The 144,179-nt window shown below is 36.5% G+C and overlaps 2 protein-coding genes and 3 long non-coding RNA genes across 15 annotated transcripts; 2 read left to right on the top strand and 3 right to left on the bottom strand.

Annotated features, from left to right (window-relative positions):
- Nucleotides 1-29,484: 29,484 nt before the first annotated feature.
- LOC310898349 lies at nt 29,485-32,881 on the bottom strand. Its single transcript, XR_014583211.1, has 3 exons — nt 32,169-32,881; nt 32,001-32,092; nt 29,485-31,241 (listed from the first exon to the last, which is right to left on the bottom strand). It is a non-coding gene; the product is annotated as an uncharacterized lncRNA (long non-coding RNA).
- A 2,738-nt stretch (nt 32,882-35,619) lies between these two features.
- Nucleotides 35,620-58,513, top strand: LOC310898348 (uncharacterized protein). Of its 2 annotated transcripts, none has more exons than XM_083833234.1 (4): nt 35,620-35,884; nt 44,346-44,463; nt 45,751-45,832; nt 55,533-58,513. In XM_083833234.1, the coding sequence occupies exons 1-4, from the start codon at nt 35,789-35,791 to the stop codon at nt 55,537-55,539; spliced, it is 303 nt and encodes a 100-aa protein (XP_083689360.1). In that variant the 5' UTR covers nt 35,620-35,788; the 3' UTR covers nt 55,540-58,513. The 2 variants fall into 2 exon arrangements, with proteins under 2 accessions (XP_083689360.1, XP_083689359.1); XM_083833233.1 differs by lacking the exon at nt 55,533-58,513 and adding an exon at nt 46,535-46,950.
- GABRG1 (gamma-aminobutyric acid type A receptor subunit gamma1) lies at nt 56,061-112,701 on the bottom strand. Of its 10 annotated transcripts, XM_083833226.1 has the most exons (10): nt 111,712-112,701; nt 94,584-94,732; nt 86,743-86,810; nt 74,010-74,230; nt 71,112-71,194; nt 69,767-69,904; nt 69,477-69,629; nt 65,843-66,054; nt 65,498-65,579; nt 59,853-59,989 (listed from the first exon to the last, which is right to left on the bottom strand). In XM_083833226.1, exons 1-9 carry the CDS (start codon nt 111,801-111,803, stop codon nt 65,541-65,543), a joined length of 1,155 nt encoding a protein of 384 aa, XP_083689352.1. In that variant the 5' UTR covers nt 111,804-112,701; the 3' UTR covers nt 59,853-59,989; nt 65,498-65,540. The 10 variants fall into 10 exon arrangements, with proteins under 10 accessions (XP_083689353.1, XP_083689355.1, XP_083689354.1 ...); XM_083833227.1 differs by lacking the exons at nt 59,853-59,989; nt 65,498-65,579 and adding an exon at nt 56,061-58,989; XM_083833223.1 differs by lacking the exon at nt 65,498-65,579 and having other exon boundaries at nt 56,088-59,989.
- Nucleotides 112,702-117,911: 5,210 nt separating this feature from the next.
- Nucleotides 117,912-128,841, top strand: LOC310899651. Its single transcript, XR_014584452.1, has 3 exons — nt 117,912-119,230; nt 124,712-124,789; nt 126,450-128,841. It is a non-coding gene; the product is annotated as an uncharacterized lncRNA (long non-coding RNA).
- Nucleotides 128,842-135,024: 6,183 nt separating this feature from the next.
- On the bottom strand, nt 135,025-141,576 carry LOC310899518. The gene is made up of 3 exons (XR_014584358.1): nt 140,516-141,576; nt 138,456-138,541; nt 135,025-138,375 (listed from the first exon to the last, which is right to left on the bottom strand). It is a non-coding gene; the product is annotated as an uncharacterized lncRNA (long non-coding RNA).
- Nucleotides 141,577-144,179: the final 2,603 nt, after the last annotated feature.

The raw sequence follows: 144,179 nt of genomic DNA, 5'->3' as shown, positions 1-144,179 counted from the left end.
AAGTGATGTCCTGGTTTCAGTTAGGACAGAGTTAATTTTCCTCATAGTAGCTGGTAAGGTGCTATGTTTTGGATTAGGATGAGAGGAGCGCTGATAACATGCTGATGTTTTAATTGTTGCAGAGCAGTGCTTACACCAAGCCAAGGACTTTTCAGCTTCTTGCTCTGTCCTGCCAGTGGGCAGGCCACTGGTGCAGCAGGAGCTGGGAGGGGACAGACCCAGGACAGCTGACCCAAACTGGCCAAAGGGGTATTCCATACCATCTGACGTCATGCTAAACAATATATAGGGGTGGCTGGCCGGGGTGGGGGGCCGGCTGCTCGGGAATAGGCTGGGCATCGGTCAGCGGGTGGTGAGCAATTGCATTGTGCATCACTTGTTTTGTACACATTATTTATTGTTATTATTATTATTATTATTGTTGTTGTTGTTATTTTCCTGTCTTAATAAACTGTCTATATCCCAGCTCACAGGCTTCACTTTCCTGTTTCTCTCCCCCATCCCAGAGAGGGAGGGGGGAGGGTGAGCGAACGGCTGTGTGGTGTTTAGCTACCGACCGGGTTAAACCACAACAAGTGATAAACTATTGTTTATGATAATTGAATTCAGCATTTGAAGGCAAATCTATACTTGATAGAAAACTAAATGACATGCTAAGCACTTATTCAAACTGTGGTTCAGAAAGAATGCATTACAAATTCTCTTCTTGCTGTTTATCCTTCTTCCAGCAGAAATAAATGGTTTCTTAAATAGGACATAGGCAGAAATGGAACACCTTTATTTCCACAATAGTTTTTTGGATATGTTCATTAATCCAGCTAAAGTTAAGTAGGTCTGTGCTATCCTGAGGTAAGGTCACAAAGAACTCACATAAAATTAAATTTATTTTTTTTTTAACAATGGTATCACATCAAGCACACTAAAGTAAAAATACTGTTATTATTAATATTAATTTTATAAATAATTATTATAATAAAATGATTCTGAAGCAACTGCAAGGTCTTTCAAGATTACAGAAATTCATAGGAAAATCTTCAAATTTGGACACACAGCGTAAGACTGATTCTAATGTCAGTTTCCCAAATCTTCCTTTAATTTAATACCATGAAAAGAAATTCTTGTTTACCACAGTCTGAGTGAGATAAGAATCACATTCTGTATCAAGTCAAGGAAGTCCTTGACTTTATCAAGTGAAAGAAAGAACTTCATAGGAAAACAGGGAGAAAAACCTGCAGACACAGAAAACACTTTCACATGTTCCCACATTTGCTGACCCAGATATTACCAAATACCCTCCATCTTTTCCATTTCTAGCTTTCCCAAGCTAAAAGAAGAAAAGAATTCACTGAATAAAAGAGTAGCAAAGAGGAAAGGAAGAAGGAAGGATACATGTTAGAAACCAGCTATTTAAGCAGCTTACAAACAGGTAAATCAGGAGAGCAGAAGTAGTCTTTACTCTACTGGAACTCTCCTATAACACTACAATAAACTAATTTATCTCATGCCAGTGAGCAACAGCATTTAAGTGACTTGCAGTTTAGAAATAATAGTTGAATTACTGATTGCACTGACTGCAGATTTCACCCACCCAAAGGGTTCCCTCCCTCCCTCCCTCCCTCCCTCCCTCTTTCTCTCCCTTCTCTGTCTGACCAAAAGGAAATCCTGAATTATTAGTGGAGGCTGGTGTGGTTAAAGTATGTCTCATTGCAGGTTGTTTTTTTGTTTTGTTTTGTTTTTTTTTTTGTTTTGTTTTGTTTTTTGTTTTGTTTTATTTTGCTTTCTTTTCTTTTGTTTGTTTGTTTTTCTCCTGGACGAGAAACTCAAGAGGGAATCATCATAAGAAACAGTAAACATATGGGGACAGGGAGAAAAACCTACTGCAGATCATGGTGGAGGAAACATTTATGTCTAGCTTACCAGGAAGTCAAAAGAAACAAGGGATAATGAGAACCAAAGGAAGAAGGAAGATCATGAGAGAGTTGTTCAAATGAGAAGAAGAAAAAAAAAAATAAAAAAGAAGTCAGAGAAACTAGTTTAATGAAAGAGAGAAGCAGCCTTTGAAGCTCATGAAGAAAAAGACAAAAGTCTATAAGGGACAGCCTAGAGAGAGAGGAAGAAAAGGGTAAGTGCGAAAGGGCCTATCTCCCTTAAACAGGTCTTACAAGAGAAAAAGCATAATTAGCACAGGATTACTAATGGAAAGCAAGACATCTTTTCCTCAGGCCATTAGGTATAAAATAATGGAAGAGCACTTGTATTAGACAAGGGTAGGTTGTCTCTTATCAGGCTGGTAGAATAATTAACCTAGTACCTACGGGAACTTTTCCTACCAGAATCTGCCCAAAGGTGGGAGAGACAAAGGAACAAAGGGCTAGTTCAGAAAGTTAGGTCAATGTGGGGAGAGGAGAGCCTGAGAAGTCCTGAAACAACAAACTCTTCAAAACAAATTAATTTGCCTGTAGTGAATGCTTCACCTTCTTTAAAAATGAAGCTTATCACTCAGTGTACTAACTATAATATTAATGCTGCCCAGTATTGAGAGAGAATGTCAGATGATTACAAAATGTACCGGACAGCCATTGAGAAGTGTTCATTAAGAGTGTGAGAGAAGAGTATAATCTATAGGTGTTCTACAGTGATCAATACCATGTTTGAAGTGCAATCTACATTTCAGTGAATTAACTGAACAATTATTATAACTATATGTAATTATAATTATATATATATGTAATTATAACTATATAAAACATGTGGGTAAAATAAAGGGTGGTGGCATCATAAATAACAGTAGGAACATTGCAAAAAACAGGGCAATATAGTTCATTCACACTGAATGCATTTTTTTCAGCCACAAACAAAACTACACATAATATGAGATGTCAAATATGTAGTAGAAAAAAATGTCAGAAGTATGTGTTTTTAAAACATTTTAAATGCTTTTGAAAGCAGAAATATAACTGGGATTACTGAGTAAGAACAGAAGTGATTTTCACTTCTCCTTATGGCATGGTAAGACCAACAGAAGCATAATGAGTAGCAATGGGGGTTCATGTTACACAAAAAACATTACTGAGAAATCACAAAGGGTGCAGAAAAGTATTCAAAGGCTAGAGAAAAAGCCTTCCTGTAGGAGATTTAAAGAATTCAATCACTACAGTTTATGCAAAAGAAAGTTAATGACGGCGACTTCACACTGTCTTAGAGAGAAAATTTCTGTTATTAAAGCACTTGGTGAGCTATAAGAGAAAAGAAAGGCAAAAACCAATGTCTGGAAGCTGAAAACAGACAGATCCACTATGAAAAGGCACACAGTTTTAATAGTGATTAATGAGTGGAAAAACAATTATCAGAGGAGGTGATAGATTTTCTTTCCCTCTTGATTTCTTCCCATTATTACTGGGTGGCTTTCTACAAGTTAAGCTTTAGCCAAACTCAGCTAATGGGCTTAGGAAAGGAATAACTGGAGATGCATAACCACTTATGGATCCTTGCCAGACTTAAACATTCTAAGTCCCTGAACACATCTTAAATTTGGTAGATTAGAAAAGCCCTGTCAGAGGGCATTTGCTAGTACACACTTTGTTGGTCTTTGGAAGATGGTGGTGGGTGCCACCCACACCAACAAAGAGTCTTCCTCAGTGAAGTTCTGCTGCCCACTATTGTATTTCAAAACAGCAGAAAGCTGTGGTGTTTTTGTGCTTGACAGGAAGATCCAATTTGAAAATAAAAACTATTTGGGAAAAGTTACGGTACTTAGGCAGGTGATCACTGCTTTAGGTGCAGATATCACTACATGACTTCACAGAAGAGGAAGAAGCCTTTTCTGACAAACCTGAACTTTACATGTCTGTAACAGGAGCAAAAACTGTCTCTACTTATTTTTAACCCAGAGTTAGCCCAGACTGAAATGTCTCTTGCTTAGTACAAATGTTTATGTGGGTATGGCACACATGAATTATAAAAAGCATGAATTCTTTTGAGTAGCATGCCAAACTGGGGTAACCCATCTTCAGGTTCTTGTCCCACCAGATCTAGCACACAGGCACCTAGAGCATAATTAAGGACAAAAGATCCTGTATTTATGAATGGCTTTGCTTTTATCCATCTTAGAAAAGATAGGTATACGCTGTCACTAATACCATCAAATATACATCAAGAAGTATCTGCTAATGTCAGTTGTCAGGAGATACTTGTTACAATCACTAGTCACATACCTGTAACCTTTTTCATTCAGAAAGTAAATAGCAAAGGTTTGTCTCTGTTGTTATACTATATATATATATATATAGTATATATTTAGTATAGCATATATTTATATGTATATATATAGCATTTATATATGTATATAAAAGTGATGATGGTCATCTAGTCTGGGCTTACTTGGGATATAAGTTGCTCTAGGCCTGTTTTTAAGGATAAATTTCCTTTGAGAATCAGAGATATGGGGATGGTGGATTTGCCATCAATTTGCATCATATTATCCATAAACATTATATTGTCAGAAAGAGCAGAATATACGAAGAATTCAAAAGTATTTTGTTTACTAATCACACTTGTGATTGTGCATTACAGATCTGTATGACTGGGCATTTTCAAAGGAGGGAAAAAGAAACTCTCATTGAAAAATTAATGATATATGACACCTGCCTTTATAATGGATATAATGGGCTTGAAAAGTTGATTTTTTTTACAATGTACTTAACCGAAAATGGTAAAAATGAAGCATTTTAACAGCTGCTGCATATTTTATAACTGATTAAATTGACTATGCCATTTGAGATATGAATGACATTTAGCTGACAAAGTTCATGATAAATTCAGCTGCTGGCAACATAATTATCCCTAGTCATTGATTCATCTGTATGTTTCCAAGCAGTAAGATTTTAGTGTTTTTACAGGTGTGGTAGCTAGCTGTGTCTCTTCCTTGTTGGGTGATAGTTATGTTTCTTTACATTGGTTTATTCATTTTATTTCAGCTAATGTATTGTGTGATGATTGAACTTCGTATAGTGCATAGAATATAATTCACCTAGAATAAGATGCAGTACTGAAGAGTGGAAACTGGAGCAACTAGCTTTTTAAAATGATTCAATGATATCCAAGGAGTAAAAGATAAAGTTGAGTATTATCTGTGAGAGTTTCTCAGCAAAACAATATATGAAATTTCTGGCATATCCAGTGAAAAATAGGTCAATTTGAACTTCAATAAACAGTGTTAATATTTGCATTTTTGAATGAAAATAAAGCATAGGCTTGTAAATGTTTTTCTGCATGGAATAGTTAGTGCAGTGTAATTACACTGCAGTACTTTATACTACTTTATATGTACTTTATGTACTTTATGTACTTTATACTACTTTATTTCTTTATACTACTATATTTCTTTATATCTCTCTACCTGGAAAATATCATTTTATGTTAAGTAATCCTGCACTGAATCCCTCTCTTTATAAAGTCATCTCCTTTTTTCCACATACAGAGAAAGCTCAGGAATTTAACCCCACTAGGCTAAAGCTAACCTTTGTGAATTTAATCTAGAAGTGCTTGTGTGCTGTAATTTAATAGCTTCTCAGGAAGAAAACAGTGCTATAAATTATTTCCCTCATTTACTGTGGATTAACTGGTCTGTGAAGACAAACTGTAAGTCACCTGGGTACTCTTGAAATTTATGCTCACATTTTTAGCCTCATAGAACTTCTACTTTCTTATCATACCCAGACATAGCAATCAAAAACTTGACCTTGACCGGGGCCTAGGAAGCAGCAGTTGCTCAAAATCAACCTTTAGATATACTCAAAATCAGGTTTGGGAGCAGTTTACTTTCTAAGAAACATCTGTAGGTTTCTGGTTGATTTTCAGTCTTAGCTACAGAGGCAGTAACAACAAAAAGATATCTGATAGTTCACAGCATGTATTTACAATACTAGACAATACTGCATTTTGTCAAACATTTTTACTGGTCAATTAAATTTCATGTGGGTTAAGAAACAGGAATCCTGGGTTTAAAAACTTATTCTTTCTGTACTGATGTTTGTAAACAAAGAGGACTCTATTAATGGATTATGAAAGCAGACATCTAATAGACTCTTGGAATGGTTGATGTTGACATCTAGGACATCTCTTCACTAGAAAATATGATGTAACAATATTTATTTCTATTTTTATTTTGTGTTCTTTTTGTTTTGTACTTTCAGTCATTGAAAGTACTGACAGATGAGGAGGTGATCTGAAATTGTGCAGAATATTTGACACAATCAGAAATTTATCGAAGAAAAATATATTATATAATACTCTAAGTTTTTGAATAAGAATGTTTTCTTCTTTGGATACAAAATCTAAGTTTTATCATCCCTTGGAACTAATAAGTAACAAAGACTAGAGTTGTTGGGGTTTTTGTTGCTTTGTTGTTACTGTTTTTTTTGATTGTTTTAATAGTCTGTGCTTTCCTTCTGAGATAGTTGTGATAAACATTTTATGCAATGTTTTCCATCTAAGCCTAGAAATCTATGCATCTTATCTAAATTGATATTTAGTTTTATAATATTTTATTAATAAGAAATTATATGTGCAATCATGTACAGTAGCAAAATTAATAAATACTAGCATTTTGTTTTTAACACTGTTTTAGTATTCCTCACCAGGCTAAGGCAACAGTGAATGTAATTCTAATTCATTATATATGGTGATGGTTATATACAGTGAAGGTTTCTGGTCTAAATATGGACTTTTAATTGGTAAGGGAAGGGATACTTTACTTGAATTATATAGCCGATACTTAGGCCAATGCATACATGACAGATTTATTATGTGATAATTCTGAGTTTGCTCAGAATTTTGGTCCTGTCAAAACTTTCCATAAAATCTATTAATTTTTAAAGGGATGGAGGAGAGAGAAGGCAGATGAAAATAAGATGGACCACATACCACAGTTATTAAGTGGCAGATGGTTTAATTCTATCAAAATTAAAGCTCCAGGTCTGATGTTTAGAAAACTTCGTAAACCTAGAGATATCCCTACTGACTTCTGAATTAACATGTGTAAGATAAAAGCAAATGGAATTCTTCACCCATTACCATAGCAACATTATTAATGTTACGTCAGTTAAGACTGCTGCAATGTTTCTATATAAATATAAATCTAAAAATCTAAATTATATAAATCTATATAAGCAGTGCTTCCTCCTTTCTAGTAGTTCATGTAAAATGGAAAGAATACAGAAATATTTATTACGTGTCTGTCTCTTAATGAAAGGTTATCATCACAAGTAATGTTCCATCACCACTGACATAGTATAGAAGTTTTGATGATCGATTATGTGTATTAAAGATTTAACACTGTAAAATAATAGATCTAAATATTTTTGTTGCAACTGAACCACAAATAATAATGACAATTCCAATGAGTCTTCTCAATTGAAGTGCAAAGCCAACATACTTTCCACCCCTTCCAGCAGTCTTTACATAAGGATATTTTTATGTACATATGCACACTGAATTTGCTAGGCCGAATTTCTAGTATTTGTCATGAATTACTTCAGCTCACAATTTAGGTACATCAGTATCTGCTGCCCTCGCAGCAATAGGACTCACAGAACAGTGCTTCTAATTACTGTTTGTAGTTACTCAAATGTAACCCATGTAATCCTACTTCTGTATATGCTATATGTAGCAATGCATGACAGATACATTTTTTCTTTATTCTGGGTTAACTTTTTTTTTTTTTCAGTGTGCCTAGATGCCCCCTAATATTGATACTGTTTCTTTCCACAGTAAATTATACCCTCAAATATAATTGAATCTTCATGAAAAAAGCAGAAGAATTACATTAGGAGATTTTGGGGGTGGGGGGGAACTTATATGGTCTTCTGAATCCTTTATCCTTTCAACACTACATCAACATTTTAAATGGGTGAAAAATTAATTTACATTAGAATAATATGCTAAAGGCTAGTTAGACAACAACTAGGTAGTAAGAATGCACATACAGCTCACAGTGAACTAGTGACCTCATAGTTCTCCCCAGTACTCTCATTTGCACAGTTCATGGATAACTTTCTGTTGCATTTTCAGATAACTGCCATGGAAAACACACAGAGAGAAATAAGTTCCCATAAAGCTGCAGTGTCAGCCAGAATGATTGGCGTATTGTGTGCAATGCTCTTCCCCTTGCACATACCTGCTTCATCCTAGAAGGCATTCTGGGCTGCAAGAGGATAGGGAACAAGGTATTACTTATAATTAGTCAAGAATATTTTGGGAAAAACAAAAAATTGCATTTTTGCCTTCAGCCAGTTTAAAACTTTTTTTTTTTTTTTTTTTTTTTGCTTTCATGTCTTCAGGAAGGGACAAGTATTTGTCCAATCTTTGAAAAAAAAAAAAAAAACTGAAGTAGTTTCTAATCTCAACTGTAATAAGTGCCTGCTCTGAACCAATTTATTGTAGTCAGCCTGAAATGTGCACAAATCTTCATTTCTGAAATCATCTCCACATTCTCAATAAACGATCTTTTTGCTGTAGTGAGATTTTGACCTGCATGCTCTCATTTGAAATGACATTCATTCTAAATGTGTCCAAATTTTCAGAACTGGAAAAATACCCAAAAGCGAATTTTATACTTGTTTCTTTGAGATAACCAGATGTCAAATTGATAGTAGGTGTTAATCCAGAATAATTGGGTTTCTATGAAGGCAAAGCATCAGCAGGGATGAAGTTCAGCAGAAACGGTAAAATTCATCATCAGATAGTAAGGGACTGTCTAATTGAAATTTGAAAAGTGAAGAATGAATCACACTTTGCCATAGAATGCTTTGAAGATTTCAAAGGAAAAAAATAAAATAAAAATAAAAAGACCTTCTTACAGAATATTATCCAGGCTGCTTATGTGACCTAGCAGGCCATCTCTGAGTCAGAGAGCGTTCAGTACTCACTGACCTCTGAAAACAAAAGTTTTCTTTTAAACTCTCAGTGACTGCATATGGAAGAGGAGCAAAAAAGTATCTGTTTGCTACATGAAATGGAGGTTTTGGTTCTTTAATAATAGTGAAAAGACAACTTCCCTACCAATTCCTTTTGCAGTGATGATGATGTTTTTCAGCAAGTAATACTGTATTTTTAGCCTTATACATTTGATATAAACATGATCCTCAGTCTTTACAAGGCACAACAGTTTTGTGACACTGACTCAGTTCAGTCCTATAAATTACGTGAAGTAGTAAGTTATTAATAATTACTCCTCAATTGTAATTAGGAATATAAGAGAACTGTTGAATTACCATTTCTAGTCTGATATCCTATTTTCAATTTCCTTTCAGAAGTGTGTGTCTCCATAGGTAGCTAATATAGCACACAGTAACTTGGCATGCTCAGTGTTCCTGGGGCTTCTGTTATCTCAGTATTTATTTATTTATTTATTTATTAATCTCTGAAATCATTCTTGCAACAGGATTAACCTTTTTACAGAGGAATGACTGCCCTGGGTCAGATCAAAGGTCTCTCTGTTTTACATATCTTGTCCGCAGTGGTGGCGAAGAGCAGATGCTAAGAGAAGTATCCTAGAACAGGGCAATCATGCAACAGTGCTTTCACAGAATACTCTCCCAGCCTCTGCTATTTTACAGCTCAAGGCCTTATTCTGCCAGAAGTTATATATTTTTTTTAATAATTCTTGTGAATTCCACTGATTTGCCTAATTGCTTTTAGAACCCATGTAAATTTTAGTCATCACGACAAGTAATGACATTTCTACATAGCTCAACTATCTGTCGTGGAAAGATGCCCTTCCTCTTGTTTCTTCTTCATAAACCTGCTGATAATCTGGCCTCTTGTTCATGTATTGGAACAAATGGTGTTACATTTTTCCCAAAATGCTTGTATTTTTACATACGGTTACAATGTTTTCACCAGTTTCTTTTCTACACGAGAAGTCCAGGTTTACCTATCTCTTCTTTGTAGAAAATGATTCCATGTCTTTGTTCATCCTTGTTGCCCCTCTCTGAAGTTTTCCTAGCTTTACCACAGCCTTTTTGAGAAAGAAGACATATGGGAGAGGCTATGTATTCAGAGTTTTATGCACATCGTACAAGAGACAGAAGTACCTGAGATTTACACAGTAGGTTAAAACATTTTCTTAAAAGCCCAAGATTTCACTTCAGAATACTAGTAGCCAGCTTACAGCCCAGTAGGTTTTAAATCTGCATCTTGTTCCTTTGCCAGCAATAAAATCTAAATTCTGTTTCCTTACTCCAGGAGAGCATTATGGCAATCAAGTCCTCCTGCTTGGTTCCGAAGTCATGTGTGGACAATGTGCAATTGATATTCTTTGGTGTCTTTAGAATTATCTCCTTGAGCTTTGTGCTACCCACTGCTCAGTCTAGAAGAAAGGATAATTATTCCAGATGTTCACAAGTCAATGTTATCACTGGTGAAACTGAACTGAATACAACAGTGGCCTGAAAAATAAGCTACATTTAGAGGAAATGCTATCTTCTCATAGGAAAAATAAAGCTTCTGCTCAGAATCATTATTTCAGATTATTTCAGCTTTATTTCATTTTGTAAAGTGTACATGGCCCCCAATTATCAGCAGCATTTTCTGCTTGATTTAACTTGTTTTTATCACACAGTCTTATTGGTTTAAAAATTCCATGTTCTGAACTGGTGTACCACGAACAATGAACAGTTTGCTTATATTTATTTTAGTGCAACAAATTTTAATCATGATAAATTATGGCTTCTGGGAAGTGTTACATTTCTGCCTCAAATCTTAAGCAGTCAGAAACCAGGGCTTACACACTGACTCACTGTCATTCCAAATGATATTCTTTGTCTACAGATTATTCTTTTCCTCATATCAGCCAATAGTCACATGAGCTCAATGACAGCTGTCAAGCTTAACAAAATAAATTTTCCTTTCTCTCCAAAATATGTTTAAATCAAGCTGGATGAGATTGTAACCCAAAACTGTATCTAGTTTCAAGCATAGAAATGGGGCACAAATCTTCTCATATTCTATTGAACCAGCTGTTTCCAGTTGTTTCTCCTCGTGTCTGGTGCTCTCCGCAGTCTATTTATCATATATGGTGTAGATGGCTGATGGCTCCTGGTTTTGTCTATTTTATTTATTTATTTATTTATTTTACACTGTGAGTCCAACAGAGTTCAGAATGGCTTTCCAAATGGCATCTTGCTGTTCTGTATTCATCATCTTACAACACCTTCCAGTTGTTTCCTCAATTACAATGTACGAATAATTTCCCCTGACTGGAAGCCCTGTAAACACATGCAAAGATATGCATGCCACTGCATAACCATGTACATGGAAACACACTCATAGTAACAGTGAGCAAGGCAAGCAGCAACACTTTTAAGTGCCTTCATGCCTTTAAGGAATTCAGCCTTTATGATTACTTATCCCAGTATTAATATTAAACATAATTCATTATGTTGGAATATTAATGTTATGTATAACAACATGACACATTGAAGGAAGAGATTTGAATAAAAATAGCTTTTCTCTGTCTGAATTATCATTTAAAAATAGTCTCGTAGAGAAACATAAACCCAAACAGTGCACCTTACTGCATAATTTTGTCTTATGGACAAAGATTTTGCTTGTGGACAGAAACAATTAATACTCTACTGAAGAAAGAATATTTTAAGAAGTACTGTAACTCAAGAAGATAAGTTTCCATTAGGCTCAGTAAGTGAAAGAATCTTCTGTTCACTTTGCAGACTGTTATAAGTCATTGTTTTCAAACCCTGAAGCAGATTCTGCTGCAGAATTGAAAAAGCCACTGGCCAAAAGCATTTCCATGGGGAGAAATGTTGTATATTTTTCATCTAAAATATTTTTCTTTCAAACAGAGAATAATTCCATTCAATAAATTTAAGTATCAGTAGGAAAATTATATTTACAGGACTTTTATTGCAGCCTAGATCTTATGACTTTGTTACAATTGTAAAATTAAAAAGTTACAGTTTTTGTCTAAAAATAATCTGATTTGATCAACATTGCCCAATGTATAATTAACAGCAAAATCTCAGCTAAATTACAGTGCAATTTGTCAATTTTAGTTGGTAGTTCAAGGAAAAAAAAAAAAAGAAAAAAAAAAACCAAAAAAAACAGACCTCAGGCATTCTTACTTAAATTTGAAAGTAGAAATGTAGTTTCTGGCTCCAGATGATTCTCAGGAGAATGCACAAAATAATTGGAATGATTATGTTCTTTAAATGCTATGAACAGTGAACTCAGCATGCAAACAGCTCCGACAGCGACACCCAACAATAAGACCCTGTTCAAAATGCCACTTTTCTTAGCACAACAGTGCAACAGGGCTTACCACTTGTGACAACAGATAACTGAGAGGTTTAGCACACTACCTTGAATTGTTTCCTTTTCCTCTTTCTTATATTAATATATGGCTTACATTGTCATCTTTCTGCCAACTGATGTAAGCACCGACATGGTCCTGGTCCCAGGAGCTAGGCATGGTTATAAACCACTTAAATTGGCTCCTGCCATGTACTTCCAGGAGAACTCTATTGGAAGAAAAAGGATTTTTGAGTATAAGAAAGTGCACATTAAATTATTTTGATGGAAGATAAGCATTGTTTCAGGATAATTCTTGACAATATATTAGCTGATACTCTCTGTTAGGACCCTATGAACAGGAAATATTTCTATGCAACACCATTTTTCCTTCTGCTAATCTCTGACCATTATTTACTGTTAGCGGGTAGAAAGTCCCCAAGTCCTGAGGGATACTTCACCAACATCCTTTCTACCCTAGAAAGCATCATCCAGTTTTACATGATGTCCCAACACTTAGTTCACAATAACAATTTTAGTGACAATTTCCATCCCAAATTTCTTCTATAGTTTTGCCTTGCCGAGCATAAAAACACTCCTGAGTTCAGTTTCACATCAAGCACTCTCAAGAACATGGATCCTTTTGTGGAAAGTTGTCACATCTTCCTCAAAAATAAGAACCTCTTCTCACAGCCAATTTCCCTACTCAACCACCTCTGACTATGTATGGAGTTGCAGTGACTTTCAAAGTCAGCAATGAATTCCTGCATAGTCTACTTAGAGGAAGCAACATTCTGCTAATAATTTCTCCATCCAGAAATGTGACAGAAGATGACTTTTGGTATATTTTCTCGTTCTATCACTGGAGCATAAGACCCAAAGACTATTACTCTAAACTTTTAGAATTGGAGCCATGTAGTCAAATGTGACGTACCCTTAAAGCCACCACCAGAGGAGAGAAGGATACTGTGAAAGACAAACTAGCTCGAGTTTTAGACTATCTCTGTACTCTTTGAAAGGCAGCAGAATACAGCATCTGTTTTTTCTTAACTGTCAACTTAAAAACTAAGATATTCTTTCAATCCTTTGGGATAATTTCCATACATTAAACTTAAATTTGTCTAAGATGCACCAGGAAAAGAGAGTGATGAGTGGAAAGGTACCTGGGGTAGAAGAGTAGCAGATCTGTCAAATGACCCTCAAGTAACTTATACTTATAGACCCATAAATTTTTATTTATAACCCATAAATTCACCTGGTTTAGTCCAGAAAAGCCATGATGGGAGAGAAGACTGGCTGAGAATTTCAGAAATATGTTGAGTATTTACGCTTCCTACCTTCTTCACCTTTCAGATTCAGAGAAAGATAGAAATGGAATAATGATGATAAGTGGAAAAAATGCAAGGTGGTAACAGTAAAATCAGTAGTGTTACTGCACTGTAAAACTGTTCATAAACATCTTTATTCTTTAGAGAGTTACTAATGCCAGAGATTATACAGTAAGATAATGCCTCTTTTGACTCATTCAACAAGCACCACATTAATATATGAACACTCAGGTCTAATGGTTTGTTCATCAAAGAGAAAAACTATATGATTTTTCATAAACTGTGAAAAAATTTAGATGCTTTATGAGAAAAAGTCTGTGAAGTGACCCTCTTAAAATGTTTAAGCTGCCCAAATGGAGACTATGCAATTTGCTGGAAGCTAAAATCATTCTGAGTCATCAACTGTTTAATAGAAAAGATAATGCACTACACCAGGGGTTAATCTGGCTAACACATATGCTTCTTTGACATCTCTAAGCCTTAAGAAGAAATGCTAAAGGTCAAAGTGTATCTGTTATGTTATGAGATTTTTTCCCTAAGAAAGCAAGCAAAAAAACATTAACTTACAATAATAAAAACAAAACAAAACAAATAAATAAATAAATAAGGGAAAAAATAAGCCAACCAAAACCAAACACAATCTTGCTCCATTAGCATTCTTTGAGAATTAGATAAAGTATTAATATCAGGAAGATAAGTAGAAAGCCTTCTGTATGAGATACATATCTCTTTGGTGAACTGAAGTTGAGAAGTCCTAACAGCTATACTAGTGGCTTTGTCCTGCTGAAGCTTTCCATTTAAACTGGAAATAATCTTACTCTTCCCTTTACAGCTGCACTGATTGTCATTATCCTGGCAAAGTATCAACTGTTGAGCCTGAGGGCAGTGAGGAAGAAACAGTGGGGAAAAAGGGTAGTTTTGCATTGTATCTGACCGAGCCAAGTTAGAGATAAGAGTTGTAATTCCATGATACCAGCAAAAGCCTAAACTCTATATTCTGCAAACTGGCAAGGCTGAAATCCTGTCTGAAAATTCTTTGATTCTAACTAAATAGCAGATAGGATTAGGAATCTGTTTCTGTGGATCAGGTATAGTAAATAAATTTGACTGTGCCTGTTCTGAGAAGATGATAAGGCAGTAGCCATGGTTTTACTGTTTTGCCGATTAGTTTAGTTATTACCAGTTAGGTTAGTTATTATTCAATGCTTGCTTATTCTTTTACTAGAGTGTTGGTCTTATACATTATGAATTAGTCTTCTGTTATTTAAAAGTAGTGTCAGATCCCATCTGGATTTCAACTACTCTTTCAATAAGCATCTTTTTTTTTTTTTTTTCCTAATTTACCTCTTCATTCTTTTAATCTACCTTAACAATGAAAATGATCACTGAGGTAGTCAGGAAAGAGAAATAACTTTCATGAAATTATTAAAATTCAAACTCTACATACATTGAATGAATAAAAATGAAAGCAGTATAGAGCCTGAAGTCACTACAGAAAACATTAACAATTTTTCTATCAGAACAAAGTACCTTCCCTAACAAAGGAAGTAATCCTTGTTCTTGAAAGAAGAAAAATCATCACGAACTAGCCTTCTTTTTCCCTCAGGCCATTTCTAAGTGTTGCTCATCGACAGTTATGATTATTTGTCTAAAAAATACTGTGTGTCTATACTATCACTGAGGTAATAGCATGATATTAATTTTTCCTAAGATATTATTGTTTTGGCTATTATTCATAGACAGTGAACAGCCCAGAGAAAGGTTATCTGTGCATACCAAATATTGATGAATGAACAAAGATATTCAACCTCTAGTAGATTAATTTTCTGCTTCTACAGTTAGAAGTCAGGAGCAAACCAAGTGTGTATATTAGAGGGACTATATCACCTCTTCCTTGTCTTTCAGTGGAACAGAAATTTTGATCATTCATGAGCTTACTTAAGAGCAACTAGATGAATAATCTTGCTAGCACTGACAACCACCTCTCAACCCTCTATCTCCTCCTTCCCCCCCCCAGGGGAAAAAAAAATAAAAAAAAATGCAAAACAGCTATAGAGTCAGCATGGGATTCAGTACCTCACTTTAAAAGAAGCTGTTATGCCTACTGCGTTTCATGCTTCTGAGAGCTGAATGGTATACATCAGTCTATCCACCATCTGAAAATATTTCAGAACAGCCACTTTTAGATACCTAAGTAAAGGTGATTTATGAATATGTATCTTTATTCATTTTAAAGGACAATATATATTCTCATGAAAAGATTTTTTACTGTGTCAGACTGTAGCAGTCCTTGGCCATATTTCTGTGCAGCAGGAGTATCTCCTTTACCATCTAGAGCTGATTTCTTTCTCAGCTCCAGACTGTGGATGTATAGGCCTGGATTCTGAAGAGGAATTCCTAAAAAGGTACTTAGCAACGAATATCCAAGCCAGGAATAAGACAAACATTGATCAAGTCTCAGCCAAAGTCACAATCCCTGCACTGAAAGGCTTCCTCCACACACAATGAGTGTTTGAGTTAATGGAAAGCACTCTGCATTATAAAATGCAGTCCTAAAGTTACGCAATTAGCAGTGTCATTTCACAGACTGTAGACTACTCCTCAAATTCCCAACGTACTCTCAGGGTATTTCTAAATTGGTTAGATGATAAAACTGCTATATGAAGTGAACACTGATTTGAGCCTCACAGTGGAACTTTTACTTTTTCGCAGGATTCAAATAAATAAATATATATATTTATTTTCCTGAATAATATATATTATATATATTATATATATATATATATTATATATATATATATATATATAATTATAATATAATATATATTATTCAGGAAGAATTTTACTTTGAATGAGGATTAGAAGTGCAAATTATTCAAATTTACCAGGAAAAATTTCAGCTGCACATACCTGACGCCTCCACACAAGTCTAGGTTAAAGCAAAGCCTCTAATATAGACATAAATTTCCTGTTACTTTTCTCTAGTTCACCAAAACCACTAAGTTTAGGAGGCTTCTTTATTCCAATTTTATTCTGCACACAACTATAATGAACTGCATGAAGTTCAATAAGAGCATGAAGTTCAATAAGAGCAAGTGCCGGGTCCTGCACCTGGGACGGGGAAATCCTGGCTGCACGTACAGACTGGGCGATGAGACGCTGGGGAGGAGCCTAGAAGAGAGGGATCTGGGGGTCGTGGTAGACAGCAAGTTGAATATGAGCCAGCAGTGTGCCCTGGCGGCCAGGAGGGCCAACCGTGTCCTGGGGTGCATCAAGCACGGCATCGCTAGTAGGTCAAGGGAGGTGATTGTCCCGCTCTACTCTGCGCTGGTGCGGCCTCACCTCGAGTACTGTGTGCAGTTCTGGGCACCACAGTATAAAAAGGACATGAAACTGTTGGAGAGTGTCCAGAGGAGGGCTACAAAGATGGTGAAAGGCCTGGAGGGGAAGACGTACGAGGAACGGCTGAGGTCACTGGGCCTGTTCAGCCTGGAGAAGAGGAGGCTGAGGGGAGACCTCATCACAGTCTACAACTTCCTCGTAAGGGGGTGTCGAGAGGCAGGAGACCTTTTCTCCATTAACACCAGTGACAGGACCCGCGGGAACGGGGTTAAGCTGAGGCAGGGGAAATTTAGGCTTGACATCAGGAGGGGGTTCTTCACAGAGAGGGTGGTTGCACACTGGAACAGGCTCCCCAGGGAAGTGGTCACTGCACCGAGCCTGTCTGAATTTAAGAAGAGATTGGACTGTGCACTTAGTCACATGGTCTGAACTTTTGGGTAGACCTGTGCGGTATCAAGAGTTGGACTTGATGATCCTTAAGGGTCCCTTCCAACTCAGGATATTCTATGATTCTATGATTCTATTTATTTATTTATTTATTGAAGTTATTGTATAAAGTCTATATTTATTCATTTACCTGGAAATTTAGAATTTCAAATTAGTGTTCAGTCACTTAACAGGGAATTTCAATGACAATTTCATATAGGTAAGTTGAAAAATAGGACCATGAGAATTTTCAGTTTTGCTCTTTGACTCCAATTCAAGTCTTTGTGTATATAAAAGCATTAAAACAGAACTTCAGACAATATGAACAAACACATTTTCACTGAAGAAAGGGGACTGCATACACTCCACTTACAACAAGATGCAGGCCTGGCCCATTGTTCTGGTTTTGGCTGAGATAGAGTTAATTTTCTTAATAGCAGCTGGTATGGTGCCACGTTTTCCATTTAGGAGAAAAATAATGATAGCACATTGTTGTTTTAGCTGTTGCAGAGCAGTGCTTATACTAAGTCATGGACTTTTCAGCTTCTCATGCTGCCCTGCCAGTGAGGAGACTGGGGGTTCACAAGACACCGTGAGGGGATAGAACCAGGACACCTGACCTAAATCAATATTCCATATAATATAAAATCATGCCTAGCAATAAAAGTGGGGGAATTTGGCCAGGCAGGATGCTATTGCCTTAGGACTGGATGGGCATCATTTGGTGAATGGTGACCAATCGCGTTTTGCTTCACTTGTTTTGTGTATTCTTATTCTTAGTCTTATCATTATTATTATTATTATTCCTTCCTTTTCTGTCCTGCTGTACTATCTTTATCTCAAACCATGAGTTTTACTATTTTTCCAATTCTGCCTCCAATCCCACTGAGAGGGAGTGAACAAATTGGCTGTGGTGCTTAGCTGCCTGCTGAGTTAAACCACAACACCCATAATTCACAGTTTTGTTGAAATGTTCTATATAATGAACAAGTAAATAAAATATATACCCTTGTGCTTAAAACAAGGCTTTGGACAAACAGCAAGAACAGAACTCATGCCAAGCCAACTGCAAATCACAGGAATGCATTTCAGCCCCTGCAAAACCCCCTTCCAGAATGTAAACTGGCATATTTGCCTTTATGTTTCTTAAGCTTCTCCTAGCTAATACAGGACACACAACAATTAAGCTTAGCCTCAGACACAAAGGCATCCAGTAGATACTAATGGATGCAGACTATCTTAATGTTAGAACAAAAATTATAGGCTTTAAAATAACTGTCAGCCTTTTCCCCAAGACACTTGTTACTCGATTTTCACCATTTTAACAGGTAACAAGTGGAAAAATTCAGGCATCTGGTAGTTGAAGGAGATTTCAACATCTGAACATTAAAAAAATCACTTTTTATCGGTATTTCTAGCTTTCAAAATTAAAAGTAAAAATAAAAGCATTTATTTCTCCATAGCTTCCTTTTCACTGTAGTTAAAACACTGGCTTTGGATGTCACTGTTAACATTGTGAGTGCATTACATTTAAACTTAAAAAATTATGAAGACTATGAAACATATTTTCAGTGTAAAACAGTGATTTTTTTCACAAAGAAGTGAGAAACACATCAGCAAGCTTAGTCCTTGTGTCTTCTTTAGGTGACAATGAAGAGAGTGTTCTATGTACTGAATGTTGCAGGAGGGCAAGTTTCCCAGATGGGAACCAGGTAGGCTCACTCTTTCTTGGTGGGGTAAGCTTCTGTCTTCTCCTTGCTCTTGCTGTTCTCACTGACACCAGTGGATCCCACATCAACTGCCTTCTGGGAAGTGGCAGAAAATGTCTGTATGAGGATCTGTACAGCATCGCTCAGCTGCAGGTTCTGGACAGACAGTCGATTTTGGTTATTGCATGTAATTAAGATGCAACTGTCATTCAAATGTTTACAAGTCAAAACATAACTTTGTTCATCTAAACTAATGTCTTCCAGGCCATCATCCCTGATTTGTACTTTGGCATTGGCATGCCATGTATTGTCTTTAGGATCCACTTTCACTGAGACGCCAGACAAGGTCTGTTTTTTCCAAGAGATCTTCAGGTACTTTATAAATAAAAACACATGAACTCATGTTAATAAAGACCAAGGTCTTAATCAAGATCAGGCTGGATTCAATATGGTGATAGTAATGACCCAGGAGAATAGCATTTATTTGAACTAGTGAAATTCAATATTCACTCACATGATCCTGTTTCTGGTTCTAACCAAAAGGAAATATTAGCATCCATTTCTATAGCTGTGGGCAACTGCCAGATAACTACTGATAATAGTATTTAAATCTCCCACTGCAATTAATTTCACCTAAATTTGTCAGACTGATTACAAGATCACAGTTCTCCTATTTCCTGTAGTTATTACAGTGCTAGCACCTCAAAGTCCAGTTCACAACTAGACTTCCACCATATCTGTTTTTCCACATACAAAAGAACATAAAGACCAGAAAGAGCCCTTGCAGGCTCTGCAGTTCTCAAGTTAAGATTTAGATGTGTGTAATAAGTAAAACAAACAGACAAACAAAAGACAACTTCATGACCTATTCACACTTCTCTTTATTATGCCAAGTTATCTCCCTTTCTGCCTTCCATTTGCACAGCTCTGTTCAACAGAAGCAACAAAGAAAATTCATATTATTTTGCAAATTTACCACCTACTGTTGGAGATTTATTTTCTTCTATTCATTTTCATAGTATACTGAGCAGTTTTAAATGGGCCAGAAACAGTATTTCTATTATTACTACTAATGGTTCCAAAAGGGAAAAGATTTAACTTCATCATTATTTTTTACAATGCATAATCATAGAAAACATCAATATCTATAAATGATAGCTATTGAAAGTTTGTATACTGCAAGACCTTTGAGACATGATGGTTTTGTTATGTTCATGTAGTGCAACTATTATCTTTGGAACCCAGTGTGAAATAGTGGCTTCTGTGCAATAAGCAACATTCTGTGTTAGTACCTCTTCAATCAGTAGATAGATGACAGAGAAAATGAAATACAAATGGAAATATACAGATATAATAAATAGACAGAAGCCAGTTTTACAGTTCTCTAGTGGAATAAATTATCTATTTCTTTTTCCTTCTGGTAAGCAGGAATCAGGTTTATTGACTTTTCATGTAATATTGTCTTGCTTAGTGACATACATTTTGCGCTTAGCTTTGCTCATCGTGTTTGTTTTGATTTGAATGCTTTGCATCATTGAATTAAAAACACTATCAGTCATCTTCTTCCCCCAGACTCAACCTTACTAAGGTTTTAAAGAAGTAGTAGATGTAATTGGGCAGAGCCATATGTTTTATATTACAGACACTAATGAAGAAGCTGTACAAATTTTGAAACTGTCTGGAATTCTCCAAAGATGAGTTTTGCCCTGCTCTTGAGTTGTAGCAGTCCAAGTATTCTGCCAAGAGAGGTCAAACCTAGAAGCTATAACTATTCTTCTTATATTTATGTATGTGTGTTTGTGTGTAAGTATTTATGTACATATTCAGAGATGTACATTCTTTCGCTGATCTGGAACTCTGAGCACAGAGGAACTAGATGATCAAATGATGTAAAATGACCTATGAATTGAGATGGATTAAGTCCAGCTAAATTTAAACTACCTAAGAGCTGTAGATCACATTCTAACATTTCCGTAAACAAACATGAAATATTAAATTGTTTGTAGCAGTTGTACAGTTGACCATACAAATTTTGACAAAAATGTTGACAACATGAACATCACCATACTTTTTTTTTTTTTCCCCCTCAAGCTAGTAACATACAGTGAACAACTAAAACAAAGGGAAGAAAAGTAGTTAAAGCACAGTTATGGAAGGATGATTAGAAGGAGCAGATAAACATCTGTTTTCTAATAACTAAAAATAAAATAAAATAAAATAAAATAAAATAAAATAAAATAAAATAAAATAAATAAAATAAAATAAAATAAAATAAAATAAAATAAAATAAAATAAAATAAAATAGTAAAAAGAATAAATGATTCTAGAGCTAAATTGAACAGGATAGACTAGCCTATCATCTAAAAAAGCCCTGTGCTAAGATATATATACATATACATTATATATATGTATGTATATGTATGCATATATATATTAAGAGTGTATTATGAGATTAACATCCAGTATTTTCATACGTTAGAAATGATTTTCCTTTAAATATACAAACCGGCTCTATCTTGTCAGGCCCATCTTCATATGGACATCTTTCTATGTCCAGAGACATAGAAATTCCAAATTTAAATAAAACTTCAGCATTCTAATAATCTTCTGTAATGCATAGGCAAGCCCCAAACTTTTCCAGATTTTCCAGATTAAGTCACGGCTCACAGAAAAAAAATATCAAATTGTTCTGAAAATCATTTTATTTCTAAACATGATCAAAGGTAGAAATACTGATAGGGAAATATTTGATTTCACAGAATCATAGAATAATGTAATATTTGAGGATAGAAGGGACCTCTGGAAGTTATCAGGTCCAACCCCTCAGCTCAGGTACGGACACCTAGAGCATTTTGTCCAGGACAGTGTCCATTTCTATAAGACATCCAGAGTTTTCAAGTCAACATTATATCAAATGCCTGAGGAATACCTCAGAAATCCTAACCTCATACCTCTTATGTTATTTAAAATGTTTAAAATGGTCATAGAATCTTGAAAAATATTTTGCACTGCTAACATAAAAATTGACAAAACAACAAAATAAAACAAAAAATAATGGGACAAAAAAAGGACTTTAAAGTGGAAGTAATTTATGTTACTCATTTGTGTATTCTTGTTTTACCACCTCTTCACATTGTCGGTTTCAAAAACTCATAAAACATTTTTTACATGACTTAGAATTGACTAATGTCTATTCAGATGTTCAAATGAAATCTTCTAAATCTTTTTCTTCTTGAAGCCCTGAATTATTTGTATTTTACTTGGTCTATAATCAATATATAATATTTTGAAACACATCTAAAACTCAGCTCATAATTATTACAAACCGTTGATATTAAGTAACATTCTTCATTTCCATTTCTTTCAGTAGAGCTATCCTTGTATTTGTCCTACCTATCAAGATGAATGAAATACAATACTAAATTCTCCTTTAAATTGACCCAGGAATAACAGCAATAAGGTGAAAAATGATGATGATGATAATAATATTTCTGGTTTGCACCACACTGTAATCAGGAGAGATCTCCTTGACCAGTATGTCTAGTAAATCAATTTTATCAAATTCAGTGTCTACCTGAGTTGCATTTTGTTTTGTGCTTGGATTATAGAAGTAAAACAAAGTCACCATCCCTGCTTTACTGAACATGGTGACTACCTTGGTTTCACCAACAGTGAGAGTAAGCTTGATGCTGAAATGCAGGGTGCAGAATATGAAAATCAAGCCAAAAATGAGAATAATTCCAGCCAACAGGGAAAGCAGAAAAGACAGGAAAGTGTTTAGGATACTCATGGTTGTAAGTGTCTTGATGGAGCAGAAGCAGAATGATGTACTTCAGAGAGCACTACATCTCAGTGTTGGCATTCTGGTGACCTGTCCTTAAGCCACAGGCCGCATCTTCTGTCTAAGTGTATTGGAAGTTCTGCCACATCACAATCGGTGGCATAGGGACAACATAGAAACCTCCTGCATACCTGATATTCCTGTGCAGTTCCCAGCCATTACAGGTCATGACTTTCCAGTCTTTGTATAGCCGTACAGCTATCATTATGATACTAACCAACTTCTTCAGAAAATTTTAGTGCTTCCCAGCAGTAACCTGGGGAGATACTAAATTTACCTAAATTGTGGGTTATTTCTCTAGTTGATCTCTATGCACCATGTACATAATTATGTCCTGGAGTTCAAAAGATCATTGAAGATGGCAGGGACCTCTGGAGTTCTCTTAGTCCATCTCCTTGATCAAACAGGGTCACATACAGCAGATTGCTCGGGGCCACATCCAGTAGTGTTTTGACGGATGGAGCTTTTCTGGGCAACCTGTGCCAACATTTGACCACCCTCACAGTAAAAGCATGTTTTCTTCTGTTCAGGTATGTTTTCTTTTGTGCCCATTGCCTATTGTCATTTCACAGGATACTGCTGAGAAGAGCCCAACTCACTCTTCCTTACAACCCTCATGGTGTATTTATACACATGGATAACATACTTCCTGAACCTTCTCTTCTCCAGGCTAAACAGTCCCGGTTGTCTCAGACTGTCCTCAATATGAGAGATACTCGAGTCCCAAATGATCCCAGCTGTGCCCCAAAGACATCATAAATCTTACAATTTCCACATCACACAAAGTAACTTAGCCAGGATGGCTAGCTTTATGGAATTTAATGTAAATTGGAAATACACCAATCTAGCTTTCTTTTGAAGAAATACCTAGTCCATCAAAACAACATTAAGTCTAGCTTTTAACATATTTAGTAGACTTGGTTTTAATATCAGAAGTGAAAAACAAAAAAGTATGTATTAATATTGCTATTTATATTGCAGTACTGTACCAAGATTCCACATAAATATTTATGAAGCTCTTATTTGTTATTTCTGGAGAATATGTTACTAACTTATAAGTTAGCAACAAGAAAAGCATATCAGCTTTGTAGATACAACACTATGTATCTGTGGACTTCTGTGTGAAAACAGTGAAATAGCTCATTAACATGCTTTTTACTGAGCCTGCTTGCCAAGACAGCCTAAGTGAAAAAACAGTTTTAAATTTTTTCAAGTAAAAATTTGAGTTTATATATAACTCTTTTGATACTCTGAGCATGAAATGCATATTCCTAGTTTAGGCTGCTTTGTTTGTTTTTTTTTAATTGTCAGATGATTTTTCTGGTGTAGATGAGGTCTTTGGTGACACCACAGTACATGGGACTGACACTGACTCAAGCATGCTGAGCCAGAAGCTTATATTAAATTTGGGAAGACCTAGATCTTTCCAAAAAAAAATCAGAAGATTTTCAGTTTGAGAACTTCTTTGTTCATAATCCCACATCTAAAAAGCAACTTTGAGCATTTGCCCATGACTTTAAGAAGTCATTCCAATTTGCCCAGAGTAAAGTAGAAAAGTAGGGTTTTATTTTGTTTCATTTTTAATAATAGGAGAAAAGAGCCAATTCTCTAATCTGTAGAGATCTTTGACAGTTTTATAAAATCCTCAGAGTCCAGAGGCCTAAGTGTATCTATAATTACAGTCTCCTAAATACAAATCTAATGAAACTTGTGTGTCTACTGTAGATTTAATGTATAGACCACAACTGCATATAATAAAAATGCTCTGGCGTTTTGTATCTGTTGTTATGTCTTTCCTAGCAGGAGGAATTTTCTTTATGTTTTACTGTAGAAACAATGATCTATTTTTGATTTATAGAATATATATTACATAATTATAACTATAGACTACAGAGTATATATTATAGTATCTTTCAGTGTCCATATTAAAAATGTTAGTGAATAAAGAGCAACAATGAAGGATGAATCATGATACATATTGAATCAGTCATACATTCAAGACATATTGATTTTCTCATCTTGTTATAGATAGAGTGCAAAAAATTTGATCTCACATACTTCATAAGGTTCAGGTGAAATGTCATCCATAAAATTTGTTGACAGACTGCATCCACCACGGCACCTACTTTGAAAGATATTAACCACAGTGTAACAATCTTGCATATCCTTTTGTCTAGATCCACGGATCCAAGTTAGATCCATGGGTATAAGCAAAGTCCTGAATGATTACATACTGGAATTAGATATACCAACTACAGATAATCAAAGGTCAAGATTTAATTATTATTATTATTATTTTTATGGTACAGTTCTTTATTTTCAGTTTATAATATGTTCTTGGCAGGTACTCAATAGTCACCTTTCCTAGAGGAAAAATTGAACTTTTAACTTGATTGTGTTTTCTTTGCCTTTTTAAGCATCCTCATAAAACCATAAAAGGATTAGCAGATTCTTCTGATAAATTGACACCTATGTGTCCCAGTTGGACATAATCAGATCCAGCAATGATCAGATACAATCAGCACGCTCTACAAACTGAAACAGAAGTACATCTATACTAGCATTTCAGTGAGGCTGAGGGCTTCACTTTGGAAGCAAACGTTGTGCTCACTACCACCTGCTACATTTTGGTTGGCATAGTGGAGTGGCGCGAAGGTGTGCTCACCACACTTATTTTGTGTGACACTTTCCAGGAGCACACTAGACTGGAGCTATTTCACAGTAAAAGCCCTAAAATGACTATAAAATATCTGTCAGGTCCTCAGGGCCAACTGTTTCTCTCTACAGACCACTTCTATTAAGCTGCACTACTTGTTAATGGAGACATAACTTTAAAGAACCTGTCTTTTTCCCTAAATACGTTACTTTATCCTGGGGAGAGATCTCTTACTCTCACCCATCCTCTGAATTGAACTGTCACCTGTTCTGCCTGATATTAAGACCTAAAGCTGCTATTAAAGCACTAGTCAGAGAGCTAAGTAACAGCTTCTTGTACTATAATAGCTTGTAAAAATCTGCAGACAAAAATAAATAAATAAATAAAATGATGTGGATATGTGGATGCGTGGCTTTATGCCTTTTGTAACTTTTGTTTTACTAATAACTACAAATTTACGCAAAGATGTACTTACAATTTTTGCAAGCGGAATTCTAATCATTTGCTTTTAGGTACAAAACTATCTTGTTCCACTGTAGCATTTTGTCTCAGAGAGTAGCATATTTTCACAACTTTATATCAAAAGGGTAAATAGAGAATATCTACTTTCTATATGGAATATGCTTTCATCCGTACAAAATAAAAAATAAAAAAATCTTGAAAACATACTAATGCATTTTTTTGAACTCATGATTGATAATTTTTATAAGTTTATTTCCTACACTATTTCTTGGCATAAATAGATATATAGATACATATATTATTAAAAAAATAAAAAATAAAAATAAAAATTATCTACCCACTGCATTTTTATAGTATTATTCTGGACAATACATAATTCATACTCTAATGAAATTCACATACTGGATCTATCATGATTAAACTAATTAGTTTTATCAGCATGGATGTTCTATCTTTCTAGTGAATGCTGCTCTCGCACAAAGCAAGTAAGAAATATTATCATGGGAGGGAACAAGAAATACACCATGTTTTTCCTTTTATAATGAGTAAAACAAGATAGCATGTGTTCTCACCTGGAATAACCCATGCCATGTTTGTCTGTAGGCAAAATATTGATTGTTTGAGAAAGATCTCTATTTCTAGAGTAGACTAACAGGAAAATATTAAGTATCTGCTATAATTTTTCTTCAAGGAAAAGTGTACAGCTTCTACCTCAGAAGTAAAAAGTAAACTATAGCTCTATGAAGATTAGCTCTAACATGAAAAATCATTTTGAATCATTCTGAATGAATCATTTTTATCTTAGTTTTCAAATCCCCTTTGTAAAGGTTCATAAAGAAAAGGTCATTTTGTATTCACAGGCCTCATATCTTTCAACAAAAGAAGAACATTCCCAAGTATTATGAAGAAAAATTTGCATTTGCTTTTATAAAGAGGTTTTGCCTTATCTATGACTTCCATTCTTTTCAAGACAACATCTCTTAAAGATATCTTGTGAATGCACAATGTTTAAATATATATGTTTGTGAAGGGAGAGGATAAGAATGAAAAAATGCAGTATATTTTATATACAATGACAATCCATGTTCTAGCTACAATAACCTGAACAATACAGCTCAGTATCTGCCGGTACCAAACAGTAAGAATTCAGAAGTTCTTTGTTTCTCCCTATAGAATTACAGAATCCCAGGATGGCTGATGTTGGCAGGGCCCTCTGGAGGCTATCTGCTCCAAACCCCTGCCCAGGGCGGGCAGGGACACCCAGAGCAGGCTGGAATAATTTTTTTTGTATAAAAATTAATCCTAAATCCTCTAAATTCCCATATCCTCACTAATCCAAGAAAAAAAAAAAAAAGTCTGTGTTGGGAAAAAAATAATAATAATAACACACCACCAAACAAATAATTGTAAATTAAATCAATCACTTCTTGGGAAAAACAAAACAAAACAAAAAACCTCCTTCCTAAACAGCAGCATATGGATCACATACCTCAGCAAAAGCACATCCTCAGCTAGCAAGACCAATGTTAAGAAAAGCTGAAAGCTCTTTTCCACTGTCTGAGCACTCAGTCAGTCTCTTAAGGTCCCAGGCAGTGCTGCCTGGCACAGACATATTTTTATGGCTATTTGCTCCTGGACCAGGGGATGCCCTCAGTAAATTACCCTCAAAATTTTTCCTGAACCAAGGTCCAGGAGACCAGACATGTTTTTAAGTAGAAATTAGCAAGCTTCTTAGCTGACTTTTTGCTTTTGTTTGTGTTTTTGCTGTTGTTGTTTTCCTTTATATTTTCTTTCCCTAAGAAAAGCAAAGTAAGAAGAAAGTTTAAAGTTGTCTTCTCATCTCAACATGAAGAACTCCATTGTTTGCTTCTATATGTATCAGTTTCTATTTCCCTTTTCAAATGCAGTTACCACACTGCTCGTAAGCTAGATAGGTCTAAACACAGCTGTAATTTTAATGTGAGACTCTGACATATCTGATGCCTATGTCTTAGAAGTTCTGACCTGTTTATCCCCAACTTCAGATTTCTGTTGATTTCCACTCTCCAGGACATCCTTCCAGTTCTTTTCCTTAGTCAGTTAAGCAATATTATGTAAACAACATGGGAAAACTGCTATTCCAGACTTCTTAATAGAAAGATAATGAAAATCTGGTTCCATGTATTGCTTTCAGATGCTTAATTACTTCCACTGCCTTCATGTTTTGTCTTTGCTTTTTCCTCTTATTATAAAATTCCATTTAAAACACTACAAAAAGTTGCCCATAAAGTTTGCAAATCCTGAAGATAGGTGTGATCCTTCATCAGGTAGAGATGAAGGATAAACAGCCCAAGTTTCACTGCTTTCTGCTTCCAAAAAGGCATAGAAAAGCTGAGAACATCTTCTTTATACCTGTATCTTCCCAGAAATGACCACAATCTGCTCAGTGCTGCACTTTCTACTTATCTTAACGAGGTGCCGCCTTATTCCTGCCAAAGGCCATGAAAAAGGATGTTGAAATATCATCCCTCATAAGCTCCAGGCAGTGAAACTGAAATGGAGTAAGGGTTTTAGGAAAGCCATTTTTGGTGACTATTATTAGATCTATCTCCATTTAAATGACTTGTGTGTTGGAAAATTATTATTACTACACTAAATGTGTCGTGTTCTTTCCACAAACCACATAATATAGTACAATATAATTAAATAGTTTAAATCTACCTAGTTTAATTGTCCCTGCTTGTATTGCATAACTGTTGGTGTGTAGTCAATAGGATATGCTCACTTAACAAAGGCAAATTGTTTCACTCAAAATTCTTCTTGCCTTATCAGCCTGAATGACATTATCAGCCTGAACTACTCCTCTAGACAGTGTTATAACCTATATTTAAAAGGGTAATATTGAAGACTAAAACAATAAACACTTCTTTTTAATTGTCTTTTAATCCTTAATAACATAATTAAAAATAAAAATTTCTTTCAATTTGTCACTTAGGCTAATTTTAATGAAGAAACAGAAGAGAAAAGATCTGGTGGCCTGGGTGTGATATGCGCTGACAGCAGTTTCTCATGCAGATTTATGGAGATCGGTATTGCCTTATGGATATTTAAAGGATCATAATTTGGACTGGTATATCAGCTATCTTATGTGCTCAAAAGACTTCCATTAATGATGTTTAAAAATTGCACGTTCTCATGTGATTTAAGACTAAGGTGAAAGTGAATAAGGTGAATAAGACAGGATACAATTTATATTGAAGTCCTCCCACTTGAAAGGACATGTTTCCTACGGCACTGGAAAAAAAAAAAAAAAAAAAAGATGATCTCCATTGTATAATCTGGTCAAGTGGATTTGCTCACTTTCGTAAATGCCTGTCAGCTTCTAGACCACATTGCAACAGAAATTCAGTTTCACTTTCTCAGGGTCGCTCCTGGCATTTTCACAGGTATGAGACCAATCATATTAATATTTATGTTTATTATTACTGTTAGTGTAATTGCATGAAAACTTCCAATAGCTTTTCTATTAGTCAAGTTTTAACCCTCATGATAATAAAATATTAAATTCCTAAATTATGAGGAAAAACAGGAGAATTAGCAACAAACTCCCAGAAGGCCAGCAATTATGCAGCACTGCCTGCAAGTACTTTAAATTTATATTTTATTACATTCAAAGGAGTTTAAATTTACTTTTTCTCTCTGAATTCAAGGCGTACAGAATGGCTTAATGCAAACTGAGTCAGAAACAATTGTGTTTCATGGATTTACATAGGACTTGGCATGACTCTGACTGTCTGGCTGCTAGTAAGCTGACTTCAATCAGGCTAATGTTTATAGAGAAAACTTTAATTAGGTATTTCATGCAATAGGTAGCATGTAATTGGCATGAATATACCTTCTGCTGAGCAGCCTGATTAGTCATAAATAAACCCATGCAGAGTTGCTGAGAGTAATAGATGAATGCTGTGTTCTACTGGTACCGATGCTTATTGACTTGAATAGCTCATGATGATAATAACATTGTTTTAATGAACTGGAGCTGCCAAGGCAAGACAGAGGACAGTTTGTGTCACAAAGCTATAGCCCCAACATTTTAGATAATGAGCACAGACTAATTTAAGGTGACACAAAATAACCTGATTGCGACAATTCATTTGCAATTGGGCAAACATATATACATACAGTTGTGTAGGTGTAACTGGAATTCAGTAATGAACCTTTTTTGCAGAATATTCAAAGTTATACAGACAGATTTGATTTGCCACATTGTTCTAAGCATAGGTTATTTACATTATTACCAAACTTACTATATGTTTATAATACCATCTGACAGACAGAAACTGGAAGTCAAATGATGTTTCTTACTCCAGAGGAGTATGTTTGCTCCATATGAAGAACTACATTAATTAGAGCTTGGATTTAACAAGTGATTTTGTTGTAAAGATAACTCTTTACATAGGGCTGTCATAGATTTCTCTTTGTTTCACAATTATATATACACACATATTTACACAGGTGTTTATAAAGCTATCTATAAATAATATTTATAATATTTATGCAATAGTTAGGTGTGTTCCTACCATAGACTTATACCCATACTCTTCAAAACAGAGATTTTTAATTGACGAGAACTGGTGAGCATTGGAATATGAACTCTGTAAAAGTGACAGTTACAATCTTTAAGACTCAGCAAAATTATAACCAAAATCCTCTTGCTATGACACAATGCGTTGCTCTGAGAAAGGCTACAGGGGAACTAGAATATAAAATGTGGAATACTAGATAAGAAAAAAAATACAAGTTATAGATATTATGAAAATTTTAGTACAAAATGCACCCAAATAATCAGCAAGCATGTTCAAGATCCAAAAGTAAGCAAGTTTGGGCATATCTAATAATTATAGACATTTGCAGGCTGCCTGCAAATGGTCGCTATTACCAATAAAAAAGTTTAAAAGTTTCTTTATCGTGGATACAAGAGAAACAATCAAACAAACAAAACAGACAATTTGCACAACTTTTACATTTATCTGTAAAGTTTACTCTTCAGAACTCTTTTCTCTTTTGTTTTTCTAGGGTGTTTTTTGTAGCACTAAGGAAGGTTATAATCAGTCTTTTCCAAGGAAAAGTGAGTTCAAGAAATGATGAGAGCAAATTTTGAGCTTCTGTTCCTGGAGTTTAGTCCTGTTTTCCTGAAGATGAAACAAAACAAAAATACCTAAGAAATACAGTAGAGGTTAAAGGAAAAGTGGTGTGTCTCTTTCTGGTGTACAGTCTCAGTGACATCTCTGCTGGATAATGAAATATTGGATATTTTGTATATTCTTATGCATTTTAGAGAACTAATGAAGGGCATTATTTTCATTAATCTTTAACTGTGGACCAGAAAACCAAGATTTACTTGGTAACCAAGATATATTCCTATCTTCTGACAGAGTACTTTCTCTCATTTCCTTTTGGTGGCTTGTTCATTTTTCTCAGCTTTAAGTAGTTATTTCTTTGGACTTTATGAAGTTCCACGCACCTTTCAGTGACTTTTCAGAAAACAAAGTAGTTGTGAAGATTATGTACACCAGAATGGTGATTCTTACTAAATCTCAACAGACCTACAAAACAAATAAGATGTGCATATACAACCTCACTTTGATCACAAAACTCAACCTGGATCAAAAATTATGTATGGTCTCTGTGGTTGTTCATTTCCCCCCTGCTAAAAATTTCCTCCTCAGTAAGCACAAAAAAGAACTGAGCATTATTCTAGCATTTGCTGTAGATTAGTATCGATGAAGATGTACTTAATATTGATGAAGAATCCAAGTCCAAAACAAAAGTAGGGCATATGTTCACAACAGACCCAAATTCATATGAGTTTAGCCTTAGCCAGCTGTTCTTCATGCACAAGCTGAACTTTTATGTGCTCTAGGCTACTTCACTAGCAACTCTGAGACTACCTGATAAGAGCTGAGTTACCATTCTACAAGGAGATTACTGGCTTCCCAGCCTGCACAGTCTGCCCATCTCAGCTAGTGGCTGCACAGGAATTCTGAAAAGGGAAAGAGAGAAATTATACTTATTCTTTCACATGGAGTACCTGAAAAATATTGTTTTCACCACCTCACCTCTCCCAACACAATCCACAGTACATTCTTCAAGCAATAGATCTCTGATTTCATGGGCGGTAGTACTTCTGGGAGGACTCTGAAGATAAAAATTTAGCCACTGACACAGATGCAAGCAATCAAAAGGAAAAGAATTAATTGTCTAGAGAGCAAGTTAAGATGTGTGACATGGATTTTAAAATCCCCTTCCTTTTATTAGCTATATTAGCTATTTGACTTTTTCCACCACTATCTCAAAACATGGGTGTATTCACTTCACTATTAAAAAAAAATAATCATCATCATCATTTGGTGGTCATCACTATGTTGGAAAACAAAACAAAGCAAAACAAAAACAAAATTCTCTTGTACTTCCCTGTTGTATTCCAGGTGATGTCAGTTATTTTCACCTATCACAATCATTTGCCAAAGCAAATGAGGAGCTGCTTCCACCCAAAAACCTGTTCTATAAAGTTCTGTAATAACATCTAAGGACAGTTTTCAGTTTCACTGATCTTTCAGTAATATGCATAAAGCTTTAAAGGCATCCTACCTAGTGGTATTTCTGAAGAAAGTGGTTTTACTCTACTACTCAGTGAGCTGCACAATGACCACTCTTTATGGTTTATGGAAGATGCATAGAATGACAGTAATTAATCAGTCCTGGTCTGTTTCTCCTCATCTCTTGCTAAACATCTGAATTTAAAGAGAGAAAGATTATGTAATAGAATAAAAGTTGATTTAATTTCACAGTTAAGTACCATAACACAGTACATGTCACATACCAAGTGCATTTTGATCCTTTATTTTTCCCCAACTATTTTTTTTTTTAGGAGAAAGTTATAAAAAATACTGAAAGACTTTCTTAGCATGGTAGTTTTACTAGATTTCATAGTGTCAAAGTGTTAAATCATGCAATTTCAACTATCATGAATTATTAGCGCTTATTACTAAGACTACTACTTGCTCTTTGCAAATGTCATAGGGAAGAAAATTTCAGGTACTGAACTTATAAACACTTGCAGACAAAGTCTGCCATACTAAAAAGCAAAAACTTTATTCTTGTTTTAAGTTAAACATAGAAGACACATTTGTACAGCAATTAATAGATTGTAAAAATCACAAATTCCTCTTAAAGCAGTTTTATTTATTTATTCTACAGCTCTCAATAATGCATACACAACTTTACAGGATTTTTTTTTTTTTTTGACACTTTTCTACACAGATTACAGACGTGCAAAGTAGAGAGAACTTTTAAACAGGTAGCAGTATAAAAGCACTTATTAGAAGTCAAAGTTACATTTTAGAAAGTCCCAGACCTCTTTATGAAGATATTCCAAAAAGAAGTGATAACAGTCACATGGAGAAATATCAAATCACATTATTCAATACAAGACAAAGTCATCTGACGAAATTCCCAATCATCTTTGGATACAGTCTGGTCCCACATCATTAGACACTGTGAACAGGCAATATTTTTTGCCTCGTTACTGATTTTAACTCCACCAAGAGACAACACCAAAGTGTTGACCATTTCACTGAGGGTCTGAAGTATTGGCCCTATTGGCTAAAATGTGCTTTCTCTGCAGGAAATGTCATTCTACTTTAATAATAATAATAATAATAATAATAATGAATCTATTTCCTTTTATCTGAACATAAGTACAGGATTTGCATCTTTTCTCTACTGCTCATCCAAATTTTTGGGTTCTTAAGGAGTTTAAAAGTTTTCATTAACAATTTATCATTGTCTACATTAAACTGCTGGCAATAATTTGCCATATAATTTGAAATTAATGTCCAAATTTTGCCTAGTCACTTCTTAAATGGCAATTAATTATTTTCTATTGTGATTTACTAATAAACTTTCTTTTCCCTGTTTGAATCAGGCTTTAGTTTGAGCTAACAATATATCATATTGCTGAACACTTCTTTTCCATTTTTCATGGTACCTAAACACCACAAGAATTCTGCAGCCATGAGATTACTGCGAGTATTATTTATTGATACCATTGTCATTCTAGCAGATATCATTTTTTAATCGTTATATTCAATCACTGAAAACAAGGAAGCTCACAGAAATAGGCATTTAAATGCTGCCTGTTTTCTTTTTTTTTCTTTTTTTTTTTTTTCTGTCAGCTGTCTTTATCTGTATGCTGTCACAAAGACACTTCTAATGAGCCTGTTTGGAAGCAATTGGTCTTTGACTGATGTTCAGATGCAGTAAAGATGTTACTGTATAATCAGAGAGAGAGAATACATTTTCACTCCCAAACTTGCAACAGGCAAAGCAAAATCACAATCGAGGGGAGCTAAATACAGCTCTTCTTGGCTCAGTCTCTTATAAACTGCCTGACTCAGCTTCTACAATTGAATGTTGCCAAACCAGTAAGTTTCAGGTGACTGTAGCAGAGAATAAAAGCTCTGTTATTTCAGCTGCAGTCTGAAGATTTGCTTTGCAGTCTGCAAATCAGAAACAGTGGGTACTATGGGGAGTGACAGGGATATTTGAAAAGCAAGAAAACCAAGAACGAAGAGAGAAGGTTTCAAGCCCAGTATGCTGACCTCGGTCAGAGCATTTGAAATAGGATAAAGAGAACACTTTCATCACTATTTTTCAGAGTCCTTGCTCTATTTTTGCTCTCTTTAATCCCTAAAATTCTTACATCAGTATAAATTAAACCCCCTGAAAGAGATGTGTAGTTTTGTGAGTCTGTAGTATATACGTCTCCCCTGCTTTCCTGTTTTTCAAAATAGCAGTGGCCAGTACTACCTGATGACATTTCATAAACAGGTCAGACCAACAGAACAAGAGGTGAAAAACAATAAAGACACCTTTCTGCTATGTTGAAATACCGTGGTCCTTTGACAGTCTGGTTTTTGAAAACATATCTGGGAATAAGATTTGTGGAGCTACACACATACATCATCAGTCTAAGAATTGATTTTGTACTGACAGAAATTAAGTCTTGGTGATTTCTGACAGCTTCAAGATTAAGGAGATACAATCTGAGGTCACAATGTTGGATTTCACCACTAAATGTCTGCATGAGTACTGCTTCAGAAATCTTAATGCTTTACAATGTCTGGTCTATGATCTTATTAGCCTTGCCAAGCCCTGGAAAACTTGTACCAGTAAAAGGATACTTGAGATGGATCTTTTTGCCACCATTCTAAACAGAAAAGTACAGATTTTTTCTTAAAGAAAGTTTACATTAGTCTGCCATTCAAATAGCAGAATGAAAATGGAGACAGACAGAAAACAGATATGGCTGGGGAAGGAAAAGGAGGCATAAGAATGGGAGAGGAGAGGAGAGGAGAGGAGAGGAGAGGAGAGGAGAGGAGAGGAGAGGAGAGGAGAGGAGAGGAGAGGAGAGGAGAGGAGAGGAGAGGAGAGGAGAGGAGAGGAGAGGAGAGGAGAGGAGAGGAGAGGAGAGGAGAGGAGAGGAGAGGAGAGGAGAGGAGAGGAGAGGAGAGGAGAGGAGAGGAGAGGAGAGGAGAGGAGAGGAGAGGAGAGGAGAATATTATACATTCAAATTTAGTGTTAAGGTCAACAATGGAAATTCCTGTCTTTGACTTATTTTGTTCAGGACATCTTTCAGAATGAAGATGATGAAGGTCTAGTGGTATGATGACCAGAGATGGGGAGAGTAATAGCTGGAAAGACAAAGACAAAACTCACCGTATTCATATCAACTGTTCCTGTAACACCACCATCAACTGAAGGATTAGAAGAGGTAAAAGTCTGCTATTTTGTTCCAAAGTTTGTCACAAGAGTTTTGATAGATATATCTGTAGTGCTTCTTCCCTATTTAACATAATCCTGAATGAGTACATTTAGTCTATCTTTAAATTGTTGCTGAATTTTAACTCTTGTCTATTGAGCTAAGATGGAGTTTTTTTCCCCTAGGAAAATTCACCAAACTTCCTCATATTTCTGAACAGTTAAGCATATTTCTACTGTTGAGTAATGTACACTATTACAGAGCATTACACTGGATTCTGCATTGCTCATTGCTCTTAAATATCTTTCTAAGAGGGGACCTGTCCAATTAGAAAGCTAGCTGGAAGGTGACAAGCTTCACTAGACACAAAGGAACAAGCTATTTGAGAAAAAAAAAAAAAAAAGATAGATAGATAGGTAGATAGATAGATAGATAGATTTTCATCTTCCACTAGATTGTTGAGACCAATAGAAATCAGAAAATGTAAATCTGGACAGAGGTCAGCTGGAGCTCAGATAGTATTTTTGTTTTAGATCAGTTTTATAGCTGAGGAAAATGCAGAGTGAACTACAAGAAAAGGGTGCTGGTTCATCTGAGACCTATTTTATAACTTCATTTACTTTTTTTTTTTTAAGGAAATAATAGTTATGCACACATGCAAAAAGCTCTCAGGCAGATTTAATCAACCTGAACACCTCAGGAAGTAGCTTTGGGCCTTGGTTAAATTGACAAGACCACTTTTCTTTCTGAAATGGTGTATTTCGGTCTTTACAGACCAAATTCCCTTCATCCCTCCTGCAGCAGCTGTGCTAAACCTCAAAGGCCTTTTCTAAGCAACGTATCTAACTTGGAGCTCCTATTTTAAATTATCTAGTCTACCTACATAGCTTACTACTCCTCCTGATCATAACACTGCTTAATGTAATGTGATGTGATGTAAATGTCAGCTTGAATCACTGTTAAAAAACAAATGACACTTTTGGGGACAAACTAGGAATTAGAAATGGTAAACAAATATTCTGCTGTCAGCATGTCTCTGCATCAGGCTGATCAACAGCCTGGCCTTTCCCTTCTGGTGCACTCTGAACAGCAGTAATTTTGCTTTTGTGTTTTAATAATACTAGCAAACAGTATCAAGGGGGACAGGAGTTTGAAATGGTGAATATTCAGTCCCATGAAAGAAGCTCTTGTTGGATAAAAAGAGGACTAATACCAGGCATCTACAAGGACAAATCAAAACACCGTTGACTGAAAAAGTATTTAAGTGATACAAATAGTATTATTCTTGCCAAAGGAAAATGCAGTTAGTTATTGAACTCCATTTTAATATTTTGTTAGCAGCAGCTTTACTTTAATATGGCCATTCTCAACATCACTCAAGCAGTTAGCTTAATTTAATAGTATGAAAAACATAAATAAATTGTCCAGAGGAATGTAGCTTACTGACTGTCAGAAATTGACTGTAAGATGTGAAGTTTATTTGGAGAATCTGTAATTCATCACTAATTTAAATCAATGGTAGTACACTGAGACTCAGTGAAGATGAACTATGTTGTGGTCAACAGCTACGCTTTTAGAATGCAACTCTTGTTCATGAAGACAAATGACTGAATTTTAACCTCCTGTCACAAACAATGCATTTTTTTCTGCAACCATCCTTGTGTCCTGAAGGACTTCAAGATAGAGGATGGTCTTCCCAGTACAGTCTTGCTATATTATATTTCTCCCACAACAGTTTCATAGTACAAGATAAAATGCTTTCACACATTTCTCTAAAAATACTTCAGGCATAGCTAGGAATTCGTACAAGGCTGCTCATTTCTCCTGGGAAAATCATAACTTATTTGCTGAATTCAACCAATTCATTCAAAGGGTGTATCACAGAATCATAAAATATCCTGAGTCTGAAGGAACCAACAAGGATCATTGAATCCAACTCTTGGCTCTGCACAGAACCACCTAAAAATCAAACCATATGTCTGAGAGCATTTTTCAAAGGCTTCTTGAACTCTGGCAGGCTTGGTGCCGTGACCACTTCCCTGGGAAGCTTGTTCCGGTGCCTGACCACCCTCTGGGTGAACCTTTTCTTAACATCCAGCCTGAACCTCTCCTGTTGCAGCTGTGTCCTGTCGCTGTCCCCAGAGAGCTGAGCTCAGCAGCTGCCCCTTCAGTCCCCTGGTGAGGAGCTGCAGGCCACCATGAGGCCTCCCCTCAGCCCGCTCTGCTCTGGGCTGAACAAACCAAGGGACCTCAGCCACTCCTCATACATCTTGTCCTCTAGGTTATTCTCCATCTTTGTTGCCCTCCTTTAGATGTTCTCTAGTAGTTTTCTGTCCCTTTTATACTGTGGTGCCCAAAACTTCACACAGTACTTGAAGTGAGGCCTCATCAGTGCAGAATACAGTGAGATAAACACTTCCGTTGACCAGTAAGTGCCTGATGCACCACAGGATATATTTGTCCATTTTGGCTGTCAGGGCACACTGTTGACTCACATTCAACTTGCCATCAAAAAAAAATAAATAAAATCCCCAGATTGCTTTCCTTGGGGCCACTCTCCAGTCTCTCGTCCCCCAGCAAGACACATATATTCAGGATTGCCTTGTCCCAGGTGCAGAACACAGCACTTGCTCTTGAGATCTAATTAAAAATATGACACTAGAAACAGATGGGTGCATTTTACCCTCCATCAAAGAAATACCCAGCTACTTCAGCATAGCACTTCAGAGGGACTTTTTTACTAGCATTTCCACAATCCAGGTACCAGAAGTATCATGACAGGAAGGCTGCTCTGAAGATCAATTACATAAACTGCCATGCTGCAATGACAAGAGCTAGCATGTTTTAAAGCAATATCTTCACAGCTTGATCCATTTGTGTAAATGTCACAAACCAGGTCTAAATTTGTGTTTTGTTTCCTTCTTTCAGTCATAAAAATTCCTGACAAAGATATGTGAACAATCTGTTAATGTCTGACATCTCCATAATAAGATTGCAGCAATTCTCTAAAGTTCCAGTCTCCAAGTGTACAGAACGTTCTTCTTTCTACTTCAGAAACAGCAAGATTGTTGTTCTAGCACAGCCCAAAGAATTGGATAGTACACATACCAGTTCCCCTCTGGATGGCACTCTGGCTTAGAAACATCTTTTGCTGACCAGAGGGTAATTCATTAAAAATATGACTCAGCCATCCTGGCAACCGAGTAGAAGCAGTGCCAAGCAGCTGTAATCTGCTTTGTCTCACACAAACAGACCTTCTACTATTAGAACTGAAATATATATGTATATATTCATTATGAAGGTTTTATATATATATATTCATTAAGAAGGTTTTTCAATAAGGTGTTTCTTAAACTGTCTTGCCAAAGAGAAGCCTCAACAGCAGTTGAGATCCTGTCCCTTCAGTTGTGTCTTTAACAAACTTGTTTACTTTCCAAAAGCTTTAAACACATCAGAATATATATATATATTTATATATATGTGTGTGTAAAATTTGATCAAGGCTCAGCTCAAACCACTTGGTAATATCTAGTAAAACTATATAAAAGATTATACAAATCCCATGGATTCAACTGCAAAGCAAGTATTACTTGTTCAATATTTCTATTATATTTCCACAGTTTAATTTTTCTCTTTATTCTTCAAAGGGCATAATTCAAAAAATAAATAAATAAATAAATAAATAAAATAAAATAAAATCATCTAAAGCCTCCAAAGAGTTTGGGATTCATTTTAAGTCCAGGACAAACTAAGTGAGGTCCAAAACAATTCTCCTTGACAATTTTTTCATCATCTTCTCATCAAGTCAGTGGCCTAACCCAGCTGATGCTTAAATTAAGGTCCTACACAATGGATTCTGGCTTTCTAATTAGTTCTACAGATGTTCCTGTATCAGATTTGGTCTAAATTAGTGCCAAGAAGCTCCAAAGAAGAGCTGGTAATTCTGGATAAGTTTAGCTCTCCATAAAGGCATAGGCTTCTCTGAACAGCCAACAGTACACATTATCCAAGACTGTGCTGTTTGCAGGTGAGATCCAGGGGAGAGTATGTTGTCATTTTAAAGCTAATTCAACTAAATCAACTCTAACTTATCCTTGTTGTATCTTCTACAACAGAGTCCACGCAGGCAGAGCCTAGGACTCTCAAGTTCCCAGACCTTTTGTGAAAATCTCTGTGAAATGCCTACATTTCATGAAGAAATGTAACGTTACATGTAAATATGTTAACACAACCGTTATCAGCTGCCCACATAACAGGCAGAGTTCTCAGACTTCAGTAACTTCCTACTTAGGAGGAATCTGGTAAACTTGTGATTTTCCCATTTTATATCTACCCCACCTCTAGAAGGTGTAGAAGAAGATCTGCACACATAGCAGTGCAGGAAGAGTCATATTTCAGGGTCAAACATCAGTACTTATCTATGGCAAGTAGATCTGTTTCAAGAACAGATTATAAGCAAAGATAAATCATTGGGAGCCCTGTGCAGCTACTCATGATAGAAGTCCCTCAAAAATAACAGAACAAGTAACATTGAATGTCATGTCAAATATAAGTCATATGTTGAGATGGACAGAATGATCTGGTAACTCCTTCCATAGAATAAAGTGAGTTCATAGGTTCCTGCAAGACATCCAGAATTGAAGTGTGTTTAAACTGACCAATTTCCTATTCACATCAAGGATGTATTAACCACTGACAAGTCAAGTTGAAAGTAAGAGATCACTGAAATTATGACTCAGAGCAGAAAAATTGTTCATATAGAATAGTAAGGAAAACAGTTCAAAAAAAAAAATAAAATAGTAGACTTTTCCTGCTGTTTTTTTTTTTTTTTTCCATTCAATAGCATTCAAAACCAAAAATTAAAAATCATATGTTTAATGGTTGATGTTGTTACCAACAAGCTTTGGACATTCTGCAGAGAAACTTAGTGGAATCAAACTATTATCTCTCTTCCTTGAGTACAACCCCAGGTAAAGATAGATTATTCCATACACGGGAAAATGTATGCCACAGTAATTCCACTAGATTTTAAGAACAAGAAAGTAAAAAATATATATATTTTTTAATCTTAAAAATATGATGGAAACATCAGTGAAAATACAGTCAAACTCTTCATTGTGTGGATATGCATATAAAACTTTCACTTATTCATCATGTATATTTCACTCCACTTCAGTGTATTTAAATCATTTTGAGTTGCCTGTATCTGATTTTTTTTCCATTCATCATTAATCACTCTCCTTTCTAATCAGTGTATAGCAGTTACTTGATTAATTTCAAAAGACTGTTTGTGATAAACAGTTGAAGAAAACTATATAGATACAAACTTTACATGTTGCTTTAAAAATATTATCTCCATTTTCATTTTTCTCTGCTATATGAATCCACTTCCTAAGATATGTCTAGTGTCTGAGCACTGTCTATTTTGTATACATGTGAAAATCGTCTTCCTCAATGAAAGTTTCACTGTGTCAGTGGTGTACAGCTGATCTGGAAGGAAACACCTCTAGAAAGAAGCACATGTCGAGCTTGAGATCTGAGAAGAGCATCCTAAAGTGGAAAGAATACCAGTAAATTAGCACTGGCATCAAGGTTATATACATAGCTTACAGTATTTGCAATACAAAAATTCTACCCTCAAATTCTTCTAGAATTCTTTGTTGTTTTTCCATTGCTGTTCTTATTGAAACAAGAAAAATAATTTGCGTACTAAGGATTTCTTTGGAAAGTTGGAAAAGGTGGAAAATCTCCCTCAAGACTTCAGGTATTAAGCAGTATTCCTCAGGGAGAAAAAAAAATACTCTGTGCTAAAATTCTTGATTTATAATTCAAATGGTCCATACAGCATATGAGACAGCTGAAACACAGAATGTAAAATAATCAGTAGTCATGGAAGAACTGCAGCTGCTGTTGGACTTACAACAGGAACTAAGAGCGCTGGATGCCCACTGGTCCCTGTTTGGAGGAAGTATTTTCCCATTATGGTCATGTTGCTCCATGTGTTAATAATAATTCTGGTGTCAAAAGTCTTACAGTGCCTCTTCAACAATGTTTCTAGATGAGGTCTTCCTTCTATACCTACCTCTAGGCTCTGGTAAGAGCTCCTCTCAGACTTACAACTACACATGAAAATATAGCAAGGACAGGAATTTTAAAAAGATTAGAAGGCAATTCAGAATGAAACACTTGGTCTCATGGAATATACAAGATTAATTAAAATACTGGAACTAGAGGTTTGCTTTCAAATAGAACATTGATAAAGCTGATAAGAGAATATTGTGCTCATAGTTAGCTTTGAAGAGTTCTCACAGAACAAGAGGAGTTCCAAATACAAATCATAGCCTGAAGAAAGATGTCTCTGAAAAAGAGAGCTTTAGTTTATCATGAAGAGGATTGCTATATAATGGAGTAAAATGTCAAGTTCCCTCCCAGGTAGAATATATTGGTTACTTACAAGTTCATTAATTCTTCGGACACAAGTATAACAAATGCACTGACCAGTACTTTAAACCTCAGCATTCAGAGAAAGCAAACAAACAAGAAAAAAAAAAAAAAAAAGAAAAAAAAAAAAAGCAATGAGGATAATTGATCTCTTCTCTATATTATCAAGTTAAATAGTTGCATCTCCACATTCTGAGTTTTTAAATCTTGAAAAAAAACATCTTTTTGAAACCCTTATGTAAACAGACTCATGGTTTTTGAGTTCTGTATTCCTCTGAGAATTGTATAAAATGCATCACTTCATGATATACAGTAGATTACACCAGATAATCTCCTGGAACCTCATCAGTATCCCCAGATGGCAATAAGAGCAACATCTATATTTTCAGTAAAGAAGTATATAAACATAAACCTTTCAGCAACAGTTGTTACTTCACTCTGAAATGAAATACATTTCTCATCAGTTGTTTACCCATATTATTCACTGATTATAGATTTTATCTCCTTAGTGCATCCTCTTAAGTTCTTAGTTTTTCATTAGACTAAAAATGATTTGTCCAGCTGTCCCAGACACCATGAGTATGCCTTCAAGGCATTCTTGATACCATGAAAAAGAAAAAATGTCTCTCTTTGTAAGAGAAAAATAAATAGAAGATGCAAAGTGGGGAAAAAAAAAAGAAGAAAAAAAAACAAAAACCTCAGTCTTCGTATAAAAGCAGTTTCCATCTTTCAAGCAAGTCGTGTCTTTACTTCTGAACTGAATCAGAAAGAATAAATGGAGGACTCTCTTTTCTGTACCTCGAATATCTCTCTGCTTCAGGTCAGGCCAAAATGTCATTTCTTTGAAATTCTTGACAGCTTTGAAGTGGAGGATCACGGATATGGCTTCTGAATCCTGAGTTTATGGTTAAACAGTCATTTTCAGAGGGAAGATCATCACTTTTGGAAGGAGCCTATACTGTCTCTTGTTGATAAATTGAAATGTGTACACAGTTGACACTTAGACATACTTGATCAGTCATGTATTCCTTCTTTCTGTGTCTTTACATGGTGCATGGGCCTGTGGGAGTCTTCAGCTTACTTTGCTTGAGCAAACACCCCCTCTCTAAGCAAAGTGAACAGCTGTTCTCTCAGGAACAGCACAGTGTTACACGCAGTCTAATCAGCTGTGATGTAGAGCTATCATCCTACCTCTAGTTTTGGTGTTCTCTCTGCCAGCGGTGATTCAGGGGTCTTTGTGCCTTGTAGACCTACTGGCGCCATCTATAACTGAATTTAATGAAATTCTTACTAAATACTGATACCAAAATTGACCAATAATAAAAAGTCATATTTGACAGTTTTCTGACTTCCTATGACATTTCTGAACAAAACAGAAAGACAGAACTATGTTCAAAATGTCTAAAATTCATCAGCAATTAAATTTTTGAGACATGTATGGTTTTTGCTTTTTATGAGTAGCTTTGAAGATAATTTTCTTTCCCTTCCCTTCCCTTCCCTTCCCTTCCCTTCCCTTCCCTTCCCTTCCCTTCCCTTCCCTTCCCTTCCCTTCCCTTCCCTTCCCTTCCCTTCCCTTCCCTTCCCTTCCCTTCCCTTCCCTTCCCTTCCCTTCCCTCTTTTTCTTGCCCAGCAGCTGAAAGCAAATGTTTAGCATACAATTTTCTGGTAATAAATATCACACATTAGAGATATTTCAGATGATTTGGCTTTCTTGATAAATCATGAAAAAAGTTTGTAGACTCTAATACCCTTTACCATAATATTTAAGATTGTCAAAATGTAGTTTGCCTCAGACTTTCTGAATGGGCTTCCACTATTAACCATTAATTCCCTGATGCTAACAACATTTGACATTTGTCCCTGTAAACTGACCCCCAGCAGCTAATTGTATTCTTCTCAAACTATTGTCCTTTGAAGAGCGAAACATCTGGTGAGGCATTGAAAAGTATAGTGACCTCCTGTGACATTTAAAGTTTTGTTTAGCTCCTTCACTGCTTTGATCTTTCTGCTTTCCATAACATCCTCTTTCTAGGGAAATGCCCTTGAAAAGGGGAACTGTGAAGAGACTATTCCTGGAAAGCTGTATCTGGGCAGTGAAAAGGAGCAAGTAGGCATTATCAGCTTCCATCACCCAGTGAAGTTGTCTCCAGGTAAAATGTTGTCTTTGCACGGCCTTCACCAAGGGAGTAATGACTATTAGAATGCAGAATTGTTTTCCTGTACAGAAAACTATAATTTCTCTGCTGGACTATGAATCATGAACTAGTGGTTTATTTTCAGTTTAAATTATCAGCTAATTATTATTTCTCAGGCAAGCAATAATCCCTTTCATGACAGAAAGCCTTCAAAGGGAATATTTTCAATCGAGAACACAAAGAGCTTAGAAATATAAAGCAAAGAAAGGTTAATCTTGTCTTGGTGCAAGCCTTCCCCCTTCTCTAAGTAGTCCAGAGCTTCAAGTAGTTGGAACAGCCTTGAATACAGAGATTTTCATTTACCACTGTGTGATAATCCACTTAAAATCTATATCTGTGAAAATTTGTATTTTAAGGCCAGCAGTCTGAAAGTGAAATGTCAAGATAAAACAGAAAGACAGAAACACAGCAGTGTTGGTAAAAGTGAGAGGAATTCACAAAGAAAAAAAAAAAAGAATTTGACTAGGACAACAGAGGACAGCAAAACAAGAGATTTAGGGTTAGATGACAACATTATCTAGGACATATTCTTCAGAATTAATTCCATGTATAAAATTAGTGTTGTATCTTGCATCAAGCCAGAAGAATACAAATACTCTCTCAGTTATTCTGGTTTTAGTCTGAAGTACTGCACCATCTAGTCCTGGGAAAATGGAAAATGCCAATAAAAACTGTTGAGTTGGTGTGGAGAAAGAAAGTAGGCCCCTTCCTCCTTCTGAGCCATTAGTCTAGGCAGAAGGCACCACTGCCTTTCCCCCAAAAGGCAGGAGAACGCAGTGATGCTGGGAAGTCCATCTATTGGGCCTTTTAGCTTCCTATTTCCCTGCTGCATTAAGTGGAGCTGGTGAAAAGACTTGTGCTAAGCATAACAGACCCATATGGTAATATGTGCAGCGTGGGGCAGACATGCCTGCAGCATGCCATCAGCTTTGGGTTGGATGCTTGGGGAGTTGCCCATACTCTGCCTGGGCCTCCTGCCCACAGAAATGCTTGCACATGGAATGGGATTTGTTTGGGTCCCATCACGGTCTCTCTTGCTTGTCCGATCCCAGCACTGAGTCAGGAAAATGTACTAGCATAACTGTGCCAGGTATAGCTAAGCTCAGGAAAGCACATCTGAGCATGGCATAGCATTCTTCATCAGTCTAGAGAGTGACAGGAACCCACATCAGTTCCTCTCACCCCCCCAAAAATTTTCTTTTAAACTCAACCTTCATGCTCTTCATTGTCATGTTTTGCCAGGCAATGATCAAAGGAAATTGTGCAGCTGCCTTTTAAGTCTATTACACAACAAGAATTCCAGGATTTTGATTTCATTTCAGAGGTAGGTCACAACTTCTCAATCTAGTCCTTCCTATTTCTCTGCCTTTGAACTTTATTTTAGTGCCTGAAATGTTAAGCTGTTCATCTTCCTGGCTGGTAGCTCAAATACCATGCAAGCATCACTTTATAGTTTTATGGGGTTTTTGAGTATTAGTTCAGCTGAAGCAGAGGAGTTTCCTGGAGGGGAAAGTGAAGGAAGGGGAGACAAGAAAGAACAAAATCTTGAAAATTTCTAATGCAAGTGAGGAATGGAAAGCAAGGTATCACCAGAAGATAAACCTTACTGGGATAAGGAACTGAAGGGAAATTTGAGAGGTTAGAGAAATATTTACAGAGTCAAAATGTAAACTACTAGAGGAAAAAAAAATGCAGTCAAAAGGAATGTAAAATCACTGTGAGATTTTATTCATTTTTAAATAAGGATTAGAAATTACTTGAATTGCAACTGGTGCCACTAATCTCTCAGCTGTAGTGTTTTAGCCACATAAACTAGTGTACAATAGTGGCAATTATTGTTCACTTATATATTTTTTAAACTCATTAATTATTCTATGGCTTCCAGTTTAACATTCTACTCCCTACCTAGTATTGAAACTTGTTTAGAAAAAGGGAGCTGTTTAATTGGACAAAGACAATCCATGCAAGTTCTACACAAAGGTATAAAGTATTGTTATCTAAAACAGTTTTGTTTTGTTTTTAACAGAATAAGCAAGCCTCCAGTGCAGAGTTCATGGACAAAAACGTATTTAGTATTACAAAATCTGTCTTGAGATCTAAAGGGCACAGCTAAGTATGTTTCTGTTGTGTGTTTCTTCCACCACAGTTAGAACAACGACAATTCCAGTCTTAGTGGAAATTACAGTGATGCTTTTCATCAATTTCCGAGAATAATGTCTGGCAAAGTGGCTCCAGTCATCTTTCCTAAGGCAGCTACTGTGAGCATAGCTTGGTACTGGCTTTGTGCTAACAGAGGTATTAAAAGGTTTGCTCCTGGAGAAGCAAATGAAATGCTTCAGGACACAAAGGCAGCAGAGCATACAGAAAGCTAGTAGATTTTAGAGGCAATCGTATACTGAGGAATTAATAGTTCTCACTGACTGAATCGTGTACTAGGTAGTCAACATAGTCAAATACCATTTATTTCTACATATCTTTACGAAATAAAAGTTTTGGCAACTTCATGACTGCTAGCTATATCACGCAGGACACTGACTCATAGTAAGTGCACCATTAATGGTTGTCTGCATGCTGCTGAATCTGCTGCCCAGTTATTAACCACTAATCCCAAGTAGTCTAGAGGACAAAATAGTTTTGATTTATAACTCCACTTAATGTGTTTTTTGGAGTACTGTAATAACACATGCACATTTATCTTCATTGTTGCTGCTGGGAAATTTAAAGGATGTCTGTAGCAAGCTTTTCCCATTTAGAGAAACAAACGTTAGGATTTTAAAGCACTCTGTGTTATCAGAAGGAAACAACAAATCTATAACCTAAGAAGTGGTATGTGGATGAAGAAAATAATTTAGTAACTAATATTCAAAGCTATTCTACTACATACTGTTTTAGAATTCCAAATATACAGAATCAAACCCAATTCTCAGTAGAGACAACCCTAGTGCTAAGTCAAGAACATAAGTACTCAATGCAAATGACTGTGTAGGTTAAATAGCAGCTACTGATATGACCAGTGCTGAATATTCCTTGGCAGTCTGAACTGTCATTCTGAATGACAGTAGACTGTGATCTGAATCACAGTGGATTGTGATTTCACTAGTTTATTGTATTCTGAGAAAGCTGTAATTTCAAAACCATGACTTCATTGCTGCAAAACACTTGTGCTGCTTCTTACCCAAGTCAGAACATACTGAGTTATAAAATACTTAGAACATATTTAGTTATGAAATAATTTAGGTCATACAAAGTTACAGCTGTAATTCAAAGCAATGCTATTGATTTCAGAGGAGCAATACTGCCTTACACTGATATTCTGATCCTATAAACTTTCAAATAAACAGAGCAGTTAGGACTCTCACCGCACAAGTTAATTTTTGCTATTAACTCTACTTATTCTCTGACAGATATATATCTTTTTTCTTTTTTTTTTTTAATCTGATCTATATTTTAATCTGATCATTCTGACCATAAGCGATGTTGAGTTGTATTTATGGCTACAGCTTATGTTAGTGCAACTATGAAGGTCTTAGAGTCTTCCAATACTGTATGTAGGACTAACTACAAATAAAGCCAATATTGATAATTTTTTTTTTGTTTTTTGTTTTTTTTTTTTGTCAGAACAGACCTGAAACAGGCAACAGACAAACAGGACAAACATTTCTCACATGTATTGTCATTAATAACAACAAAAACATATAATGTTACCCAATTTCTTACCTTTAGCAAAGAGTTTTCTTGTTCTGAGGATACCTGCCTGATAACTCTGCTTCTGGTTACTTTTTCAGGTTAGTCCTGATAGCCAAGTTATTCTGAGGATGTATCTTCAACATTGCCTGTTTTATTTACCTTTTAATACATCAGTTAAAAATACTTTCATTAGTAGAGAAGTTTCAGGCACACTTCTGACACCTGTCTCCTTAACCAGTGTAGGTTCACAGAAGAGTTGAATATACTTTCTTTTTGAGAATGGAATAACATCAACATAGAATGTGTATTCTTTGCATTCATTAACTCAGTGTTAATTTCAACAGCTCCATGAGTAATATTATTGACATCTTATGGATAGAATCTGAGGCATGGGGAAACTACTTATATCAATTAAAAGGGAAAATATTTGAGTCATACAGATTCAGTGGTAGAGTAGGAAGGAGAACCTTAAAAACCTGAGTCTTAAGGCTCATGTCTAACATTTGATTCATTCTCTGAGCATGAACCTCAGCATCAACCTTAAGTTAGGACTTTTAGTATTGATCTATAGTAAATTACACTTAGGAGCAGGGGAAGAAGGTGTGTCCTGAACACAGTGTGTGCTGAAATACCAGCACCCCTGTTTGCCTATCCACTGCTGGTAGGATGCTTAGTAAAATATATGATTTTTTTTTTTTGCCAGATTACCTATTTTAACATGCATTTCTCACATGGGAAAGATGCATTCAGGAACCCTACTAGCTTTGAAGAAACTGTTGCTGAGAGCTCTCTGATGTCAACAGCGGGGCCATGTAAGAATACCCAAACCAAAAATCATTCTCTAGGAGTTTTTTTCCCTTTCACCTTTTGACTTACTTAAGAGAGTGCTAGGAAAGATCTTCTGCTTATTTACTGTTTCGTATTAGATGACTTCACACCAAACAGAAGTCTACTTTGGGATACTTCACACAGCAGGAGGCTGATATACTGCATCTTCAGACTGCTGGTGGTGTGCGGGGAGGAAAGGTCTCATTTCTTAAGTCAGTGGCACTTTCACAGTTATCATCTCTCATCTTCCATAATTCTTTCTTGTGAATGTGTGAATTAACCCAGGACAGAACAGAAAATGAGAAAATGAAGGTGTGGAAGCAGGTGAAAGGATGGACAGTGCAGTGTAAGCTTGGGAAAACAAAGTGATTTCTAAGGCAAGAAGAGAACCACATATCAGATTTCCTGGGTAAAGTTATGATGGCAAGGCTTGAGAAGACAGTAGGTGATAGCGCTGAATAAAGAGAAAAGGTGACGGGGAAATCTGAGGCAGTGTTTCTTGCAAGAGAGAACAGATGAGAAAACAGATGAGCTGCAGTTAACCTGACAGCGTGCACCAGGCACTGCCAATTAATTGTGAAAACTTTCTATCACTAACATTTACCTAACAATAGCTGCTTGAGTCTGAAATTCATTACCATAAATTGGCTGCTCACTGACCTATGGAATGACTTCAGTGCTCACAGTCCCTTTCCCAAAAGAGAAGTGAGATCACAGACCTCACTCTTACCAAAGAAACACCGTTCTCAGTCCCAGGTCTAGCAGACTGGTTGACTCTCTCATAAGCCACAGTGCAGGACCCCATGGCAAGACAGGGAGCACAAAGACAGTGAGCACAAAGACAGTTTTACCTACTACTGTGTTTAGTTTCTGCTTCTTTTTGACACAGATTTTAAAACATCCATAGGTAGCATTTGGACTCTAAGTCCAATTTTAAAAGAGCTCAATTTCTACTGTAGATATTATTAACAGAAAACTGTCAGGCCATATATTTGTTATTACAAGTATTTTTTATTATTATTATAAATTTGCTTTACTAATTTTAGTAATAATGAAAAATGTTTACCTTAAAAATATAGATGACAGAATTTACTTTGAAGTCTGTACCTAAGGGCTTTGCCTAATTTCCTTATTCGTCAGCTGCTTCAGTACTGTGAAAGCTAGAGGTTTGACTCTTTGTAGCTAAAAAGCCATTCAAACCATTGTTCTCTCAGTGATTTGTTATTGTGCAATACCACAAGGCATTGTATTTTTCATATAACAGAGAGGACATCAACAATCTAAAAGAAAAAAAAAATAGATTCTAAAAGGAAAAAAAAAAAAAGAATCTATTATAGTTTAAGTAACCCTAATAATTTAAATAACACCTTGCAAGACATAATACTGGAGGTAGTTACCAGGGAAAGAAGAACATACAGTGTTGAAAGGAACCTAGGTATTGCTGCAATTCCTGTTTTTAATGTAAATGTCTAAGTGGCTGCAGAAATCTATGGCATCTTCCAGAACTCTGAGTGCTCACAGTGGCTTAGAGCATCTTGGACTCCTTTCTCAGAGTTTTTTTTTTATGTTGACTGTATGCCCCTTTCATTAACTTTCCACAGACTATTTAGAATGACTTAAAAATATTTCCTGGGACAGATCACAAGAGGAATCTGGTGCTTACAGGATGATATTCCAGTGTGCCATCCAGATCAAAGAGTAAAAAGTATTTGAGGAAAATAAAGAGTGATTTTCCCCCAGGCATCTGCTTTCAGCATGAACTCTGCTCCTTGCCCCCTGACACAACTAATAGAAAAGTACAACCTTTTATAAAATAACAAGCAAGACAATGAAAATGGAGACAAACATCATGGCCATGAGGGATCCTGGAAGAGGAAGGAGAGTGGGATTAACCATTACAGGACCACACCTTTTGGCAGTAACAGGAAATCTTTCATTAGGTCTGTGTTATTAAACTCGTCCCAAACAAAATGACTGGTGAAGTGGAATTTTGGCCCCAGACCTTTGGTCTTTATTCATTCCTAAAGAGAAAAGAATGTATGCCACATAGAAAATAAATAGCATTTAAAAGTAAGTAGCGAGGCACTATTTATTTATTTTTTTTCACAGTGCAACCAATGAACTTCACAGCAGATACAGTACCAACAATGCATTACAACTCTCTTCCAAAGTTCAGTGTTTAAACTCTCTTAATTCTTACCAGTTTGGAGACATCAGAGCACAAACATCTAATTTGTTCATTTTGCACAGAACACATGGTATTCAATGGTGGCTTTTACTATTTTTACTTTTATTTTTAAGACTATGGCTTTCAGAGTTTTACACTGAAAAATTACAAGCTATGTCTTAGAGACACCAGTGTGAACCATGCATCAGGGTGCAAGCACATTTCCACTCAATGCACAAGGACTAGTGCAACATTTATATGAAAATTCTGTAGACATTAACATATTAACATTCACAATATAGTCATGAGCTATAAAACTTATCCTTCTAACTAATATCAGTCTTCTCTGGGCAAAAGATTTCTGACTTTTTAAATTCTGATTTCAAAGCTTTGAGCAGCTAAACACCTTCTGATAATGAGGGCCACAAGCTCCTCCTTTCTGAGCTTGTTAGCATTATTCCTTCCATCAGTCTCAAAGGAGTACTCAAATAAAATCAGCTTTTAGCAGCAGATGTATTATTCTGCATTAGGTATGCTGTTGTCAAAAAACACTAGGTGAAATCCTTCTATTTACTTTCATCTCTCCTCAAACCTCAGAAAAAAAAAAAAAGATAAAATAAATCAGTAATAATAATAATAAAAATCCTGCAGGCAAGAGAGAACAAAATGCTAGAAAATTATAACCTTGAACTATACTTGAACTTTCTGCAGTATTCTACAGAAAACTAAATTTTATATTTATTTAAAACTCTCTCAGTGATACGTAGTCAGTTTGAGTCCCTTGCTTTTGGAGTGCTTTAAATGAAAGCTTAAGGGAAGATAGAAAGGGATAAACACTCACTCTCTACAAAGCAAGTATTTAACAGATTTTAAATTAAAACAGTATTTAAATTGCACATTGGAAAATGAAGCATCCAAGTATTAAGTGTGTACTAAAAAAAATTAAACTCTGAGTAGATCTTTTACCTTGACAGCAATAGAATTCATACAAGGAAGACTAGAATCCATCCGCTCTGTGAATGCAATCATAGCACCTCCCTCAGTACCGAAAAAATTCTTTCCTATCTGCAAATCAACTTTTCACCAGAGGCAAAATTTTCATGTTTGTCTTCAGTGATTTCAATTCTTATCTTCAGTCAGAACATTTATGTTCTCCATTCTTTTTCTTTTCTTTTTTTTTTTTAGTATAAATTAGTTTGAATCCACAAAACTCATCAAATAAATCCAAAATTATTTTAAGCTTCTGAACCATTTCTGCATTCTAACTGTGCAAATAAAATAAATAATAAAAGTATATTTTTTTATGCTTAGAACAAATTTTTTATAGAAAAAAATGTTTCTGAAAATGACAATCTGATCTTGATGTATATAAAAAGGTTTCAGAACATGCTCTCTAATCTATATATGAAAATGTCTTTCCCTTGCTAATATCATTTCTACTACATTTGCAAAATCTTAGTTGTATGGGATTTAGCCAAGAGCATCATCAATTTGTCATCTCTGAAGTTTTCTGTTCCATTGTGCTCTTTAATAGTGTTGTCAAATACTGAAATGGTGGTATCAGCGTTTTACTCTAACCTGGCAGACAGACTTTACCAAAGCAGAGAAGCAAATAATATTCAATTTAATATCTGAAAATGCTTTAATTTTGGCATTGCACACAAAACATTATGGTATTTTAAAAGAGGCTGAAGAAGTCATGGTTTAATCACATTAAAAGCCTGTGAGGATACTTTGATGTTTCTGGGCAACTGAATATAATAATGGACAACTGCACAACAAGGCTTTTGGAGAAGTACCAAATAACTGAGCAGAACTTTAAGTATCAGCACACACAATATTAGCCCAACTGAGGAGGCTTCTGAATGTAAAACTGAAATAGGAGAACAGATTTGCATTAGTATTATGTATTTTATATATACTCCTTAGAAGCAGCACTGAAAATTATTCAATTTATCTTAATGTTCTGTATTTTTGCTCAGGAAGGTACAACAAAGACTTTCATATATCATTTTAAAAGTAACAATTATGCACAATGTTGCCATATTATCCACTGCTGCCAAGACTCTACCAAATCGAATACATGGTATGAATGTTCAATTAGGTAGCTTAAAAATGACAGATTTTTTAAAAAGAGAGAAGAAAAAAAAAAAAGGATGTATTAGTATGTATTAGTAAGAAAAAAATTGCGAATCTGTGAAACATTAAGTGACCTATAAATGTTGAGACAAAGACCTTCAATAAGGGTGTATGCACATTTGAAGCTGCTATTATAATGGAACCTCAATATAAAAGAGACATGTCATACAATAAATTAACAGGTGTTATTTTTGAACAATTTCCAAAAACTTAAGTCTTCAGACCAAACACTGTAAAATAAACTGTAAAAATAATATATATACAAAAAAAAATGTTTATAAAAATTCATTAGAGAGGAATACAAATTATAGCATTATTGTTTAATTAATTGGAATAGGAATTATAAACAGGTATTATATTTTTTCAAGATAGGAATCAACATAAGATTAACAGATTCTGACCCCTTGGTTTCATTTAAGGAAGTATTTATGTTATATTATAATTTAAACTATAAACAAAGGTATCATAATGCAACCCTCAATGTCCATGAAGAACAGTCTGGGCATTCATGGTGGGCAACAGTGAGAAAAACAAAAGATGTTGTGAAGAACCCAGTCACTAATATTTTGTAGGTGACTAAAGTGTGAACATGGATGGTGTATTTATGCTGGGCCTGTGAATACACAGATGTCCGCATTTACCTGTCTTGAGAATTCCGAACCCTTCAGGTCCCTTCAGTTTTCCTGCTCCTATACCATCACAGACAGAGGGACAAACATGACATTACCTGTTTAAATTGACTGTGACCTGCTCTCTGCAGACTTCACAAACCAAAAGGTTCGTATTTGCTCTTTTTCTCAGGAGGAAAAACAATTTAAAGGGAAATTGACTTCTGCAGTTAAACAATGACTCATCCTTAATTCCCACCCACAGCAGCCATTTGGAGGTTTTGTTTTTAAATATTGAATTGGCAAAAATATTATACTCTCTGTGGGGACAGTACTGGTCATTGTTAAGAGTGTTTAACATTTTCAAGTCTAAATGACAAAGCAGTCTTAATGCCACCCTACAGAGCCAGTCTGCCTCCTCAGCTGGATCAACAGAAGATCACTTTTCCAATGGCTAGACCTCTCATACATTCCCAGAATGAATTCAATTCAGGGAAACTTGAAGAGGAAACCTTTCTTTTGAATTCAGCAAGACTCAAACCATGATGATAAAGATCATTCTGTGAAGCCAGAAATGCAAACAAATTACTTCCAGCCTGGGTAATCTTTGAGTTTCAGGTAGGCATGCAGAGATGTATGGAAAATCAGCTACCACAAAGAATTACAAAAGGGAAGCCTTATTACTGTGAGCAAACTCCTGTCTCTTTCTGGATCCTATCAGTCAGTGGAACTCAAGCCCTGTTTTCAGTAGAAAAAATTGTCCTCATTTATACATCATACACTTTCTAGTACTTTAATACACTTTTCTTGACTAAGAAAAGGGATGGAGAAGAACATAGAACAGTTTATAGGTCTTAACATCCCCTGCGGCTCCATCACCCAGCTCAAATTATGTTGATTTACCATAAGCAAAATTTGCAGGCAAAGCAAGATTTGTCACTGTGAAGGGAAATGAGATTGCTCAGCAATTTTACCGATATCATTTCTTCCTTAAAATACCATGAAACTTTTAAGATTTTTTTAAATATATATTGCAGATTTTTTAGTGGGTAAGAACATCTGCCTATAGATAAAAGGTGGAGATCCTTTATTCTATTACAATTTTAAACTTTAACTGCTTACCTGCAATGGCAGCCTGAAGTTTCCTCTAAAGGCTTTGTAATGCTCCAGTTCTCTCGACGAGATTTACTAGTATATAACCTCAAAAGTTTAGTATTCACTGATCTAGAACGGGTCTCAGAACCCACAACCTGTAACAAGTTTTGGACATCTTACCCAGAAGTGCAATCCAAATTCACCCACATATGAAAATAATAATAATAACAACAACAACAACAACAACATCCAGTGCCTTGTAACAGGACAGTCAACACAACGGAACTGCACATGTGCAGACAGATGTACAAAGATGCTGTTCCATTGTTCAGGGAGTAATAGCTCTGATCCACCTTCTAAAGAAAATCATGTAGCCTGTGAGAAAGAAACTCAGTGATCTATAGGGCCATAGCGTTGCATCATCAGTCGGATGATCCCTCCCATCTGGTTGTAACATTATCTTAGAGAAGAGTATAATAAAAACATTATTTTTTTTTCAGGTTTTGAGTCATCTGGCAACATGGCTTTACAACTGCAATTGCTGGAACAATTGAAGCAGAAGCAAAAGACCACCAAAGGACATACTGATCTTTTGTTGACTTAAACCACTTGGGTAACAAGTCCCTGGTGTGAACCGGCACAGGTGTTTTCTCAGCCTAAAAAATATTCTACCTTTCTCATTGAGTCACTCTCCCCTATAGCACATTCATTGTGGAAATTCACTTTTTTTTTTTTTTTCAGGACTGGAAGCACAACAGTTCTTTCTAATTCCTTGTTTCATATTCTAAACTCTAGTCTAGCTGAGAAATTCTACTTTAGTTGCTATTCTCTCTATTATAATCACCACAAATTACAATTTTATTTCACAAACATAAAATAATGTCTTTAATGTATAACTAAGCTGAGAACTGCAGTAAATTAAAAAAAAAGTTATGAAAGCAATGATTTTAAAAATGCAAATTAGATGTATTAGCATTAATCCTCAGTTATATGGAAACAGTAAACTGAAATGATGACTGATATAATTAAATAAAATATATCTTACATCATGTAGATGGCTATTTAAATCCAGATTCCTCCTGTTGAGCTTTCAATTGAAAGGTCAAAGGTGCTCACAAATTACACATTACAAACTACAGTTCAGATAACAATTTTAAACAAATCTTTTACTGCCATTGTAAATAAGCAACAGAAAATTATCGAAACTGTGTTGGAGGTGGTTCTCCTTCAAAGCCTTACACAATCCTATGTCTCTGAATGTCAGAAAACTGGATAAGGTTAAAGTCTTTGAAGCACATCAATATATGAATATAAAATACACTACCCAGAGCTCATGCTTTGGTTGCACTTTTACTGCTACTACATTAAACAGATGCATTCAGACACAGAAGACATGCACTGAAGATGAGTAAGTACGATCACAGACAAAACCTTACGAAAAAATAACACTCTGACCTGTACTTACTACTAAAACAGACAAGTAGTAAACACAAATGCAGAAAAGAAATGTCTCTGTTTTGAAAAATACATTTCAGGAGATGTTCGCAATGGGTGCAAACAGTTTCCCCAGACTTGTTTGTCCCCTTTTTTGCCTTTCTGGCAATTTCTCCTCTGTGTCCCTTTCTTTCAACCAGAAAATGTTTTACTGAAGAGGCTCTGGCTCCCATCCTTAATGCTCAATGATTTGAGCTACTGAACACTCATTATTGAAATTAATGCAAATTAAGCATGTGTTAATGGCATCAATTCAGGACCGCATCACTCTTTATGTCAGTACATAAGCACATGCTTTTCTAAATTCTGGCCTAATTACAGTACTGATTAGGAATAGGTTTAAGCACGTCTTTAAGCAGTAGTGGTCAGAATAATATGACACAAAATATTGTAATCCCAGCTATCAGTAAATGAGTTTTTTTCCAGGTAGGTTTCAAAAATGGTCGCAGCATCTAAGCCTAGGTAATCATAGTCTCTGTTTCTTGCCATTTTTTGAGAGCAATGCTTGGATTTCTTGTAATTTATTGTTTACATGCAAACTGGAAAGAAAAAAAAAAAAACACATAGGACTAAAATAATACATTTATTACATGCCAAGTTACAGTTCACTGCATTCCCATTTCGATTTGAACTCACAGTACTATGGGAAACTGAAATGATTTCATCAGAATCAAATGAGATACACAGAAAAGTTTGTCAACAGACAGAAGCAAGTGCATCGCTAAACCAAAGAGTCATAACACTCAATAGCTTTAATATTCCATTACATTGTTTCATAGAAATTAAAGATGAAAGACTTTTTACCCATCTCTTCTTTATTCAGGATGTTTTCTGTTGTCCAGATAAATCACTAGAGGTTGATTGGCAACTGAAAACCAAATGAAAAAGCTAACTGGATGTGCTGTGAAATTTGTATTTCCCCTTGCAAAGTGCCAAGTTCTTTCAAGTTCCTTTTGTTTAAAGGTAAATTAATGACAACCAGGAGCTCACAAAAATTTGGGCCTGTATTGAGTAGCAAGTAGAATGCCTTTCAAATATGCATCTAACATACTGCTACTGAAGCCACCTTCATCCCTCCTACAGAGGAACATGTTCAGTGTGCTGTCAAAACGCATCACACTGCACTATGGAATTAAAACTGACATATTTCCATTGTACTGAACATTTTCTGAAAATGAGACTCTAAAGAAACAATAGCGTTGTTAATGATGCTGCACTTCTACCCTCAGTCTAACAGTCAGAGGAAGTTGGTGCTCAGAAAGGTCATACAACAGATGTTTGGCTAAATAAAGAAGTAAAGCTTGCATTAAAATGTGATCTTCTCAGTCACACTTGCTTCCAGAATCACTGCACATAGTCTGGCATTCTTTATTAAACTTTGGGGCTGAACATTGCAGTAACTGTTCACATATGTACTGAGTATCTTATTACTTCTGGTACCAACTAGCCTATGAAAATCCATTACTTTTATTCTGATAAAAATTCAGAGGAGGTAGCACATTCAGAAATATTGGGGGGAGGGGGAGGCTTCTTCCATGTATCATTTTCTATAATTAACCATTAATCATGTCTTTATCTCTCGTACCGAGCATCCTCACCTACAGCCAAATGTTAATCCCATTAATCCTCTTTAAAGATCTGTAAGGTCTTCTGTGTAATTCTGACTTCTACTTAATGCATATCTTAATTTTACAGTGATTTTTGCAAGCTCACTTGAGACCAGTTTCTTTCTGAGAAAGGAGGAAAGACTGCATTTTTCTATAATGAAGACAATGGATTTAAAATAGAATTTAGATAGTAAATGCTGCCAGCCAGCACTAGTCAACACATAGAAGTTAGTCCAGAAAGACTACTACTGAAGAATTCCTACCAAAGGGAACAGAAGCTCTGACCATAGAAAGGTTAGAGTACTGGTCCTGTGATTTTGGGGGAATACACCCCATCTTGAAGAAGGATCTGTAATACATAAGAATTATATTTATTTTTCCCCTTATAAAAGGGCTTTTCATTCAGAAAAAAAAAAAAAAGTATATATATCAAGGAGGTAATTACACAGCAATCCATAACACAGTATCAGTAAATCTGGCTTTGGCTCAGTGAGAAGCATAAGCAGTAACAAACAGAATATACAAAACTATACTGTATGCAGAGCAGACCAGGTCCTATATTTTATTCTTAGGGATGGGTAGGATGGATAAATTGTTTTGAATACAATGTCTATAGCACTGTTATAAGGTTTTTCCAAACTCTGATGATACAAATTCTACTGAACTCTTTAACTCTTTCTCTGCCCCTGAGTATGAATAAGACAAAGGACGGGGGGATGGGGAGGATGTGTAGAGCGTTATGTTGAAGGGCCAGAATCTGTTAGCCAACACCAGTCTGGATTCCATGAAATTAGAGCAATGGCAGCTTGGTAGGAATTTTTCAAAGTTGTAGCCCTCTTGGAGAACTTTGGGGAACCTGCAACAGTGAAATAACAGCAGATGGAGCACAGACATACATGTAATCAAAGGCTGAAAGCCAAAAGCCTATATCAATGGTCAGGATAAGACAAGCTCAGAATTACCCTTGTGGCTTTTTTGCGATATACGCATTTCTTGCTGCTCTTGTCTCTGCGTTTTGTATAATGTGATTAATCATGACTTAACCATTCTTCTTAACATACAGCAGAGAACAAATGTCTAGTTGAAAAATAGAAATGTTCCACTTCAACTTTTTTAAGTCAGGAATTAATAAAAATCATCATCTTATAGATGAAATGGATGAGAATAATTAATCCCATATTATTAAGGCTTTCTTTGTTAAGGTGTAAGAGATGCTACAAAATCCATCTGCATTATCATTTAGAATTGAAATTCAAAGGTTATGTAGAAATGTTCAGTTCAATAATATAGCCTCTTGTCTGTGCATTTTGTTAGAGCTGGACGAAAATAGGTTTGTTTTCAGATAATCTTAATCATAAGAGGTTTTATTTTTAAATTTCCTCTTCAAAATACCAATATCTATTCTATAGTTGATCACAAGAGGGAGACTACATCATCATATTTCCTCTCGTTGTTTCAGATTTTAAAAACATCCGATCTGAATCATTTTGGACCAGCTCTATTCTTTGACAATTCACTGAAAAGAATTAATGACAGATAACTTTTTTTTTTTTCTGAGTTTGTCCAACCACTGAAATTTATAGATAAAGATAGCCAATCCAATAAACAAGATTGAACAATGCAAAGGCTGTTGGAAAGAAGATTCGAGAATAGGAGTCAATTTTTGCAATACGAATGTGTATCCTTCCTTCTCTCCAAGATCCTGTGCGGCAGTCTTCAAAACAACAAAAGAAGCTAGCACAGTCTTTCCCTTCTAGGCACTCATATCCATAATCATCATCACGTTCAGGGAGATGATTAATGTTATTAATTGGAATCAGTGTTGATCCAGGTCGAACAGCAATTGCAGGTGGTTTCTTAAGAAAAAGAAAAAAAAGAAAAAAAAAGAAAAAAAAAAAGAAGAGAAAAATATAGTGTTTGTTTTTGTTTTACCCTCTCATTAAATAATTCCATATGCTTCCCACAGCAAGGGCCACTATAAGCACATTAGCACAATATACAGAAAATCAAATATTGCAGAAAACAGTTTCGGGAGCTTTGCAAATTATGAACTGCTCTATATAATTAGCTCAGGCAGGCAAAAGATTGTGAATGTTTTTCACCTGCCACAGTGAAAACTGGGTTTTGAAGGGATCTGGGAATACTGGATAACTAGTTACACAGATGGGGTTAGCTGATCCCATCTACACAACACAGAAGGACATTTTGAAGTCAGCCACAGCTTGGTGACTGGGTCATAAACAAAACCACGGGCAGGATATAAGCACCACTACCAAGGGAATAATGGCTTTACTATCATTTGGAATCTTTAGTACTGGACTGGGTTTGTGTCTGGATTTTCACTAAAGCAAGCTAGTGGGATCAGAACAGCATTACTGTTGGAGTTTTGCAGACTGATACACACAAGGCCAGGTTATGTCATCTAACCCTCTGATACTAAATCCCTAAACAATATGCCCTGCTGAAAGAAACCAAGACATAAGGCTCCTTAGGAGAATGCCATGAAGTCAGTGAAAATGATTAATTTAGCTCTTAATTCTTACTTCTACTTTCCACGTGCATAACTCAACCTTCTTGCATTCTCGTTAAAACTGTGTAACAGGTGTTGAGATTCATAAATAGCTTTCACAGAAAGAATCTGGGTGCCTTATTGCCTATTACATATACGGTTTGCTATTACCGTATATTATGTACCGTATATTATATTCTTGTGACTTTCCACCTTTCTTTTACTTGCACTACCACTGCCCATCTTTCCTCTTTTTATTATTTTGTTTCCATGTAGCTCTTCACTCCTTATCCTTGTTTTCCTAAATATGCCAAAATACATTCTCCCTTTCTCTGTTTGTCCTTGTTTTAATTTCTAAATCCTATAGCCTTTTTACACTATTCTGTAGTCATCTTGTTCATTCATTCTTTCAGTCCCATCCCACTTTTGGCATCTCCTAAAATTTTCAGACTGAATATGGTGGTTACATCAATACTGCTCTTACTTTTTTTTTTTTTTGTCATATAAGGAATCAAAACAGGAAATGATGATGTAATTAGCAACTCTGGCTACTGAAACATATAAAAGAATCTTTCATATAATTTATACATGATAGGAAAGTATGAGAAATATATGAAAAGCAAGAAGCCACATCATATCAATTCTTCTGATGCTTTAGAGTCCAATTGTCCCACTTCCAGGAAATTACTTTGGCCAGTACACAGATCTCTATACATTGTTAAAGGAGGAACTTTATTGCTGCAGGGACATTTTACTACCATATCCCAAGGGGACAGTGTTAAAACTTTGCAGTATCCTCCATATTTTTAATAGCCTTGTTAACTTTATTTAATAAGCATTTTTACCAGAGGAAGATTCACACAGACTGCTGCTTCAACACTTTTTAGACATGATGACCTAGGGAGCTAATTATCATCCTAAAGGACCTCATTATTCTTTTCAGTTTTGATAAAATACTGACAACACTAAAACAGAAGCTACATGAGACATTACGAACAGATCTTATTTTTGTAAAATGTAACATGTAAGTTTAAATTTGTTTTGAACTTACAAAATCATTACTTTGTTGAAGATATATAGGAAAGATGCCTATTTCATATGCATGCCTTCTCTGACTTTACAAGAATTTTCTGACTGCTGGTTCCACCAATGTAAGACTGATGGAATGATTCATTTTTACTCATGAAATAAAATAGGAATTCCCAACTCAGAAACATCATGGTAGGAAGAAAAAATGATGGTACAGCTTTTTATTGCTCATGGGACAAATGATTTCTAAATTCCTGAGAACTGATACCTCATCTTTATCTGTGCCTAATCTGGAGAACATCTCTCCCCCAAGATAGATATAGATTATAAATTTTTTTTTTTTTTCAATCAAACCAGTCATTATACATTACACGTGATTAAGAAGACCACAGTAAAGAATGCAGTGAGACTTCATAATCGATGTGTTGATTCAACCCCAAAAGGGGAAGGAACGTTTTACATTTCAAGGGTACATTGATCACAAGACCTAAGTCACCACTCAGATTACTATAGTAGTCACCTGCTCCCAAGAATTACTGACATATCACAGGAAGACATTCAGAGAAGGGAAACAAGGAAATAGTCCGTTCCACAGCAAAACAGAAGAAAAAATAAAACAATCCTATAAGAGGAGCCAAGGAAATCCTTACTTTTCAATAGCTTGTGCCTTCAGAATCCCAGCAGGATTCTCCAGCATTCAATGATTGTTTGCTCTAGAGTTTCTTCTGTTGCTGGAAATATTACCAGCATTCTCCCTGCCATCTGTTCAACAAATCCTATGTTATACCACCATAGCAGATTGAAACTAGCTTCTGATGTAGAATTTTGTAGAGGTGCCCTGACAGAGGCAGAAAGAGTGCCATCTTACAGGCCTAGCTCCTTACAGGGAATACATAACGTAAATAAAACAATGTAATATGGAAAAGGAGGTGGGGGTGGGGGGATAAGATGTGAAAAAGTTAAAAGATAATGTTTTTCAAAATATCAAATGAAACCTTTAAGGTAAATCTGAAGATCAGGAAAGGACAAAGGTAAAATAAAATCCTTAGCAATTTGTCCTACTGAGCCCAACATGGATCCACATCAACGAGAGAAAACACATCTAGGATCCATAACCTATGAACTCAGAGATTACAAAGAGCTCAAATCATCAGAAAGGTTCTAGTCCAGAAAGAATGAAGAAACTTTAACTGAAAACTGGTAACTTGAAGAAAAACAAACAAACAAACAAACAAAATCATCTAAATTTTTTTTTTGCACTTTTGGCATAAGTGAGTTTATGGTGCGTCGAAAAGTAGAATCCAATACTTCACAATAACATGACCTCATATTAACTGGCAGGGACTTAAAAAAAATAATATGTATATACAGTACTGTACGTGTACTGTACATGTAATACTTACTGATACTGCAGATAAAACTCTACATACAGTGACAAACATTTATAATACTCTGCAGTAAGAACAAAACCAAATTATTCTGAATTAACAATAACACATGTACAAAAGACAGACATCATCTGTGGAGCTCATAACACAGGTGATACATTCACTTCAGGTGAAATGGAAATCAGAACAAGATCCACAACTTATTAAGTTTAATCTTTCCTTCCCAAACTCATTATCATTACTAATGTGGATTTGCATAAGCCAATTCATTCTACCTTACTTGATTTATGCCAGCACATATTTTGTAAGATAATATTGCTGTAATCATTTGTAAAATCTTACCATTACTTCACAAGATCCTTTCTTACACCTTTTCGGCATCAGTTCTTGGAATAATATTTTATTGCATTTTGCAATAGAAATAAAACTTATGCAAAGCAATCTTTCTTAGGAAAACACACCTGTGAATAAGAACTTTCCAGAAAAAAAATAAAACGGCTATTTGAATTAACTAAATTGTGTAGATTTTTCTTTTTTAATTGCACATCCATAATTGCAAGAAAGAATGAACAGAAGTCTCTGACAAAAAAAAAAAAGAAATCTCGATTTGTAATTGTGTGACTGACTTCCTATTGATTAACCAGATATTTTGTTTAATTGCTCTATTTGGAGCAAGAAATTTCAAAGATTTTTATTAAAACTTAAGAAAATCTATTTATTAAATGAAAATCCTTTACATCTGATTATATTCAATTTGACACCCCCCCTTTTTTTTAGTCATTTCTTATCTAGTATGCTCTTATAGCCATAATGTGCTAAAGCATGTTTAAAGAATTGTATGTGAAAAGATTGTTTTTTCACTCCTTAGAAATAAAAGGCATGCTTTAAGAGCAAAGTAAAACACAACTGAAAAGTGTTTTGAGTATTATATTACTAATTCTAATCTTAGTCCAAATTTCAGCTGTTTATTCAATGTATCATAGTTTATATTTCACCATTCTTCTACATTTTAAATTATCATATGCATGGAAAATCTCAAAGCACTTGGCAGATTATTGCACAAATGGCTGATATAGGAAGAAAAGTTCTGGAAAGTCTCGGTGCTCCATTCCTTAAGAGTATACTTTCAAACCACTTCAATGTCTGCTGATTTGCCACCAGCTGATCTTAATTTCTCACTGGTTTGAATATGCAGTAATTCCTCTTCTCTTCACTTTTTCCTTGTTGTGCATGCTGTGAGCACACCCATTTCTGATCCCTGATCCCTAAGTGTTGTTGAGACTTCATTGCCACAATAATCTCAAACTGAACTGAAACTGCTCTAATAACACTGGGATGTACTCCAAATTCTGCAGCCTCTATCTTATACTGTCATTAAGCAATGACAGTAAATTTAGCTGTGGCCCTTGCTAACACCTACCTTCCATGCCTTCTATGCAGTTGCTCCTACCACTAACAGCAAGGAGGTTTTAGGTTTACATTTTCCAATTGACTTCCAGTTTTCTTGTCTGGAATTCCCTGAGGATCATGGTGATGCCTGACCAAGGCAGGATAGGGTAGTATTAACCCTTCGCCACTAGTCTTGTTGTAAAGCTGACACTCCTGGACCAGCTCACCATTACTAGTTGTGCATATGAAACAGGACTCTCACTTCCCAGCTATTAAGCCACAGCAGTTCCACAGGGCTGCCATAAAACAATCTCCCACAATAGCACTGCTCAAAACAGGTGCACCAGCACTTTCTGATGTGAGTCACAAAACAGATATGGTTCATACCAGGATTTCTGCAATTCCATATCTGGGCTTTTGTAATTTCATTTCATCTTCTGTTTGATCTTACACAGGTGTCATTCAGCCCTCGCCCAGGAAAGACAACTGATATTATGATTTATCTATGCTACAACTTGTTTGGATGAAATGATCCGGAAGGGGGCTTTAAAACATTTTCCTTCCTTTTATTCGGTCCCAAAGAAGACTACAGTAAAGCCTCAACTAGTAGGACTATTGTTCTAATGAATAAGCTATTTAATTCCTTTACCTAAATATTTTAGTAATATAAAGATTAGCTTTAAATATTTGTACTGTCTTCCAACAATGGATTTTTTCAGAAATTCCAATATTCTAACTATGGGAACAGAAATTCTCTTAAAATAGAATAATATTTACTCCTATGATATTTGGGCATTCATACAATAAAAACTTCAACTTGTAAAAAAGAGAAGATTCATTTTACTAGAAAGAAACATGGAAGTAAATGAAAAAAATGACTTAAAGTACTGTTTATGAAGTGAAAGAGGGTCAGAATTCTGACTGATAATAAGCAGTTTTTTCTCTGCAGTGTTAGCAAGGTAAAACCCAAATGACATTAGGTGATACAGACCCTAACAAATCCTCACAGCTTTAGTCCATTTACATTACCTTTGTTGCTATAGTCTTACCTGTGGTTCTTTGACAGATGATGTTTCCAGAAATGCTGTGCCCCTATAGAACTCTCCATAGGCACAAGCTCCATGGGCAGCTCTAGAAGCACCAAGGGCATAGCATGGAAAATTTCATCAAAACACCTCTCTAGGGTGTTTTAGACTCGTGTTCTCACTCACATATGAGTGGAATGATCAAACAAATTTGCTTGTTAGTAGTATTTACAGAAAACGAATGCAACCTCCCACTTATATAAAAATAAATAAACAAACCAGCTGTCTTTGAAAAAGTCCCTCAAAATTAATATGATAATAAAATCAAGAACCATTTTTTTTCCTTCTTAATCATTTGGTTAAACTTACTGATGGCTTAGATTTTGCCTTCTTATCTTTTCCTTTGTCCCCTTTTCTGTTGCTGGTAAAATAATGCAAGGTGCCATATTCCATCAAGGCAGCAAACACAAAAATGAAGCAAACTGAGACAAAAAGGTCCATTGCTGTCACATAGGAAACCTTTGGGAGTGACTTCCTGGCAATTGTACTCAATGTTGTCATGGTCAGCACCGTTGTAATGCCTGTTTGATAAAGTAAGAAAGACAACAGAAAAATAAGGAAATATATGAGTAATTCGATCATATTGTCACTATATATATATATAAATACACCACTCAAATTAGCCCTTAATTCATTCATGAGGCATACAAGAACTGAGCCACAACAGGATTCACCCCAGATCACATTCATACACACTAGTGCTACTGTAAGAAGACACTGTGGATCCAGTGGCCACCAGGGGATCATACAGAAGGTAGCACATTTCACCTTTAATTTACATCTTTCCCATTTTCAACACACACCGGAGAAAACAAGACACTGATAAAGTTTGTATAATTTTATAAATGTTACAGAATGCATGCATAAAACAAGTACAATAGGCAAACCAGTACAAATAAGCACACATTTTATAAACAGGTAAAAGACCCTTGGCTCTTGAAAGTTTAAAATATATAAAAACACTCACTCATAAAAAAAGGTGCATTATGTATCAATAATTAAAAACAACAACAACAACAAAAAAGAAACAATAAACTTTCAGAAAGCATCAGAAAAAGGAATTCAGTACTTGAAGGGGACTTATAAAAAAGAGGGGAGCAACTCTTTGCTCAATCAGATAATGACAGAATGAGGGGAAATGGTTTTAAACTAAAAGAGGGGAGATTTAGATTAGAAGTTAGGAGGAAATTCTTTGCTCAGAGGGTGGTGAGGCACTGGAACAGGTTGCCCAGAGAGGTTGTGGATGCCCCATCTCTGGAGGTATTCAAGACTAGATTAAATGAGGCCCTGAGCAACTGATCTAGCAGGGGGGTTGGAACTATAAGATCTATGAGGTCCCTTCCAAGCCATTCTATGATTATATGAATAATGTTTACAACTATTTGTTTCTGATTTGTAGTAGGTCAAAGTAGATGACTCTCTTGGCCTTTCTGGTCTCATTCTCTGAGTTACTAGATATTTTTTCAAAACTTTGTCTTTACTAATAAAAATGTTTCCCTTTATTTACTTATATATAAGTTAACTAAATGAACAAGCTGGCCTTGGTAGCAATTTGCTTAGTATCTCAACAATACCCCTCTCACTGGTTTAACATTTAGAAGGTGTTAACACTTTCTTCTTATATGTGACGCTTCAGGGAGATGCAAAGCTTTTTCATAGTAGTCCAAAATTAAGCTGTGACCTTTACTTTGGAGAGCAATACTTGAACACACACATAATTTGTTACTTATATGTGTAGGCTTATTGGAAAAGAAAAATAAATAAATATTTTTTAAATTTTTTTTTTAAAAAGTGCTATACCAGTCTAGGGCTTTCTATGGCTTTTCAATCAAAGCATGGAATCAGGAGTTGCTATTGACTGATGATGCAGGAGGGAAGCAGATTTGCAACAGATTTTTCAAAGATATTACTTGCCTAAAAGTGCACACAGACAACCACAGAGATTTTCAGCAGTGTGCTTTGCTCCCAGTAGATGTTTTTGAGAATCAATTAGACATTACTCTGCAAAATTATGTATCCAAAGACCTTTAATCATTGCAATCCTTCTGCTTTGGGAAACCCCAATCTGCCAGGATCTTCCAGCATGTATGCAAGAAAAATTACCAGGCATTTTAAGTATACCAGACCCCAGCACAGCCTCCAGGTTGGAAGTGACACCCACTGTTCCCTTTGCTGACTTCTGTTCCAAAAGGATGAAAGATGACACGGACTTTCCCAGTCCTCTCCACTCTCTGGAAGGAAGCAAACCTTCCACAGCATCACAACTACTTGCCATGATGCACCTTACTTAGTTTTGGCCTTCTTTTCTTAATTTATCAGTCCTTATTTTAATTATTGTTTTTCCTTTAAAATCACATCTATTTGACTTGTAAACTCTTAACTTTTTTTTTTTTTTTCTTCATCAGGACACCTGCATTTGAGAAAAGTCATCCTACTATCTGCCAAACATTGGCTTTTGAGTATTCACACAAAAGGAACTCAGATTTAACTGCAGGGAGCCATAAATATGATATGGCAAACATTTGTAGTACATCTCAAGTAGATTGAAGACAGTACTGCTGAAGTGACAGCATGAAAACTCTAGTTTCATCATGAGATCCAAAGCAAATTTGCTAGGTTAGTGGTACAGAAAAAGCACTCCGTAAAAAGAACAAATTAGATACTAGCAGGATACCAGTATGACAGTTTTTTTTTGTTACAGCTAGCATCCTCCTAGACTGTCCCCACAATGATGCCCAATGATTAGTAAGTGAAAGAAATTTTATAATACATTTCTTAATATCAAGAGATAGTTTCACTTATTTATTCAAGATTTTAGGCTCTCTTCACTAACCTTTGCAGAACTTTTGAATAGCACATACGTAAAATCCAAGCCTTGGATTTTCTTCCCTTACCTTTTCATTAGGCTACTAAGCCATGCTCATTTTTGCTTGATTTCTTTCTTGACTCATTAATCTTCCAGTCCTGACTGGACTGTAGACCAGTTTCAGTGGAAAGGCAAGGAGCTAAAGCCTGGACTTACTCTTCTAGTAGGAAATGCTCCTACCAGGTGGGAACGATGTATTCAAAATCCTATAAACTGACGAGGATCTCTCACATCCTAAGATACAGTCTCAACTCTTGGCCTTTCCAAAAAAAAGGGGTCATACTGCCATTACCAGTTTTACTATAATCATCCACCAATGCTAAGCTGTGAATTGCTAATGTGCATCCTATGCCCTCCATGCATCTCCATCTATTGTGAATATATGGGGACTATGACACTTCTACAAGGTCGTGTATGAATCCCAAATGGTCACATGTAGGAGGCCAGTGCCACGCTAATCAATTCAGCCAAGATGACACTAACACAGAACTAAAACTGTAGTGAACTTGCAACATTTCTGTAATATCTGTAATAAAAACAATGTCCTGAAGGACAGAAACAGAAAATTTGCAATTTAATGTACTTAAATGCTTGAAGTTCAACTTTGGTTGTAAATTTTCTCTCTTATCCTGGACTTAAAAGAGCAAATTAATTGTTTTTATTATTAAAACAAACAAACCAAACAAACAAATTCACTAAACACACACACACACTAAAATAAAATAATAAAATAATAAAATAAAATAATAAAATACCCCACATCTTCAGTTTTCTGGAGAATGGAGATAACTGGAGATGACAAAGAAAAGAACATAAAAAAGAAAAATATATATTTATGTGAACAACAGCATGTCCACAAGGCTTGGGTCAGTATTTCCAGATTTCCATTCTCAACACTCCCTCCTTAAGCCCTGCTGTGCTACTGCAACAGGATCCTCCTACCTTGCAGTTTAAGAGAAAGGGTGAGCAATGGTCATAACCTGAAGGGGAATAAACTGTGGTTAATTCAGTGCCCTCTGCAGATTTGTATTCCTGTGGAGTACCAGAACCTCCAGAGGTGACAAAACACGTCCTTACCCAGAGATGTCCTTGCAGGAACTGCATCCTTATTGATCCAAAATGACACCCATGAGAGAACAACTGTGAGAATACACGGAATGTATGTCTGGATAGTAAAATATCCCATACGTCTGCTGAGATCAAAGAAGATTGTCATAATAATATAATCACCTACAAATTAAAAATAAATAAGTAAATAAAAAATACATTCTTGGATGACATTGAAAATGGGTTTTCGTTGTATCTTCTTCTATTATTTTTGTTCTACATAGATATTACATGCAATAAAACTTCACACTTTGCCTTACCAGACAGAGTATGAGAAATTTCAGTTGTATTTCGTAACCCTACAAATGCAAACTGATATAATCTCCAGTATTTTGGATCTGCTACTTCAACAGAGGTTTTCTTCCATTTATATTCAATTTCATTTCTGGGATATCCATCTAGAACAAAACAGAGCAAATCAAGCGTTCAGCCACGGTATATATCAAAGCATGTTTTGTGATTTCTGAAGTTCTTTATAAACTAAACCAGGGCAATATATAAAGTGCATCAGAGAGCGAGAAAATCTGTACTCCACCTGATACACCTAACAATAACAAAATATCTAGCCTAACTTTTAAGTCTAGCTAGTGTGATCAACCAAAAACTATATAAATACAACTGGTTAGAAAATACCTACACAAAATTTTGGAACTCTAACATGAAAAACTGTCTCAGAGTCATCACCATGTATCAATATGTAATACACATTAGGTTTAATAGACCTCAAAGAGCTTCAAAGCATATACACTTGTTAGTTTATACTTTGGTAAAATTTCAGTTCCCTAGCATGGAGTTTTGTGATCTGAGTCACTGTTCAGTAATCCAGCTGGAACTGCAACCTTCTTGACTTTCATGTGTTTCACATGTAGTTCCAAATTACCCAAATTTTATTTAATCATCAGAGCTACCAAAGTTCATTTAGCTAGAAATATTCAAAAAGGAAGTGCTAAATGAAAATATTCATTTAAGAAGAATCACTAAAGTTTGATTTCATTGCCCATTAGATTTCACATTTAAGAATAAGTTGTTTGGCTGTGTTCAGGTTGTTTAGGATTCTTTTGCCAGTAATAGAACAATTCCCTTAGGAACAATATATATATATATATCTAACACAGTTTGTATTAAAAAATAAGTCTGTATGTTGTATTTCTTGCTCACATAAGTAAGTCCGACTGAAAAGAGAAGGAGTCCTTATACTGATTTAGCATTTACAAGAACAGGCTGAAGAGAGCAGGTCTTTTTGCTCTTAAGTATACCACATGGAACCAATTCAAAGCTGGCAAGTATGGCAGGCATAAAAAATAAAGTTCTTCCAGGAAAATACATTCCTATTAACTGGAATGGGCACTGCATCACATTCCTAAGCAACATGATTATTTTTAAAGTTGCAACTAAATGAAATGCATGTAATTCAACTCATTCGTTATTGCATTTAATAATGCAATAAGTAATGCAATAAATCAAAGCAAATTATAAATAGGTCTGTTATTTTTCCTTCACTGCAAGGCTTTAAAAAGTAATTACTTGCTCTCTTGTTGCCAGAACTTAAGGAAATTTAAAGCCTGAATGTAAAAAGAAAAGAAAACAAAGTATTGTACCACCTACAGCTTGAAAATTCCAGTGGACAGGAGTGTTCATCCATAGGAAAGTTATGAAGCTGAAGATAACATTCAGCATTAATTGTCAGTCTAATTAGAAAATGAAATTAAAAAAAATAAAAAATAAAAAATAAAAGAAAATTTAAAAAAAAAAAAAGAAAGAGACAAGAAAGATTATATTCAAGCATCCAGACATCCAGACACTTCAGACTAGATAGTAAAAAACATGCACAGAAATCAGTTTTGTCACTTAATGGATTTTATGGATAGTCAGCTGTGTATCTGCAAAAAGCATCCACCATGACCTTTGAAGAACAAAAACTATCACCACATAGAGCCTGAGGACCTGTGTTGTTTCAATTGCCATATCAAGTCAATTTCAAAAATGTCAATTGATTTGAGGGATCTCCCAGATGTCTCTCAAAGAAAGAGGGGTAAAACGATGGGGATGAAGGCAGGGCAAGGAGAGGAGTTTATTACAGCAAAACTTTAACATAGGGCCTGCTCTACACTTACAGAAAAAGCTCTGGTAAAGACAGTAATATGGATTGGAAAGACCAGTCTTAACATTTCTACTCATTCAATGTCTAAGGTACTTAAGTTATTCAGGTAGCTAATATACATTTTAGAAGCAGTTTTGAACTCATAATATTTGGACAACAGAATCATTTGCTGCTTTTAAAAAATACTACCACAGATTTCCAAAGAGCTTCCAAGCAACCAATGAGAAAACCAGTTCAACTAACTTTCACTCGAAAGCTAGATTAAAGGGTTAGACTCTGAACTGCCTTCTTTGCATTTAAAATAGTTCCTTGTTTGATGGCACTACAGTGAAGAAAGTCAGAATTTCTTCTAAAAACAACTTTGAAAATTAACATGAAAATTAACAAAATGCTCGCGTGCTGAACTGTATGCAATACTTCTGTACCAGACTAAAAGGGATAGGAAAAGGAAGATTGTGCCATGCACTGCCATAAAGCACTTAAAGTCTGTGAACTAAGTAGTTATTCTACCCAAAATGTCACTAGGAGCTTTCCCAAAATCTGACCTGACCAAGAGAAAGATATGGGATTGTAAGGGAAAGTGTAGTTCTTGTCATACACTTGGGGAGAAAAAAAAAAAAAAAAAAAAAAAAGACCATATTTCCAAGTAAGAGACCTCTGGAGATGCTTTTCAAATTTACCAACTATGGTATATGCATGTATTGCCTTTGTTTTCCATTTTCAGCCTTTGGATAGCCAAGCCCTTAAAGAAAAAGAAAACAAAACCAGACTTTTATTAAAAACAATGCAACCAGATCTGGAATCACTGATGGGTGCAAAGGAATGAGTAAGGTCTAAGCTCAGAGTAAGCTCAGTAGGCCAGAATGTAAGAGTAGCTGAGCGTTAAAGAATCACCACGTCTACTCCCTCAAGTAAGGAAAGAGTGGTGGTGCAGGGGAATCTGGAGCACTGTCAGATCTAATTATTGTTCCTTCAATCACCAACCTATGAATTTCTCAATGTTATTCCACTTAAGGCTAAATTCAGACCATCTCAACTATACAGATGTTTGCTTTTTACAGTGCCAGGTGAATACACAGTCTTGCTTTTTTATTACTAGTTTATTGCACTTTATAGCTCAAACTCCAGCACAATAATTCTAAACTATTGCTTTGCGAGAGCTCACATTTTTTGGTTGGGTTTGCTTGTTTGATTGATATATTAAAGCCTGTTAAAAAAAAAAATATATATATATATATACACCATTGAAACTAAACAGACAATGGAAGGGTAAAGTCTGAGTATGATTTTTTCACTAAAAATAAAAATAAAAAAAATAACATGTTAACAAAAGAGACTATCTAGAGATTTTTGTAAACACCAGAAGAATAAACTGTTTACAAAGTGCTCTCCCACGGTATTCATATACCTTCAAATGAAGCATATTAAGAAAACATTAAGGGAACAGAATCTCTTTAAAATTCTTCTTTCTTCTGTTACAGAATACTTTTATAAAATACTCATACAACACTAACAGCCTGCATATGAAAATATCATAAATGATAAAAAAAAAAGTAATTTAAACTTTCTAATTTAAACAGTAATCATAATAATAATGACTGATGGAGAGCAGAATCAGATTTACGGCATCTTTTGCATTCACTACTTCCCTATCAGCTCCAAAACTAGCAAGATTTTTTAAACTTTCTTAAGAAATAAACTGAGAGATGACCCTAAAATCCTTTCTGTAGACTAAAGCTATTCAAGAACTGTTTGATAAGTGACTAAATGATCAGTACAGATAGCCTAGATGCAAAACTTAAAATCACCAAAAGCATGCCCCATTTACCAAGCAGATTAATTGCCAACGTTTGCTTATGCCAAATTTGGAGGAACAAGTTTAAAAGCTTTTTAGAGTAAACACGTAAAGTAGTATAGGCAGAACTTGGGCCTTAGACTTAATTAAACTTTTTATGATTTTTATTTTTTGAAGCATTCATATTTTCCTTATAGAATATAATTTGGTGGAAATTAAATACTGAACTGCTTAGCACAGAAATGTGTTAAATGATTTATGACTAGATCCGTGATAGCTTAATGACAGACCACCACTATGTTACTGGCTACATATCTTTTTTTTTTTTTTTTTTAAATCCTGTCTGTACATAAACAGGATTAAAATTTGCTATCCATTTCAATTATATCTACCCAATTATCTGGGCAATATATTTCAATACTATTTTATATTTTTCATTATCAAATAATTTATTCTTTTTCTCCTTAGAAAACTCCTTGCAAATTCCTGTGGCCCAAGAAAGAATTGCCAGAGACATGCTCCATATTTTTTACTCTCATATTCTTAGCTGTAACAGTTCTGTTTTTTTTTTTTTTTTTTTTTTCCTACTCATTTATTAAAAACCCACCTTAGAGTGTATAATACTCTTCCATCACTCCAGATTCGAAGTAAGCGATTTGGAGTTGTAATCCAGTGAGCATCAGATTTCCTTGAGTTCCGGAAGAAAGTGTCTGGAATCCAAATTTTTCCAACCATATTGCTATTAAGCATAAGCACTTTCATTGAGCTGTTAAATTTTAGACGACTGTCATACCAAGTCTGGGCAAAAATTATATCTATGGTGTATTCCTAAAAAAACAGAGAAATATCTATATCTATGTATACATTTACCAAAGCCTGCAATCAAGAATTTGTAATTCATATATAAATCCAAGGCCACCTCTTTTATTCTCTTTTGTATCATTTGTGTTGCACTCGGCTGCCTATACCCCCAAGCTAGGAAATTACAGACTGATGAAACGCACATACAGCCTTCTGCCTCTACCTCCCCTCCCCTGAAACATAAGGGAGGAGCTAAGGAGGAGGAGACCTGACAGAAGCTTGTTGTGACTTGGTGGTCCCCAGAAAACACAATGAATTCTGGGGCACAGACAGAAATTTAAGAGCAGTCTTTATACTTCTGGGCTAGACTACATACTAAAGACAGAGATTCTACATTGCTTAAAAAGCAAGCCAAAAAAAATTTCTTACATTTTCCTCCCCCCAAAAAACTTCACAACATACAGTTTAAGATCCTTCAAGAAAGCTACAATCATCTTCAACATTCAACAACATCAAAAAATAAATTAAAAAAAAAATCATCCACCGGCCAAATTTCAGATTTTGAAAAATTCCTGGATATGCAGGAAGTAAACAACACAGATTGCAGAATTATCTGTTACCATCTGCCTCATATATTTACCTATGTACACACAAAAGTATACATTATCATGGTCAGGAAAGAAATTTCCCTAAATGAACTTCACCTTACTTATTAGATCCTGAAGAAAACTTTTTGGATAGAAAGCAAACTCCTCAGTAGACTTTTATGGACATAAAATAAAAGTGGTGAATAATAATAATAATTAAAAAAAAAAACAGCCTTTTAATGAGGCAATTCTTGACACAGTTAAGAGGGAGATATGAATTGAAAAAAAATATTTCATTGCATCTGCAAAGAATCCCACAATTTGCTCCTCCACACCACATAAAGAAGCGAAGCAGCAGCCTCTTCTCTGTTGTATTTGTCACAGCTGCAGACCATGGCTCTGATCTAAACATCAACAGCCACTCCGTTTTGTGGCAGATCTTCCTTACATGGCTGTCCCATGACACCTCCAATGAGCAACTCAGCATCTCCTTTCAGAGCTCAGTCTGCAGGGAAAAAGTACTGAAGACCAGACTTAGACACATTGTGTTTGTTGGTCACCCGTCGTTTATGAGGGGAAAAGAGAGAGAGAGAGAATGGTTCAAATGCCTGCTTAAGCCAAACGATGCGCTACTAGTTTACTTGGCCAATAAAAACGCATGTTGCAAATAGTCAATTCTGTTTTTAAATGTAGTGAAAGTGGAAAGCTTTGCTGATTGGATTAGTGTTTCTTGTTCTGTTTATTTTTAAATAGGCATAGCAGCCAGCTGTAAGAGTTATAGACTCCTCACCCACTTCTCCAAACGATAAAAGCCACCTCCCAAGAAAACGTGTGAAATTTTCCACTCCATCCTTGGGAAGTTGAAAGACAGGTATTAGGACTGCCTAAACCCCTCTCAATTTTCCCACCTTTTCAGGTGGGAGAACAGGTTTGGGATAGAATAGATATTCAAGAGGGAGGCTTGCTTCTGCTCTCTGGTCCACCTGGACTTTGGTAACTCATTCACTCAAAGATTACAAATGATTAGTGTATGAGGAAAACAGCAGAGGGACAGAGGGAACAAAAGGAGTAATTAAAAATACATTTTAGGGACGACTTCACTCTAAAATTTTGCTTATTCCTTGAGGGGCTTTGCCACCAGGGGAAGATTCTGCAGGTCAGAACAAGTACTTGATTATTTTATTTCTATAAAAGTCCTTCAAGACAGCTGTGAAAACCCAGGTCTTGTTTATCCTTAAAATTCTGTTTTCTGTGTTTACCTACAATGGTTACAAATGGAAAGGAAACTTGCTTTGGTCTATTGTAAACGAGTACCCAAGACAGTACACTAAAGAAGTGCCTTAATGGACTTAAATAGAACAGCATGAACAAAGATGTATTTATTGCCTTAACAGTACAAATACGAGAAAAAAAGTCAGTGAGTGAAATCAACAGAAACAACCAAATGTATGAAAAGAGCAGGCTGACTGAGTTTGAAGGTGCTAACCTAAGCAACCACTTCACAGTGGCACTGCATTGTCTAAAATAAAATAAAATAAAATAATATATATATCAAAGTGTTATTACAGTTAAATCCACCCAGGGCAAGGAAACTCATGTTGCCATAGAATACCAGCCACCCTAAATTAAGATAAAAAAGGAAGAGGAGCTCACAGATGATTCTGAATGCACAGAGCAAAGGAACAGTCTCAGTAGACCCAGATGCTTGGATTCTATTTTCATTATTAAATGTACAAGTTTTTTTTATCACAACTGTGTATTACAGGAGTTGTTTAAACAACCTTTTGAAGGAAAAAAAAAAAAAGAAACTTTTGTTAAAATCCTTCATGAAGCATTTATCATTGCTCAAAAAGAATCTGATACATAATAATTCAATATCATAACATCAATAACTATTTGTTTCCAAGTGTCTTGCTGAAAGCATGCTAAGAAATTCCAGCTTCTTGTCACTTATCTGCAGAGAGTGATCCTCTATTTTGAAGCTGACATGAGCACCCAGACATGTACCTCAGGATCCACACAGCCACAGGCATAACCCTACTCACTCATCCTACCTGAAAGATGTGAATTCGCAGCTTCTTCATGGGTGACAGCAGCAGTTTACCCCTCTCTTCAGCAGGGACCCAGTGTCAGTACTCTCTGATTTCTCACAAGAGCATTTATTCCACTTCTAACATTTATGTTGGTGGACTTTACTACCTAATTCTTCAGTATAATACATCCTTTAAGCTTCATATCTTCTTCACACAAATGATCTCATAAATTCAGACAATTTTATCTACACTATCCTACACTCAGGTGAACTTTAGCATAAAGTTCAAGCACAAATATGTTGTCCTGTATCTCTACAGTGTGAATACATGTGAAAATGGGACACAAGTGGTTATTAGCCTCATTTCTGAACACAAATGTCCTCACAAAATAGGCCAGGTGTTACAGATCCAAACATCCTGCGCAACCATCAAACACACTGACAGCTGAGACTCAAGAGAGTCTGGCAGCATGCAGCTGTGGCAGTATAGATACCTGAGAACAATAACCTGAAAGTGGTACTGTCAGAATGCTGGATCTGTTCTGAAGATCTAGTTTTGATATTAGACTGAAATTTGAAGGTTTTATGGGTTCATACACTGAATTCCCTTACATTTTCAGCTCCTGAAAAACAACTCATATTTTCTCATTAAAAGGGGAAATAGGGGTCCCTAAAATATGTTGAAAATGTGGTAGAAAAATCACTACGATAAAACACTTAGGTATCTTCTCTAAAAGTACTTTGTTTCTGGAATTAGATGAATAAAATCCCCATCTTTGTTTATATACCATAATAAAAAGCACAACGGCACATCAGATTTATACGATTTTCTTTTAGTGCAACAAATCTTTCTGAGCAACTATTTTGCTTTCCTTGTTTTCTTAGAAAAAGTGAAGTTTAACACTCTTATCATTACCTCTATTAGTCTCATAAAGCTCACAATTCAATGCCATTCTGTAACCATAAAAATTGGTTTACTATTTTCTCTTCCAAATGAAACTAATGATAAAATAGCCATGCAGAATAAAATGAAATCAATCTATGCCTACATTAGTCACAGCCATAGCAAAATGTGTGCTTATTCATATTTAGCCTCACATGGTTCAATAACCATGGCACATGTTAGCTCATATTTGGTATTTGATTAGATCACCGAACTCTTTTGCGCAGCTGGCATAAAGAGCCCACCTGCCTAATTATTTACAGATAACTGCAATCCTCTTCCATCTCTTTCCTCTCTAAAAGATCATAACAAACTCCAAAGTCTGGGAACACAGTGGCTAATCAGAGATTACCATTAAAGGGCCATGCAGTCACAACAATCTGTGAATACTGACAAGCAGGTGTGTAGTCTCAGAGAAAAACAGTAAGTAAAAGCAACTATTTCAAACAGAGTAGGAACAGTTATTGTATGGGAATATATTGAATTCTCAAAATTAGTTTCTCAGAAAGAACAAGCACAGTTCATTTATAGTAAAACAAGAAAATAGCCTGCTAGAGTTTTTTACTGGAAAGCTGGGAAAAAAAAAAAAAAAAAGAAAAAAGAAGGCAAATACCATTTTACAAGATTATTTCTTAGTGTACCTACAACATGCCAATTCCAACATAGCATCAATAAGGATAGAAAAATCACACAAAGAAGAAAACAATTTTTCTTGATTATTTTGTCTGGCACTCTCACAAGTGATTTGATATTCCATAGTAAAAATTGTAGAAAAGTCAAGCAATGAGTAGCTGAACTTCTGGCTGGATGTTAACCACGACACATTTTCTTTGGCAACTGGAAAAAGTGCCCTAGCTTTCTGGGACTAAATACAAATGCAGTGAGAAGCCCCAAGACCAAAACTGGAGCTGAAATACTGTGTTATCCAACTACGGTCCTGCAATACAGTTCATTACTGATGAATTTCAGAGGGAAAAAAAAAAGAATAAAAGTGTCTACTTTTCATTCCTTCTTCACTCACAATAAACCTACCCTAGCTTCTCTACTAGATTCAAAATTTCATGTGAAGCACACCTGGAGTTTTCTGCAATGCCACAAGCAAATTCAGAAATCTATTTCAGAGGTAGCCCCTGAACTCAGTTAAATCGCCAAGTGTGACATGACTTCATCTTGTTCAGTTACCCATAATATTTTCAGCATGTTTCTTCATTCTATTCAGTTTCTAATTCCTTTAAGTCAAACAATGTGAATGAGGCAGGGAATTCTTCAGGGAAAAAGAAATAAAGAAAGGGAAGATAGAGAAAACACTCTATCAATCTATATATTTTGACGTTATTAAGTTATGCAATTTAATATCAAAGACTCAGACAAGTATGATGTTTAAGAGGTTTAGACAATGAAGAGTCATAGACAAACTGGTAACCGACCACATGCTCTCCCAAGAGGTAAGAGCCAACAAAACCATCAGGCAGTAGCCAATTTATCTTCACCTTGTCATTGAGCAGCCAATATGCTCTCATAATCTTTACCTTTTCCCTCACCAAAATATCTCTGGACACCAATGCAGTGTTTTTAAGTACTTTATTAAAATACTTAGCTATCCTTGAAGTATAACTTCTCTTAAAAAAAGTTTTAACATATGCTTGCTCTCCCTGGTGGGTTACTTTAAAAGCTTTTTAAACAAGATTCTTGAGCTGCATCAGACTCAACCATGGTTTCAGAACTTGACAACTCAGATCTCAAAAATCAGACAAATACATACATATATATATATAAATAAAACCCCAGAGTGAATACTAATAAGGAGTAAGTCTTCAGCTTCAAGGCTGCCAGTAGCGATCTATCAGCTGCATTAGCAGTAGTTTCTAAATTCTGAAGCTACATTTACCTTTCTGTAACTAGACAGACTTAAGTAGTCAAAATTAGTCCCATAAACAAATTTAGCAACAAAGCTGTACATCAGTCAAGTACACATGGTTTTCTACAGTTTCATTTTATAAATGTCTCAAACACAACATTTCACTATTCAGTACACTACAACTGCTTTACCACCAGATTAATTGCACTCTTTGCTCTTTTAAAAAAGAGCAAAGTTACTCTTTGCTCTTTTGATTCCACGGTTTTCCTGCTAAGATTCAAAATCCCAGCATTGATGGCAAAACCAAAATCCCAACATTGACAGCAAAACCAGGACGGAGACTTACCTGCGTTTGGTTCCTACCCTGCAACTCTTCTATGATACATGATCCGATGTGAAATAATAGCAGTCATACCAGTTTATCTTTCTGGTTCCTGAGGCAGTCAGAAACCTCCTAATACCTATGTGCTACACTGAAGATATAAGAGCATGGATAACTGCTAAGAACTTCCAAAGACTTTATTTAACTATTGATCCCAAGTCCTTTGTAAGGGCTGGCACACTACAAGAGATAATACTGTTATTCAAAAAAGTGAAATCTCATGCAGCTATATATGCTAGTGAATGACAAACTCCAAAATAGCCATACAAAATGTGGAATTTTCCATGGTAGTTGAAATAAGCAGCAAGAACATATAAGACTTCAACAAATTTAAAATCACACTACAACAAAATAAAAATAATGAAAGCCAAGATAACAGGCAGGGAAGTTAAATTCACTAGTAAATTGCATTTCTTAACAGCTACTTTATCAGCTCTCTCACACCTACTAAGAGTGTAGGACAAACACTTCTTCCAAAAATGGGTTTGCCTCCTTAGTAAACAACTAGGAGTTGTGGCTGTAGAAATGGCAAGCAGACCATTCCCTCACTTGGCAAAGTGGACTTCCTAGAGCATGCACTATGAGGAGAAAAATCCTGTTCCTGTAGCTGCTCAGCTTTTAACAGATGTTGAGATTTTATAGTGTCAGCATAGATCCTGGCACTCACCAGGACAGCAGCTTTCCTCTGGAGCACAGTAGTGAAGGAGTCAACGACAACCTGTATTATAGGAGCCAAAGCCAAGGGCAGTTTCTAGATGACTACAAGCAATTGTAACAGTCAAAGCACATCCCTCATCTTTCTACCCAAAACCTATGCAAATCTAGGCCAGCAGAATCACTCCCACAATTTGAATGCAGCATCACAAATTTCCATATAGACAGACAGATTAGGAATTAATAACAAAGAACAGACATGCAATGTTCTCCAAAATATTTATAATATATTTGAAGCAAAGATAAGAGGTACAAGACAAAGAACTGTATGTATCTTGTCTAAGCTGCAGACACAAGAGAGACAACCACAGCAGCAGTCAGAAAGGGTTTGGAGCAGATATTAAGGCATCAGAAGTAACAATAAACTGTACAGCAGAGCAGCCAAGCAGTCTGTGCAGTCTGGGGAAAAAGCAGGAGCAGAACACTGGTTGAGTGATAGCTGATACCTTCTCTTTTCAGTGAAATGCTACGTGGTAATTATATTAATGTTATTCTTGGTTTAGGTCAAAACTGATTTCACAGACACTCAAAAGTGCTTATATAGGATACACATCCTCTGCAAGGAACTTACAGTTTAAATTTAACATAAAAAACAAAATCTGGAAAGACAACAGGGACAAAAGTAACAGAAAACAGAGAACCCAATACCAGTCAGAATTACAGGTAAAGATTTTAGCACAGCAAAAGCTTAATTGCTTGCAACATTTTGTAGCCTCCACAAAAAAAAAAAAAAAAAAAAAAAAAAAAAAAAAAAAAGTTTAAGCAGGATCATGATGAGAAACAGGGAAGAAGCTTAGAAGCTTTATTTGTTTATAGAAAGTTTCTTTCAAGCAGAAGCTAGCAGAAGCTGGCCTCTTGGGGGGAAAAAAGGAAAAAAAAAAGAAAAAAAAAAAAAACAAGAGCTGAGAATAGGCTTTGAAGTGCCTTAAAGGAAGCAGGAGCAAGAAATGGCTCAGCAGAAACTGCGGAATGTTCTCTCTGTAGGACATCTCTAAATGGTATGAGTGGAGCAAAACTGCAATTGGAAAGGTTACAAAAATTTGTCATCATAACAATGGAAACATGGACAAGAGATTCACTGTGATAGATGGATTAAGAAAAAAAAAAAGGAAAAAAAAAAAAAGAAAATCAGAATTTGTGAGGCTGTCTGAGACCTTGCTCCTGGTTCTGTGATCCATCACATTATGGAAAATTTTTAGATTTCAGACCTCAATGCCATACAGAGCTGTGATTATCCACAGCAAAGGACAGTGTGGAAGGGTCAAAAAGTTATTGTTCTGACTGTGGATATGACGAATCTAAAATGATATAAAATGGATTTTAAACCAGTATATGGTGGCATACTCTCTACTGAAGTCAAGAGAGTTAAAGTCGTTTTTTTTTCTTAATTCTTATTTATACTGAAAATATGTCAACTGTGTCTTAAGTAACACAATGCTACTAAACAAAAACAGTATCTCCTGAAACATGAACTAGACTAACACAAGATTTAAGAATGAGCTACAGCACAAAAAGTCTGCAGCCTCATATTGCATCATTCCTAAACAGCACAAACAAATTAGGGCACATTTTATATCAAAGAGCACAGATTTTCTAGTGCTCTGTGTGGGACCTTAACTACCTATTCTGATTTCGTATCTGTAAAGAGACGGCTGGTAAACTGCAGTTGAAAAAGTGACAAGTACTGAATGCTGTTTAAACGGGGGGCTGAAAAGATGGCTCTTCTTTGGTTTGCTTTCAGAAAGCTGCTGCAACATTTCCCTGTCATACGAAGGCTGTCTTTTCCCTCATCCCTTGCCATTCCCTTCAAAATGATTACAGAAATTGAGAGTGACATACGGACTGTTGTGCTGAGCCAGTATGAGCAGAATATTGCTTGTACTTGGCTGATTCCCCTGAAACCGGGTAGGATAAGCTGCGAGTACCTTGCAGTAGTAATAGGTAAACTCGCTACCCGCCAGAACCAGACTAATCAATTTAAGCTATTTTTTTTCCCCCATGAAAAACAGAAAGCATTCATAAAATTGTATTTATGAATTATTATTCAAATTCCTACAGCTGGCAAAATAAGAAATACTAATAGACATGCTGTTTTTAATACTTAAATGTATTTTATAACAAAGAAACAACATTTAAGATTACTGAAGGAATATTTCCTCAACTGTTGTAAATGAACGTTGTCTCCATCTATCTCAAACACTCATCAAGCAACAAGCAACTAACTCTGATCACTTTTAGTGCTGATAGGCATCAGAATGATTGGGATCTACCTTTCTTAGTCAAAATAAAAGAGTAAGTTGGGAAAGAAAGTGTGCTATTCTAGTTCAATCCAAAGATGATGCTACACAATAAGCAACAGGTAATATTCAAAGACTTGTTGATATTTCTGTTCTGATTTCCAAACAATTATTCCTACCATATGAAAGAGAAAGGAAGCTGCTTTCATAACATGCATACAATGGGGTCCAAAACAAAATAAAACAAAACCTGTAATGCTTGCATGATGAACATGCAGAACCTTATGAAAACTCAAATTCTCAAACATGGCCAGAAGTGCTCATGCCCTTACTCTCACTTGGTCATCATAGAGCTCTTACAGACAATGGTTCTCCTCTGCACAGTCTTCTTCCAACATGAAAGGAATTCCAGCCTGAGCTTTCAGACCACAAAAGCCAAGGCACTGGTATGGCTCTGCCACAGGCAGTAGCAGAGAACATCTGCATATCCTGGAGACATTGGGGCAACAGTAGCACAAAACATTATGTGTTGGTGAACACAGAGGGATTGGGGGATGAAATTGAGGGCCCAAAAAAAAAAAAAAAAAAAGATTGTGAGGCCAACAGACAGCATGGATGAATATGTATTTCTACACAGGGACCATATAACAGACTTAAAACCTGTACCACCAGAGTGGCTTTTTTTTTTTTTTTTTTTAATATTAGTCCTAGTTTCCTAGTTTGGAAGGAAAGAGCCTAGTACATATATATTAAGTGCTCAGCAGAATAAGCTTCCACATAAATGAAAACAGGCTCTAAATATTCATCATATGTCTAAATTCCATTAACAAAACTCTGGACCACTGCAGAGGTATTGGGGACTGAGACTTTGGCCATAAAAATGCACTTAGATATGGTTTATATGACCCTTGCAGGATGCATAGCCCAGGGTAGCTCTAAACAACAGATTCAAAAACCTTTAGGCTTAATGAGTATTAGAAGCCTAAATACCTCGTTGATCTGGACACTTTTTAAAAATGTTTACTGAGGCTGCAGATGCCTAGAGAGACCACACGCTGTAGGAAAACATCTTTTATGCATGGGGTGTCTATACCATCTAGAAATTTATGTAGATCTTTGTTAAATTAAATACTGAAAGCCAAAATGCAAGCCTTCAAAAACAAGTTCTAATGAATGTCATACATATGCTTAAAGCCTCACTTTTATGAAAGTGAAAGAGTCTATCAGATAGCAAGAGGAAAATAGACTGAATTATAAACATAAATCAGTTTCCCCTCATAATGAGTGTCCTTTGAAGCTTTCAGAGGAACATACTCCCCTGATATGCTGTTTCAACATCGTTTCAAAAAAAACCCTTTCTACATCATGCCATATTGTTTCCTAAGTAAATAGTTAAAGGACATCATTTGCCAGAGTGAATTAACATATCTGGCAAATGAGTAATTCAATGGGGAATCACAGATATGTGTTTTCACATAGAGTGATAGAATGAAGGACTAAGGACAACCCTTGTAATGGAAGTAATTTTTGGAATATTGGTTAACTATCACAAACAATATTAACTTCAGGGAAAGTGCTTCCCTAATGAAAGAGCTCACATAACAATTGCTTACAGGGTCAAATCCATAATTATTTTTTGCTGAGATTGTCGTTTCCTAGATTAAAGACATCTTTGTTGGAAGCCTTAATAAAAACTGTTTGCATATATATGGTTTTATTTATTTTCACAAACATTTGATTTTTCTAGTGATATTAGATGCTCATATGAACCAGGTTCCTGGAGTCCAAGCACAGAGAAAGCAATTGATATTTTATGAAGGCCATAGTGCCCTTAGATTATAATTTGAATTGCTAAGTAGTTCTTGGCTCATTTTTTAAAAACATAGAATAGTTTTCAAAGTTCTGTGTTTTAAAGACATTTACCTTATTAGCCTCTGGTGAGCGGCTTCATTGTTATTTCTTTTTTAAATCAGGTTAGGGGGATAAATGTTGATATACATTATAACCATTAGGATCCTACTTTATAATGAAGTAATATGCTTTTTCAATATGATATCCTTGCCTTAGATTAAAGTCAGTATGACTGGATTTTGTTAGCACTATGGCAAAAGCAGCATTGCCCAGCTGTAGCGGATATGGGTAGACCTCTAACCAAGTGGCATGATACAGTCCTATGGCTGATGCTATAATTACTACAGGTGCAACACAGGGTAGGGCTAAGAGGATGGCAAGAGTTGGTTCTTCACAACTGGCAAACTGGAGCTGTAAGCATTTCCCCTTTTTGGTCCTCCTGTATGCAACCTACTGGTCACAGGCTGAAAGACTTATATTGGTTACTAGCAAAGGAAACATTTACAATTTGCTATGTCCTCATTAGCAGTAACTATCTGTCCCCATATTTTGCTCCCGCCGTAAGTTCCTTCAGAAGATGTGAAGAGAAGAAGCAGAAGAGAAAGACTACAGTTGGAAAACGGATGAAACCACAAAAAGCACTTATATTGGACATGAAAATGTGAAAAATTTCCCCTACCACGTTGCTCTTCTGCTCTTTCAATCAGTAATTTACATACAGCCCTCACCTGAAACATTGAATTCCCTGCCACAGCCCAAGTGATGACAACCCTAAACTTGGTAGATTGTTACGCTGTAATGTATGTCATTTGCCACAGATCTGCATCATCTGTTTTTGGCACCTTTATCCCTAGTATCTAAATACCACTGTCCTTTCCTGCTTCACACCAACAAAAGTCAACATTCCCCGTCCCCAAGCATGATGACATACAAGCAAATCACAAAATCTTTAACAGTCTTCTGGAATAACTATGCTTTCACCAAGTGCTCAGAAATTGCCTGCACTGGCATACCCCAGCATACTAGAACTGAACAAAATGCCCTTCTGCATGCAAATGCAAAACTGTGAGCAATCCTGTAGGGAGGTGGAAAAGGAAAAAGACAGGAGGACAACGAGCTCAAACTCGCCCAAGTGCCAGTCTCAGTCTTAGTACTTCAGATCCTGAGCTACTGACAGGAGCCACTGCCACTGCTGGGTAGCACTGCCCAGGAGAAGTCTTGTACAGAAGCCTCTCTAAATCCTCCAGCATCGCCATTTCAGACAGAAATGACAGAAAATCTAAGTAATTTGAGGAAAGGCCACAGGCTGAACTTCCTCGTAAGTGCTGTTATTTCAGTATTTGTACCAAATATATGAGATCTGACCTCAACATATCTCTCCTGAAACTAAGGTGCATTGCATTGCTTTAACTTCTGAAGAAACCAGCTATGTACACACACATTGAGGAAGACCCATAAAACTAAATAAGACATAGAAGAAGGAAGACAATAGAGTTAAATTTTTTTTTTTCTTTCCATGAATTATCAAAATAAATAACTCATTACACTGAAAATGGTTTACTCACAAAAGCTGGGTAAATTGTTATTTTTCCTAGTCTTAAGAATATCTCCAGGAAATATTTTATACTGGGCCAGAGGTAGACCAAGTATAAACAAACATAGGGAAAATGTTCAACATGTACCAAAATAAACACTTGATGCAATGTCTTCTGTATTTTTAGAAAACACATTTTTAAAAAGAAGTTTATTGAAAGAGTAAAACAATTTGAAATACAGAGTCTAAACAAGTTTCTGCAATAAGCACAACTATATCTAACAACAAAAAAATACACAGTAAGAAATAAAGAAGCTTATTTGAATAAGATTATAATTATTTCATAACATTAATCTACAACATCTCTCAGATACTACTTTCTGTCAATATTCAAAACTTACCATATTGATTGGGTCAACTGGGCCAATGCTGTTAACGTAGACATCTGTCTCAATTACCGTAGTTCTCACTAAACAAAATAGTAACAATAGTAATTACATATTTAATTAACTCTTTACACTGTTAATGTATTTCAATGTATGTATTAAAACAACAATATTCATTTATTAAACTCAGAAAAAGTAAATCTCTCTTTTGTTCATTCCGTGAAGAATCATATATGATTTGGCTCCCTTATTCCATGTGAATTGTTAGAATTATTCAGATGACTTTTTTAATTCTTAATATAACCACCATCTGTACTTTGTCATGTGAATAGGTGTAAGATAGATATAAAAAAGTATAAAAGGTAAGGGGGGGGGGGGGGGGAGAACATTCTTCCAACATTAAAAATTAATCATAAACAGAAACAAATATTTGGAAAAAAATGCTAGTACAGCAAACCATAAGGTCTTGGAGCAGGTGTGTTTATCAACTACAATAAATCAATATGCAGCACCTTCTGTCAATTCCTACTGAAGATGTCTGACAAAAATAAAATAACTTATTACATATTTCTTCAATTCATGCAATAATAGAACACCTAAGGATTATTAATATCCTTTCATCAACTTGATCAATATACTGCTCCACACACCAAATTGGAAGTTCATTAAGAGAAAGTCGTTTAAAAGGTAAACATTTTCAAACTTATTTTTCTTAAGAAATCCAGTAAAACTACTCTCACTGGGCTGACAAAATTAACTGTTTTAGAAATATATTCTCATAATGTATTTACAGAAAGACAAAAACTCTAAGCAATTTCCAAAGAAAGTCACGTCTGATGTACGTGTCATTGATAAATCAGTTCTAACCTCATAACTGTTTTTTGGGGAAAAGGTACAAATGGAAGAGGTCAGGGTGTGGTGCAGGAGAGATTTGCATTTAAACAACATCAATTCACCAAGCATTTTTTCCAGCTTGTACTGGAGAGTGAATGACAAAGAGTATGGACATAAGAAGATACGTGTCCTAGTCCCTTAATTATGAAATTCTGCTGCTCTTTCTCCCATGATCTCACACATTAAAGTGAAGCACCTCTGTTTATTTGTAGATGGACAAGGAGGAAGGTACAGGAAAAATGTACTTTGATTTCACAGAAGAGGGTTGCTAGGTCATCAGATTTGATTTCTTTATACTGCAAACCATCAGAGATCTCCTAAGTGCTCTACAACAAATGTAAAATCTTAATTAATAAAGGATTTTTCGAATCTCAGAAATCTAAAACTCAGACATGCACACAGAAAGAAACAAGGCAACATCCCCCCTGTCGGCTATGACAACAGGCAAGATACATTTCCTAAATATCCAAAGATACCTTTTCCCTGCCAGTCTTACTTGGCAGGAAATTCTCCCTGATCCCAAATCTGACTACCCATTGCCCTGAACCTGAGACCAAGACACCTTAGTCAGGCTGCACAAAAAATTTTTTGTATGACCACGGAGCACTAAATCCCTTGATCATCCTGCTGTCCCGAGCATGCTTCACAGGAAGTTTAAATGGACCCTGGAAATTAGTATGCACAGATGGAAATATCAGAGGAAGAAAAAATAAAAATAAATATATATATTTGTGTGTATATATACACATGTTGCCTGTGTAATGTGATGTATTTTTACACACACCACGTCTCACAAATACATATGTACTCCCTTTGATTTTGCAAACCTGTTTATCTATGTAACAGCCAAACCCCTCATTTTAACCACTGCCAGGCTAGAACATAAGGAGCTGGATCAAAGCATATCTTGCTTCATTGGTCAAGAAATGCTGAATCCTGTCCTGTTTGCCCTGTAACTGTAGGAAATATTTAATTCTTCCTATTAATAGGAAATTTTGCTTTATTCTGAAGTTCAATTCTTTAATTCCAACTTTGGCAATGCCTAGCCATATGTCAAACCTCTTCTTCACACACAAACATCTATACACAAGGATTAAAGTCACCTCAGACTTCCATAACCTGAGCCGTTCATGCCACATACTGCAAGTGCTAGTCATGGATAATCTGTTCAGCTTTAACTTCTAAACTTGTTCTATTGTTTCCAGACCCATTTTGAAATGTGGACACCAAGACTGGAATTTTTTGTAATGGTGTTATCAGTGCTGCATGAATACTTCCAGTTTTCTACTCATAGTGTCTTTTTTCAAAGGGGACTTGCGCTTCTGGGTCATGCATACCTAAGAACTCATACTACACAAAATAACTAAGTTTTGCCCTAAATCATTGCTCTTCTGTGCAGCTCTCACCTTGAATTATAACCCACAGGCTTTCTTTTTCTTTTTTTCTTTATTTTAACAATTATCTTTTGTTTGTGTCTCTGAATTTACTGAAGGACGAAATTATTCTGCACATACAGTCTCCAACAGTCTTTGTGTCATTTGCCAACTTTACTTAAAAAAAAATAATTGCTGAAATCTTTCAAAATATCACTATTCTTGATCAAGACTTTCCTGTGAGACAGCCCTACCTCTGATATTTCCTTATTAGTAACTGAATTTTGAGATCTGTCAGTGAGCCAGTTTTTAATGTGGGCTGTGTCAATTTTATGAAATTCCAGCTTGCAGAAAGCAGTACTTGATCTGCCACGAGGGTTCTCTTGTAATGTGCCACAGGGTTCAGTTGCCTTTTCCATACTGCTCTGAGTAAGATTATTAGACCTATTAAGAGCCAGTGAAGAGTCTGAAAATCTGCCTCTGTTGAAATTATTTTAATTGACCCAAATGAAGAAGAAATATATCTGATGAAATAACATTAAAAGGGGCTGTTTTTTCTTAGTTCTTCTGTATAGAACAGATCCCAGTGTTTCTGTGAATTAGAAGAAAGAATTCATTCTACTCATGTTCATAAACTAGAAGTGATATGAGCCCACCAAAATGACAAAAGCTGGAGGAAAATACATTATTTATACTAATTTAACATCCATATAATTACTTTGTTCAACTGCTCTCCACATAGAGCTAACTGTAAAACGTGGTTTGAGAAGATATTTCTACAATGAATGCTTATTTTATTTACGAAATTTAGTAACAGCCTTGAAAACATTATGAGTAGGTAGAAACCTGTTTAACACATCCTGAGTGAAGTGCAAAACAGTATTGTAGACTTACAGAAACTTCTAAAGAGTGAAAAGAGATAGCACGAAAGAGGCTAGAGTAAAGCAAGAAAGCGAGAGGACAGTAGACTGCATATTAAACAGGGAGAGCAAAGAACACCAAGAAGCAGCTGCCCCCAAGAGAGAATTAATCAGGTCCCAAATTAGCTGTAGCATGCAAGAGACAGAGGGAACCCATTCGCTAAGCCTTATCTGGAGAGATGCACTCACACTTCCTGATTTCCTGGTGTGCTACCATTTCTTCACTAGTCTAAATTTCTGTTCTTTAGAAAGTTTGACTGTCACTGAACATCATTTGACACAAGTATGTAGCTATGGACAGGCTTGTCCCAGGAAAGAAATAAGTGACTCTTGTGCTTAAAATTCAAGAGCGAGAAAGAATTTCCCAGAAAGCAACAAGACATGGAAAGAAGCCTTTCCTTTGCAGATATGGACCAGTGCTCCCCTAGCAAGGGATGATGATGGATAATCCCCAGGAATATTCTGAACTCAAATTTGGGTTCAAAAATCTGTATTCTGGAAAACATTAGCTCTAGATTAGAAAAATCACAATGACAAAAATCTACTCTGATCACTGACAAATTACGTTAATAATTGTTCTTGCTGTTACTTGAAAGTAACTTGAAAGTAACTCTGTTTCATCCTGTATTTATCCAGGTCCAATTTTCAGCCTTTGGTATTTGAAATCTCTCTGCCTTTTATGCTGAAGATCTCTCTTTACCAGTTATTCTAGGTTTACAAACCTCTATCTCCTGACAGAAACTATTACAATTGTTTTAAAAGTGTAGATTGTTGCCCTTTTTCTTGTTGAATATTCCTCCATTTAGTTTACTTCAGTACTCATCATTACTCATTACTCATCATAATAGAATGTTAGTCCATCTAAATTCACTCCTGTTCATTCACTGTTTCCCTTATCAAAAAAATGTGCATTTTACAATGAAAGCATAGCCCTTATTTTTATTTATCATGATTTTTAATTTATCATGATTTTTAATTTAAACAGAGACTTTTGCTAATTTCATCTAAGCTTTTTTTTTTTTTTTGAGAAAATTTTCTGTAATTCCTTAATAATTACATAAAGAAGCCTAAAGAGTTTTCTCTTCTTGGTGATAAAGCAGTTATTCAGCAAAGAAATTAGGTGCATAAAGAAATAACAGGGATCCTTAATTTGTAAAAATATTTAATATAACAATACAATTTTCACAACCAGTAATCTAAGAATATACTTATATGGCTATCTATATTAAAATTTGTCCTCAAGTGTCTACATTGGGCTTCCAGCTCCATCTCTAAAGATTTTTTTCAGTGAGTTTGATGAAAGCAGAGCCCTGTTCTTCAATCCTTTTTTATTAAAAAAAAAAAAAAATCTTTAGCAAATACCTACCCCAACACTTTTATAATTTCTATCATTTTCCATGCAGTGCACCCACAGAGTACTTTTAACATTTACTGCATACAGTCTTCTACACATTACTCTTGTACTTAATTTCCTTTAATTCTTGTAAAATATTCTCCATATCAGAATACATACTTCTCTACATTTACCTGCTACTTTTTGAGCTTATTTATTACTTTCCTGCCTATTACATCCTTTTGTCGATACTACACTAAGAGCACCTACATGTTCAAGAGAATATCCTCATTATAACCTTATCTTTTCAGAGTTAGTGTATCTGTCAGTCTCTTGAAAGCCCACATTTTGTTGATGTAACCTTTAAATCCCTGAATACGTCTTTTCACCTTAGTGGACTGAGATGCAATTACTTGCCCATGCTCTGCTCACAGGGCAATCACAACTATATAAAATTCTCTAGGTAGAAATTTCTCTATGCCCATGAGCTATAATCCTCATCATTCTTAAAAATCTTTCAGTAATGACTTTTCTTAACTTGGTGATTGAAAACATTACATTAGAGTTGTAATATGTCACTAATCACTATTTCTAATTGAACTTTCAGATTATCAGCTGTGTTTTACACGACACTGGGCATAAGACACAGCTAGAAAAAAATATTAATTATTTTAGTATCCCTAAGTTGTGAAAGGTAGAATAATGAGCAGCCAGAATACTTGCCTTTTAGAAAGTTGAAAAATAACAAATAATTTGATCTAGGACTGGAGCTAAAACAGTGTGGTTATAAGTAGCCAAAAGGTAAACATACAGGGAGAATAATATTTTTTCATTAATACATCAACACTCCAAGATTGTATCTGTAATTATAGGAATTTATGCTACAGATAAGAGAACCCAGGTGGTAACCGCTACTATTTCATACTGAGAAGAAGTACTTTAATAATATGTTTATGCTCCAAACATCTAAAAGTATGTTATATGTAAGTTAAAGACTAATATGTTTAATAAACATATTAAAGGTTAGCAATTTAGAAATCAGTACAACTCATGGATATTTGTGTGAAACACACCAAAAATGACAGAATGTGGTTTTCTGCTATTAAATTTCAGTATTACCATTAACTTTTCAACTTTCATTTGGCTCTCCTTTATCATCTTACTCTGTGTATTTAACAATGAAACTTCTTATCTCACTCTGTGATGCTGAAATTCTGTGTCAACATTAGGAAGAAAAAAAATTCTGCTCTGCTATTTAAATTCAAAAAGTGCAGGCCTCAAAAAAATTAAAAAAATAAAAACAAATGTGGTCTTTTTAACTGAGCTTTGTAATACAATAGTAAAGACGTTGTGGGAGAGATTATTACCTTGAAAGATAATTATAATTCCAGTCAATAACCTTGCTGTAAAAGTACTGACATATACTCTGAAATTGTGGAATCTGACACTACATTTGATCCACATAATTGAAGCAGACTAAGATGAATGAACCATAGGCTGATTTTGTTTTTATCTCTGATGAATTTCTACTGCACTTCTCAAGCATCTGGACAGAATAAGATGCCTGTATTTGAAGCTGGAACTTTCATCTTACATTCTCCAAAATTTCTGCCCTGTGGCAGAACTCTGCAACTTCTCCTCCATCCAGAAGGATCAGCCTTAATACTTGTTCTCCTAACAATAATGTGAATACCCCGGAATGTCTCCTGTTCTCATCACTGGCTAATGTTCACAAGCCTTTTAATATATGGATAGAGGTAAGTCCCAGATAGCAAAAGTCAAATTACTACAAAAGTGTAGCATCGAGAAAGTAAAGAAGAAAAAGAAAGGGAGCATTTATATGAGAGAAGGTAGAAGTTAGGAGGTGTTTTCTTTCGGGAACTAATATTAGAAATCCAGAAAGTTATAAATAGAGTTACTCACAGAAAGGCAGAGCTTTTGTTCTGCCAAGACCAGTGCATAACCTGTTGGATATGTCAGAATAATTTTCTCTTCCTCTGTTTTCCCTTTCTTTATTACAAAATACTAAGGGGAGAGAAGAGAAACAGAATTCTGGTTTCTTTCATCTACACCTTCCATTACAAGGATTTTTTGTGGAGATAGATTACTCCCTTATAATTCTTTTGCTGTCTGATGCATGGAGCAGTCTGAAAAAAACAGGAATGCTATACATCTGCCACACATTGATAATTTAAAGAAAAATAAGCTGGAAGAGGTTTTTTGTTGTTGTTGTTGTCTAAATGTTCACAGTAATTCAATTAAATAAAGGTGAAGGGAAAGACTTGGAGCAAACTTCATGAGATTCCCTATTATGACAGGGAAAGAAAAATTGCCATTCAGTGTCTTCAAAGACACAGTCAGGAACAAAACAGAACTAAGAAATTCAGGGAAAAAAACAATTTGTCAGAAGCTTTCAAAAGAAAACAGTCTGGGATTGCATCTCTCTGTTCTCCTACATAAATGAAATAAGTCTAGATTGTACAATTGTTTATTGAATAAGCACCTGATAGACTTTGCATTTCTCTGACACCAAGTATTTAACGCATAAGTCTGTCCTCCACCTCTCCCTCCACAGTTCAGAAAACAGACCCAGAGAAATAAAATTATTTTTCTTAGCTTGATCCAGTATGCATGTGGTAGATGAGAGCTGGTGAATTTTTCACGTATTCTACGTTTTCAACACAAATCCTACAAAATATTTATACTTAATAGTTATATCTGAATTGATATTTTTACTATTGAAAGACAAAATTGATTTCCTACTAACTGCAAAGTTCAAACTACAGTAATGAAATCTTCCTTCCTATAATCTTCAAGAAAAGTCCTAAACTGTCTTCACAGATTCTTACAAAATTTTTCAAAATCTGAGCCAAGGAAAGAGGAGTGGTGGATTGAGTTCAATCTCTTTAAAATACACATTTACAGTTCACTTTCAAAAGTAAGATTAAAATGTCTAGGAATAATACTTTAATAAACTCCTGCTGACTCTCTCTCTATATATATATTTAATTGCGGCTGGTTTATATATACAATTATTTTTGTAATATTATCTTGGAGTAACAAAGCAAAATATAATTATCTTTTAATGCTTTATTGATCACTGTCCCAAGAAAACAATACTTTGCATAAGAAAAAGATTAGAAATATAACACAAAAATTCTGCTCATGCATGATATATTATTTTTATCAGTTCTAGAAAACCACTGCATTTTATTGCTGTTATATTTAACTTCATTAAGCATAATAACATATTAAACACATTTTTGCCAACTTTAGCAAAATGCAGGTGATCTCTGGTTCACATCTTCTATTTACTGAATTACTTAAAGAGCTTACCTCCAATATCTGGCCGAAGCTTATTGTCATATCCTTGAAGTAAGGAGTCCAGTATGTGAGTCACATCCCCACCATGAATCTTCGGTGCTAGGACCCATGTTTTATTCACTGTTAGATCTTCATCATCCTCATCATCTGCTTTATCGGTTCTAATGGTGATTGAATTTAAAAAAAAAAAAAAAAAGGTTAGAAAAAAAGAAACAGTGAAACAAAATACACAAGAGGCGAAGAAGAAACTGGTAAAATACTGAACATAATTTAAAGTATTTTATAATGAGTTCTGGTGCCAACAGAAAGAGGAAGTACCTTATTTGAAACACCAACATTTTATTTCATAGCAGAGAAATTTTAAGCTAATAAATATGTCAAGAGAAACATTAATACATTACATACACAGAAAAACTCAAACTATGAGTAAAACTCATAAAAGCACCAGTAGGCATCCTCTGTCAACCTTTTCCTGTTTTAAAACACAAAATGGAATTCCTAAGTTTTTTGCTATACATACTCTGTTTTCAATTCATGGTATTGATGTTCCTAATAGATGTTTAGTCATCATAATAGACACATATTGGTGTCAAAAGCATTAACAGAATTTCCTTCTTAGTAGCCTCTTATTCTATTACATAAACAATAAGACCTCAAATACACTCACTCAACTCCATTCAAATTTTAAGAAAGCAAACAAATATTGTGTCCATATGCTATGAAACATTCACAGTTAGAAACTGCAGTCATGTGTCAAAAATATACCTGCATGTATACGTGCTATAGTTAAAATTCTGTACCACTCTTTCCAGTTACGATTATTTGTTAGCCATTTTATCAAGATGGAACAAATGCACAAGAAAAACACTTATATGTTCATGCATTGCCTGTCTTTTAATTAGATAAGCAGCAATATGTATTTTATCGCTAAGTCATTAGTAAAAAAATGGCAGTACTTTGGTTATGTCTGCAGATTCACTCAGATATCACCAAAAGGTCAAAGAATGCCTGGAAGTAGTTTTCTTTCCATTTGGATCAAATGCATGTGGACTTAAGTATTCCTCCAGTGCTAAAGTTTGCAATCTACATTACTCATCCAGCATATTTCAGGGAACTGCTATGGGCTTCAAATCAAGCAAAGTGCATCAGACTGATAGCAGTAACTCTGGCTGTCATACAATCTTCACAAGGGGACACTGGATAGCAATTATTACTGAGGGTATGCAATTCATATAAATCAGTTCTAATGTTACCATAAGCATAGATATTCCAGTAAAGGAAAGGAATCAAAGTACTGTCCTTGTACCAATTTGTATTGTACACCAAAACTAAAAATGTATTTATATATTATTAGAAAATGATTTTAAAGAGCTTCTAAATTACAAACATACTGCACTCAAGGCTAAGGGTGGAATTTTTCAGGAAATATCCTACAGGAATGAAGACCACCAGGATGTTCCACAACACTACGACTTCATAGAGAAAGGTCAGAAAAAGTCAGGAAAGGACAGAGATGGAATAGGCATGCCTGGTTGTTATTGTAGTCCTTTGTCGGAATGCACCAAAACAGTCTGTATCCATAAGACCTTGCACCACCTCTCACATCTCTGTTAAGTCTCGCTGAAACTCAAGACTATCACCACTGTAGTAATTGCTCAGTAGTTTCAGGAAGCCTGCTTTTCAGGCAAGTGCAAGAGGGAGCTGGCCACAATTCGGTAAGTTTCCAGAAGGTGAACAAAAGGCACTGCTTGGATATAAAGGTTTTCATACCTAGCTTGCTGCAAACAAGTCACAAGAGTCTATTATAGCTGAAAGTAATAAGAAATCTAAATACAAGGTTCACCATCAGCTTCCCCTCTAACAACCTGAAAAGTGCTTTCATTCTTTTAAATTGAAATGTACCTTTTACTGCACTACATAGACATTATAGAAATGTCAGCTATTAAATATTTAACATCCCCCATTAGCAGAATTCCACTAATGGGAGTGCTAAAAGAAGTAGGAAGTGAAGTTTTGTAAATGTACACTCCTTTTCCCTCAAAGCTACCTATTGCCATCTCTTTCATGTTTCATTACCACACTGTTTTATTTATTTATTTAATTTTGGCCTGTTTGTACTTTATGTCAGCTAATTACTATATAAATTAGCTTATGGTTCCTCAGAGTGCAGAGGCAATCCCAGCTTTTCCCTGAGGCATTAAGATGATGAGGAGTAAAACTTAACTTATGAGCAACTCTCTAAAGAAGGAAACATTCACTACAAAACTGACCATTGTGTCTTATTCCTTTTGTTCCCCATCCCTTAAACAACAGAAAGTACAGAGAAACTACCAGAGCTCCATACATGACACAGTGATGAGGACACAGTTTTGTCTCCCTTTAATGTTCTTTTTGCATCATCATTATTAAAAATAGCCTAGATTTAGCCAAGATGAAAGGTACAAGAAGTCATGCCAAATGCCCATGCCGACCTAAATGCAAGAAGAGTTACGACCATGATACCTCTATACACAGCCTCTCAAATACCCTGCCATTTTGAATCATTCATTTTATTTATGGATTCACATGACAACTCATGGGGGAAGGGACCACAGGAAGTCTCTAGTCCAGCCTCCTGCTAAAGGCATGGATAGCTCTGAGGTCAGACCAGGTTGATCAGGGCTTGATTCAGTCAGGTCGTGGAGACCTCCAAGGAGAAAAAACTGCACTACCTCTCCAAGCAATCCACTCTCCACTTCTCTTTTTTCTATCATGTAATATCTTTAAATATATTTGAAATTAATAAAATAAAAGAAATATACAAGTACATACAAGGTTTGTACTTCCTGTTTTGCCTAAGGCAAAATCTCTGGACATCTATTTTTAAAACTTTGAACTATAAAGTACTATGCAGATGAGGACACTGATAGGTTTCTGAAAGCTATTAATAATAAAATAGCAGGGTGAGATGGAAAAATTCCATCCCAACATCCAACAGCTTTTCCAGACACTACTAAATAAATCCATTTAAGGTAGTTCTTTTATCAGGAACTGTTTCTTTTCTTCCATACCAGTATGCTAGCTCAAGACTTTGTGACTTGTTCATCCATTAGCTAAACAACCAAAGGAACCAGTGCAGATTAGAAATGAATATATCCAAATGTGGAGGAAAAGGCACTATTGCTATTCGCAATTTGAGAGGAGACATTGTCACTCTCTCCAATCCTATGTAACTAGCCTTTACAGAGATGATTGACTGTGAGATCTTGCTACCAGAATGACATCCTTTTTATTTTTTTTTTAGAATGTGCCCAAGACCACTTTGAGCAAGCAATGAAGACTATAATCTCTCTGCAATGCTAATGCTAGACATTTCTGCACTTTTGATTCAAAAGCCATAGCCACTGACTTGCAAGTCACACAAGAGAGATAAGACAGGAATGGTGTTGGCTGGAAGAAGGAAGTGAGCAGAATATATAGAATGTTTTCTGTATGTGTTCCAGTGAAACAGAGCACACCACAACTGTCAGCTGGAGTCCTCCATTCAGAGATTTGTAGGGAAGTCGCATAAAGCAGGTAGTTCCCCAAACAGAGCACACAGACACATGAAGGGCAGACAATGGATATACACTCATTTCTAGGAATCAGAATTACTGATTCTTATCATGCTACATTGGTTTGACCCACTCTGTTTCAAAGGTAGAAAACCCGTCAGAATTACAGTCAGCAGGATTTGTTGAGAAGGTGTTACCAGGATCTAACTGAGGCTGCTAGACCACATTATTTAAAGAAATATTCACATTGGAGAACAAGTTGGTCCAAAACTGTTTATCTTTGGCCTAATTCTCTCTGCCTCTTAATTCACTTTTCAAAGGCCAGTTTTTTCCCCAGGTTTTGGAATGGGATAAAGGGTAATAAATTTAATTCCAAACTAAAAAGATAAAGTGTTAAATTCAGGTATGCCATTGAAATATTTAGCAACAACAGTTAGCTTCAGCTTAACACCATTTTACTTCTTTGCAGTTGAAATAAATCTTACAAACCCATGAAGATTAATGCTAATTAACTCCACCCTAACTTTAACAATAGCACTTTCCTCTCTCTCTCTCACAACCCAGGGAAGAAAGGCAAACAATTAAAGAGGAGTTCTTTTCCTTTCCCAGTTTATCTAAAGGTTATTTCACTATACACAGATCATCACACTTGATCCTCTCTCCATTTACTATAAACTATATATTTTTTTCAACAGATTTCACTCAGTAGGTCTTTTTCGAACGGTCTGGAGAGACAAAGGTTCAGAGCAAAAATATGACATCTTTACATTCAAATATTTCTAGGTTGACCTTAATTTTTATAATTTTCTAAGTATGAAAGTCTTCACTTCATCACATGCTTGTTGTTATAACACTTCCACTAGCCTCATAAACTTAACAGTAACTGCATGTATACAGTGAACAGTAATTAGGCACAAAGTGCCCTAATTATGCTCTCTGTCCTTCAACTAATTGGAGACATTACCATGACTAATAAATCCCTCAGCACAAGCAACTAATGACTGAATAACTCTTTTCAACATCAGGCAGCATGCACATCTTCAGACATTAATATCACAGGTCTTTGTTCTACTTTAAGTATGAGAAAAAACAATCGGATGAGCTTTAAGTTGCAATTAACATCTGTCAGGTTATATAAGGAACTGAAAAAAAAATGGATATAGTAAGACTGCTGCTACTGCCATTTGCATCAGCGTATGAAAGTATTACATATAGAACTACATGCATAGCATAGATGGAGTATTTAAACACAGCTGAGGATCAATTTCATTACCCACTCCCAGGCTCCTCTTCCCACCCAACACACACAAAGGTTCCCAGTCCTCCAGGTAGGGTTGATCTATGGGGAACCTATAGACTTTTGGAGAAGCAATAGAGACTGGCCAGAAAACCTGTATTATCTCCACTGACACTTCATGCCTTCCCTTTCCTCTGAGTAAAAAGAGCATAATCCCATTTTACTCCAGAAGCACTGCTAACTCTCTCCTGTTGGTAAACTGGACACACTGCCTTGCACAGAGCATTCCACTCATCTGACTCTCTGAGACAAGCTAAAAGAAGAACAGAAGTCAAAGCTGAGGATGAAAGAGAAAGCTCCTTTTAATGAGCAGATGATGTAATATTTCCATTTCTAAAAGACCAGTCTCGATTCTGCTCTTCTGCCTGACAAATGAACTGGTTCAGCAGCTAAAGATGCATGCAGAGGCTTTACAAAGGAAAGGAAAGGATAAGGGGAGGAAATCAGTGCTGCACAAACCACAGACAACTAACAGACGGCTGACATTGGATGTAGTGACTGGGACCTGAGAAAGGAAGTTCCCAGCACACATCACCTGCCAAGCTTTCGAAAGGTTGCATAATGATAGAACAGAGCACAAATGTGAAGACCATGTAATGACCATCTTGACAAGAATAAAGTCCACAACAGAAAGTTTAAAAAATTAAAAGACTCCACAATCAGTAAGTGCGCTTTTCTGCTTCTTATATGTAAGGTCCTAGCAGCCTATATATTTTTGATATATTTAATGCAAGAAGCAACTAACAAATCACAAAAAATGCCTGAAGACAGCTGTTATTCACTGGTTGTGCTTCCCAGCATATTAGTTGTATGTCCTCTAAGTATAATTAACTTCTATTTTACAGTACTTAAAAAAAAAAATGGTTTTCAACTTTCAGACAAAATGGTAATGTTTCCCAAACTGCAAATATGAAAGAATACATTGATAATAAAAATACAGCTTCAGAAGTCTGTCGATATCCTGCAATTAACCAGACAATGTTTCACAATAAATTAGTCCAGACAAAGGTTTCCAGGGCAAGCTTCCAACCTCTCAGATATCTAACCAGACATGATCTTGTTCTAGAACACCAAACATGATAAGCTTGGATACAATACAAAAGTGTATTTCATGGCCCCATCAGTGAGAGTTCAGATATCAGATGACCTAGTCAACTATGAAAAAAGACCTAAAGCATTGCTGAAAAACAAAGCATGGGATTTGACAACCCAATATGCAGAGTCAGGTACTTTTACAGGTGCTGGTTCTAATTCTGAAGGTAAAAAGGTAAGTTCTTACATGTTTCACATGTATGACCAAGGCATAGGGCCAGGTATAGATGAAAATCTTAACTGTAGAAGGATGACAAGTTTAAACATTGCCTGATACAGAAGAGACTTCATTACAAATAGAACAAAATACAACTTCAACACGGTAGGAAAGAATAATCGCTCTTATCTGAGTAATTTAAAATATATAATAGCATATTTTCTTGGATCTACCTAAGATAAAGCAAGAACCTGAAACAGACTTGCAGCATCCTTCAGGACTCAGAGTTCTGCACATACAAAAATATCCCTTTTTCACAGCAATAGCAGTAGCAGCAGAACCACATAGTCATGACTGCTAGAATAGGACACAACAACATTTTTTCTTCAAAGACTTTCCTGATTTTTTTCTTCTGATGCTATAAGTACTGTATTGTTTAGGCATCTCTCCAGAACTTCCGAACTTGATGACTGACTTCATACTCATCTGCTGTATGAAATTTCAGTAGAACTCTTTTGCATTTCATCATCAGCTTCTTCACCAGAATGCTTTATTCATGGCAGAAAATTCCTGGGAAAATACTGGAACTGCAAACAAAGAAATGTGGCTACTGAAAACATGTATCCAGGAAGCATTACTAGCTCTTTCTAATCCTGTGGGATATAGACTCACTGACATATTCCTTCATCTTCATTCTTCTTAAAGTGGTTTGACATTCTCTTGACAAAAACATCTCTTTTCTTTTCTCCCCATGCATTTCATCTCAGGTGCTTTTATCAATTTATTCCCTTACTTCCTGCTTTTTTTGCCTTGCCAGAGTCTGGCATCTTGTTGTGTGTCAAAATGCATTTCTATCCCACTGAAGTATCCGTTTTACTTAATATAGCTTTTTAAAATATTTTTGTGGTGTACCTACCAGATACCATTAGGCTGATTCTTCTTCTGTATATGCATACTTACTTATGTTCTTCTCTTTCTCTAATCTCATATTTTCTGGCTATTCATTATTTCTTACCTTGTTTCCTCTTTCCCTTCTTCTTCACAAGTTTTTACTGAAGGGATGAATTTTCCCCTTAAACCAGCATTCAAATTATCAGGGAAAATTATGGGAAAAATAATAATGATAATAAAAAAATAATAATAATTAAAAAAAAACAGAGATTCTTAACATAGAGAAACATTCAATTTTTAGGTTAAATTTAATAAAGAAGTTTACTTAGCTCTTTGATAATGGGTAAAGTTTTGTTTAAGAAAATCACCTAACAAAACAAAAGCTGGCATTTCAACAATTCATGTAATGGGAAGTGTTGCTTACAAATTTGAGTGTTTAGACTATCAGACTCGTGACATCTTAATGCATATCACAAGCATCAGGTGATCAAGCTTTTCTGAGTGATTACAGCTTTGAAGTACACCTCTGAAAGATATGAAACTTTTCTCCCACACACAATAAGTTCAGTACAATTAATTTTAGTCTCAGTAAGACCTTCACTTAAAAGCATTATCACATTTCTTGTAAAATGATCTTCAACATCTCGGTGATATAGTAGTATAACAAAAACTAATATGAACAATACGACTAGTCTTAACTCTGAACACTTAACAAAGGCACAACCTGACTCCAAAGAACATTTATAGAAACATGAATTTTTGAAGTTCAGAACAACACGTATTATTAAAGATATGATACAGAACAATTTTTTTTGAGACCAACACAAATTGCTCTCCTCCTATGTCAACTTTCATATAATGTTATATTAGTTCAAGTGACACTTGTCAAATTTGTTCTTATTAATTCAAATGGCTTCAAAGTTCTCACAGAAATTATCATCATCATTCTAATCAAATTATCACATCTATCTGTCCACATATAGGTAATTCTCTGTGCCAGTTCAGAGCTACTGGTTTCTCAAACATATTAAGTCTGATAAAGCACTTTGACCACCTTAGTAAAGATAGCAGTTTACCTTCATATGTGGTCACAAAAATACTCTTCCCAGTTTTGTAAATCTGATGGGGACAAGTAGTGGTTTCTGCACCTCTGCACCCCTTTTCTTTTACACTATAAAACATGGAGCAAGAACCTCGTATGAGTAAGACAGCAAACAGTAATGGGAAAAGAAAAAAAAAAAAAAAAGAGGTAATTTGCTAATTCTTGCTATTTCCCACAGAATCATGCACTTTAGAAAAGACCTTGGGAAGTCAACTTCAACTCAAAGGAGGGCTCATGCTGAATTCAGACCAGGATGCTTAAAGCTTAATCCATTTGGGTCTTTGAAACCTCCAAGGACAGAAATCCCACAGCCTTAATGGACATGTTCCACAGCTTATCTATCTTTATAGTGATTTTTTTTGTTTATACCTTACTGGGTCTTTTCCTATTGCAATTCTTCACCATTGTTCTTTATTCTCCTATCACTCATTACTGTGAAGAGGCTATCACTGTCCTCTTAATCACCTTCCTGTAAGTGCTAGGGGTTCCTACTGGGTCCCTCAAAGCCACTTCTTCTACAGGCTGAACAAGCCCCAGTCCCACAGCTTCTCGTCACAGGGCAAGGTTTCCTGCCTGACCAGCTTGACAGCCCACTGCTAAGTTCTCTCCTGTTTAGACCCAAAAGTGGATGCAGTGTCTATATGTGGTTTGGCAAGTGCTGAGCAGAGGGAGATGATCACTTCCCTCAACCTCCTGAATACATGCCTGTTCAGCCCAAGGTGTTGCTGGCCCCCTTTGCTGCTAAGGCACCCTGCTGTCCACCACAAGTTCCAGGTCCTTTCTGGCAGAGCTGATCCTCAGACAGCAGTCCCCAGCCTGTTCTGCTGCCAGGGGGCTTCTGGCCCAGCTGCAGAACTTCATCCTCAACAAATTTCATAATATTCCTCTCGACCCATTCTACCATCAGCTCTGGGGCCCTCTGAACGGCAGCCCTGCCATCAAACATATGAACTTGGTATAAGCAGTCTTTCAACAGGTTGAAAATAAATAAATTGTCTTCAGCAATGGCTATACTAACATCATTATTCCCAATACTCTGAGCAGCTCTTTTTCTGCCCCAGACAAGTGAGGAAACAGGACACATTTATCACTAGTCCTCCTTCTTCACACCAATTATTCTATGTTCTGATTACAAACTTGCAGAATGTGTTGTGTGTTTTTTTTTGGCTAACAAAACCTGTGTAACTCATTGATCATAACACTCACATTCACAGTGGAAGTATTCTTCTTCCTCTGTTCTCAGAAAATCATTATTACAATATCTTAAAGCAGTTCTTTGCCTAGACAAGTACTTGAAAGTGCCCATTATCTTCAGTAAGTAGGTCCTTCCTTTTTGCCAGTACAAACCTTTCTATTGCTAGCTGAAAATAATAATAATAATAATAATAATAGAGGCCCTCATGCTATCTATATTTTAATCTTACAGATGAAGAGCATTCTGCCTTGATAATTTTTTTAGAGAAATATACATTTATCTTCTCCTACCAATTGTCTTCTAAGGAGAGTCTTCCCACCATTATATGCAAAAGAAAATAAAATTTATCAAGAAGATAAAGTAGTTTTTAAGAAAATTGATACTGTCTTGACTGAAACTGAAGTGTAAATTACTAAAATTCTTAGGGAGATTTATTTCAGATGGATTTGAATGAAATGGACATTGTTAAGTTTTGCTTTCTCAATTGGTAAGTCTCACCTTTTTTGTGGGTTTTGGTCACACCATGCAATCAAGTAATTAAAACATAAAACGCCATATTCCAGTGCTCCTTCAGACCAAATAACAGGAAAGAAATTGAGCTTCAGAGGACAGAAGATAAAAGGATAACCATAGCAAATTATAGAGTCTAAGTAGATATGACTGAAAAGAGACAAATGGTACTAAATAAAGGACAAAATGTTCCCAAATTACTAAGGACGGACATGATGATGAAAAGGCATCATCTCTGGATATCTGGAGCACATTAAGCACAACAGTATCAGACCTCCTAGGAGTTTCAGACTAGAATCATCACACAAACATACATAAATCCATGTGCCACAAATCAGCATCCAGTTCAAGAGACGGCAGATCTTTATCTGCAGTCTCTTGAAGATCTCTTGCAGATCTTTATCTGCAGTTGACTGATGAAAGGTTAATTATCATCGGGTTCAGAATGAACTGATGTATTGTTGGTGGGTTAAGTGCTTTGATTGAAGAGACATTTTCCAGAGTAGAACTAGACCTAAAACAAACCTAACATAAATGAATACTGAGATCCATAACCTTAATAAAAAGTAGTTACCCTAATTAAATGCCATCCCACAGCCACTATAACATTAATCAAATCACAAAGTCAACAGTGTTAGATTTCAACTTTAAAATGTCTCCTGCATCACAAGAAATATATAAAACAAGTTCTCCTTCATGAGGTAATTTCAGTTATATAAGCTACTGATAATTCTGCATACTCATGCGAACATTTGTTCTAACACAATTCATTGCATATTTCCTGCAAAATCTTCAGGTAACTAGAAATCTACTATAGCCTTTCACAAATACTAGCTTCTTCAAAATACTTCCAAATAATGACACACACCTGAGCAAGTACCAATCTCCTTCCCCAGGAGTTTAAGTAATATATATAGACTGAAGTAGCAACAGAACCAGAGACTTGTATTGAACTGCATACCATAACTGCAGTGTATAGGTGAATCTGGCTCAATACCATAGAAAAAGCCATACACCTTCTATAACTAGACAATGACAACTTATCCCCAAGAGAAAGAGAGTTAATGGATTCTTCTGAAATTTTTGTGTAATTGTTATTAGGCAATTGTGGACTAATCCCAAGGTCAATGAAATTAATGAATAATCATACAAAGAGGCAAATACGCTCTTTAAGGGCTAGTGGCAATACCTAAACCATGCAAGATTAAATTTGCTGTCTGTTTCTGCAAGCAAAATTCTCTCTTCTCCAGTGTAATTTATTGTGTATTAAATATGACACATATATTTTACAAGAGAAGCATTCCACCTCTTGTCAGATGGTGAATAAAGTTTATGACTGTAAGAAATGTCCCCTGCTGGATGAAACCTGCTGGCCATCAGATGGATGGTCTTCATCAAAAAAATCTAGATCTTAAGATATGGCTCCATAGCTCACCTGCAGCAGGTCTGACACAATCTGGTATACATTCAATGTCTATATGTTGGTGAGGTCAAGTACATTTCTCCCTCAAGGAAAATTTTGAGAATAGTTTATTTTTAAAAACGTCTACATAATTTATTCTACAATGTAAATGTGACATTGCACAATGAAGAGAAAAAAAAAATTGTCATGACTTACAGTGCCAGAGTTAGCAACCTAAATTAATACTTAATACTACAACTTTTCCTAATATAAATTCCACCCAGCTGAACTTTATTCTGAAAGATAAATTGGACCATCATATTACATTATTAATAATAAGACTTAATCCCTCATGGTACACTGCCTTAAATAAGAAGAAAACCATATTATATGGACAATCAGCCACTTTTTAAGACTTTGAATAATTTCATCCAGTGGGGATGTATCTTGTGTTACCTCAGATCTTTTCTACCCACAATTTCTGTCTATCTTCTTGAAAACAAGAATGACTGCATATAATTTAGGACTACGGAAAGACATTCACACCCGACCAGGAATGAGGAATGCAGTGGCACTGAAAAGGATTTGAGAATCAAGGCAGAAAGCAAAAAGAACACGAGGTACACCAGGGCAGTACTGGAGCTAATCCCGGGATATATTATCTCAGCAGTATTAAGCAGGAGTAGGGAAGTAATATTCTGTGTGTATATACCATTAGTGAGGCTAATATTTGTATAATCTACCCATTTTTGAGGTCTGCTCTTCAAAGAAAAATTGGAAAGGGTTTAAAAAATGTCTAAACGAATAATTCAATATTTGCTGAAGAAATTTAAGTAGCTCAGTTTACTTATCTGGGAGAAAAATGTAATCTGCTATCAAGTTGCCTCTTAAACTATATATACCAAGGAAATAATTCCTGCTATAACTTGGGTAAATCCAATTTAATGGAAAATTCCACCCTGTGCTGAATATCTCTGATTGTGACACATTTGTATAAAACTTTCATTTTGGACTAGATCACTCACCCCATAAATACTGCTATGCACATAACTGCACAACAGTTTCTCATCTCTGAGAGGTGAGGAAGTTTTTTGAAGCAAGGAAGTAACCCACAACGTGTCATGAAAGACTATGGTGAAAACAGAAAACAGGATGTTTTCTAACCAAGATAGTGATTCCCTTAAGAATCTTCAGGATTAATTTGAGGTGCTCTGAGATTTCTTCAAGGTACTGTAGACCATGCTCCATTCCTAAGAGCATCTACAGCCATGGGTCCTCACTGTGAGGTTGCCCTAAAGAATCAGAGGTACAAACGGGGTCATGGATTTCCCAAGAGATGGACTGAAGCACATCGGATTCAAAAGTGACTGGGACAGTTGCAGCATGTGGTACATGCAAGAGAAAAAAAAAAAAAAGAGGAAGGAAGACAGGAGGAGAGGAAGAGAGACTTTTTCATCTAGCAGAAGAAGGCAGAAAATCCAGTGGCTGGAAGCTAGAAGAACCTAAGACTAGAAATACTGTAAAATACTTCACTGGATTCCTTCTTGTTGAGTGTGTGTGCAGGGGCTTAGAACAGTTATACTGAAGCAACAAACCTGATGCAGAAGTCAAGTTCTGCATCTTCATTTATTCTTATGTTGGACCAGATTATCACAACAGATCCTGCAGACTTTAACATACATCACTGAAAGCATATTTTATGAAGTATTTATTTTCATCTTTGCCAATCATTAGGATTTCCCTCTTTGAAGCAAATTCCATTCTGATCAAATCCTTGGAGCACTGGAGAGACATATCTAGTCTTTCCAGTCACCTCTATCACAACATCCTCTTCAGTGCATGATTTACCATTTTAAGTTTAAATATGTAGAATCAGGTTTTTACATAGGCCAGTAGGCCACTGAACTCACCACACTATTTTTAGACTTACTAATAGAAGCACTCACATGTGTAAAACCGCAAAATCAGGGTTTCCATGTCATCAGCAGATTAATTCAATTGCATCTGAGCTATTCTTCCTTACAAATTTTTACTATTAAGTGAAATTATTAAGAAATAAAGCTTAGCACCGCTGCCATCCACCACCCTTTCAAAGGCTCTTGTCAGTGTGCTACATACTGTTGTTTGTAATCATAATTTCTCTCTGTCACTTTTTACCACACATGTTATGATATTATTATTTTATTTAAGTGCATGATCTATTTAGTATGCCATGCAAAAAAGGACTAAGCAAGTAATTAAAAAGCCCAGACATTCTTCTCTCATAAATGTTACTATAAAAAATGGTTGTTTGCTCATCTTGGCAACTTGCAGACTCTTTTTTCTGTGAGTTCAAAATACATGACCTCTTCAGCTATATATGGTAGCACAAACCAGGGCAACTCACTTTCCAACTGCACATATGCCAAGGTACTCAGTTCCCTCCATTTAGGTAGTCCTGCATACTATCCATAGAAATTAGGTGTTGCATTAAACCCGAATTATTACAATTCCTCTGTAACTTCAAAGAAAAAACATAGGTCCTTCTATCCCCTTGTCATTTATGTGGTCAGACATGTATCCTTGAAAAAGTTGACCAAAGTCAATGAGTGCTCATCTTTAATGTTTTCTACCCAGCTTAAAAAAAAGTTTGACTTGGTAGCAAGCAACAACAACAGAATATTTAACAAGCAGAAAGTTAAAAGCAATTGAAAATGTTGTTTAATTTACTATGAGAGCATTTTTAGATTGCCATAGTTTGAAGATTTCCTTTAAATCCAATAAAGGAAAATAAAATGATGCATAAATAATAATATTAAATATTAAATTATTATAAATTATAAAAATTATATATTATAAAATATAAATTATTAAATTATTATAAATATTAAATTAATATTAAATGATGCATAAATAATAATAATTCTTGATATTTAACTATTTCTAGTTAAACTTTATATTAACACCCCCAAAAAAGATTATGAACTGTTAATAAAATAAAGAACTTTTTAAACAATTGGTGCTAATAAATAACAAGTTCTTCACTCTCACATCATGAACAAAGCATATATGAGTAAGGGTAATAAAGAATAAACATCACAGATGTTCAAACGAAACACTAAATCACTATTATCAAGCATTAAGAAACAAGGTTGTTATAACAGGCTTAACTCTGATCCATGAATTTATCCAAGAAGAAAATGTAGGCTGTATTATATAAGTATTTTCCTATGAGATGCTATGAAATGAAAAAGAAAATATTAGTTGACATTTGCACCTGCCAACAGTCCCATTGTGATGGGGCATTTATAATTGCTTTTTAGAACACCCACCGCCAAAACTAAAGAGAAGATATAGCAAAATAAAGTAAACCTTACAGTATGCTGTTATAGATGCTGACCAACAGATATAGTTTAAAACAGCAAGAGGCATTCAGACAATGACCTCGTTAATAAGCTTTAACTTTTGGTTAGCCCTGAAGAGGTCAGGAAGTTGGACTCAATGATCTTTGAAGGTCCCTTCCAACTGAACTCTTGCTCTACTCAGTAGAAATTTTTAAAAAATGTGACAGTTTAGCTGTACCTGTATACTTAGAACTAGGAAAACAATATTAATTTTATTATCAACCCTTATGGTCTCCCCAAGAAATATCTGTTTATATGAGATTAATAAGAATAATGAGTGTGCTGAACTTGTAGGACTGCAGTGACTGCTGGGTAACTACTCTTTTCTTGCGCATACCTAATGGAAAGGATCACTTCTGTAGAAGGTATACCAGCTATTGAAGACATCTCCCTTCAAAATACCAGCTCATGAACTTGCACCAAGTGCAATGGCAATTCTGGTCTCTTTGTGGTGTGTGTGCAGAACTAGGGGAAAACAACTGTTTTACGGGTCAGAGTTCAACTGTTGCAAATTCCTTCAGTGAAGGTGTGCTATAGCTTTGGGGGCAATACACTAAAAATGATACACTCATGGTTGAAGTCAACTTCAAATTTCCTTTCTTAGGCTTTAGTTCCACATGTCACATCTGCAGTAACTTTTACCCACACTCAACACAAAACAACATATATAACTGAAGGTTGGAACTAGATGGTCTTTAAGGTCCCTTCCAACCCAACCCATTCTATGAAATGCATATGAAAAGTTATGCAATTTGCAGCCTTTAAAAACTGTGTCTTGAAAGATGGCTTGGCTCCTCCAGGATGTTTTTGGAAAACCAGCTAGAATTGGTGCAGCCTAGTCTATTCTTGAGAAAAGCATTGCTTCTACGCTTTTTCATTTGGACTTCAATGAAAAGCTCTGGCTGAAACTACAGAAAGGCAGCCAGAGAAGAGAAATAGTATTTCCATCATACTTTGTGGCAGGCTGCTAAAGGGCGCTAGAGCTCACAAGCTCTCTGCAAACACCCTGAGTTGTAATGCAATACACATCAGAGAATCAGGAAAACATCTGAAAAAAAGTCCATTTGCGGTTACTTAAAAAAAAAATAACAACAGCAACAACAAAATCTCTCAACAGACACCGTTTTCCTATGTATTCTCTGAATGAAAGGCAAGGCTGAAAAACGTTGATTCAGATATGTGCATATTTAAACCAAAGGGTGCATTTTATCTGAGATGTTCTGAAGCACAAAATAAAAAGATGCATGTAAGTTACTCCTTTTTCTCACTGAAGACTTCTCATCAACTTCTTTATAAATGCGACCATTAATGAGATGTAAACATAATAATCTAACACCTAGTCTTGTAATCACAACCACACTTTGACAAACAAAAAAACAACAAAAAACTAACTTTTTTTTAAGCTAGTCCTCCTCCTTTGTAACCAAGCCTTTGAACTGATAAATTAGGATGCATATTCTTTTCTCTCAAACCACTTGATAATTTCGTTCATACCTGAGGTACAATATGTTCATTAAGAAGCATTCTGAAGATGCACAGCTGCACTGGTATAATTTCCATCAATGCTTTTGAAAAATATTTCCATAATATGCCAAGGTTTTAAAAGGCAGAATAAGAAAAGTATAATCAGTAGGGTTTCTAAATGGGATAACACAGCAGCCTTCTGAAGATGAGAGATGAGCTGAGATGAACACACTTCACACAGATTGATAAATGATCATTCAACATGAGGAAGGGGTCTACATTCTAATGGACTTTAAAAAAAAATGTTTATGGATTTTTTTTTCTTTTTCAGCCAGTCTTTATACTACATATCTGCTATAGCCTCTTGGAATGACAATTTGGTCTTCCTTTATGAAGACACTGAGCAACAACCGAATACCATTTCGATAGTGCTTTGTGTTTTTTTACGAGAATATAACCTGTGGAATGATGCACATCACCTCTGAATTATTAATGCCGTTCAACGATCAGATTGCCTTTTGTTAATTTTTTTTTACGGGCACTAGTAACACGCAGCAGCACCAAACTGTTGTGTCTTGAGACCCTCCAGCCCGAATTTCGCAACTCTCCCTCGGAAGGCACGTCTCCAACTTGGCGGACTTGAGGAGCAGCAGCAGCCCGGCACGCGTGGGCCCGATCCCGCAAGCCAGGGCTGGGCAGGATCAGGGCCAGGCGGCACCCCCGGCTGCGCGCACCCCACGGGCGGCGCACTAGGGAAAAAAAAGGGGAAAAAAATAAAAAATAAAGTAGCAGCACCACGAGCGGTGCCAGCACGCTGCCACCCGCGGCGGGGGCAGACTCTCCCCACCCGTGGGAGCGCAGCCGGGCCGGGGGGGCCGCTTGTTGCGCCGGCCGGGTGATGCGACGCTCCCACGAACAAGTGGGATGCGGCACAACTTTTACTTTCCCGGTGCCGACTTCCCCCGCATCCGAAGGAAGCACCTTTAAAATTTTATTGTTATTATTTATTATTTTTTTTTAAGTTTCTCAGCACGCCTCCTTCCCCTCCCCAAGCCCGGCCGGCACCTCCCCGGGAGGAGACGGGCTGGCGGTGGCGGTGCCCGGCCGTACTCACCCGCTCCCCAGCCGCACGGTCAGCAGCAGCAGCAGCAGCCGGGCCCCGCGGCGGCGGCTCCAGAGGGGCGCGGGGCCCCCCCACGCATCCATGGGCGTGCGGGAGCTTCTCCTCTCCCCGACTTTTCTCCGGAGAGGCTGGGGAACGGCGACCCTGCCAATCCCACCGTCCCCCCCCCCCTTCGCGGCACACGGCAGGCAAAGGGAGGGAAAGGGAAAGGGGGGGGGGGGGGGGGAATAAAATAAAACACCCAAACAGGTAGGAACCCACTCTACAAGGACCGAGCAACTCGCCCAATAGGCTCATCAGGTTGCTCCATAAATTATCCTAAAAACCGCCGGGCGAATCAATCCCTAGCAGAGGTGGAGCCTTCTTTACTAGAAGGGAAACATGCTTGGGGGAAAGGGAGGCATTGATTTGCTATTTTCTTCAAAGAGGGAAATAAAACAGATCTTTAATATATATATGTGTGTGATGTATAAAATATTTAATATATATTTAAAGCTATGTATTGTATATATATTAGGCTTTTTAATATATATATTAATCCTTTTTTTTAGCCTGAGGGGCAGCACCTCGGCCCTGGCAAACGGGGACCCGCAGCCGGGAGGGGATGCGCGGGGTCCCCTTGCGCGGAGACCCGCGGGAACTGCGCGGCCCCGCTCGACCGCGATTTTGGGGGAGGGCGGCACCAGCTGCAGGCATGGGGGGAGCCTCCAGCCTCCAGCCCCCCGCCCGTCCCCAGGGGCCCTCCCCTCCAACCGCGGTCCCCCAGAGCCGCGATGGAGGCCGGCGGCGCGCAAGTGCAGCCGCGGGAACTGCGTGCACCCCAAAAACGAGAGCCGCGCAAGCCCGGAGGCTGCAGGCGGCTCTGCGCGGCCGCGGAGCGCCCCCGGGGTGGGGAAGGGAGGCCGGGGGCTGGAGCTGACGATGCTAGAAAACGCATAGGGGCTTGCTATAAAATGCAAAACGAGCTTTTTTTTTTTTTTTTTTTTTTTTTTTTTTTTTTTACCTCTCCTTCCCCTTGTTGCTTCTTCCTCCTGCCCCTCTCGGGAGACCTGCGGGGAAGAGTAGGCGAAAAAAAAAAAAAAAAAAAAAAAGCGATTTGTATAAATTGTGAGGCAACTGCAGTGGCGGAAACTCGGCGACCATTGCGTGCCCGCAGCCCTTTCCTCCGGCGGGACTAGCGCGGAAACTACGCGCGTTCCTGTGCTTCAGGTCGGGTGGCCCCCCAGTCTCTCCCCCGAACTCTTCCCTGGCCCTGGAGGTGTCCCAGACTGCAGCTGTCTATGGGGCACTCCTGGAGTAACTGCACTGCTTGATTCTCAGCATGGAGCAACCTGTTTGGTTGTGATCATCATCATCTTCCTCCTTTGAGTCAAAACTGTATAGAAATGCAACTAATGCCCCATTCAGTGGTTATTCCGATGAAAGGTGTTGTTTTGGTTTGGGTTCTCCTGTTTCTTTATGCATCATCATCCAGTTATTATTCCATATGCACGGTTTACAGCTGCTTTAATGGTTAAAGAAATTCACCACGCTTCAGAGAGCTGCAGTACATTAAGTGAAAATTCAACGACTTGAAAATTAATAGCCAGTCCTGGGGGTGCTGGCAGAAGGTAAAGGCACATATTAGTATATGACCTGAGGTCTCTTTATTGGCGGATTAACACAGCAGGCAGCATCCTAGCATGATGGCAGAGGCATGAGCTCAGAGGAGAGAACATGCATTTATTAAAGAGTAAGTGCAGGAGCAGCTCTCCTGCTGCAGCTGGTGGCACTGGCTCCAAGGAGCAGGTTTGCTGTACCCCTAAGCAATAAAGTAATCCCAGCCCATCTCCAAGTCCCTTTCTCTCTGTGAAGTCCTTTTGCCCTGAAAACAGCCATGGTCTTTAGGTTTGTTATGGATTGATCTGTCAAATGGACCGTGTTTCACAAATATGCAATAAATTCTTGTGCCTTTGCATTTTGATGTTTATGGAGCCATTAAAATTCTTACTATTCTATAAAATTTCATCCCATCAATGAAATGTTATACAATTAATGTGACTATTGAGAAAAGTTTGACATGAGAAGTTTAAGGGTACTTGCAGGATTACAAGACAACTTCTTTCTACAGAGGCAGTTTACAATAAAGATTTAAAAACACATAATTTCAGCCTTGTGTGGGACCACCTGCTTGCTAGCACTTAAGGAGGTAGAGGATTACAGCTAATATAGCATGTAGAATAAATAGTGCAAAAATTTTTTTTGTTGTTAGATTTCTGGGATTAGGATACTAAGGCACAGAAGACTGACATTAAAAATAGTTTAAAATAAAATCAGCACCAGATTTCTCAAATGACACAAGAACAAGAATGGTAACAGGATACAATGGATTCAGATAGTAGCTAATCTGACTTTTGCTGTAAGCAACAGAAGTCCATTATAAAACAATAGATGAAATAGAATATGAAATAGAATATGAAATAGAATATGAAATAGATGAAAATTTGTTATAAAAACTTTGAAAAGCAAATATGAAAGAATAATAATAATAGTAAACTATCAGAATAAGAAAACCCAAGGATACAAAAATTCTTGGATTTTCTGGATTTCTAAGAAACAAAAGAAGCAATAAAGGAAAACTGCAAAATGGGAGAGGAGATATTGAAGGAAATCTGGGGAGGTTAACTTTGCCCAGATGAGTATCAAAAGAAGGAGATGTTGATGCAGGATAATAAACTAAAGGACAGTGTGTTAATCAGGACTTGCTGATACTCATCAGTCACTTGGTATTGGTGAAGATGACCTAACAACAATATTTAAATTCTCAGTTAAAATCATTTTCTCCAGCTGACAGTAGAAGGGCTGTCTTCAGACAAACAAACGACTAAAACATTAGAGGGATCGCCAGTGCAATTTCAGACCTAGTAGGCATCACTTCAGAAACAGCAAAATGAACAACGCTAATGCTCAAACAAAACTGCAGGATTCAGATCACTGTTGTTATTAAAGAGGAACAAACCAGAATGGCTTCTGCAAAGGAAAACCAACGTCTCTCTAACTTCTTCAGTCATATTTAATGAGTCTGCGAATAGAAGAATAGGGCTACATAATTTATTGTCTTTCAAGACCTTTTAAAGTCTATCAGTTAATTGTTAAAAGAGCTGCATAATTACAGGTTGGGTAGGACATTAATGTAATCTTTCACAAATTGCTTGAGACTACCATCAGCATGGTCACCTTTTTTGTAGGTCTGTTCCTGAGATTATTTTATTTAACTGATTCCTCACTGAAGTAATAGATTTAAAGACAAGAAATAGCAAAATTTGCAAGTGAAATTTTGTTGTTGTTGTTGTTGTTGTTGTTGTTTTTTAAGACTATGGAAAATAAAGAGTATTGATAAATTCCTTAGAGTAAAGAAAATGAAAAATAAAATGGGAAGTGATGACGTTGGCAAACAGAAGATGATAATTCAAGGACTGAATTTGGTAAAGATTTGAAGTACCTAAATATGAAACTGCATCTCAGCCCTCAGCAATGCTGCTACCTAATAGTAGAAGATCCACAGAAAGCATTTATATTTAACCATTAAATGCTCGAGCACTGTAGCACAGCACCCTTATAAGCAACTAGAAGGGCACTAGTTTACATAGGTCGGGACCGAGATTCTGCCTAAGATCATCTGAAATCTTTTTCTACACTCCATCCTTCAGGAGTGCAATATAATAAGATAATCTAATGCAACATGAAAGTCCTTTAATACACAGCCAGGGTAGATAACTCCTTTCCTATAACTGTGAGGTTTGATTTGGATTCCATGCAAATACCCCTATCCCTCGGGCACTGTAAGACTTGGCACAAGCTCGTGATTTCCGGTCTGGATGCCACCTATTCAACTTCGAGGTACCTACAATCTGTAGTGCATCTACAATTATAAAGAATTTTCATGCTTAAAGTCCAAGTCCAAATCTAAGGAGGAAGAAAAAAAAAACAAAAAAAAACTGTATTTTACAGCTGGGAGCTTTCACCCCTAGTATTCAAAAGCATGTTGGGTCCTCAACATTTCATTGTTCAAGACGACCAAGGAACCTAAAAGCAGCCCTATGTAATTTCACATAGTTGGTATCACACATGTTCTTTATTTCTCTGGGACATAACTGTTTTCCCGACAGGAACAAATTAAATCTAAAGGCAGGTCTGGGTGTTGCCTACCACTTTGAGTACCTGAAGAGCTTTGAAAAGCTAGCACTAATGGGTGGTCCAACTGCATTCACTGTGCTTGAGAAAAGTTGGTGGTCGTCACTTTTGTTGTTGTGTAAGGAGCACTTACCCTGCTGAGAGCAAAGACATCCAATGTGTGGAGAAGGAAAATAAAATAATGTAGGTCTTCGGTTCTCCAGAAAAATAAAAGTGAATATAATAGCAAGAGATAAAGGACCATTGCAGCCATGTCTTCAGAACGGTAGATTCAAATTTACTTAGCACCTTTTTAGTGGAGTTACATATGCAGATCCTAACTGCGGATGCACAAAGTAATTACTTGTGGGACTTGTGGGTACCTTGCCCCTCAGATTGCAAAGAGCATACACATGTGATTTATGTTGTTGCACTTGAGTAACCAGAAATGCGAGTGCAGAGTCACATATATTGTATTTTGTAACTGCAGCCCAAATGAAAACAGTTACATTCTTCTTAGGGCACATCAGGGGAAAAAAAATAATAATAAAAAAAATGTTTCAAATATGCAATAAATCTTTCATGCTTAAACCCATCTGAATGTTTACCCTGTAATAAAATTCAAGAACTGTATGATAAACAGCATGGTAGCCTGCTGTTGCAATTGCTGTAAAATAAATAAATAAATAAATAATAATTTCAAGAACAAAGAAAATGAATGCAAACATTTTAGCACTGAGCTTTTAAAATGTATCCTTAAAGATTAGGCTAGTGGATTTTTCATGGAGGAGAACAGAAAGATGGGGAAAAATAACTTCAGTGAAGCTTTCATATCATGATTAAAACCACAAAATAATTGTGTTTGGTGAAACAGACAACATCTTAATAGAAAATAAATTATAAAACTCTCACTTCCCATAGCTAAATACCATTTTAATTATGATTTCATCTCTGATACATTGATTTAACTGCTCACTCACTTATGTTATTCATTAAAATGATTACTAACAGTGCAACTATAGCGGCACTTAAAAATTAAATGAGAAGTAATCTCAAGTAGAGAGCGACGGATGTGGGAAGGGAGAAGACTAGACACATCTTTGCATCCAGGGGAGAGGAGAAATGTTAGATCATACAAAACTGTATTCCTCTACAATTACCACTTGTTACCCTTCTCCTTTTATGCCATGCCAAAATGAAAAATCTTGGAGAGGAGGCAGATACAGGGTGACAAGGCTGAAGTGCCTAGGTACAGAAAGGTAATTTCAAATCCCACTAATTTGCTTGGCCTTCCTAAAAACTGTTGCCATTTGTGGTGGTTTTACTCGGGTGGGTGGCCGAGCTCCACCACAACCGCTCTCTCACTCCCCCTCCTGAAAGAGGAACGAGGAGAAAATACGATGAAAAGGGCTCAAGGGTTGAGATAAGGACAAGGAGATCGCACAGTAATTATCGTGATGGGCAAAACAGACTCAGCATAGGGAGTCTGCACATAGAGAGTCAGCATAGGGAGCATTGCCTATTACTAACAAGCTAGAGAAGCGAGAAACAAAAGAAAGAAACCAAAAGCACCTTCCCCCCCATCCACCCTCTTCCACCTCCTCCCCCGGAGTGGCACAGCAGAACCAGGGGAATGGGGGTTATGGTCAGTCTATAGTGATTCTTCTCTGCCGCTCCTTCTCGGTTACTCTCGTCCCCTGTGCTGTGGGGTCCCTCCCACGGGACGCAGTCCTTGCTGAACTGATCCTGCGTGGGCTGCCCACAGGCAGCAGCTCTTCAAGAAGTGCTCCAGATATGGGTCCGTACCACAGGGTCCATCCCTCAGGAGCAAACTGCTCCAACCTGGATCCCCCACGGGCAGCAGCTCCTGCCAGCTCACCTGCTCCTGCATGGTCTCCTCTCCACGGGCTGCAGGTCCGGCCCGGAATCTGGTCCAGCAGGGGTCTTCCACAGGCCACAGTCTCTGTCAGTGCAGGTCCACCTGCTCCACCGTGGTCTCCTCCATGGGCTGCAGGGTGGAACCCTACTCCACCGTGGTACTCCGTGGGCTGCAGGGGGACAGCCTGCTTCACCATGGTCCTCACCACAGGCCGCAGGGGACTTCTGCTCCAGCGCCTGGAGCACCTCTCCCCCTCCTTCTTCACTGACCTTGGCACCTGCAAGGCTGTTCCTCACTCCTCTCACTCTCCCAGCTGCTGTGTGGTGTAGTGTTTGGGTTTTTTGTTTGTTTTTTTTTTGTTTTTCCCTGTCTTAAATATGGTCACAGAGGCGCAAACAACATCATTTATTGGCTCGGCTCTGGTCAGCAGTGGGGCCCTTACCTAACATGAGGCAGCTTCTAGATCCTTCTCACTTAAGCCACCCCTATGGCCCCCTGCTACCAAAACCTTGTCACATAAACCCACTACACAATTGCCTTTCACTAGACCTTGAAATATTCTTAATATGAGTCAGAAAACAGAAGTAAATACTTTCTTGCCCCATCCTCTTTTTCAGGATATAAATTAACACTCTGTCTCTTCTTCCCCCCGAGAGTACATTTCTTTCTCTGCATCTCCCTCACCTTCCAGGAAATATCAGAGAAAACAGAGGCCATGGGTACTGGATTTCTCACGACCTGGATTTCCCATCTTTTAAGATGGTGGATTTTCCTATGGAAGACAGTGACCAACAGAAAGAGGGCTGCATCATATTTGCAAGTGCGAGGCACTTGTGTTGTAGACAGGATGAGGAGTCTTACACAGGAATGGGGCAATGATGCCTGTGGTATCTCAGGCCAGTGGTTTAGGAACATAAGTCCAGTTTGGACTAGGTTGGTATTGCAGGCAGGAGGTGAACACTGGTTCAGACTCTTCTCCAGTTTTTGCTGTTTTCCCTGGCAAGGAAGCAACACAGTTCACCCCAGTGAACCACAGATGTGCATATACAGTTTACTTTCAAAGTGAACTTCGCGATCATCCCCATGTACTGAGATTTTATTGGCATAACAGAGAGGCCCTGAAGCACATGATGATGCTTGTAGCATGTTTTTGGAGGAGACTGAACAAGAAAGTGCCTTCCAGAAGTGCTGGAACCTACTGTATTCCAGTCCTAATAGGTCTTCAGTCTACATGACCAGATTAGTTGTGGTGAATCCTCGGCACCAACTAATTTTCTCTGAAGACCTTGTCCTATTACACCACAGTATTTGCCAATGTAGCTAAAGCCATATTAAATAATTAGAAGACAGGGATCCTGGCATCAGCTGTGGCAAATCAGCCTTCCAAGCACCTGCTCTCATAGTTTCAAATCATATAGCAAAGTTCTCTTTTTGCTGTTTCCTCTTGTCTCCACACAGGAAAGAAATTCTCTGAAAATGGTAAGAATAAGAATTGTTTCACAGCTTATAGGATGCTCTCAGGAGACTAATATTTGATTATCTGTCTGGTCTTATTTTGTTAGAGGCTAACAGGGCAGCTGTTCTATTTGACTACTGTGAGCACTTACTGTTCCAGCCAGATCAGGAGGACAAAGATGTGAAAATGAAAAATAATGGAACAGGCAAAAGAGTGTGGTCTGTACTTTTCCCAGTTTCAAAAAGATTTGGCTGGTACTCGGTTCAGCCTCTGTTGAAAGTGGCTTTTTAGTATACCTTATCCTGACAAATCCTCCTCAGAGTATAAGAAGTTTTTTAATCTGCAAAGTATAAAACATAAAAAGGTGAATCCTCTTTATAAGACTGGTCTGTCTGATAATGGAAAAACACTCTCTCCAGAATGCCAATTTAAACTCTTAGTAACAGAATTCCATCGCAAATCTAATGAAGAGTAATATAATTGCTGTCCAGAACATGAGTACTCTTTTTGTAATATATTATGTCACTTACTGAACTTCTCCTATAATTGTTATTAATTGACCTCTAGACCTCTCAACTGTAACAAAAACCTGAGGTATTTAGGAGATTGCATTTTGGTGTATTAGATTACATTTCCCTGCCTATTGCAGAGGGTATATATTCTTTGAGGTTGCACTAATTTTCCCCTTTTCTTTTGCATCTCCATTTTTCTTCTTACAGTTCTTCTTTCATCTTCCCATTATTGGTTAGTGTAGGACACGTTAAAAAGGTATCTTCAATTTCCATTTTTTAATCCATCACAATCATCAGTATCTCCCATGTTTCCTAGGGAAATAAGGAGAGATCTATCTGAGCTTCAAATTATACAAATAGTTTGCTGTAAAGTCAACTGTCAGGTCAATAGATTTATTTGCAGTGTCAGGAATAGGTCCAAATACATAATGTAAAAACTGCATTAGTTCCAAGCTTAATTACTGAAACACAAAGAGGAAAAAAACAACCTTCCTCAGTAGTTTGTCATGACAAGTCCTCACTAGATCGCATGAAGATAATACTATTAATTACCAGTAACCATTTCCTGATGGTATCAAACATGTCAGCATTAAGGAGTGTTGATATAGATTGAAGTTAAACGATAAAGAATATAAATATGCATATTCCATTGTGTCGAAATGCAGAAGTCTGCAGAGTTTTCAAAACTCCATCACATCATCAATACAAAAGTGCTTTGATTTTTTTTTTTTCTTAGCAAGTCCCAGAGAAGGTTATTTTTCTCTTTCAATCAATACTAGAGAGGTAAGACTAGAATACCCTTAGTCTTGGGACTTTTGCTGCTAGACAAACTTGTTTTTGCAGTCAACCTTAATCACTGACTTGCATATTCTAGTATATGATGAGAATTCATCATTCCAGCATGACCAAAATTTATTGCTGTGCAGAGGTAGTTCTAGTGAATGACGCAGAAATCAACTATTTTTAAATATGAAGGAATTATCTTACGGTTTATCATATGCTCTCAGGAAAGTCATTAGCAGCTATGATTATCAATAACAATTCACCCTTTTGATCGGAGACTAAGAGAACAGCTGTTTCAGTTTATATCATTGATGATTCTATTATTCTTGAGTATGATCCTTCCCTGAGGTAATTCAACCATTCTCTTGAAAGTATCTCCTAAAATAATTCCACTGACAAGACTGGTGATATTCATATTATCTTGTTCTTCAGCTGGTACTCTGTTATATTCTTTGATTTCTTTAATAGCAGCTAAAAGTATTACATGTTTTTGAGAAGTTTCACCTCAGTTACCAAACTGTATTAGCCATGTAAAAGAGATTCTTTATTTAGTCTGAAAAATATCATTTTAATTTAATCTGATTTACTAAAATAAAATGCTATTTAAAAATAATTTTCTAATTAATATTGTTTTATTTCTTTACTTTAAATTATTTCTTCTATATTACCAATTCTTTTTCTCTATTAAACACTCATTAGTCGCTGGCAAAATGTCATCCACCACGAGGCTAGCCCTTTTCCTTGAGAAGTATTGTAAAGACTGCAATATGTTAATAGCTGTCAATCTCAGTGTGTCACAGGTTTATGAGTAAAAGTTGAGTGTGAAAAGTGACAGTAAAAGCTGTCATTCATGCAGAATTTGACGATACATACTGTAGCTGAAGAATCTCCATTTTATACACCTCTTTATCATAGTCCTCACTTCTCTCTGGATCAATACCAGGACCAAGGTTACTATTTACAAGGCAGTTTGCAGCTCTTCTTGTGTCACACTATTTCTGCTGAGAAAAATTTCTTTTAAGAGGACCATACCCCTACTTCCATTTTTCTAGCTTGTCTCTTCCTCTCCACAGAATTTCTTCAAAATATCCACCATAATATCAATGACTTTTTAAATTTCTTTAACTACCTTGTCAAATTTCAGTGTGGGGTGCACACATTCCAGTTAATAAAAACATAGATCTTGAGTGTGAAAACCTTCTGGAAAGACAGAAAGATAGAGACAATCACTTTTCAGTTTTGTCTTTCAGCAGAGCCTTCTGTCCGTTATGAACCCTGCTTGCCTTTGTTTGTTCTACAGATTTCTTCCAGTAATTGTTCTTTTGATAAAGTCCTGCCTCCAGGTTTTAATATTTAGAGTCTGTGTTGTGAGCTGGACCTGGAATCCAGCTGCACTCTCTTGGTGAATCATGGCAAGAGCAAGAGACCATGCTTTTAGCCAGTCTCAGACTTTGCCAAAACTCTACAGATCCAGTCCATAGCAGAGTGAGATCAGGCCCTTGAAGGGAAAAAAAAAAAAGTAACACAAATGGAAAAGACATTTTCATGATATCTCTTGGCCATGAGTCACCAACATATTATTCTAAACCACAGTCTCTGTATAAGACCCAGATAAGTTGAGTCACAGCTGTATGAATACCAGGGACTGCAGGAGCATACTGCAATGGCAAAATACTTTTGAATAGCAGTGGTGTAGTCCCCTGCCAAATAGATATCACAGAACATTTTTCTCCTGGTGACTAAACACTTTCTTTAAAAAGTAAAGCTACTTGCCTTCTTGGGATGATGGAGATTCTTGCTTGCAGCAAGTATTCTTGCTGAAGCCTTATATGAATGTCCTAGTCAGAAGTGCATATTTCTTGTTTGGGCTCAGAATAAGCTGCTTTTAAACATCTTTAAAACTTCTGAAAAATGGGTGACCCTACACACTACATCTGTTGAGGAGAGATGACTTCATTAATCTTGTTTGAGTCTCTGATGATTAAGAATGTATTGAAAATAACTGCATAGACTAAAATGCAACATAATATAAAGTTGTGCAACATCTTACTAGATGTACCTAATGTCATCTTACATAATGTATGTAGTTGTGATTGCATTTTGATCTTATTTAAAGGCATTTAAAGATAGCAAGATATGCTTTTATCCTGTAAGAATGCTCCTTGAAATATCATCACATTTTCCTTTGAGAAGTAATTTAGGTGAAAAAAAAATATACATACTGAAATAATTTTTATCTGTTTTACTTATCGAGGAGAGGGGAGAAATTTTTAAATGTAATCTCTCTCTTTTGCTAGAATGTGTCTGGAAATTCCAAGTTATAGCTGAACTTCAGAAAGTCACAACTTTGACAATATCAGGGTCTACGAGTGGAAAGATGCTGAGAATAAGCAAAATTATGTCAGTAGCCAAGTGCTAAGACAGAACTAAACTGATTTGTTTCTAAGTTATTTAAGCTACCATGTTACTTTATTAGCACATGTACTTTAGGAGTACTGTATTGCAGTGATCCTGTCCTCTCAACCATAAATATGGCATTATAACTCCAACAATATAATGCTTCTGGGAGGAAAAGGTCAGAAAAAGTAATTATTATACTGCTAAACACTACTTCCACATTTTAAATTTTGATGGTGGCTTTTAGTAGTAATTTTCTTACCAGATTAAGAGAAAACCATGCTTCTGAGCTTCCTCATATTTTTTAATAATTAACGAGTTGATCTAGTTGCTTTTTTATTTACATTTGTAGAAATTTTAAGAAAGAAAAGACTAGGAAAAATGTATTTGCTGCTGTAGACATAGCTCTGACATCTTTGGTTCTGGTTTGGACATAGAGATGATGGTAGGACCTGAACTGGTAACTCTGCGCAATTAATTCTTCTATTTAGATTCAAGAAAGGTATAGCACATATAATCCTATTACACAATATCTTCCTAGATATGGTATGTAAGAGTGAAAGCCTAGTTCATTCTTTTGGCCTAGATATTTATGCTGTCTCTGAATTTGAACAATACATTAACTAGGAAAGTCATTCTTCAGAAGGACTTCTATTTCACACCAGCAGGAATGACTTCTTATTCTTACTTTGGTGGCAACTAAATAGGTGATTGTTTTTAGAAAGCTTGGTGTCATATAAGTATGTTTAGCTCTTTGACTTGCAGTTCTGCATTAGCTCACCAATTATAAAAATAGTTCAAAAGGGTTTATTTTTGCATTCGTGTCCATAAAAACAGATACATTTAGAATGTTATAGTTATTTTAATAGTTAGACTCTTGGGAAGTGAACAGCAAAGATGAAAGTTTAGCAAGTGCCTAGATGGACACCCAATTTACTTCTGATGTTGTTGTGGAGTGCTTAGGCTAAGAGATTTACTTCTCAGGATCACTAAGTAGTCCATGGAAAGGGGTATAATTCTTTTGGAGGATTCAATTTCTCTTTCTCAGCTGCTCAGAGAGTCTACAATTTAGCTGTGTGACTAGTCCTTCCCTCCCATTCCTTCAGATGATGTTCACTGTAGCTGTACTACTGCTAATTACTGTTTCTGACAAATTAGTAGAATGCATTCAATTCCTACAAACTCAATATAATCAGTCTCCCCTCTACCTTATGCCCCACTGTACAGCCTCTTGCCTTCTTTCATCCACAGTGCAGCTATATGGAGTTTTGAGGTGCTAACTACACCTCAAACCCCCCAAACCAAACCAAATAAAAACCAAACCAAAACAAATCACTGTGTATCAAGATCTTGCAGATTTCATGCTGCTAATGCTGCCTATATTAATCATTGAGAATTTATCCAATTAACCGTAACCAAAAGAAATCCCTTACTTTTTCTAATTAACTTTTCTGAAAATCTTTTAGCCATGGATGAATGTACCCAACTGTCTCAACCTATCATCTGAAGGTCGGTAGTCTTTTCCCCATTTCATCATACACGTCTGTGGCTACTTTTCTTTCTCTCTGTAAGGAAAATATAAAATCAGCCTGCTAGCTACAAGACTAACCGTAGTAACAGACACCATGTTACATCTCCAAGTTTATCATCATCTTAGATATAAAAACTAAACCCAAATATTAAACTAAGAAACTTTCACCCTGTTGTGTGACATCTGGTCTACAGAAGGCTTTACGTCCTCATCATGAAGTACCTGCATAGTTTTGGTTTTTTTTGCTTTCATTAAACTCAGTGCTTCATTACCCTTTGCAGGATGCTTTATCTTTCTTGTCAGAAACTGCCCACCTAGTGTATCTAGACTGACAGCAGATTGTGTTTCCCACAATTGAGGTAGGTATGAACAACGTTGATATGTTTCCTTTTGCCTTTTCCAGATTTAGTCCCTGATCCTTGGCTATAGAAATATTTATCACCTTCATCCCTCTAAGTAACGGTGACTTTTAGATACCTTTCAATCTTGTTTTAAATTTCAGATCTTGTTCCTGGTTTTGTGGCTTTCTTTATAGGAGCCCAATGTATTATTCAGGCTTATAGGTCTGTAATCTTATGCTGCATGCTGATGATCCATCTTTATACCCGTATTTCTCTATCAACAAGTTACCAGAATCAGGTCTGTTGTGATGATTTTTGTCTTTTCTCAGGGAAACAAAAGGTAAGATATTGTCTAAGACCAGCTGAAATAGTTGGAGAACGCAGTTACAAAATGTGTTTACCAGGTCTGGAAAAAAATGTGAACAATTCTGAGCAAAATAGAGGTTAAATACAGTTACTTTCAGTTTAACATAGTTTTATTTGTCAAACAGACAAGTTGAAAGCAAAGAGCACTTAGCACCTGTTGAACAAAGACCTATAGGAGGTAGGAATTAAGGTAGATTGGTTTAATGATCCATTCACAACATGGTTCTGAATTTTTGGTTGTTGAACTAAAAGAATTATGTTTGGTGCTGGAAGGTCTAAAGAAAAGTTGTTGTTTTTTTAAGCAGAATTCTGAAATCACCCATCGTCTTCAGACAGTATTTTTCCATGAGATTTTGTAAGTTTAAGTACCTTTTAGTGCCTTTAAGTCCTTCAGTAAATCCTCCCCAACTTGCTGAACTTACCCAAATATTCTTTTCATAAATCAGTTCAAACTTTTAGCCATAGAAGAACTCCCACTAATATAGCTCCTAGGAGTTTTTCTTCCCTGTTCTCTTGTCTGCAACTAGTTTTACTTCTTACCAGGATTTTTCATGGTAACTGGATGTTTTATATTGTGGTCCTGCTCTTTCTCCTAACAAAGCCAGTACACAGCTTTCAGTATAGCATTACAAATCCTATTTAGAATATGTAACTGTCAAAATATCCAGTCTTGGATGGGTGAAGAGTTGCTAGTAGGCATTTTGAGCTGCCTTTGTTCTTTGTACAAACCTGCTTAAGGTGATGTCATTATCTGTGCAAAACATAAATGGATTTTAAACAGAACTGTTAAGTTTACAAAGAAACATAATTCATGTTGGTAATAACAATGAGTTGGAATCAGTGATTTAGGAGTCATGTCCCAGTGCTACCTACCAATGAATTTTGCATATTCATTGCATTTAAAAAGAATAACTCTATCTTCTTTCCTACACAGCTTTTCATAATGTGTGAAATATGCTGAGGATTTGAGTTTAACTTCTCAAATCTTCTCTGAGCTATAGAAGCCACTAAATTGCACTACCAAGTTATATAATTACATTAAGGCAGTGACCAAAAGTAACATGCTATAAATATTTTAAATAGCTACTATGATTCTAGTGACTGAAATCCCTCCTGTTGTAAACCAATTTTGATAACAGTGATATTGCCATAACTAATAGGTATTAATATCAAGTAGTTACCAGGGCATATCTATATACAAATAGATGTATCTCTGGAGCATTATTTTTGCGGACTGAACTCTTTAATAACCTTTGAACAAGGATGTATGCTTGACTAGGTTGTGCTAATGGAGTGTTAATTATTTTATCAGGAAAGAACACCTTCAAGGCTCACGAAGAAGTACAGCAGCCTCCAAAAGTTCAATATTAGAGCCATGAAACTGCAAGTGCAGGATGATACCAGAAACCTCAGGGCTAAATACATAAATCACAGACAACCAGTTGCTGCTTACTAAAGAAATGCAACCCTGAGACCAGGGTAGTACAGGGCCGAGGGATAACAAAAACAGCAAAAGTATCCAACACATGAAAAACCATATGTACTAAAACCCAAAAAATAACATGGAATTTGCAGACCACTGGAAAAATAAATAAATAAATAAAGCATATGAATTTCTTGGAGAACTTATAAAAATAATCTCAAACAAAACCAGAAATAAGGAGGAAGAAATCCAACCACCAACACTGTGTTGCTTCTAGTGAAACACCTGAGATGACAGATCCCCCGAATAATTCACTTTCCCTACCATATTCTCTTTAAGGAAGAGTAGTACTATCAATTTTCTGTCCCAGAGTATCAGTGAAAAAGTGAACATAAAAGAGACAGGGATAAACACTATGAAGTCTGTGTTCAACAATTGTATCTCTGTTATAAATGAGAATTAGCTGTAATTGGATAATTTGAACAGTAAGTGCCAGTATCATTGTAACAAGATTAGTAATAAGTCTTTGATTAGATTTCTAATATGTTAATTAGACTAACAATAAATTCTTGACTTTGCAGAAGGTGTGTTTCTTTAGCCCACATAGACTGCACAAGCTATTGGTCTGGTGCTCCACCCTTGAATTGTGACTGCAATTTGGATGCATTACTCTTTAAAGATATGTAGGGTATCTCAAGTATCTTTTATTCTTTCATTTCTTAAAACATGCACCTACTGTAATCATAGACAGGTAAATAGGATAGTTTTTCTTTTAATGAATTGCTCTGTATATATAAGGGCCTATTGAGTAGGAATGTTTGATCGCCTTTTATGTCACAACAATTGAAACAAGAATAGCAGCAATTTGGTGAAGAGATTGTGTCATTGTTTCCACCTAGCCCCTAGCGCTCCGGAAAGATGCAGGGATTGCAAGACCTTAAAGCACAAACGTTTGCAGCATTGGCTAACTGCAGTCACTGAACAGTGCTCCCTGAACTACACAAATAAGGAGCCACCTCACACACACAAGTTAATTGTGCCCTCAGTTCATCTGTACAGGCACCGTTTGACCTCCTGGCCATCTCTGAATTGTCTGCATGCTCTCATTGCTACAATTGCTGCTGACCAGATTGGTCAGACTGTATCAGGATGGGACTGAGCTTTCATTTGTCGAAGCCTTCTCCGGGCACAATTCATCTTCTGATGGCCCCAAAGAGTACCTGTGAAGGTGAATCTTTTCCTTTTACACAGAAAGCCCTACTTCCTCCCAGCTACAGAAGCTTCTGCCTAAAATTATAAAGTTTCAGAGACACAAGTGAGAAAAACCAAGAGAAAGTTCCTTGTATCTCTGATATTTATTTTGGGATAATTAGTTTTTCACTAGTAGAGGCAGTTTAGGGAAAACAAATGTTTATAAAATAATGGTAAATGCTTATGAAATGAGCTGCTGGAGTCTTTGATAAAAATCACAGCCCATCAGACACAGTTACTGAAGAACAATGAATCACTTAATACGCCACAGCACATCTTTTTACTGTATCCTTAAATATAACAACCCCCTAAACACATAAAACCCCAAAAGTCCTTTCTAGGGTCTTTTTACTTCCCTGATGTGTCTGATTACTTCAGTTCACAGAATTTCTTAAATAATCTCTCATCCTAACATAATTCAATAATTTTTGAGCAGAATGTCTTCAGGAAATCTCCCTCTAAGGGAGTAATACTCTAGCTTGTGATTAAATATAGCAAATTATTAATGTGTTTGTTTCTTCCTTTTCCTATTCTGAATTGCCTGAGCATTTTTTTTCCCCTTTATCTACTTTGTAGACATTCTCTCCACTTCAAAATAGCTGTGTCAGTCATAAAGCATAAGAGAGCTATAAAAGCTGACTTTAAATGGTGTCCAAAAATCCCTTAGGGACCATCCCGCATTCAGCAGATTAAAGTAGTAGTTCTTCAGGACTGAAATGACATCTAAGTGTGAAAACATATTTTAGGAAAAAAAACCAACAGTTGGATACGCTAGTAGACAAACAAGCCTTTTAAAGACAGCTCTCGTAGAGCACAGTAGCTACCTAGATATTAATATATGTCTCACATCATTTTTCATATGCTCTAAATGGAAGTGCCTGTGATAAGAAGAGGCTGTGTGTGCTCCCTCATCATTTACACAACTCAGTGTTGAACATGGCTACTGCTTAGTTATCTTCCCACTATACCTGTCACTCTGCAGAGACTGTGCTAATGGAAAACAAACCATTCCCACTTAAAATTCACTACAAAGTCACAAGATGAGCTTTAAACACAGCATCTTGAAGATGCCATGGTGCCTGGATATCATGTATTATCTCTAACATCCTGATAATTGTCTATCTGTTTACAGGCACCACAGTTATAAACGTTGTTTTGCCAAAAAAAAAACACACACACACAAAAAAAAAAAAAAAAAAAAAAAAAAAAAAAAAAAAAAAGCTTGTGCCAAAGAAAACACAAGTAAAATGCAGGCAAATTGTGTAGAGAAATTTGCTGGTAATAGAAATCAGTAACAGAACTGAGGAATGACATTTTGTGACACATTACCCCAACAGTTACTCTTTGGGGACATAAGCACAAGCAGAAGAACATTGCCTGTAGGCAGACCCACAGGAGCTTTGTAGGGTAAAGCCTCACAAACCTCAGAATCAAACTTAAGATGACATACCTTAGAGAATGAGATTTTGAAAATAACCTTTCTTTATTATAATATCCAGAGGAGGAGATAACATGACAATTTCACTCTTCTTACCCAGGCAAAAAGGAAGTATGGATGGGTGCTCTGTGCATGCAAAGTAAGGGAGAAGAATTTTTGTGAGGCAAGTTAAAGGACAAGCAAAATATAATTATTTTTCATGCAACTCAGGCTAACTGAATTGGGAATGGAAATGCTGAAGGAAAGGAAATTGTAAAAGTCTGAGCTGCGTTTTATCAAAGGCTACAATGTGATCTGCTTTAAGAGAATTCCCTGGAGAGCAGTCCAAGGCATTCAAGTGAAAGAATTAATACACTCTATATTTCAGAAATAATTTGAGGCACCAGGGAAGTTGGAGGTAGAAAATACCTTAAATAAACTTGAGTTAAATATCCCTTGTCAGGTTATCGTGAGTTTTATGAACCAAGAAGTTCCTTTGAAGCTGTTTAATAGTTATTACAATTATTAATTTTTTCTCACATTATTTTAATAATTAAACCATCCCAGTTGTTTCTAAATAGGAAAAAAAAAAAAAAAGTGGTCTGGTTTGATGCCAAAAGACCTCAAGTAAAATGATTGCTAACATCTGATACATGTGGAGGGAATTTTATTCTCAAAGCCATTTCTAAGGCACCTACTATCTTACTATCAGAACAAATGCTCTCTCTCTCTCTCCTCTCTCTCTCTCTTTTTTTTTTTTTTTTTTTTTTTACAGAGTACTAGCTTGGGATTTTCTGGGAATTAATATTGGTTTGAAATATCTCAAGGCCTTTTTTTTTTTTTCTGGGTGAAATTTGTTTCTGTAGAAAAAAGTTTTATGATCTGAATCCTCTAGTTGACTTAAGTGTATGTTCTCTTTTACATTTTGGTAAGTTCTCTCATACCCTCCATGAACTTTACCACAGACTTTTGGAATAACTCTTTTATTATTGTTCTGTCACGTTACTTGAGCTTTCTCTTCTGTTGCAGCAAGACGGGACACACTCACGTACATCCCACTTTGCACAGCCTGATGCCAGGTTATATATCTATCTGGGTGAAGCAGAAAAAGGGGACAGCCAATAGCCTGACTGTTCACAGGAATGGAAGGAGAGTGAAAAGAAAATGGTTACCCTTTCCAGTTGTTGAGAATTTCCCTGGAGCTGCTGGCACCCACAGCCAATTGCTTGTAGCTGAGCTGTCTCTGCAAGCCCTCTTTTTTTGGCTTGCATGCTGCTGAAAGCTGGTCTCTGATGCAAGCTGCCTTCCATCTCCACCACACACCATGCAAAGTTGGTGGCAATCACCCCCTGCCCCTGGTGTACTGCAAAAGCTGGGGGCTCACCATGCCTTTTGCACCCACCTGCAGCTCCAGCTCTATCCCCTCCCTGAGCCAGCACAGGGGAATGAGTGAGAATTTCTCAGATGATTCGGAAAAGCTAAGGAAAGGATTATGGCTTTACATACATTATAAATCCTTACGCCTTCATACTTTCAAACTAACTGCAAAGGATGTTATGCAGTTGAGGTTTGCCTGTTATTGACTTCTCTCCAATGCATGCAGACGTTTCTGAAAATAAAACTGTTTCTTCCTCAGAGTTCTGTGCCTGAGAAGAGGTACACTGCATCTAATCTTCTGTGGTTTTGTGGGGAGATACGGGACTCAGAAATGCTCTTGTAAGCTCCCACACTTTTTAAAAAGGAAATACAATGATAAGTACTGAAGCTAAGGGGAAAATTCCTTTCACTAAGCTAACAAAGAATTCACTAGAATGCCACGTGCTGGGAAAACAAACAAAATCCAAACTAAAATGAATCCCTAAACAAACAGAATTTAAAGAAATTAAATTTGGAAATGTTTGATGCTAGAAAAGATAGGAAAAAATCTGGAAAAGACCAATGCTAAGGAAGAATTATTTTCACTAAGCTAAGGAAAAAATCATGAGGATTAAATGTGTTAGCAAAGAAAACAACAGGAAATCCCTAAAACAACTGAAACTCAACAAGCTGATTTTGAAGAAAGCTATTCCCCCTCAATTGCTCAGCAAGTTTTCTTTGAGAAAGTGCAAGTTCAATAGTTTTCTGTTTTTGACTTTCTGCTGTAAAAAAAAAAAAAAAAAAGCAAAAAGCAGGAAACTGAAATATTTTTGTTTGATACAACCCTCTTTGCCTTCTACATATATTACAAAGAGCTGAAACACAATAACAACTGCCTTTATTCTGCACAAGTCACCTTGAGAGGTAGAATCTAACCCCAAATTTATTTATGGTGACTCTCAAGTATGACTATGAAAGGGATATATAGTACTGAGGAATGAATATAAAATACATTTTACTTGAAGCGATACATTATTACATAACCTCCCCCTTTGTTATATAGCCTCTAGTAACCTGATCAAAGGCTACAAGAGCAGAAAGGGAGGCACTTTAAGTAGAGGAAGGTTTTCTAAAAGTCGACTGCAATGAGAGCTCTCTGTTGAGTACAAGGTCCCTCTCTACCAAAATCTCAGTGTCATGGATTCTGAATAAAAGACACATCTAAGTATTAATCTTTTTTGAAAGAAAAAGTTATAGGAGAAGGAAGAGCAACTCTCAAAATCAGAGAAATTGACTTTTATTCTTTTTGTGAATTAAGAAAAAAGAAAATCTGTATTTCTCTTTTCTCACGTGCCTGTATTGCTAGGACATTTTCTGAGGCAAGAGCTACATAGCTGAAGGACAGTTTGAGAGGTTGTTGATCATTCTCTTCAGCTCAATCCGTACCAACTTTCATAGTTTTCCCACCTCTAAAAAAAGCCCTAATGGCCCCCATCCTTGTGACCACCACAAGAAATATGCTTTGTCAGCTGCCCCAGTAAGACAAGGCACCTGACACCATCCTTCCAATCATTCCTCTGCCAGCCAGTGGTCATGCCATAAACCCCAGACTCATTTGCCCAATCTGCTGTTGCAACCACCAAAATGAGCTTTGGTTGTCATTGCACTCTGTGAGGCCACATTGTGCCACCAGCTGACATGAGGGGAGGAGGTGGCAGCTAGATAGCCACACGGAAGTCAATTCAATACCAGTATTTTACATCCAGGAAAAAATAAATAAAATAAAATAAAATAAAATAAAATAAAATAAAATAAAATAAAATAAAATAAAATAAAATAAAATAAAATAAAATAAAATAAAATAAAATAAAATAAAATATAAAATAAAATAAATAAAATAAAATTAAAATAAAAATAAAAATAAAAAGGTAGTTAGAAACTTGAGCTGTGATACAATCTGATCTTTTCCTCCATGGCAGCTGAAGGTCTAGGTCATTCACTGTTAGCACAAACAGCAGGTCTCTTCCCAGGCTCATCCACCTGCAAGGTGCCCCTTCACCAAGAGCAAGCACCACCATCTGCCAAAGGGTCAGAGATTTACTCAGAGATTTCAACAAGATGTAAGACACCACAGCACTTAGCAATATAATTTTCCAAACACACAAATGCTTAATTTAAATTATTCACAAATATTGCAGGTATTGATATTCACATTCTGCTGCACTGGGTGTGAGATATCTTTGAGTCACTCCCTAATTATTGAGCTAATGACTATTGCCTAGACTAAGTTTCTGATTTAGAATTAGGGAAATATACCATGAAATGAAAATACAATTCTCATCTCACATTAAATTTACTGAAATCCAGGTGTCTGTTAAACATTTTTATGCTTTAAAGAGTTTTATACAGTTGTATGTGCTGGGAGGATGAAACAGTTATAAAATCTTTTATTTTTCTAAATACCAGTGACAATTACTTTTAAAATAATCTTTAAAGCATGAGTGATTTCTCTTATAGAAGACTTTTCTAACTTATTTTGGTTATAGATGTTTCCTATGACTGACAAATGTTACTTTTGTGCTTATATATAGAATGTGGTTTGTGCAAACACCATTTTTAACCCTAATTTAACAATTTACTGAAATGGTCATATATCTGGATTAGCAAGAAAAAATAAAAAATAAAAATCTGTTGTGCTTTTTACTGAATTACTTCTTAAAACAAATGTATCAATGAATCATGTTACTTTATTTAGTCAGATTTTCTAAAGTGCAAAAGAACATAAAAAGCATCAATTCTTTAAAGGTAGGTCAGGCTGAAAGACAGTCAGGGTTAGAAATAAGACTTTCTAAAATTTTCTCTTTAAAATCCATTCTGAATAATTAAACATCCAAATAACATAACACATTTCTAAGCAATTTATTTGTAACTTGCTATGAAAATAATGAGTCATGTTCTGCACTTTTCTTCTTGGATGATTCTCCCTCTCCAATTATTTTCCAGTTAAAGTAATTCTTTTCTTAGCTTCTTTGCACATTTTCCTTTTCTTTCACTCCCTATGGTACTGTATCATACAACAGATGTGATTTCCATAGCTTTTTCCTCTTTCATTTAAACCACTTTTCTTTTTTTGTAGGGATTTCACTGAGATATCATATGAGTGGGATGTTAAACAGATATTGAGGTTATTTTACAGCCTCAACATTGCATTTTATTTTAAAAGCTTTTATGCAAAATGGCAAAATATGAACAATAATGGTCCCTGAAGACTAGGTAATGCCTTCAGGCTCAACTGTTAGCATCATTCCTTGATTAAGTAGAATGAAGACAAATCGTGGTACAATTCCTATGAAAGAAAGTCATTGTCTTTCCTGTAACAAGACCAGATTATATTCCACTGCAATGGGAGGAGAGAGCAATGGCCTCACTCTCACTACACACCATTCTGCTTCTTTCAGGACTGCAATTAAGTTTAGGAATGAACGTGAATCTACCTTTGCATGCTACCTGGGCAGGAAAGTGCTTTGTTCTGAGCTCCATTAATTTAAATTTAATGAAGCTGGAAGCCCATGGCTTGGACAGTTACACTCTTTGCTGGGTTAAAAACTGTCTGGAAGGTTGGGCCCAGAAAGTAGTGGTGAATGGAGTGAAATCCAGTTGGTGACCGGTCAGGACTGGTGTTCCCTAGGGTTCAGTGTTGGCGCCCATCCTCTTTAATATCTTTATTGACAATTTGGACAAGGGAATTGAGTTCACCCTCAGTAAGTCTGCAGATGACACCAAGCTGGGGGGAAGTGTCTGTCTGCTGGAGGGTTGGAAGGCCCTGCTGAGGGGCCTGGACAGGATGGGTCGATGGGTAGAGGCCAATGGGATGAGGTTCAACATGGCTAAGTGGCGGGTCCTGCACTTTGGCCACAACAACCCCACTCAATGTTAGAGTCTTGGGGCAGAGTGGCTTGAAAGCTGTGCAGAGTAAAAGGATCTGGGGATGCTGGTTGACACTTGCTTGAACATGAGCTGGCAGTGTGCTCAGGTGGCCAAGAAGACCAACTGCATCCTGGCTTATATGAGGAATAGTGTAGCCAGCAGGACCAGGGGGGTGATTGTCCCCCTGCACTCTGCTCTGGTGAGGCTGTACCTCAAGTACTGTGTTCAGTTTTGGGCCCCTGACTACAAGAAGGACATCAAGGCCCTGGATTTTGTCCAGAGAAGGGCTACGAAGCTGGTGAAGGGCCTGGAACACAAGTCCTATGGGGAGCACCTGAGGGAGCTGGGGTTGTTTAGTCTGGAGAAGAGGAGGCTCAGGGGAGACCTTAGAGCTCTCTACAGCTACCTGAAAGGAAGGTGTGGGGAGCTGGGGGTTGGCCTCTTCTCACAGATAACTAGTGATAAGACTAGAGGGAATGGCCTCCAGTTGTGCATGGGGAGGTTTAGGTTGGAAATAAGGAGACATTTCTTCTCAGAAAGAGCAGTCACGCATTGGAACGGTTTGCCCAGGGAGGCGGTGGAGTCACTATACCTGGGGTTGTTCAAGGAGAGGTTGGACATGGTGCTTAGGGACATGGTTGAGTGGGTGATCCTGGTTCAACAGGGCAGGAACAAAACCCACACCAGTGTAATTCAAGCTGGTGAAGCATGAGGTGAGGGATTGTTACTTAGTAGTATTTGGTATGATCTTTTCCTTAAATTAAATTTAAAATGTAAACAATTATATGTGACAACATGATGTAGATCAGTAAATCAATTGCTCACCTATTTGCCTGCGCAACTTCAGCCTCCTTGGTTGTTTACAGTATAATACTGTACCTATTTTCTTAATCAAATGCTATGACTTTCCTCAAGGAGTAGGTACAAGGCAGACTTTGTCATCTGAATGTTAATTTCTACTAAAATAGGTAAGTAATTTTGGTATGCAGCGACACATTACACCACTGAAGAAATCTTTAGATGAACTGAGACTTTTGTTTCAGTTTTTATATATGGTCTACATTTTACAAATTGTAATCAGTAAGTGAACTTGCAAATTAATCAATGGGAATAATTTGTGGATAATGTATTAATTAAAGACTTGAAACCAATAAGATTCCTTCATAGAATGACAGTGGTTGAGGTTGGCAGGTACCTCTGGAGGCCATCTGGTCCAAAGCCCTGCAGGGACACCCACAGCAGGGTGCACAGCACCATGTCCACATAGCTTTTGAAGATCTCCAAGGAGGGAGTCTCCACAGCCCCTCTGGGCAGCCTGTGTCAGTGTTTCATCACCCACACAGTAAAGAAGTGCTTTGTGATGTTCAGAGGGAACCTCACGTGTTTCAGTTTGTTCCTCTTATCCTGGCACTGAGAACCACTGAAAAGTGCCTGACTCTATCCTCTTTGTACGCTCCCTTCTGGTATTTATAAACCCTAAGATCCCACCTGAGCCTCCTCCAGTCCCAAGTCTCTCAGCCTCTCATTATAAGAGAGGTGCTCCATCCCCTCGACCATCTTTGTGGCCCTCTCTGGTCCTTCAAAACTGATCAAAATAAATTCTAATGAAGGAGACTTATGAATGTTCTGAACAGCAGTACTCAGTGTGTTATTGCAACACATACCAGGATGAGAAAAATAATAATAATAAATTGTTACCAGAAAATGTAATTGGATGCAGGGATGTAATATGCAATTGGTACTTGAGCAGCTGTAAGGGATTCAAGTATAATTACTAACATGAGAAATCAAATGTCAACATCCAAAAAAAAAACAAATGTCAGAAGTAATTCTCATATGTGGAAAGAGAGTAGTTTTTCCACCTCTTTTAAAAAAAAAAAAAATCCAGTTAATAAAAACAAGTGGAAAGTCTGAACAACAACAACAACAACAAAATCAAGATCTGCAGTGGGAGTCAGGAGGAAACAGTGGTTAAGACACCCTATCATGACCTAAACACATTGCTAATATTAACAAAATATCATTCATAACAAATTTTCATTAGCATAAATTTTTTTCTTCAGCATTGATGATCACTATTTCATCAATATTTAAATAATTAAAACAATATTGATATGTGTGTTATGCTTACTAAACTTGAAAGTTAACATGTTGTTATCATTATTAGAACTTAGCAACAAACCAACTACTGTTCAGGCATAAATACTTAGGCCTTAGCAACCAGTATAATGTGTGAATAGCAAGAAAGGGAATAATTTCAAGTAGTCAGTTATTTATGACATTGTGAAAAGCTCAGAATAATTGGAAATCATCTTATTGTCATTAATGTTCTGCAAGACTGAATGGATAATTTAGAAATTTTCATTGCAAAAGCAGAGAATGAATAGTAGGAGATCAGGACACTGAGTCAGTTGCAGTATCATAACATAAAAAGGATTATTCCAAATAACTTTAGACTAATAAACATAAGATATTAAAGTGTAATCAGAGATCTAACCATGTGATAAAGATGAAACTGCTGACAACCTGAAACACACTGTGAAAAGCCTTCTCACATACTGGCTTTTCTGTGGTGGACAAAAGAATTCTCCATGCCACTATCACCAAAATGAGGTGCAGCTGCAATTCTAGACTGTCCCACCATTTCCCATTTCCTTATTAGAGGGCAAGTGTTTGCATTGTTGATAAGATCTATTGCTTCTGTAGTAGCTTTTGTAGGAACTTTTAAATAAGTTCTTCCTTGCCTTACAGTCTGCAGTTTTTAGTTCTATTTGATTCAGAATGTTGGTGCAATAGAGTCTTCAGTTTGTTCTTCTTTTATGATTTCCTCTTTTCCATTTCCTTAGCACCACAGACAGTTAAAAATATGTATTTGTAGCCTAGTAGGGGAAACAAACCTCTTCCTTGCCCAAATTACTCAAATTATCCTAATTGAAGTACCAATTAAATAATTAACTGATTAGTCCACAGCAGACTAAAATGACACTTCTCAGAAGTGATCCATTGACTCAGATTGTCTGGAGATACAGAGGCTGTTATAACTTTTGATGCTGAGCTCATAGCTTGGAGACTTTCTTTAAAAGTGTAAGGAATACAAACTCTTTTAAGGAAAATTGAAACATCTGCATATTAGGTAGGAAAAAAAAGGGGGGGGGGAGGGCAGCAATGACAATGGGTCACATATTGTGTTGACTGTCATGGGAATGCAAGAGATACAGTTCATTTTTCCTAAATTCCCTTAATGTAGGAGAAAAATATCTGAAGAATTAGCAAAAATCCTAACAACCCTAAAGGCAATGTCCTGCTATATGCTCCTAATTCTGGAAAAGATGCAGTCCTTGACGCAGCACTTCAATGCATAACACCACACCCACATTGTTCCAGGAGTTAAACAGATCTGTTAACATCAGTAAAGTTATTCATCTCTATAGCAGGATTTGGATCGTGGTCATAGAGAGTGGACTCTGCTTTTCTGGCTGGCTAACCACACAGGCTCTGAGAGGATGATACTGAATATAAAGAGAACTCAAGTAAATAAAGAAGCTGCTGATAGACAGGAAAGATGTCTCCTATGAAAAATACCAAATAAGTTTGACATACTTGCCAAAAGGCTAAATTACAGACAAAATATATGCTAATAATAAGGTGGGTGACAAACCTTGGAGACAAAGGGAACTTCCCAACTTACAGGAATCAGGCCAGGATTTTACCCAAGGATTCAAACTGTGACAGAGCAAACAAAGCGGGAAGATGTGGGTTTACAGCTGTCCTAAGTCCTTGTCTTAACTCTGGATGCTCCTTCCCATTTCTTACTTTCAGCCAGCACTTGTTTTCTGCTGTAGCTCAGCTGGTGAAATCAGGGAGCTAATCCAGCCAAAATAAATAAATAAAATCAGTGTTTATTTTCACAGATTGATTGTTATCCGTATCAGTTCCCAACTCACCACAAAGCTGTCGCAAGGAAGCAGAAGTGCATCATCAAAGGTGAGGCAGGGGCAGGACTTCTGTTATTACCATGGTCTGGTATCACCTTGTACACATTATTAAAACACAGCCTGAGAGTGATGAATGTCAGCCTAGGTTTTTAATTCTATAACTATTTGAACATTTTGAAGTATTATATCAAGCTAGATTAGGAAGTTTCCTCGTTTATGTAACAGTTTAGTTCTATAGATATTAACTGTTCTTCTCTAGGTTTCCATAATTGTGATCCAAGCAACAGTTTTTACTCATTCACAGGTTATAACACAAATATACTTGCCATAAAGACATGGCTTAGGCCCATGTCTTATGCAGAACGTTTCTCTAATAATGTATGCTGCATTAATATCAGGTATAACTCATGCTGTTTGGTGTGCATAACAAAATACAGGCTGTATCATATTTATAAAATATGAGTATTACTTCTGGTAAAACACACATGGATTGACACTGAATTACAGTGTAGCAGAGTATATTAAATTCTGTTTTTTGAGCCAATTGATGTTACATACACTTTACAATGTGATGTGAGATTCAAAAGCAGGCACTAACCCAAGGACTATGCAGAGGCTAGGAATTTGGTCAGGTTTGGTAAAGTGACAGGGTGCACGTTAGCTCAAGCTGTGCTGAATCCTTTTTCTTCAGTCACACTTAATGGTCCCCTCATGTCAGGCTCCTTATTTTCTAAAGGAGAAAGCAAATCGCTGCCTGGACTATAACAATCTGTGTTTGTTCCTATACAGAAATGAACTATATTCCCTCTTGTGCACAACCATTTCATTCAGTGTTTTAGAATTTGAATATGGCAATATATCCATGCATACGTGTATTCGTATATATCCACATATACCTTCCTACCTTTAATTATCTGCTGTTTCTTTGTTTTTTGTTGTTGCTGTTTAATGAAGGATATATATTATATATAATGGCAATACATATATATTTATTATCATATAGTTCTTCAACAACCAAATTCTGGACCTTTCAGATTGGCTAGGTCACGTAGAGGGTGACAGAAAGCAAGATGAGTCACATACTGCCTCAGGCTCAGTTGTAAGACTCAAAATACCTTCAGGAATTTGGTAAATTAAGTTCTCAGTGTACCTATAGGCTCCATTTTAAAAAGGTAGGTATTCACTTTTTTTAGTAACAGATTTATATTCAAGTCAGTCTATTTCTAGAGCTAAAGGGTTATCAGAGTGACTTCTAACTTATTCACATTTTCTTTATATAGCTTCTGTTTGTAGTGGGATATGAATAAAACCTGGCTGCTATTCCTATAGATTTGGGCTTTGAAAGTGAAAAAGGGATGAACGCATTCATTTGCGGCCCTGTGTTATAGGGAATGATATTGCTGGTGTCAGGTTGTCCCAGGGCCCACCCCAGCAAAAAACTTTCAGTAGGCCTGCATAATCTGAGAGGTCAAAATGATCTCTTCTGGCCAGAAGAGATCTGCACCACTGGAAACGGCCCATCTTGTGGAACTGTACTGCTCAGATTTAACACAGAACCTGGAGCTGATAAATTCCAAGGCATAAGGCCAAGAAAGCCAAGAACACATTCACAGAAGAAGAAATAAGGTTGAACCTAGAGCTTGTTTAATTTTGTGGTACGAGGTACAAAGTGATCTACTTGGTACCTTTGGAAGCTAATTACATTTACAAATTCAGCCTTCTTTCCAACACTAGCTTTGACAGCTTTTATATAGATTCACAGGATCACTGAGGTTGGAAGGGACCTCTGGAGTCCATTGGGTCCAGCCACCTGTTCAACCACCCACAACAGGGTGCCCAGGCCAAAGTCCAGGAAGCTTTTGAAGTTCTCCAGGGAGGGGGACTTTACAGCCTCTCTGGGCAACCTGTGCCAGTGCTCACCCTCACAGTAAAACTTATTTTTTTTGTACAACTTTTTTTTTGTGTACATTGGAACATTCTGTATTTCTGCCTCCTGTCCTTTCAGTGGATAAAACTGAGAACAGTCTAGCTTGGTTTACTTTACTCCCTCCCATTAGCTATATGTATACCTTGATAAGATGCCTCCTGAGCCGTTTCCAGGCTGAACAGTCCCAGTCCTCTCAGCTTCTCAGATTTCAGAATTTCCAAGCCCTTCGTCATCTTGCAGCCCTTTGCTAGATCTGCTCCAATATGTCAATTTTTCTCTTGCTTCCAGCACATATGAACTATATTCCATACGTGGTCTCACCAGGGCTGAGTATGACCTGCTGCCAATGCCCTTCCTACTGCAATCCAGGAAACTGTTGGTCTTCCTTACTGCAACAGCACAGTGCTGGCTCTGCTTCTTGTCCAAAAGGACTCTGATGTACTATGCATAGCTGCTTTCCAGGCTGTACAGGTGAACAGGATTATTCTTCTCCTGTTGCAGGTCATGACATCTTCCTTTGTTGAATTTCACAAGGTTTTTCTCTGCCCAGGTTTCCAACCCTGAATGGCAACACAGCCCTCTCATATACCAGCCACCCCTCCTGGTTCTGTATTGCCTGTGATTTTACTGTGGGCATGTTCTGTCCCACCAACCAAGTCATTAGCAAAGACTTTAAACAGTATTGGCCCCAGTAATAAAGCACTAGTGACTTACCTCCAGGTGGACTTTGAGCTGCTGATCACAGCCCTCTGAGCCTGGTTGTTCAGCCAGTTTTCAATTCACTCCACCTGTATTTCATCAGTTAGTCTATGACGGTGTTATAGGAGACAGACGCCACATTTTTTGCTTTTGCTACTCATGTACCATATTAGCAAAAAATGACGCTAGTCTTTGGAAAGTGGAAGAGACATTGAATTTCTTCCTCTTTAATAATTTACACCAGAGTCTCAAAAGATCTGCAAATAAATTGAAAGCAGAGTTGCTTTCAATATTTAAAACATTATGAATATTCAACCTTCATTTTTACTGTGGCTCCTATCCACCACAAAATGCAAAGGACAAGTGTTCAAAATGTTTTAAATGCTGTATCTAGCTAAATGCCTCTCTTCTCCCATATGATTTGTCAAGTCTGCAAATATTACTCAGGTCTCCTGTTTACTTAGTATCACTACATACTTAAAGAAAAAACAAAACAAAACAAAAACTTACCCATTAGAATCTGATTTTTTGATTCAAATTTTCCTGAAAAAAATACTGTGTTCTAGACTACTTTCTGTACTGCTATTAATTCCTTAGCATCCTATAAGAGCTTAAAAACACTCTTTGATGATAGTGAAATGTTCAGGGGAACAAAAAAAAAAAAATCAAACTAAAGAAAAACACTTTCCAGTGGAACAATAGTCATCTTTGAGAGGTTGCTAATAAGAAAGTATTACAAGTATATTTTGCCCTCCAACCATATTTTGTCTGCATACATTTTTGCATCCACTAAGAAGGAAATGCATAAACAGACAAGCAGAACAGAGTGCTTCTTCACCAATAACTTCATCCTTATTTTTATCTTGGTATTAGGGTGTTGCCTTGTTTTATATTACAATATTGTCTGTGTAGGGGAAGAAATGAAGAGGAAGTCAAATTCATCCTGTTGCTCCAGGAAGTGTTATTTTCAGTGTCCTAATAAATCAGTAAATCTTTTTATAAGAAAATACCATAGTTTCTTTGTAGAGATTTGTATGATGCCGTGTTTGGATCTTTAGTGATACTACAACAATGTTTTTAGTTGTTGTAGAGCAGTGCCTACACAGAGCCAGGGACTTTTCAGTTTCTCATGCTGCCCAGCCAGTGAGGAGGCTGGGAGTGCACAAGGTGCTGGGAAGGGACACAGCCAGGGCAGCTGACCCAGACTGTCCAAAGACATATCCCATACCACGGGGCACCATGCTCAGCAATAACAGCTGGGGTAAAGAAGGAGGAAAAAGGGGACATTGGGAGTGATGGCATTTGTCTTCCCAAGAAACGTTGCATGTGATGATCTCTGCTTTGCTGGAAATGGCTGAACACCTGCCTGCCATTGGGAAGCAGTGAATGGATTCCTTGTCTTGCTTTCCTTTCACACGTGGCTTTTGCTTTACCTAGTAAACTGCCTTTATCTCAACACATGAGTTGTACCTTTGCCTTTCCAGTTCTCTTCCCATTTCCACCTGGGGAAAGCAAGGGAGCAGCTGGGTGGTGCTGAGCTGCCTGCTGGGGCTAAACTACAACAAACAGATATGTAAGAAACACACTGGTCATGCAACTGAGATTGGACCCTGTCTCCCTGTCTGTGCAGACTCAAAGGATACTGATTTACAGCTCTAAGAAAAAGCAGGGAGCAGTGCAGAAATGGCACAGCTATACATCTACCAGTGCATTTGAAAAACACCTCCAGCTTTTTCCTGACTGCACCCTGGTGTTTCCTGGAGACAGCCAAACTCTCAAAACCACTCTAGCAGAGGACCGTTTGTTTTGGAGCACTGGGAGAAATGGCAAGCTAGGAAGTGGCAACAAGAATCAGTCTCACACATTGGCCAGTGTATTGCCCAATATGCAGCGTGTGTCCTGTTCATAGGATTTTCCCTGAAATATGTTGGTGACTGTGTTGCACGAGGACTGAAGCTCACTGAGCTTCAATAAATATTGATATAAGGATGACAAACTCAGTTTATCAGCAAAATGGAGTCAGTGCAAGCATGTTGTGAGCTAATGTATAGTTTAGGATTACAACGTATAAGGAGTCACTAATTCACCCAGTAGAGGTATGGCTGCCCTACTGCAAGCACTCGGTGATTGTGTTGTCCATGGCCCATGACTGAGTGCAGTTCCACTTGGAAAGGTAACCCTGTAAATGGCTGTTACATCAGGATGGAGGGTCACATATTGTCTCTCTGCAATATTGTACTGCTGCTTCAGTCTCTAACACAGGCTCTTTGGAACCTTGGGATCAAGACTAGAACAACTGTGCAAGGTGCACTACAAACAAGCAAACAAAACCAACCACATAATCAAACAACAAACACACACACAATTTTGAGCTATCCCAAAGCAATCAAAGAAAGAGCAAGTCCCCCTAACAGAAAGGCAATGCCCTCATTCAGCATGCACCCATCTGCGGGTGGAGTGTACCTCCCAGTGCAGGATACAGTTAGAGCTATGCTGTAAATAGCATTTTGACCTGAAGAAAGGAAGTCAGCTTTCACTGACATTTGTTTACTCCTCACATTTTGATTTTCCTTTCAAAAGCAGGAGACTGGGATGATAGCAGGCTGTATTCTCTGACAGACACCTATGAATGCATTTGTTGGGAGTTGTTGGTACCTTTCCCACTCAGAGTTTACAAGCCTGAAACAAGAATCAAGATGAACCTTCCAATAGAATGCAATCCACCAGCACAGCATAATATCTTGAAACCTACAAGTAACATCACAGACCTCATAAAGAGATCTTGCCAAGGGCCACAAGGAGCAGGAGGATTTTCAGAGGTGTTTCTGAACTGAAGGCTGTCACTGGTGCAGACACCGGGCACACAGCTGGTGCATCCTGTCCTGCCAGCAGCTGTTGGCATACAGAGCACGAGCCGGAGCTGTGCTACGTTGCCTTGGGACCACTACCCAGCCTTGCAGTTACAGGTTCCTGGCTTCCCACTGGGAGGTGCTGGCACTGAAGCATGGGGCTTTCCAGACCAAAGGACTGCATAAGCATTACAGGGGCCTTTTCCCCAAGGAAAGAGCATGCTGTCTGAGCAGGCTGCCTGCAAATCTTCCCTGCAT

Source organism: Anser anser, assembly GCF_964211835.1.
Source record: "Anser anser genome assembly, chromosome: 4".
Classification (NCBI taxonomy): domain Eukaryota; kingdom Metazoa; phylum Chordata; class Aves; order Anseriformes; family Anatidae; genus Anser; species Anser anser.
This window is presented reverse-complemented; position numbering and strand designations above follow the sequence as displayed.

Excerpts from the sequence above, each read along its gene's own strand:
- LOC310898348 (XM_083833233.1), top strand. The coding sequence starts at position 35,789 with ATGGGGAGAGTAATAGCTGGAAAGACAAAGACAAAACTCACCGTATTC. Across the intron at positions 44,464-45,750 it reads CCCAGTGAAGTTGTCTCCAG|GCAATGATCAAAGGAAATTG; the intron begins GTAAAATGTTGT and ends ATGTTTTGCCAG. Across the intron at positions 45,833-46,534 it reads ATTTTGATTTCATTTCAGAG|AATAAGCAAGCCTCCAGTGC; the intron begins GTAGGTCACAAC and ends TGTTTTTAACAG.
- GABRG1 (XM_083833223.1), bottom strand. The coding sequence starts at position 111,803 with ATGGATGCGTGGGGGGGCCCCGCGCCCCTCTGGAGCCGCCGCCGCGGG. Across the intron at positions 86,811-94,583 it reads GCTTCGGCCAGATATTGGAG|TGAGAACTACGGTAATTGAG; the intron begins GTAAGCTCTTTA and ends TATTTTGTTTAG. Across the intron at positions 69,905-71,111 it reads TCCACTGGAATTTTCAAGCT|ATGGATATCCCAGAAATGAA; the intron begins GTAGGTGGTACA and ends GTTTTGTTCTAG.